This window comes from Crotalus tigris, unplaced genomic scaffold (genome assembly GCF_016545835.1).
Source record: "Crotalus tigris isolate CLP2741 ecotype Arizona unplaced genomic scaffold, ASM1654583v1 scf7180000018105.1476442, whole genome shotgun sequence".
NCBI classification, from domain to species: Eukaryota; Metazoa; Chordata; class Lepidosauria; order Squamata; family Viperidae; genus Crotalus; species Crotalus tigris.
This window is the reverse complement of record NW_024096826.1, coordinates 562167-706345: the sequence shown is the minus strand read 5'-3', so window position 1 is coordinate 706345 and position 144179 is coordinate 562167. Positions and strand designations below refer to the sequence as shown.

At 37.6% G+C, this 144179-nt stretch overlaps 5 protein-coding genes across 10 annotated transcripts; 3 read left to right on the top strand and 2 right to left on the bottom strand.

The window, feature by feature from the left end:
- The first annotated feature begins 13554 nt into the window (after nt 1-13554).
- On the top strand, nt 13555-55951 carry BOLL (boule homolog, RNA binding protein). Its single transcript, XM_039347992.1, has 11 exons — nt 13555-13866; nt 27857-28000; nt 30327-30418; nt 36572-36626; nt 37643-37718; nt 39070-39194; nt 41704-41775; nt 42406-42453; nt 44741-44869; nt 47271-47369; nt 52344-55951. The coding sequence occupies exons 1-11, from the start codon at nt 13849-13851 to the stop codon at nt 52500-52502; spliced, it is 1017 nt and encodes a 338-aa protein (XP_039203926.1). The 5' UTR covers nt 13555-13848; the 3' UTR covers nt 52503-55951.
- Nucleotides 55952-64892: 8941 nt separating this feature from the next.
- On the top strand, nt 64893-93230 carry RFTN2 (raftlin family member 2). 3 transcript variants are annotated; one of them, XM_039347991.1, is made up of 11 exons: nt 64893-65078; nt 65539-65685; nt 67887-68070; nt 71391-71502; nt 72711-73029; nt 74634-74837; nt 76622-76740; nt 80046-80149; nt 88407-88485; nt 92403-92697; nt 92882-93230. In XM_039347991.1, the coding sequence occupies exons 2-10, from the start codon at nt 65547-65549 to the stop codon at nt 92667-92669; spliced, it is 1527 nt and encodes a 508-aa protein (XP_039203925.1). In that variant the 5' UTR covers nt 64893-65078; nt 65539-65546; the 3' UTR covers nt 92670-92697; nt 92882-93230. The 3 variants fall into 3 exon arrangements, with proteins under 3 accessions (XP_039203925.1, XP_039203923.1, XP_039203924.1); XM_039347989.1 differs by having other exon boundaries at nt 92403-93230; XM_039347990.1 differs by having other exon boundaries at nt 64951-64992; nt 65138-65685; nt 92403-93230.
- A 3619-nt stretch (nt 93231-96849) lies between these two features.
- Nucleotides 96850-115265, bottom strand: LOC120310054 (MOB-like protein phocein). 4 transcript variants are annotated; one of them, XM_039347988.1, is made up of 9 exons: nt 114953-115265; nt 112424-112588; nt 103511-103573; nt 103014-103114; nt 102031-102073; nt 101751-101837; nt 100922-101001; nt 100700-100811; nt 96850-99006 (listed from the first exon to the last, which is right to left on the bottom strand). In XM_039347988.1, the coding sequence occupies exons 1-9, from the start codon at nt 114953-114955 to the stop codon at nt 98875-98877; spliced, it is 786 nt and encodes a 261-aa protein (XP_039203922.1). In that variant the 5' UTR covers nt 114956-115265; the 3' UTR covers nt 96850-98874. The 4 variants fall into 4 exon arrangements, with proteins under 4 accessions (XP_039203922.1, XP_039203919.1, XP_039203920.1 ...); XM_039347985.1 differs by lacking the exons at nt 112424-112588; nt 114953-115265 and adding an exon at nt 106409-106661; XM_039347986.1 differs by lacking the exons at nt 112424-112588; nt 114953-115265 and adding an exon at nt 106117-106321.
- A 262-nt stretch (nt 115266-115527) lies between these two features.
- Nucleotides 115528-127038, top strand: HSPD1 (heat shock protein family D (Hsp60) member 1). The gene is made up of 12 exons (XM_039347983.1): nt 115528-115684; nt 117760-117935; nt 118685-118937; nt 119578-119660; nt 119891-119986; nt 120307-120400; nt 121491-121659; nt 122434-122533; nt 124020-124265; nt 125688-125862; nt 126166-126344; nt 126432-127038. The coding sequence occupies exons 2-12, from the start codon at nt 117762-117764 to the stop codon at nt 126582-126584; spliced, it is 1722 nt and encodes a 573-aa protein (XP_039203917.1). The 5' UTR covers nt 115528-115684; nt 117760-117761; the 3' UTR covers nt 126585-127038.
- On the bottom strand, nt 126897-142746 carry COQ10B (coenzyme Q10B). The gene is made up of 5 exons (XM_039347984.1): nt 142553-142746; nt 137391-137540; nt 135401-135593; nt 130191-130292; nt 126897-128622 (listed from the first exon to the last, which is right to left on the bottom strand). Exons 1-5 carry the CDS (start codon nt 142627-142629, stop codon nt 128455-128457), a joined length of 690 nt encoding a protein of 229 aa, XP_039203918.1. The 5' UTR covers nt 142630-142746; the 3' UTR covers nt 126897-128454.
- Between the last annotated feature and the right edge of the window lie 1433 nt (nt 142747-144179).

Here is a 144179-nt window from a genome sequence, read left to right as displayed (position 1 = left end):
AGGTTCCAACTGGGTCAGCGGCTCTCTTTCCAGGGAGTTTTCTCCCTCTCTTGCTTCGTTGTCTGACATGGTAAATTTTTGCAAAATCCCCCGGCAAGGGTCTACCTTCCAGGTGGATTAATTTTGCAAGTCCTGTCTAATGTAAGGACCCACCCCACTTTGCATCTTAAGAAGACAGAACTCTTGGAATAGCTCTTCCAACAGGAATCCTTTATTAAGAGAAAATGGTTGCAGGCATGCTAGACAGGACTTGGGGTTCAAGCTCTCCCATTCAAGGTTTTAAGGGGTTCCCCAGTAGTCCCACCCAATCAACCCCCCTTCCAGTGATAGTTTCAAGTATCACAATTCCATCCCCTTTCTTCTTCCGTCTGGATGGAGACTTCAGATAACTACATGAAAGGCAATTACTCTTCTTTGATATGTTAAAGCTTAGAGGCCACAATAAACACACATTCAGTCCTTTGAAGTGTGCTGAAGGAAGTGAGGGCCATAAAGCCCCTTTGCTCTCCCCCTTTTCTCCCTCTTATGGCAGAATCCAGAGAAGGCAGAATTGGGAGTTTCTATGTTTGATAATTAAAGATGAAATATAATTGGATTCTGACATCGAGGCTTGGGAGTTTTGAGGAATCTGCACAGTATCTTAGCTTGCACTCTTCTGGACAGAGAGCTCTGATATTGTTCCTTGGATCTGTTGGAGCGGCTCCCGCAACTTAGGAGTCATAGCCCTGAGTGCTTCAACCACTTCTGGGATCACTTTGACCTTTACTTTCCACGTCCTCTCCAGTTCTTCCTTCAGGCTCTAGTGCAGTGTTTCTCAACCTTGACAATTTTAAGGCATGTGGACTTCAACTCCCAGAATTCCACAGCCAGCAATGCTGGCTGTGGAATTCTGGGAGTTGAAGTCCACATGCCTTAAAATGGTCAAGGTTGAGAAACACTGCTCTAGTGTTTCTCCAGATTCTCATACTCTTCCTGATGTTGCTGTCACTTGGCACAGCTACATCTACCACCACCACCACTATTTTCTGCTCTTGCCCACTACCACAATGTCTTATTGATTGGCCAGTACCTGTGTGTTGATCAGGATTTGGAAGTCCCACCTATGTGTTGATCTGGATTTGGATGCCCTATTATTCTCCATGACCTTCTGTGTAATCTTCTCTCTGGGTTTGATAGGGTCTAGCACTCTAGCCCATACACTGGGCAGATGTTTCAATACACGATGCCAGCTACTAGGTTGTACCATTTGGTGTATGCTGCTCCTGCCTGCTTCTCACATGTGCCACTGTGTGTTGGACTGTTTCTGAGGTTTCTCTGTTTCTGAGGCTTCTGAGGCTTCTTGGGTCCTGTTTAGTATAGTGACCCCTGTTTCTATGGATCTAGTATTTATTTATTTATTTATTTATGAGACTTATATACCGCTTTAAGTGCAAGCACTCTCTAAGCAGTGTACACCAGTAAGCAATGTATATATATATTTACATTGCCCCAACAATCTGGGTCCTCATTTTACCTACCTCGGAAGGATGGAAGGCTGAGTCAACCTTGAGCCGGTGAGATCTGAACTGCTGACCTGCTGAACACAGTCAGCTAAAGTGGCCTGCAGTACTGCACTCTAACTGCTGTGCCACCAGTATGTAGTGCTGTTGTTGTTCTGCTATGATCAGTGCCTCTGAGCTGAACCAAAACTTAAGTACTTTATATATCTAATTAATTCAAAACACAATATCTATGAGTCCAAAATGGAATTAACATCATGGATATATTAAACTAAATAAATTTACAGCAAATAAATATAAAGAAATAATAAAATTATGCCACATAACAAAAAAATAAATCCAGTGCAGATAAACACTTTACCTGGTAAAGAAAAAAAATACAAAAATTGATATCCAGGATGTCTCCATGGAAATATCCCATCAAAATAAAGCATCATAGCAGAAGTGTCTCTCAAACCTATCTATTTTCTGAGCATGTCTATTCTCCTAATTGACCCTCCTTCAAGTATACAGGATACAAGGCCTTTAAAGCTTTAGATAAGAATATGCACTTAACGTATCTGGTGGCTGTATAGATATTTCAGATTTATAATGTATATGCTATAAAAAATGTTTCTATTGTTTTAGCTTGACCAGATTCCCAAGATCAAGAATCTGACCTGAACAATGATTAGTGAAGCAGATTTTATAACTACCATATAATAGAAAGGAAATGTATGTATAGCAACTGGATTAATGGGAAGGCAGAACTTAGCATTAGGTGGCAACATCCTACTTGGAGAGTCAAGTAGCATATGGACAGAAGGAAGTGACTTGACAGTAGTAATGTCTTATACACAAAAAAGGCTGAATAGGAAATAAACAAGTGTAAATTCTTACCTCTCCATTCATTTTTCATTCCTTATAAGTCTAGATGACAACTTTGCCATCCAAAGATAGAGGGAATGAGAGGATCAGCTATACTGGACTTAATTCTTACTACCAAAGATGAAATGATAGAGGGGTTGAATCTGCAGGAACTTTGGGGGAGAGAGACCATGTCATATTGGAATTCAATATAACGCAGATACAAACAATACAACAAAATCAAATTAGTGTCTTAGACTTTAAAAGAGCTGATTCAGCAAAATTAGAGAGCTTGGGAAGGATTCCATGGATGAAAATCTTAAAGGGGAAAACAACTTAAGAAGCTTGGGAAACTGTGAAAAATGTGATTATAAAAGCCCAGTCCACCACAATACTGCTGAAAAAGAAAAAACATGAAATCCAAGAAACTAACGTGATTGCATAAATAACTCTCTGATAAACTGAAAGACAAAAAGAATGAGTATAAAAAGTGGAAAGAGAGAAACATAACTAAGGCAGAATAGCAGAATATAGCCTGAATCTGCAATGACAAAGTCAGGAAAGCTAAGGCTCACAATAGCAATAGTAATAGCACTTAGACCAGTGGTTCTCAACCTTTTTAATGCCGCGACCCCAACCGATCGTAAGTCGAGGACTACCCAACTGGTCGTAAGTCGAGGACTACCCAACCGGTCGTAAGTCAAGGACTTTCCCTGCCCGGGAGCCCCACGCATGCGTGGTGCTGCCCCCTGCGCCGGCCTAGCTGGCAAGGGGCAGCGACGGCGCAAGGCGATCACTGGCTGGGCCACCAGCTGGCCCAGCCCAAGGGAGGTAAGGCACCCGCTGGGCCCCACGCATGCCAGCAACCCTCCCTGCGCCCGCCGGCCTCCCACCTCCCAGCCCTGGCCCTCTTTTACTTACATTTTTAGTAGTTGCTCAGCAGGGAGGGGTGGAAGCTTCCAGATAGCTCACCTTCGCTGCAGACAACTTGCAGCACCGTTTGCAGAATGGGACTTTTGGTGGGCTCAGCAGGGCAGAGACAGCCTGGACAATTCCTATTGGCTTTTGAAAGCCAATAGAATTAGACTCTATTCAAGAGAGTCTATTCTATTGGCTTTCAAAAGCCAATAGAATAAAAGGGAGTAGCACAGCTAAGGAAAAGGGGGAAAAATGGTGGACTGCGTTGTTTGGCGACCCCCGTGAAATGGTCGTTTGACCCCAAATGGGGTCGCGACCCACAGGTTGAGAACCACTGACTTAGACTTATATATCACTTCATAATGCTTTACAGTCCTCTCTAAGCAGTTTACAGAGTCCCAAAGTTCTGTCTTAGGCACAGTACACTTCAATATCTTCATATCAAATTAGATGAGGGAAGGTGAACTCATTAAATTTGTAGACAACACCAAGCTGGCAGGAATAGGCAACACCCCAGAAGATAGGCTCAAGATCCAGAAGGATCTTGATAGGCTTGGACACAGGACCCTATCTAACAAAATGAAATTCAGTGGTGAGAAAAGTAAGGTTTTACACTTAGACAAGAAAAGCGAAATGTGCAGGTATACAATAGGTGAAACCTGGCTCAATAGCAGTAACTGCAAGAGGGATCTTGGGGTCCTAGTGGACATTCACTTAGAGTAAATATGAACCATCAGTGTGCTGCAACTGCCAAAAAGCCAATGCAATCCTAGGCTGCATTAACAGAGGGTTAGAATCAAGATCACATGAAGTGTTAATACTGCTTTATAATGCCTTGGTAAGATCACACTTGGAATACTGCATCCAGTTTTGGTCAAGATAAACAAGATCTGGAAAGAGTGCAGAGAAGAGCAATAAAGATGATTAGGGGGCTGGAGGCTAAAATGTATGAAGAATGGTTGCAGGAATTGTGTAGTGAAAAGAAAGACTAGGGATGACATGATAGCAGGGTTCCAATATTTGAGGGGCTACCACAAAGAAGAGGCCAACGTATTCTCCAACGCACCAGAAGGTGGGACAAGAAGCAAAGGATGGAAACTAATCAAGGAAAGAACCAACCTAGAATTAAGAAGAAATTTGTTGACAGTGAAAATAATTAACCAGTGAAACAGCTTGTCTTAAAAGTTGTGGATGTTCCATCACCTGAGGTTTTTAAGAAGAGATTTGTCAGCCATTTGTCCAGAATGGTATAGGATCTCCTGCTTGTGCAGGGGGGTGGATTACAAGACCTCCAAGATCCCTTCCAACTCAATTATTCTGTCATTCTGTAATTTAGTCAATCTTATAGGTCACCTCAGTTATGGTTGCAACTCTACAATCCATTGCCCCTTGTAGTCAGTAAGTCATCATCTTTCCATCCACAGCTCCAACCCTGCTTCAGGCCTCTTCATATATAGCAATATTGCACAAAGTGGTCCAAAAAGATCTTACAAAAAAAAAATAGCCAGTGGTCTCAAATCTTTTTAATGCTTCAGAATGTTTCATGAAAAATTCTCAGACTCACAGTGGTCTCTAATTTAATTTAACCACATCTGTATGTAGCAAGGAGGGTCCATCAGTTGCTTCTAAAAATTTCTGAAAATGTAAAGAAAATAGCAGGGTTGTGTCTAGACTGAAAAAATATTATTAAAAAATCCCTAGAAGGTATGGTTGCCAAGAAAAATATATGAACTTATTATCTAAAACAGGGGTGTCAAACTCGCAACATGACGTTGCAAGTTTGACACCCCTGTTTTAGATAATAAGTGTTGCGACGTATCATGACTTTTTTTTCATTGTCGGCAATGGGGTGGGTGCAGTTTCGCCATGACGTGGGCCGGCAATTTGACACCCCTGATTTAAAGCTAGATTTTAAATAGCAATAATTTTATTTCTATGGTACCTTACTAGTACATCAGTATCTATGCTATTTGGAATATAAGAAATTTTAACCAATATCCCTCTAGAAATTTAAAGTATAGAAATGCGCAACCTTATTTAATATGTGTACAAATACATTTAATATACTAATGCATTACCCATATTTGAAATTAGAAAGATATATTAACATATAACGTGAATTAATCATATACATAAACAGAAAAGGAGAGGAGAAAATTTCTTGAACCATCTTGAACCTAGATATTTTTTGCTTCAGGACATGTCAATAGAGAGCTAGATAAATATCTAAATTCAGTCCAATTCATTTCACTGTAAGTTGCTGGAGTCACCAAGGCTCCAGAGAGCTTAATACAAAAGACAAACCTTCCCTTTCAACAGGAAATGGAAGTCCATGGTTGTAACTTATACGTATTCAACTTCAACCCCTATAATTTTCAGAATCTAAGGGTGTAGAAGTCTAACAAAATGGTGGGGGGTGGGGCTAGTTTAGGGAAGGCTACCTTTGCGTTTTTAAAAAAATTGTACTAACTGAACAAACTTACTGCCTTTTTTTGACAATATTGATTTTAATTATTTAATTCTTGAAAAGTTATCAATGAATCCAGAGAGAACACAGGGTTTCCACTAAATTCCAGCAATTGCAGAAAATAAATATAATGGATCTCTGCTGAAACCCAATTTCAGCAATCAAATATTTATCACTTTTGACCCATTTATTTCAAAACTATTGACACTCAAGGAAGAACTCTAGAATTTAAAACGTATTACTGTCATTGAAAGCTATGGTCTATGGTGATTGATTGTGACTAGACTGAGATTCCCAGGAATATTCCTTTGTGGGGTACATCTGAAAGCAAAAAGGTCTGTTTTTCTTTGAAAATACATTGCAAGTATATTAGGAGCATTTTTTATCTATGTACACATTTATACTTTTTATTCTTCTTTAGAGACAATAAAATATATACCTAAGAGTACAAAGTATATTTGTGTTTTATGTTTTATACAATGTCTCTCATTTTGCATTAAATAATACAATTTTAAATATGGTGTAGTATAGATTAACTATAAATGTAAAAATCATATTTATGTTGAAATATGTTCTGAAATTTCTGCCCATATTTTTTTTTATTGAAAATTTTTAAGTTTTACAAAACAATTCCCTTCCCCGAACCCTCCCAACCCTCCCCTACCCTCCCCTGACCTTCCCAGAGCTGAATACAGGCTTAATTAAAAAATTTAAAAAAAAAATCTTAAGACACATATAAACCATAAGCAAATCTAAATACATTAATTAAACAAATTATAAAATAGTTAACAACAATATATATATTAAAAAAAATACCAGAAGGAAGGAAAAAAGAAACAGAAAAAGAAGAAATCAAGTAAGAAGAAAAATAAAAATAAAATTAAAAAGAAATATCTATAAAATATCTTAAATTTTAAATATAAGTTATTCAAAAATTAAGTAGTATTTTTTTATATCCAACTTATATTGTATGAAATCTATCCATTTTTTCCATACCAGAAAATACTTCTCTTGCGATTGATCTTTCAAAAAAGCCGAAATCTTTGCCATTTCCGCCAAATAAGAAACTTTAAGAAACCACTCTTGCAAAGTAGGCAAAGATTCCTTCTTCCAACATTGCCCTACTAACAACCTGGCCGCTGTAATTAAATTTAACATCAATATAGTCTCTTTACTATCACAATCAGAAACAATACCTAACAAAAACAATTGTGGGGTAAATTTTACCCTTCTTCTAAAAATTCTTTGAATATTCCACCATATCTTAATCCAAAAAGCTTTTATATTTTTACATGACCACCAGATATGATAATAAGTAGCATCCAAACATCCACATCTCCAACATTTAGGCTGCAAGTCAGGATACATACGAGACATTTTTTGTGGATCAAGGTGCCATCTATAAAACGTTTTATAAAAATTTTCCCTTAAATTTTGGGCTTGTGTAAATTTAACATTCCTCACCCAAATAATTTCCCAGGTATCTAATAGAACCGGTTCATCAAAATTTTGTGCCCATTTAACCATACATTCTTTAACTAATTCTGCTTCTGAATCCAGTTCTACTAACACCCCATAAATTTTCTTAATATGAGTTCGTCTTTGATCTTTTATTTGTTTTAGCAAATTCTCACCTTCTCTAAGCAAACTGCCCATATTATGATTTTCTGGAATATTTGTTCCACATATTATAATGGGCTTAGAATAAGTCCAAATGAGTCTACAGTACGTGTTATCAGTTACCAGACTGTAGAAAAAGTCCATAAAATGGATGATCCAAAGCACGGGTGTCAAACTCGCCATGTCACATGACGTGTCGTGATGTATCGCAACTTTATTCGCATTGCTGGAGCTGGGGTAGGTGTTGCCTCTGTATGATGCAACCAGCCCGTGGGATGGCAGTTTGACACCCCTGGTCCAAAGCTTATCAAAGATATTACCTCAAAGAAAAGTGCACAGAGAATCCCTAAGAAATAAGGATTTCCGGTAAAGTTCTTGGTTTAGTTTTCCTGAAATATCTTAACTGACAAAACTGCCATTGATAGTCTGTGATTGTGGTTTAATTCAATTTCATTTCCAATTTACTATGGTCAAAGACCACAGATAATAAATAAAATAAAATAAAATTTAAGACAGAGTTAGAATACATTTATAAAGCAACCTTTTTAAAGTGTAAATGTAAACAACATTTACAGTGTAAGTGAGATTCACAATACATCTTATATTAAATTATAATGTAAATGCTAAAATTATATAACAGACATGTCAAACTCGCGACGTCACGTGACGTTGTGCAACATATTGGGCCAGTTTTGCCATTGCCGGCAATGGGGTGGGCGCGTCTTCCAGATGACACGTCTGGCCCACGGGCCGGCAGTTTGACACCCCTGTTCTATAGGATAACATCTAAAATTACAGCAAAGTCAAAATATCTAAAGCTAGTATCAATATAGTAATAGTATCTTAAATTTTAATGAATTATAGTTACAAAAATACACTATAAAATATCAACCTATCAAGATTTGATGGCTTTTCTGTGCTGCTGAACAAAACCTAGCTACATGTGTTACAACACAGATTATTTCATCTAGGAGCAGCATCTGGCCATAAGCTGACTCTAGTTGACTAGGATATCTGCTAATCAGAGGTAGTATGAATCTGGTTTGGGTCTTTGCATAAAAAGAACAATGAAGAAGAACATGTTCTATGGTTTCTACCTCTCTAGAATCACAAGGGCAGAGCCTTTCAACCAATGGAACTTTTTTATATTTACCATCCAATAGCACAGAGGACAGAACATGACATCAAGCAAGAAAGAAAGCTGGCAGCAATGACAATATATCTGTTTTGTACTGGTGACAGGAAGGTTTGGACCTTTCCTAGATATGCTTGCCTCTTTGTATCCTTTGTTTCAGGGTTTGCTTCACCAGATCATATTCCATCTTAAGAACTGTAGAGGGAGAATAGCCTAAATTTGAAAGGTTAGATTCAACAGCCTTGATCCATTCTGGTCCAAGAGTAGAGGATAATTTCAATTTCAATTGATTGTTCATCATCAGTTACAGACTGACTGTGGGTCAGTGGCTCAAGAACAGATAGGATCCAATAGCCAAGAGGCAGAGAAAGGTAAGCCTGTAGAGAGTCAGAATGAATAAGGAAGGTATATCCTAGAATTAAATTGGAATAAGTAAAGAGTTTGTCTTGTTCTGTTAAAAAAATCCTATATTCTTAAGATCTTAAAAGCTGTGGTGCCATAGTGGTTAGAATGCAGTATTACAGGCTAACTCACTGCTCACTGCCAGCAGTTCGATTCTCACTGTCTCAAAGTTGACTCAGCCTTCCATCCTTCCGAGGTTGGTAAAATGCGAACCAAAATTTGTTGGGGACAATATGCTGACTCTGTAAACAGCCTAGAGAGGGTTGTAAAGCACTGTGAACCGGTATATAAGTCTAAGTGCTATTGTTATTGTTATCTATTCTTCTATAAGCTAACGGGGAGCAAAAAATTATTAAATGTCAGTCTTATGCTCAGTGCCTATATACTATATACATGAAAACAGAAGTCAATTGAAATTTTAACAATATAAATGTTATAATAAACAGTTTGTAATAAACAGTTCGAATGATCTGGATGCCAAGCTGGTAAGACACACTTAAAGTTGTTGAGCCATATTTGACTGATTGCTTTATTTATGTATTAACAGTAGATGTATATGGCCACCCAATTTTCAGGCACAACTCTAGATGATTTACAATCTGAAGAAACATGACAACAAGGAATTAAAAATAAAATGCAGTAAAAATAAAAATAAACCATCAGAACTTAAAACAACAGGATATTGGAATAACAAAAATAACAAGAACAATAGAAGAAACCAAGGTCAGTCAATGGGTTTCTCATTCAGGAATCTTTATAGGATTTTATAGATAATATGCAGCACTTTGAATTGTACTCAGAACTTATATCTAACTTTAGCTTATAGCTAAACTCTGCTCATCAAGTAGAGGTATTTTATTGACCCACCATATAGAGAATTTCCAAATTATGCACCATTTCTACCCCATCCAGGGCCAAAGGTGGAGTATCCCCAGACTTAGGGAATCCCAAAACCCAAAGCCCATCCAGACCTTCACAACCTCCAGACACTGGGGAAAGGACCCTGACACCATCATTTGGTCAGTCTGGAGCAGGGGTCCCCAACTTCTGGGCTGTGGCCTACTAGTGGGCTATGATGGGCTTGCAACCGGGCTACAGAAATGACTAGCAAGGTTTGTGCACATGGGCATCCTCACTTGCGCACATGCACACGCGTGCCATTTGTGTGAACGGTAGGCACATGTACACGCCACTTGTGGGAATAGAACTGTGTACGTGCTTGCTGGCCACTCATGCAGAACCATCCTCTCTCCCCCCACTAGTCTGCAAAGCTGGAAACATTGGGGAACTCTGATCTAGAGCATAAATATTTAACCAGGGATCATTAGGATATGAATGATATCCAGTGGTGGGATTCAGATATGTGAACAACCGGTTCTCTGTGTGGATGCCACTTCCAGAAGTCTATTCTGGGCCTGGACAACAAAAAATTAGCTACTGGTTCTGCTGAAGTGGTACGAACCAGCTGAATCCCACCACTGATGATATAATGACCTTGCCCAGTTGTTTCATGTAACATTAAGTAACAGAGGAAAGAGAATAGCTTTCTGGATAATTTGAAGCATATAATGATCTGCTAGATCAGTGGTTCTCAACCTTTCTAATGCCACGACCCCATAATACAGTTCCCCATGTTGTGGTGACCCCCAACCACTTATACATCACCGGGTGCCAGGGGCGTGGCCAAAGAAAAGGGGGGGAAAATGGCGGACAGCCTTGTTTGGCGACCCCCGTGAAATGGTCGTTTGACCCCAAATGGGGTCCCGACCCACAGGTTGAGAACCACTGTGCTAGATTCTTCTCTGTGGCAAGTATTGTAATTTATATGCACTAACCATTGAATTCAGTAGGATTTACTTCAGAGTTATCCATGTTTCTATTCATAGTAAATACCTATCTGAGCATCTTACTATTGATTAAACCATCATTTTTGTCATTTTTATGTAAACAATATTGCATTAGCTGTTTAGTCTCTCTTTCGATTTCTGCTGACTTCTTTTGTTTTCTGGTAATCTTTTATAAATTGTTGTCATTCCTAAACTGATTCTCGTTCTGATTTCGATTGATTTGTTGCCTCTTTTTACAGGCCATCTGTTTTTAGGTGCTCCTTTTAACTGCTGTTCTGTTGAAGCTGTCAACTTTCATTATCTTGTTAAGCATGACTTCCCCACTCACAGACACTTGGCCACTTTTGCATATTGAGATTCTAATAGTTTGTAGATGTTTGTGGTAATAATCATCACATCTCTTATCCTGGATCTGATATTCATTATGAAATTAGACCTTATATGCTTTTATTAATTTTTGATCTTGTTATTGCTATGTTTGTTGATCTTGTAGCCTTTATAGTTTTTCTTCTAGCTATTAATTTCTGAATAGTACCTTTTCTGCTTTCTTACTTTAGTTCCTAATCCTGAGAATATCTTGAATTTCATGAATGAAGGAGAATAGATGTGTCCCAGGATAATGTTGCAGGATCAAATCTGGGTCGGTCACCGGGACCATGAGATTTTAGTCTTCCGAGCTTTTGGACTTGTGCTGGAGGGACATCTCTCTAGCAGAGTGTGTACTGTTCTGTGTGTGGCATTTATAGTGCCTGTTGTATGTGGCTTTGTACATGCTGATTATTATTAGCTGTTGTTTGCTTGTGCTGCCCAACCCTCACTTTCTAAGTACTTCATAGGCTGATGATAAATTAGCACTCCTGTTGAATGACGAGTGGCCTGTTTCCCAGGTTTCAGTCACTTCTCTGTTGTTTTTGTGCCTGTTCATCCAACAATTTTAGTAGCTGCAAAGTTAAAAGTGTGTCTTTGTTCACTGCAGTGTCAGGCCACCAATCAGTTCAAGTCTCCTTGTCTGACTCCTCACTTATGTTCTTGCAATCTAGTGGTTAGCTTCTTCCCCATCGGTTCTACATAATCACAGGGGCAATCCATGCAGGGGACTTGGTAGATTACAGCATTGGAATTGGAAGTATCTCCAACCTTGGGAACCAAGGTCATCAGCTGCTCCCAAGACTGCAGGCTGGGCGCTTTTTGAAAAGCCCGCCAAGATGATGTATTGGGGAACATAGTTGCTTGCATAGCTTTAGAAGTGGGATTTCTTAACTTTGTATAAGGGAATTGTTATGTGTGTCTTCAGACTTGGTTTCACTTTTGATATGCCGATACTTTGTAACTAATAAACATGTTCTTTGAGGAATTTCCAAGTATTGGAGCTTTATTTGTCTCTGTCTGTCGGAACCATGACACTTCCCTTCTCACCCTTATGGGTATGTGTCTTCCTCAATTAGGAAGGTAACTAGGGAACATCATCAGTAAATAGTTTGGGTAAATGAAACGTCTGCAACAAAACAGCCAAGCTGTACAAGGTGGGACTACATTTTACATCTGCATGATTCCCATTCAGATCTGTCAACTAGGTTGAAATCAGTACTGTCACATGGGTATAGTATGTGTACATGCAGACAGTAGGGAACTGCTGGTAAAATGATACTCAAACAGGGGGAGGGGTAATGTCTGTGGCAGAAAGCCAAGAATCAGCACATAGTTGTTGTTGCTCTTACTCCTTCAAGCTTTTGAACAAGATCTTATCCTTGTTGCTAAAGTATAATATTTTGCCTTGCACAGAGGTAAGTAATTATTCCATCCCCCTATACTTTTGAATCCAAACAGTTGTAATTGGAGTCGGGGTAACTCTTGAAAGTTGGCTGTTTTCTATCACAGAAGTGTTGTTGGAGAGTGACAGCAGCAACAGGGACAAGGGCTGGCAGTTTTCTGTCTCAAGCATCAATCTCTTCTGTCTGGCACTATAATGGAGTTTAAAGCCCAATGATAAGCAATAATAAGCAAAAACAAGACTTGGCATCTCACTGGCCTCCTCCAAGCATGAAGCAAGTTAGAAGGTGTCATGGACAGGTAGTACGGTAAAAGTCATGTTTTTGTATGGTTCTAGACTAACAGATTTAAAACAGAAAAAAGATTGGCAAGATACCAGGAAGGAATTTGAACAGTGTGATTTATAAATACTGAGTTTTTACCCAAAAAGCTGCGTGCATTGAACTTCATCTCCTGTTTACCCATCTAGGGTAGACACTCTTTTTACAAATTTACCAATTTAAATAATTCATAATGAAAGAACATCTTCAAATGGATTCTGCCATTCCAAACTGTGAGGAGAAATACACACTGATATGGTAGCTGAACCAATCAGTTTACGATGTCAGTCTAAGGCAGGCAGTTCATTAGTTATTTCCTGGTGCATGAACCATGGATGTGTGAGGTGAGGAAGGGTGACAATGGTCACTGACATAAACTGCCAGTTAATCAAATTCACTAATACAGATAATTTATTTCCTGAGTTAATACGACAGGATGTGAAAGCAACATGAAATTTATTTATTTATTCAGTTATAACATTTGTGTGACACTCTATTTCCTAATGGCTGAGATGTGAATTTAAAGTATATTCAAAAATGTAAATTTGCTGTAATTAAGGATTGTGTAAAGAATGCATTATAAAATTGAAAAATAGAAAACTCATAGTCCAATAAATCACTCCATACCACTATACATACCACCACTTTACGTAACTATTGTTTAACACAGATTTTAAAAAAAAAAAAGTTACGGGTTTTATCCCAAAAGAATTTTTGAAATTATTCAAGAGGCCCCAAAGAAAGAATCGATAAGAGACAGACATTAAATCTCCCGCCCATCTCACTTTTAGAGTTCCGGATGCTAGCCCAAACGTAGCTACAAACCTTTTCCCTCGGCCCCACCTCTTGGCCCAGCAAGGGGCCACTGCACCTGTAGAGAGCTTGTCGCGCCCGCCCACCCCGTTTTCCGTGCCTTGCCCCTTAGTAACGGAGGCGCGGCAGCTGCGTGAGAAGGCGAGCTGCGTGCGGGAAACGTGCTGCCCAGAACTTGAGGCGTGCCGTGTATGTACGTGTGAAGCGAAAGATGGAGCCCGATTCCTCGGTTAGTACGAAACCTTGCAGCGTTCAAAGGACACTCCGACACCATCGAACAGAGTTCGCGCCGCCTAGGGCCGGGTTTGGCCGACGGGATTCCTGAGGGAAAGGCGTACCTAGGCTTGAAATGGGTCCTAGGAATGGACGGGGCGGGTAGCAGCACACTTCGTTGGGGTGGAAAGTTGACGGCGCGGGGAAAGGGCGAGAAATCACTTCAGATCCAGAGCCACGAATGATTTTAACGTCGCTTTCCCGCCAAAATACCCAAGCGCTCAAGGAACGCTGCTGCTGCTCCTCCTCCTCCTCCTCCCTAGCACTCTCAAGCAAGACGCCGCGCCCTTCCCGTTTTCTCTCTCCTCCCCGCCATTGAGGCGCTTTTCTCTCTCCCCTCTCCCTGCGAAGTGGGAGGGGCTGGGGCTAAAGAAACGGCCCTCCTAGGCACGCGCCCCCTAACGGCAGCGGAAGGCGGTTGGGGCTTCGGGCGGGGTGGGGGGGGGGCGATTCTGTCGGGCGTCGGAGAGACGAGGCTCCTGCCTTGTGCTGCCTTTCTCCGCGCTCTGTAGTTGGAGGAGCTAGCCTTTCGCTTTGCTTTTGCAACCGTCTTTTTATTTTGGCGAAAGTGATCCTAATTCCAATATTCTCGACATCATTAGGAGTGCCAGCTCTTTATTAGGGGACTGAGCAATTTTTCTTATTTGGGTAGGTGAAGATAAATTCTGCTTTGGTTTGAGCATGACCCTGGTGATTTATGTACATAACGTATTCATGTTACCTGTCCCCAAAGTTGTGTTGTTGAGGTATTCTATAATGGTTTGAATTTTCGCTCATGATTTTATATTTAAATCACGAGCGAAAATTCAAACCATTATAGAATACAAGAATAGCTTGATTTTTTTAAGTCTTCAGGAAGATACTAAAAATATTTCTCAGACTCGCTAAGGGAAACCAAAAACATTTTTCCGGCATAAAATTACAAACACCCAAACACCCATGGCATTTAATTTATTGTAGGATAATTTTGTATTGTTAAAGTGCAATTAAAGATAGAACTTTCTAAAGTAAAACAATTGTGCCTAACTATGGTAGATGCAGAAAATATATTTTTTATTATTATTTCTTAAGCTTTACAGGAAGAAATAGAAAAAATTACAAAATATACAAAAGGAAACAGATGGAAAAACTATCTTTCTCACCCCCAAAATATGCAAGAAATATGAACAATATTTTACACTTTATCTGTTTTCTTTTCCACTATTTATTTTTGCATCAAAGGTTTAAAAATTTTGATACTCAAGAATATTTTATTTTGTTAGGAAATTAGTTAAAAGATATAAGCATGCACTTTTATAAACGAAACAAGTTCAACTCAAGCATGCTCTGATAATGCAAACATTTGCTTAATGTGGGCATTTAAACTGAACAGTCATTCAAAAGGGCCCAGAGTTGCTTGCTGAGATGGGCAGTCATATAAATTGAATAAAGAATTAAATATCTCATGGAATTTTAAAAAAATGAACAAAACACTCCTATAGTATGGTGTAAGTATTTAAAATTCACAGGTATGAACTATAAAACATGGGAGCTAATTCCTGCAGATGATTGTTTTTGTGTGTCACTGCACAGTCCTCACTGGACATTCTAAAAAGATTGCATCTTGAAATGTTTTTTTCTGGTGATTCTTAACCAAGCTTCATTCAACAAGAACCCTAGAGAAAAGCCTCTGAAAATGATCTTAAAATTTGGAAGCAGCATAAGATTGGAAGCTTTTCCTGTTTAGTGCTTTTCAAATGTATTGAAATTTGGGGGTTGGCCATGGTGGCGAATTGTTGTAGGAATCTATAATTTATGAAGAGCATCATATTCAGGAAAATTGCTTTTTAAATACTGTGATTTAAATTCAGCTGTCTATCATACTATAGATTGTTGGAAGTTTCCAAGACATTTTCAAATCATCACAAGTTACAGTTACCTACTGGGAGATTACCAGAACATGACTAAATTATACCAGGCTCTCTCGGACACTTCTGATTTATTTGATGTTCAAGAGATGTAGCGACCTCCAAATCAAATATCTGAGCTAGAGAAATTGACCTAAATTTAACTAATAATGTTGAACATTGTTAAGTAAAACTACATATTCCCAACCATGTGCTCAAACTAGGGCCTGTTCCACAGTGGGTTAAATATGGTGGCTTTAACTGAACAGTTGAGACCCTGCCCCCTTTTTAATTTGCAATATTTCTCTATATGTATTTAAAAAGGTGAGGCTTTAATTACATGGGCAATCTTGATTCAAGATATTTTCAATTCCGACTTATTCAAATTGAATTGAAAGAGTTCTATTTCATCATACACTACTTGAAATTGGTCATTGGTGACTTGCTAAAGATCTTATTTTCCATTCATTCGTATTTACATTTTTCTAGGGGTGGCCCAGTTGCTGTACCTTTCAAAAGAACCTGGTACTGTTCCTGGTACTACTATGTTAGATAGCTAAAGGAAGAAAAGTAACTTTAAAGATACAAATAGTTATCCCCTATTTATTAGAAGCAACAAACTTTCAACATGCAAGTATTTAGATTCCCTTTTATACTTAATTTTATTAAAAGTTAAATTTTCTTTTATTAAAACTAATACAAACTTAAAAAATAGAAAGTACAGAAAAGAAAAAACAGGAAAAACAAAACAAAGAAAAAACAATATAGTAAAAAAAGAAAAATATTTAAAGAAAGTACTTCCCCTTTCATCACAAGTATAAACTATTTTAGTAACTTTTCAATTTCTCTTAAAATACAACAAATAATCTCTTTTTCCCATATTCTTATTTATAAAAAAAGTATCATTAAAGCTTGTTTCAGACCTTATTAGCCAAACCCCATTACAGGTTACTAGGGATAACAACCTATCTATTTAAACCTTGATCAAATAAACTATTTCCTTTTACTTTTAATAATCTACAGTCCCTTCAAATAATGTTGTAGAACTTGAATTCTTTTCGTTTTTTCTTTGTCTCTTTTCCCAAAATTCTTCTAAGTTTTAACTACCCTCTTTATTAAATCCAATATAGGAAAATTATCCATGTTACTGTGTTGGTTTGTTAGTTGTACATCCTTCTTAATTGTTAAGCTGGTTTCTTTTGTATGTCCATGTGGCATCATTTTCCGTATAATTTTTGTAGCCTATCATTTTTAAATCCATTTTCAGATCAATCTCACTCTTGTCAGGTAAAATTTGTTCCTGTTTCATAACATCTTTGAAGCAGTTTATCAATGGATGCAGGTACTCTTAAAATTAACTTCATTTTTCCAAAAATCCTTCAATATTTTCAATGTTAAAATACTTTGCTTCATTCTGAATTGGTAAGTAAAATGTAAGTATTCTCCTTTAATTGTAATCTTTAGTTCCTTCTGGTTCTCTCCAGAAAGTTTTCCAACCTTCGTAGTCTCATCCAATTATGTTTTTAAAGAGAATTCAAAACAAAAACATTTTCCCATAGAAAGGAGTCTTATAATTAATACCAAAATCTTATTTCAAATCTATCTGCACCCATAGCCCATTTGTAATTTTCCAGAATCGAAGGTCTAATCAGTCCTTTGCTGTTCATTCCAAAATTTGTTTTATGTCTTTAAACTTGAACAGGTAGTCTTTGCCTTAAAACCATTCATTTAGTAATTGTTAGAAGTGATAATAGCACTGAAAAAGTGATACAACTGTTTTTCACACTTACGATTGTTGCAGCATCCCCACAGTCACTTGATCAAAATCTGGATACTTAGCAACTGGCATGTAAGACAGTTGCATGTCCCAGTGTCATGTGATCACTTTTTGTGATCTGACAAAGTCAATGGGGAAGCCAGTTTCACTTAACAACTGTGTTACTAACTTAACTGCAGTGATTCATTTAACAACTGTGACAAGAAAGGTCATAAAATGGATCAAAACTCTCTTAACAACTAACTTACTTAGCAATAGAAATTTTGGGCTCAATTGTGGTCGTAAGTCAAGGACTGTCCGTATTTAAAACATCTTTCATTAAAGATTGAAGGAAATTCATCTGGTACTGTAAAACATATTGATCGAAAAGGTTCCCAATAGCTGAAATGCAGTTAAAAAGCAATTTCCATAAATGATTAGAAAAGCATGTGAACCCAGTATCCTCTTGATGGCACTAACCATAGTTTCAGCAAGATGGCTATTCCCTTCCCTCTCAGGACTTTGGGTGCTGATGTCTTGCATTCTCCTCATGAGGAGTAGCACTATGGAGCACTTGTGGGTGGTCTCAAGCCCCTTCCTTGATAGGAGAAGAATTATGAAAACCCAATCTATATGATGGCTCTTCATCCTGCTGCAGTTATTAATTCTCCTTTAGTTTGCCATTTGTTCCCCAGAAGTCCTCAAGTAATCAGATTCCTGACTGCATTTTTAGGTTTTAATACCCAAAACTTTGAAATAATTAGACTGAATAGTTCATTGGCTCCAATAATAGAACTACAGTGTGTCATGGTTCCGAAAGAAGCAGCTTTTCAAAGAACTTTTATTACTACATAGCTTTGGCACATACGTAATGAAGGCAAAAAATGAATCCTCCCTCCCCCAATCACCTATAACAAAGCATAACTCACTCCTTCATTTAACAGTCATCAATCATGTTCTCCAATTAGTTTGAAGTGCAAACTTTCCCTCCCGTAACTCCTCTAGTTACATCTGACCTTGGAAATACTGTACTGAAATATGTTGTGGCTAACTATTCCCTGATTACATACTTTCCCAATCGCTATTCTAACATTGTTTGACTTTAACTCTAGAAGTGATATACAGGTTAAATAAAACAGGTTTGCTTCTTCATTTATGTCAAGCAAGAACATCCGATGTTAGCAGTCTTGACATCCGGCCCCCCTTACAAAAAGGACAGATCCTGCAATGTAAACAAAAGCATAGGTTAAGGATTAGTTTTCAGTTTATTGGGGTATTTCGCATGAAACCTTTTGACGAGCCTGTCAGCTTTCATTTCACTGGATTTCACCCAGGTGGCTTCAGACAACGGGTATCCCTTCCATTGTACTTGGTACTGCAATTTCCCTTTAAAAATTCTAGAGTCAAGAATACGTTTCACTTCATAGTGGGTCTGTCCCGCAACTACGAGTTGCCCAGGTGCCTTCTTTGGGGGAGGTCTTAAAGTGGAGCCCCGATAAGGTTTCAACAAGCTGCAATGGAAGACTGGGTGAATTCTCCCTAAAAGTCTAGGGCATTTTAGTTCTATGGTGACTGGATTGATGATCCTTACTATGGGGAAAGGCCCCAAGAATTTTGGTCCCAATTTCTTGCTGGGCAATTTGAGGCGTAAATATTTAGTTGACAAATAAACCTTTTCCCCAACTTGGAATGTTCTTTGGGGAGCTCTCTTTCTATCAACCTGCTTTTTATAGGTTTCAAAAGTCTTTTTTAAAGCAGTTTTCATGTTTCTCCAAACTTCTTCCCACCTCCTCACCCATTGGTCAAGTGTCTGGAAGCGGAGGGCACCTGAGGGTATTCAGGTATTGGGCTGAACTCTTTTCCTGTGGCCACTTTGAAAGGCGTGTAGCCGGCACTTTGAAAGGCGTGTAGCCGGTGCTGCTATGCACAGAATTGTTGTATGCCACCTCCGCAAAAGGGAGGAGGTCAGTCCAGTTCGTCTGCTGGTAAGAAACGTAGCATCTAAGATATGCTCCACCATTTTGTTAGTGGATTCTGCAGCCCCATTGGTGGCCGGATGAAAAGCAGATGATAGACCTTGTGATGATCCAATTAATTTGAGAAAACTCCTCCAAAACTTCGCTGTGAACTGCACCCCCTGTCCGCGATTATTCGCTTAGGGGTGCCATGCAGCCGGTAGATATGTTTCAGGAACAATTTGGTCAGTCGTTGGGCAGATGGGAGTCCTTTGCAGGCGATGAAATGAGCCTGCTTCGAGAACAGGTCTATCACAGTCCAGATGACAGTATTTCCTCTACTTTCAGGAAGGTCTACTATAAAGTCCATAGCTATTTCTTCCCAGGGTTGAGAAGGGTCTGCCACCGGCTGCAGTAACCCGGGGTTTTTCCCTGAGGTTCTTTTCATTGTGGCACATACAGTACAACTTTTTACATAGTTTTCCACATCCCGTTTCAGCCCCAGCCACCAAAATTGCCGGCAGGTGAGGTGTAGGGTTTTCAAATATCCAAAATGTCCAGCTTGTTTCATATCATGGCTGTGTTTGAGAGCATTAAGACAGAGGGCTTCAGGCAGATATAGCTTCCCCCCCTTGTAAGCCAAGCCATCCCTGTGTCAACGCTGCTAATATTGAATATTCTTGCTTTGACAAAATATGCAGAACTGTCTGGTATTTTTAGAGTTAATTCAGATGACAGAGAAAAGGGAGGGGAAATAACAAAAGCCAGAGAAAAGGAACAGAAGTGAATCTCTGCCCTCTGGGCTAATTGGAAGATGTGACTGCAAGATAAGGGAGGGGTTTAGCAAGAAAAGTTAGATGCCAGCAAGAGGAATTCAGATTCTGGCATAAACCTCCATGATGTGCCATCAATTTGTAACACTGGTAATAAAGACTTTAGGATAAACATGCCTGGAAGTTCTTTGAAGTGTTTCATTAGTCGGAACCATGACATCCTGCATGTCAGGGAGGTTTGATTATCTTTGAACCATTGATCGGTGAGGAGCTCTCGTTTTATTTTCTTTACTCCAGGGTCATCAGAATTGGGGACCCTGCGAGTTGTAAATTGAGTGGCAGTTTGTGGATTGGGGTTAATAGCCTTGTTAATCTCCTCCCGTTCGCTTTTGTATTGGGGTAGCCGGGATAGCGTATCAGCTAGGAAGTTTTTTCCTCCTGGTATGTACTTTAGAGTGAAGTTGAAGCGGTTAAAGTACTGTGGCCACCGCACTTTTTGGGGGGACAATTTACGGGGAGTTTTCAGTGCTTCTAGATTTTTGTGATCTGTTCAGACCTCAAATGGCACCTTGCTCCCTTCTAGATAATGTCGCCAGTTTAATAGCGCCCACCTAATTGCAAAGGCCTCTTTCTCCCCGATTGCCCATCTCCGCTCTTAGTAAATTTCTTAGAGGTATAGGCGCAGGGTTGCAGGACCCCACTCTTGTTCTTTTGCAGTAACACAGCTCCAACTGCCACATCGCTGGCTTCGGCTTGAATTACATTTAAAGTAAAGTACATTTAAGTTCATTTATAGCCTCAGTTTAGGGATTATAAGTTTGCCAGCTAGTGAAAAAGGTGGGATTTGTCGACTCACCATTGGGTTGTTCTCTCCTTCGTCATCGCTGTCGAGAGAGGGTAGAGTGGGGAAGGATCCAGCCTTAGTCTCAGCATCCTCCTGTGGGGGATGTGGCTTGGGCAACCAGTTCTTGTTTGATCCAATTGGATTTTCCTCTCGCTGGCTGCTGATCAGGCTTCTTCTTCGCTGCGGGTCTCGGTCTGCTCTGTGTTGGGGGTAGGGAACTGGGCAGTTCGCTGCTCGATGTCCTTGTTGTCCGCATCGGAAGCACGTGAATGGCAGCCCTGCAGGTGGCCTGGGTCTTTCAACAGACGTAGTTGTTGGGGCTTTCCAGGGGGTGGTTGTCGTCTGGGTCGTTCTGATTTTGGTTCAATTTCAGGTGAGGGAGGCTTCTTATAGCGAGTGAGCTTAATGTCTAGCTTCACCGCTGTCTGGTACCACTCTTGTAGCTGATAAGGTACTGCCCGAATGATGCAGGCCTGAGAGAGGTGATCGTCTAATCCCTCAATGAAGTGATGGATTAGGGATTGCTCAGGCCACCCCTCTATTCGACCTGCTATCTTGCTGAACTCTCTCACGTACTCCAGGGCAGGCCTGCTGGCTTGTTTTATTTTGTGGATCTGTTCTGCTGCTTTGAGGCCTATGGATGGGTCCTCAAATCTTTCTCTCAGTCCTAGGAGGAAAAGGTGGGGATCTCCCAGTTCGGGGGCTTGCTCACTATATAGATTGTTCAGCCATTCAGATGCTTCTCCTTCTAGGTTGGACACAATGACATCGACCATGGCTCCTGGTTCCGGGTAGAGATAGGCCCAGCGATTCAAGTGAGAACGCACTTGGTTGAGAAAAAAAATCAGCTTCTCTGGGTCCCCATCAAAGGTTGCTTTGAAGGGTGGTGCAATTACAGGCTGTTGCGGCCCCCACTGGGGCTGTTGCTGGGGGCCCCACCCTGGTTGCTGGTGTTATGGCTGCTGGACACCCCTTTGCGCTTGTGGCCCTCCCAGTTGCTGTTGGCCCCATCCTGCCTGCTGATCCAACGGCTGCTGAGTCCTCCGCTGTCAATGTGGTGCCTCCAGTTGCAGTTGGCTCCACCCTGGCTGTTGTTGCAATACTGCTAGTACTGGCCTCTCGAATCGTGGGAGGTCTTCCAAATGTTGCCGTCTGGGGTGGTTGCTGCTGTCTTCTCTGCTGCTGGCCAACGGGGGCTGGTGGTGTCCTCTGCTGCTGCAGGCCCCTCAATGGCTGCTGGACGAGTGGGGGTTGTTGCTGGGCCTCCCTCATTTGTGGGCCCACCGGCTGTTGCTCTCCTGGCTTTTGCACCAGCCCAAGCTGCTGCAGGGCCTCTATTAGTTCCTGTAAGCTCAGGGATGGCTGATCACTTGTCTGGGGGGGTTGCCAAATTCCCCATTGTTGTAGGGGGCCCACGCTGGGGTTTCCTCTCTCTGTGGGGCTGGAGGCCCTGGCAGGGGACCCCAGGGTCTGAAAGGCTGTTTGATCTGTGAGGGAGGGGCTGGGGACCTCTCTCAACGGGAGCTGCTCTTTGCTTCTCACTTCTAATTCTTCAAATCTTTCTGCCAAGTATTCTACTGACCCACTGCGAGCTGCAGGTGGATATTTCCACTCACCCGAATCTTTGGTGACACGGCTGGGCAGCTCTCCACTGGTGTGGGGGATGCAATATATAAGAATCCCTTTGTCGTGACTCACATTTGTCTGCTGGCAGGGCTGTATGGAAGCCTCCAGAGCCTCTGCTTGGCTTATCCCAGTCTAATCCCAAATCAGCTCTCCTGATAGTTTTGACTTTGCTCCCAGCTGGGGGATCTGCAAGAATCTCTTCTCCACCAGCTGGCTAGGTGTCGTTTCCCCCCCTGGAGAAGCTGCTGCTGCTGTCGCTTCCCCCCTGGAGAAGCTGCTGCTGTTGCTCCCCCCCCAGGGAAGCTGCGGCTGGGGGGGGTGCTGGCCTCAGGCATTTCTTCCTGTTCCATGATGAGATCTTCCCCAAATCTTTGTCAAACTATCCCCTGAGTTTAGGGATAGTGACTGGGTTAAGGGACCCCTAAATGGTTTTAAAAATTTGTGGGTTTTGGCTTGATGTCATGGTTCCAAAAGAAGCAGCTTTTGAAAGAACTTTGAGGCTTTGTTTACCTTAAAGCAGTGGTTCTCAACCTTTTTAATGCCGCAACCCCAACCGGTTGTAAGTCGAGGACTACCCAACCGATCATAAGTCGAGGACTACCCAACCGGTCATAAGTCGAAGACTTTCCCTGCCCAGGAGCGCTGCACATGCGTGGTGCCGCCCAAGGCGTAGCTGGCAAGCGGCAGAGACGGAGCAGGCCGACCACCAGCTGGGCCACCAGCTGGTCCAGCCCAAGGAGGTAAGGCACCCGCTGGGCCCCACGCGCGCCAGCAACCCTTCCTGCGCCCGCCAGCCTCCCAGCCCTGGCCCTCTTTTACTTACATTTTTAGTAGTTGCTCAGGAGGGAGGGGTGGAAACTTCCAGACAGCTCGCCTTCGCTGCAGACAACTTGCAGCACCGTTTGCAGAATGGGACTTTTGGCGGGCTCAGCTGGGCAGAGACAGCCTGGACAATTCCTATTGGCTTTTGAAAGCCAATAGAATTAGACTCTATTCAAGAGAGTCTATTCTTTTGGCTTTCAAAAGCCAATAGAATAAAAGGGAGTAGCACAGCCAAGGAAAAGGGGGAAAAATGGCAGGCTGCGTTGTTTGGCGACCCCCATGAAATGGTCGTTCGACCCCAAATGGGGTCCTGACCCACAGGTTGAGAACCACTGCCTTAAAGAATCCTTTTATTGCTACATAGCTTTGGCACGTACATAATGAAGCCAAAAACTGAATACTCCCTCCCCAATCACCCATAACAAAGCATAACTCACTCCTTCATTTAACAGTCATCAATCACATTCTCCAATTAGCTTGAAGTGCGAACTTTCCCTCCTGTAACTCCTCTAGTTACATCTGACCTTGGAAATACTGTACTGAAATATGTTGTGGCTAACTATTCCCCGATTGCATACTTTCCCACCTGCTATTCTAACATTGTTTGACTTTAACTCTAGAAGTGATATACAGGTTAAATAAAACAGGTTTGCTTCTTCATTTATGTCAAGCAAGAACATCCGATGTTAGCAGTCTTGACACAGTGTGTATGAAGTCATGATGAATACTAGTGATTTTATCTTCAAATATCTGCTGACTTTCTTTTAACAATCCACTTAAGATAGGACCAGTTCCAATTCAGTTCTGATTATAATAAACCATTTACTGTCTGAGACAACGTTGCTTTGCAGATTACATTGCAAATACCATGCATAGGAAAGAGAACTACTTTGGCATAATCACAGCATAAAATAGACTGGATAATGAAATCTAATATATAATTCTGCCAGTTAAGTCTTTTCTACTTGTGGTCTAGAATTAGTCCCACTTGCTTTACTGCTCCTATCTTAATGTCCTATATCAGTGGTGGCGAACCTATGGCACGGGTGTCAGAGGCGGCACTCAAAGCCCTCTCTGTGGGCACGCATGCCATCGCACCAGTCCTAGGCCTTCAGCTGGGTTTTATAAAACCTTCCCACTTTAGGCCTCTACCACCGTGTGCAAAAAAAAAAAAAGGTTCAATCAGTCAATTTCAACTTCTCGTGGGAAAAAAGATCTTGCAAAGTTGGAATTGATTGATTGAACTTTTTAGTCCCACCCAGTCTGCAATTACCACTGCAGCTACGCCAACCCAATGGGCCACACCCAGCCCATGGGCTACACCCACCTGGCAATCGACGATGCATAAGTGGGTGTTGGGTTGCAGTTTGGGCACTCAGTCTCTAAAAGCCATCACTGTCCTATATCCTACTAAGATATATCTGGAAACTGGTTTGGTCTTGTCAGGAGAAAAAAAATGCATGGTGCAGTCACCAAGCATATCTATTGGAAAACTACTAGCAGAATCGGGGAAACAATAGTGTAGAATCTAAATAGTTTCTTAACTAGAACCATTCTAGTACAATCATTTGCAAGTGTAAAAAGATAAGAAAGTAAAAAACACAGTTTTTATCTTTTCATCATTTCTGTGTCACTATCATCTTACCATCAACTACAGCACATGATATGTCTGAATTCAACATTTTGTTAAGCTGTTTGACATGCAATTAAAATACATTGTGAGATAACTCCTATCACCTTATGCTTTAGAAACATTTGAATTTGTCGTGTTCATAGCAAGAAAAGCAGACCTATTCTTCTGTATGCGATAGGAATTATCATACTTACAAATAGAACTTTATGATCAACATGTAACTGCATTTGTAGGGAGAACTTCTATTTTATTATGTCAGACTTGCTCCCAAACAATATATTACAAAGGTGTTCCTTCAGAAAAAGATATACGGCTTTCTGATTAAAGCAACCATCGATAACCTATAGTTAATTAGCAGAACACACTCGATTGCCAAAAATATAGCCAATCAGGTGTAAACCAATATTATATGTGTGTTCAGTGTTACTGGAATTGTATGCAAACTTTGAATCCGTGTGTTTTATAGAGTGTCAATTTTAGAGTGCTGTATGTAATGTCAAATAATTCAAAACACATATTAGTGTTTTAAAATTATGAAATGATAACAGTTTATAATAAGACTGCATCATAATTACATAACAATCTCTAAAATGATAAACTTTCAAAAATATCTTCAAAAGAAACTTGATAATTCTATTGTAATTTCATAGTGTATCTACAAGTGTTGATCTACAAGTGGTCTGTTGGAAGGTTTCAAAAATATTTTTTGTTTAAATATAGTATTTTGAAATAAGTTTGGAAGCAAGCATTATAAATTAGAAAACATTCAAATTGATTTATTAAAAATTATTACAAGTCTGTGATCCATTCTAATAATAAGCTCATTGTCAGAGAACATAGAATTTTCTCCACTGTTATTCTTTTATCTCTGAACATCTACATATTTGATTTCCCCTTTTATTAAAATATGACAAATCTCATTTCTTTACAACAATTCAATAAATATCTGAAAGAAGAAAATAATAGAAATTAAATTATTGAGCTTCAGTATTGATGATAGTATTAATAGGATGAGGATTTTAAAAAAATTCTATTATTTTAAGAAATTACTCTGTAAGAAAGTACTGTCAGTTAGAATTTCTAGCCCCAAAATAGAAGTATTTTTTTTACTGTTTCATGTTTATACTCTATAGTACAATAAAGATTTCTTTGTTAAACAACAGTAGAAGAAATGTGAATTCTCCTATTATATGGTTCTGATACTATCAGTATGTTAATGTATTTCAAATATTGGCTTTTAACTCCTTTTGCTGGTAGGAAAACATAATAAAAAGGACATAATAATCAATTTGTGCAGACTAGAGCTCTACCTTCAACTCTTTACTAGTTTAAATCTATAGTTTTTAAAACATTCCAGAAAAACACTATCGTCAGAATTGTTCAATGGAAACATTTCAAGTAATAATAGTATCAAATAGCCACAAATGATTTAAATATGTAGTATATATATTGACAATGAATACATTATCAATGTGAGGAAAACCATACTGAAAAAAATAATTTTATTGTCAATGTTTATAACTGTACATTAATTTTTGAATTACCTACAGTATATGAGTGAACTTTTATGGTATTTTTTCGCAGCTTTGTTTTCAACAGACTCAGGAAGGACCTTGTCGTGGTTCTGTTGCTCATAGCACATCATGCTATGCTAACGCTTCCTGTGCATGCTTTACATACACTACACTGGACAGTTCAGTTATTCAGGACTGTGGTATTTTTCTGGAAAGTAAATTGAAACTTAACAATTAGGAACCCTGAGATAAATAATTTTATTATTAATGGATTTTTTATATTTTTGTGATTTATACTCACTATGGATGTGCTTTCAAAGTAGAGTAGTTTTACAGACAGAAAGAGATGAGAGGGAAGGACCAAGTTTGAGACTATTTATAAGCAAATAAAGAACATCGTTTATTAGTTCTTTATTGAATAATAGCTGAAAATCTTTCATCATGTTTCTTAGTAAAGTATTAATACCAAATATAACAATATTTGAATCTAATAAAGCTAAAAATGGCCTGGTGTTTGCCTTGAATTAAAGCATGAAAACAATCTTTAGAAGGAAAGAATGAACAAACCTAACTGGATTTAACTGCTATATTTTTATGAGTGGGAATATACATTAAAAAAGCATAGTTAATTAGGTTTTCTTTAGAGTATATATATATATTGGAACATATCTATAAATGATATTAACTATTAATCTGTTATCTGATTTCATATAACTTCATTTTTATGAGTGGGAATACTTTGAAACACGTAACTTGAAATATATAGCCTAAGTAATGATCTTTTTTTAAAGCTAAATGGAAAATGTTTTTAATGTATAGATTAATTATATGAATTCAATTTTTTATTTTAAATTAGTATTTTACTTTTTAGGTTAAATGTAAATTTCATTGCACAGATGAGCTGTTCTAAGAAAAGAGGATACAAATATCCGACATGTAATGAAGCAGGGATAATGTTCGTATATATTTTTTTAAAGGACTATTCTTTTAAGTTAAGACAGTATTTAATACACTTAGAAAATAATAACTTTTAGAACTTTATAGAATTGATTAAGAAGAGTTGAGTGTATGAGAACTTAATATAAGATAGAAAAACTTTTGAAAATATATTTAACAAGAATATGTTCTTTTAAACAGCAAACTGCAAATCAGAGGCAAACTGATTCTTTGTCTCCATCGCCTAAGACTGTGTCACCAGTGCCTTTAAATAACGCCACCAGTGCCCCAAGGTTTGGAACAGTTATTCCTAACCGCATCTTTGTTGGAGGAATTGATTTTAAGGTAATTAGGGTGATTCCAACTTTTATTATAATAGAATTGTTTTTATATTGTTACATATATCTAAGAATTATTCTTATGATTTTATCATCTGGTAGATAGATGTGGAAAATAAAGAGTTACTTCTCCCCCATCTCAACCCTTTGTTGTTGTTATCTAATGAAATGGCATTGTCATTACAGTGGATTCCTGTTTGCCCAGTTTGATCTATTTCAAAGGGTTGGGGATTTTCCAGAAACAAATTTACTAGTGTCTTTGTGAAGATAGAGGATAGAGAATCATCCTATTTTATTAGCTGTGTGCTCTGATCACTCTACCTTTTATTGTACTCCTGCTTTTTAAATCTTTCATTCACCCACAAATTCGTTCACAGGTATTTCACTTTTTAGTTTTTCAAATTATTATTCTTGAGTTTATTATTTATTTATTTATTATTTATTTATTTTATTTTCAAATATTTATATTCCGCCCAATCCCAAAGGACTCAGGGCGGCGTACAAAGTTAAAACAATGATAAAACAATAAAATAAAACAGTCATACCGCGAGTCCGATCATATCCCGGCCCCCCGGGGACATCAGCCCCAGGCCTGCCGGAACAGGAGAGTTTTAACGGCCTTCTTAAAGGCCGGCAGGGTGGGAGTAGTTCGAACCTCGGGGGGAAGTTGATTCTACCAGGTCGGAGCCACCACAGAAAAGGCCCTTCCCCAAGGGCCCGCCAGCCGACATTGTCTGGCCGACGGGACCTGAAGGAGGCCCAATCTATGGGACCTCACCGGTCTCTGGGAGCTGTGCGGCAGAATGCGGTCCTGTAAGTAACCTGGCCCTATGCCATGAAGGGCTTTAAAGGTGATAACCAACACCTTGAATTGCGTCCGGAGACCCACAGGAAGCCAGTGCAGCTCGCGGAGGATAGGTGACGTGGGCGTACCTTGGCGCGCCCACAATCGCTCTCGCGGCTGCGTTCTGAACCAACTGCAGCCTCCAAACGCTCTTCAAGGGTAGCCCCATGTAGAACGCGTTACAGTAATCCAGTCTTGAGGTGACAAGGGCATGAGTGACTGAGTAAAGCCTCCCGGTCCAAATAAGGCCGCAACTGGTGCACTAGGCAAACCTGTGCAAAGGTCCCCCTAGCCACAGCCGATAGATGTTGTTCCAGATTTAGTTGTGAGAGTTTGAAAATATCCAAGTGGCATCGCTGAAAATATCCAGATAACGTCCTCTCACTGCCTTTCATCCATAGGGCTTTCTATTGAATATGGAAAAGTGTGCGGGTTTTTTTCCCTATAATCAATTATGAATGAAGAAATGTATGTTGAGAGAAGTATAAACTAGATACTCCCAATCCATTCAAAGGCCAGTGTTGCAGTTAACCTAGAGCAAAAGCAAAAATGTCTATATCCTTAGAAACTACAGGAAACATACATACGTACTTGAAAATATATTCCCTTCTATCATAGCTTAGTAAAATATCTATCTATGCATCCAGCGTTAAAAACTTAAAAGTGCTACTCTAATGAAATATTAACTCTTAAATATATTATTCAATGTATATACACAGCTGTGGTGGCACAGTGGTTAGAATGCAGTATTGCAGGCTAATTCTAGCCGACTGCCAGCTGTTCAATTCTCACAGTCTCAAGGTTGTTTCAACCTTCCAGGGTCGGTAAAATGAGGAGGACCCAGATTGTTGGGGGCAATATGCTGACTGAAAACCGTTTAGAGAGGGCTGCAAAGCACTATGAAGCAGTCTGTAAGTCTAAATGATATTGCTATCATTTGTACCCTGTTCAAGATTTTATTTTAACAAGCATGCTTCCAAGGTAATTCATTTAAAAAAAAAAAAGTCCAATCCTTCCCATTTTATTTCCTGCAATAACGCTTCATTTGTGTCTCTGCAGAGTAGCTTTTCTGGAAAATAGTCCTGAAAGGCATTCATTATCAAGCATGTCAACATATCCAAAGAAACTGCTGATTTTTCTCTCCCTGGTATTATTTCCCCTTTAAAAAAAAAAAAAACAGAAATTTCAGAATACCGTAGGAGATGGAGGTGGAATTATATACAATATGAGTCAATCTAGATTAGAAGAATTGGCCCACTTTAGAAAATATTGCAGGTATCCTTATTATACAAACTGCTGAAGAATATAATTGGAAAGTAATGTAACTTTCAAAATAGTGTATAAATGGATGGATTGAAATTAGTTTTGATTGAGCAAACATGCCAATTATTAAACGTATGTCAATATTAAGTGATAGTTGTATTTTAACTATATTTACTAATATTATATAGTCTTTCTCTCCCCCCCCCCCCTTTATTTATTTTAATAGACTAATGAGAATGACCTGAGGAAATTTTTTTCCCAATACGGCTGTGTAAAAGAAGTAAAAATAGTAAATGACAGAGCTGGAGTATCAAAAGGGTTAGTAAACCAAAACATTTATTAAATTAATATCATACTGCTTAGAGTCTATATATAATCTTCCAAAAATGAAAAGCATGGTATAAAGGTCCTTCAGGTCTGTAACTCTATAAGCAAATTATCTGGGAATAAGTTTAAATAAGTTTAAGTTAGGCTTCTTAATAAAAACGAATAGGCTGTGTTTGGTTGAAAACAATTTCTAGCGGCCAACTTGTATGTTATTCATTTGTAATAAAACAACATCATGATACTCTGCTCAAATCCATTTAATTAAATTCATAAGAGTATAGTCATCAGAAAAGAGTATATGCAGTTATTTATATGAGGGAAGAAATGCTAAAAAATCATCCTATTATCATTTATTTCTTCATTCACATCCCTTTTATCAATATTGTTATTTTTTAAGATGCCATAACGTTTTTGAAAATAAGTATAATTTATATGGAATTGTTAAATTCACTTAGTCTACACACTATAGAGGTACTCCAAACAGATAGATGGGCAGTATGTAAATTTAATAAATAAATAAATGCACAGTATTATGCAACATGGATACTTATTAATAGTCCTGTCTTAGTCTGTGGTATAGTTCTTATTCGGTAAAAGCTGTTCCAAAACATCCCTTTGATTATTTGATTCTTCACTGTGATATTTCTGTATCATGAGCTTCATTTAGAATGTTCCAGGAAAGCAATTTTTGGCATACTATACTTTTGCATCTCTGTCCATAGCAGCATCTAATGTGTTACCGCAGCTCCTTCTCAATCCCCAGAACAGTATTTTCAGCAGCATTTTCTGATTTTTTTTCTCTTCATCTTAATATTTTCCCAAATCATTTCTATTTTCTTGTTCCTTGTGGTTAGTGTTATTGTTTTTCCTTATTAATCTATATTTGAAAAGGAATAATTTGGGAAAAAATAGATTTCATTGAAGCTTTTGTTCAGTCTGTTATATCTCTTAATAAAGTTTTAGCATTTAGACTATTAAAGAAGCCTTTCTGTAAGTGTATGCAATGCTTGGGTAAAGTTACTACATCTGACAGACATGATTGTGTCGCATGTGTTATAGGCAAAGGCCAAGAAGTTGAAGCATGCCATCTTTGCTAAGTATTAGTAAAACAAACCAGATAGAACATTGCCCTTTGGGGTAAAACTTAGGAAGAAAGCACTGCCTAGCTCAGATAACATGCATGTATGTAAGGATTTTTCACAAAGCAAGTCTTCTGCTAGCTGAAATAAAAAAAATTCAAAATCATTCCAAGAAGCATGTATAGGACAGTAATGTATTTTCCCAAAGTGTATTTTTCCACCACTTTTTTCAATGGCTAAAGTAGTCAACACTTCTGCAGAAGATCCTGCCTATTCTTCATCAAATCCAGTGGTGACCAGCTCCAATATAGTTCTGTGTTTTCCAGATCAACCATAGTCTTTAAAAGCACATAAAACTTACTGTCTTCATCTCTTTGAAGCAATCAATTAAATTGAATTGAAAAAGACAGATTAAATTATTTGACTCAGAAGTACCCCTACTGTAATATATTAAAGTATTCAGTTAATTCCAGTCATGCTAATACCAGAACTTTGAAACCTTTTGAAGTATTAAATAGATATTATAGATTTTCTGTTTTACATTCTCCATTTATAGAGGCTATCTTATTTGAAATTTCATTGTTAGATCCTAAGCTTATAGTGCATCCACATTAGAAGTTGTAGGTGATCATTTCATAACAAACTCTTAATTTTGATCCACAGTTATTCAAATACAGACTTATAAAGAAGTAGCATGTCCATGGATACTCTTCCGTATAGTACTAAAGCCCTTCATATTGCTCAGCCTCCAAATTTAAGGGCTTTTAAAGGCCAGGCGTGATGGGAAATAAAGCTGTCACTTGGTTTTATTTTAAGTCGCTAAACTATTGAATGTATTATCTCTAGATCAAGATACAGTTTTTTTTTCAATTTGACTTTGATTCACAGTATCAGATATACATACAACTATATAGTAATATTAATGATGGCTTTTACATCAGGTATACTTCCTATGGTACTTTACAACTACAGTGGCATACACATTACAGAAATATGATTACCATTATAGATCCATGGAATTTGCAAGCTATAATGGAGTGTCTGAAGATCCTGGGAATATAGGGAAGGAAACAGAAGCATTATAGAAAAGATTCCTTGCTCTGGGGGAGGGGGAAAATGTGAGTGACTTGGAGTAATTCTGTCTTCATTATGCTAAAAATAAGTTGATCTGGAAAATTAGTTTAGTAGGTTTTCAATATTATGTTACTAGCAATATAGATGTCAACCCCCTGCTGAAAAGCCCAACCAAGCAAAACATCAGAGCTAGTGCAAACTTCTAATGATTACTTTTATTGAGCAGAATCAAACCAGTAGGGTCAAAGGGAAGTTAGCTCTAAGGGAAAAAGGCGGAAAGCAGTTAATTAAAAGAACAAAACTTCTTCTACCCTTCTCTGACTTACAGGTCACATTGTCCATACATCTTCTAGTAGTTATGAGAACAAACTTTAGTTTGCGAAAACAATTCTTCAGCAGCTTCGGGTCTCACACTGATAATGACACCTGTAGGTTCAAAGCTCTCTCCCTTCCTTCCCCCTCTGTTGACAAATTAGAAGCACACTGCAGTACTAAAGGCAGTAGGGTTCATAGCTTGACAATAGATCTCATTTAGTGATTGCAGTTGGAACTAGCAACTTGATCATTAAGCAAAGCAGTCATTAAGTGAAACTTCAACTGTGTTTATGATTTTACCTCAGCTTTTATTTGCTTTATGCTCCTGCAAAGGCTTTAGATTCAAAGATAGATTATAAAGTTACTTTTTTCATCTTAATCATAACTACAAATGGTTGTTAAACATTCCAATCCAAGTGACCATTATTTCCTAAGTTTGCCAGCTTTAAACAGTATGGTACATACTGCACCAAAACCTACCATATTGGTAGTTTTAACTATGGCTTCTGTTTCCATCCTAATCTATTCCTAAAGCACGGGTGTCAAATTCGTCATGTGATGTGTTGCGACGTATCACGACTCTTTTTTCATTGCTGGCAATGGGGTGGGCGTGGCTTCAGTATGATGAAACTGGCCCACGGGCCGGCAGTTTGACACTCCTGTCCTAAAGTGTTGACTATCATCTTATAGGTTTAGTAGAAATATTCACAGATCTACTCTTCAATCTTCATTATTCAATTTGAAGACAGTGAAATGGATTATATTACAAAATAGATATACTGCCTGTCATATGGGTTACCACAGGTCTATTTTCTTGAATAATCAGTAGTACTAAAGATCACATTTCCATATGACTGAATATTTCTAGAAAAAATACTGTTTTGCAGAATTCTAGAAGCTCTTCATTTCAGGATTCCCACACTCAGTCAATGGAGAAAAAATTGATCAGAGAAAGAGATATTTGATTCACCAAGCTAGCTTACATTGACATTTTTAGAGATTATCTCATATCCTTTTACAGTATTCAGGCAGATAAAATAATAGCTCAGTGTTGCTGCAAATAACTATGTAATGGCTAAACCTTGTAATTGCACCTTCTTTGATACAGTCTTTTCATAGAAAGATGCAACAACACCAATATGTACAGCTGTGTAAAGCATGCTAATTTCTATTTCCATTGCTGTACTAAAGAGACAAGGATGATTTCATCTTTTACAGCTTTGCAAATATATCAATCCAATGCATTTGTCTTCCTCCCTTCCTCATAATTCCATAAGTAACTGACAAAATTCAGTGAGCTGTTTAGCAGTGATTTGAGGTATCCCCATGATTCCTATGACATATTTAGTTTCCATTGCTGCTATGCATCACAGGATCACTATTGTGTTATGCTTTTACAGATGATCCTCATTTAACAACTTCCTTGTTTAGCAATGGCAATTACAACAGTGATGAAAAAGTAATTTATAACTTTTGCAGGTCTATAAAGAAAAGGAAAACTGAAGTAAGATCATAAGCACAGTTAACTGCTTATCACTTTGTCTGCATGCTTGCCCCCTTGATATCTTATGATACAAAATGGCAAATGGCTTTTGTTTTCTCCAGCCCCACAAAGGAAAACCTATTAACCATATTTGTACCTTGAGTATTTAAATGCAGTTATTCTTGCATTCTAACGCATTGGCTTTTATTTTATTGAACATTTGCTTGAGAATTTTTTTCTCAGTTATTCAACACTTAAAGTATTGAACAACAGAGCTGCCTCGTGCTTATTGTCCTGGATACTCCTAAGGGTGTGTCTACAGTACTGTTCTATGTAATGAAGAAACCTTTTGAACTTCTTGCAGCTGTTCTGTAATATATTCCATCAATGAACATGGCATTCCTTTTAGCCTTTGCCTTATAGGAGGGCAAGTGAGATAGCTTTGCCCTGAGAGTTCCTAGTGTTTCATAAGGTAAAATTTTTATCTTGGCCAGATATCAGCTTCTTAATTATGTTTATCTGGCCAAGATAAAATTTTACCTTCTGAAACACTAGAAATGATAACTTTAAAGGCAAAGCCATTCACTCACTTGCCCTCCTTTCATGTAAAGGCTAAAAAGAGAGCTATCTTCACTGATGGAATATATTACAGAAGAGCTACAAGAAGTTCAAAAGATTTTTTCATTTGATTATGATTATCTACTGTTTGTATTCTTTAACTACTAGAAACATCCTATATTCTTGGCACTTACTTTGCACCTGAATAGCACGTTGATCTTTTCTTTTACTTAGTAGGCTTGAATTCTAAATAATCAGTTTCATTTCAGTGATAGATACTTTTTAACTTACTGATCACAAGTATGTCTTTATCAGAAGGCGCTTCATTTCACTGGTTAATTCCTGTTGCTACTCTCATACCTGCCTATAGTATTTTTCTATCATACTTTTGTTGAGTACATAGGCATATTCATTTATTACTGTAGCTTGCCACCCTGGTAGGAGCACATGAAGATTTTGGACAAATAATCTTATTTTCTATTGTTGAGTGATTACAGTCCTACTTTTCTTTTATTTAGAATATGATATAAAGTATAATTGGTTCAAAGAATTGAGGAAAAGAACTTCAGCTGCGTGGTTTTGATTTGTACATTGTGTAGATCACTATAGCCATTTAACTATATCAAGAATTATATCATAGTTAAAAATAAGCATCATATTCATCTATACAAATCCCACTGAAAAGTTATATGTTCATTTTATGCAAATAAACTTCACCTGAAACCTTATTTTAAAAATCATTATAGTTGTCAGATGTGTTTCAGTGTAGAGATTTATAAAAATAGCAAATTGAAATGAAAGAATTCTCAGTTTGAAAAATATATTCATTTTATTGAAATTAATTCCAGAAGGATATCTTTTATGCTAATTACAGCTTTCAGCCGTTGAATTTTATACTGCATGTATTTTTCTTCAGTATTAGTTAACTTGGAAATTTGACGTCGAATCTTCTAGTAATATGAACAAAAACAAAAGCCCATTACTTTTTGAGAAAAAAGTCAAATATTTCTACACTCTCCTGATGTAAATCAGAAAATGTTTAGAAATCACACATTTTTTTAAAAAAGGGCTAAACAAAAACTGAATGCAAAACCTGATCAAAGTATTAAGGATGTAAATTTATATTAGCATTTATGCTAGTTTTATTTTATTTGCGTACTATTCTGAGTTTTATCTATTTTTGCTTTTGTCTCACATAAGCCTTACTCGGGTATATGTCTATTCTCAAGCTAGAGTTGCAGCAGAATCCTCACCTTCCAATTCCATATGTAAAGTGTTGTGGCTCTTAACATCCAGATTTCTGTTTTGATTAACATAGGAAGCATCTTTGTTGTGAGATTATTTTTTCTTTTTAATAAGAATTTATTTTTTGGGCACTGTTTTAGGCCTGTGGCTTAAACTTTTTCTTCTATAAATAAAAGTTACATGGAAGTAAAATCTGTCTTTTCTTTGGGGAAAATACTGTTTTTTAAAAGCCTTATTCTCAGTAGATAGGCTGAAACAAATATTTTGTTGCTTCACATTCCTTTTTTAAAGACTACAAAATGCCCCAAAATTGTCAGACAACACATTAACATTTGGAAGACTGCACATATAATAGACTTTAAGGAAAATAATTTCTGTTATTTTACTTAGGTATGGGTTTGTCACATTTGAAACTCAGGAAGATGCACAAAAAATTTTACAAGAGGTAAATGATTATTTTATTTTATATACATAGATAGTAGTAATCCTCTCATGTTTACATACTTGTGGTGAAGATCATTATTTGAAGTCTATAAGAACATTATTTTTTTTAAGATTTGGTGAGTACCATCATAAAATGGTTGCCATAGAGTATAATCAATATTAAAGGCATGTGTACAAGAGAGAATCATGCAAGTTACTTACTAATTAGGAGATGCAGAGGGTCTTTTCAGATACCATAGATATTTGGGCTACTGTTATGCTGATGGCCATTGTGTTATAGGAATGGGATGTTCAAAAGCAGAGAAATGGATTGAAATGTGCAAAAAAAAAAAAAAAAAAAGGTAAGCTGTCTTCATTTCCAGTCAATGTATCCATGGCAATCAAGGGAGGGAGAAAGATTTCTGATGCTTCCTTCTAGCTTACCACAATGAAACTCAATGGGAAAGCTGGCAGGAAGTTGGAAGTCACTCTCACTGCTTTTTTCCCCACCCATAGTCATTAGGTAAGAAAATATCTCTGAAGTAATGACCCAGTGGAGCACTGATTATTTAGTAGGAGGTTAAAAATCACAGCAGGAAGCCTAGAAGATTGAAAATGCTTTTAAGTGTCACAGAAAAAAATAGATGACAGGCAATATCATGTTATTGGGGAGGGCTAGCAGAATGGGCCAACTCGCCATGGCCAACTTATTGCAGGATAACTTGCTGTGGGACAATTCAAGAAATACAAAAGTTAAGTTAATTTTGATGGAACCGTGGCGAATAAGAATAAAACAAAGAAAGTCACATTTATATCTTTTGAATTTTAAATTCTCAAAATCCTTATACATTATAGTAAGGTTAATTATTAGAACAAAAGAATTGTAATAGTAACCGAGCACACACACCCCAAAATTGCATTTTTTGTAAGATATTTAATGAAATATCTGAAAAAAGCCTGTTGGATTGTTCGTAAACATTTTGTAAAACAAGATTTATACGTAAGTAACAAGTAACATATTTCCTTTGTTTTGTTTAGGCTGAAAAATTAAATTATAAAGATAAGAAACTGAACATTGGCCCAGCAATAAGAAAGCAACAAGTAGGGATTCCTCGTATGTATTTGTTTTATCTCCCTCTTTGCCCATCCTTCAGTGAAATCCCTTTCAAGCAGAGCACTAGACATAACCATTAAGGTGCTAGGATCAAGAGACTCTCTGCACATGAATCTTCTGGTTCACCCTATCTATTCATCGTTACATCAACAATCAAGAAGCCCTCCAAGTGGCATTCAGTCTGGCCACATGAAGGTTATGGGAAGGGCAAGAGATGCATATCTCTTTCATTTCTCTGTAGCTTCTCCAGCTATTACTCCTTTTCCTTCACTTCCAGCCATTCAAGGGAAAACCATAATATTTCTGTTCCATTTGATAAACAGATATTATAAAACTTTGAAATTTGCCTGAAATGAAATCTTTTGACCATGGAAATTTTTCAGACCCACACTGGGGCTTTGCACCACATTGCTGGAGGTTCCTGGGGTGCTGTGGCTTTGCCATGCTGCTAAGGCTATAGTTTTATGTTGCGTTGCTTACGTTTCCTGCGCCACTACAACTTTACATTGCATTGCTGTGGCACTAGGACTTCCAGGGGTGGCTGCACTTTGTGCTATGTTGTGGCTCGGGGGCTTTTTACAGCACCAGATCACAGCATGCCAAGAAGATCCTGAGACACAGCATAGCAAGCAGCTACAGAGTTATGTGGGCCTAGGGCCGCTTGTTACCCAGCAAGGGAGGATACAAGGCAACTAAAAAGGCAGATGTGGGGGAGAGGGGGAGATAGGAGTGAGCCAGGTGGAGGAGTTGAAGAGCATGCAGTCCTTTACTGGAGGCTCAGGGCTGAAAGGAACCAAGCCTGGATTAGCTTGGGTTGGGGTGGGTCCTTAGCTAATGACCCATAGAATTCAATGTGGTAATTCAGAGTGCAAGAATTCTCATTACTAAGTGATGCAATCATGTGATGTTGTGCTTTATGACTGCATTGCTTAGCAACAGAAATTCCAGTCCTGATTGTAGTTGTAAGTCGGGGTCTACTTGTTTTTCACTATTGCCTTAATCTAGAATTATATGCCAAGTTCCACATAGTGTTTTCCTGCTACTCATGATTCAGATTTAGACTTAGGCTTAGACTTAGATTTGTTATAGCCACCAAACTGATTGACTCTGGGCAAATTACCACTGTAGTTCTTTGTTCCATCAATAAAATCCTACCTGTAAAAAGATTTGTGTGTGTACTTAAAATTTCTGCCTAAGAAATTTGAGGAAATTTAAGAGATTATTTTTTTGTCCACAAGTAATTCAGATTTACATATGTTACATATCTGATTTTTATTAACTAAAAACACTGTTGTTTTTGTTTTTCGAAAAGCACAACATGATGCAAATTTTTATTCTGTCATTATTTCAGGTTCCAGTATAATGCCAGCAGCTGGAACAATGTACTTAACGACTTCAACTGGATATCCATACACTTATCATAATGGAGTAGCTTATTTTCACACTCCTGAAGTGGCATCTGTTTCTCAGCCATGGGTAATTGTTTTTTATATAGGAATATCAGATTTGCTGATAAATAATATGCTTTACTTTTGTTTCTCTTCATGTTAGCATGTTTTGTAAACTGCGGTTAATACAGCAGAATTATCAAAGTGTTGCTTTGCAGTTTTATTGCAGGCAGCTGTTGCAAGTAATAATAACAACGCAGGTAGTCCATGGGTTATGACAGCAATCCTGAGCAGTTCCGATTGCTGTTGTAAAGATGTGCAGGTCATTAAGTGGGAATAGATGGGAATCCTAAGTAAGGAAGGCAGGGAGGGAGAAAGGTCTGAGAATGCTGGTGCAGGCCACACAGAATGCCTAAGAGGGCTAGCACAGGTCACACACAAGTTGTGAAGACTGGGAGAACCAATACAGACCATGCATGCCTCATGGGAAGGGGCAGTCAAATTGCCCATATCTTACAGAAGATGGGGATGGCCAGCAGAGGCTGTTAAGGCTGGAGGAGATGCTGCAGGCAGATGAAAAATCAGGAGCAACTTAATGGAGCAATTTGCAACCTTCCTTGCCAGCTTCCTCATTGTGTTGGCTTGATGAACGCTGCATTCACACATAGCACTAAGCCAAGACTAAATCGTGATTAACTAATATAGTGGACTGCTTTCAACTACTTTTCACATCAAACCAAAAATGAACAAACCAGATTATGGATAAGTGTTATGTGTAAAACAGGATAAAAGCCCTCCAGAAGAGTTTGGTCTAAAAGCTTCCAGAAGGCTGTTACAAAGAAGGCGGTACTAGAACTCATGAACTTCCAGTTTCTACCTTGATACCTTAACCCAGACATGTCAAACTTGAGACGTCACGTGACGTTGCGCAATATATTGGAGCTTTTTCGCCGTTGCCGGCAATGGGATGGGCGTGGTCTCCTGATGATGTGTCCGGCCCGGCAGTTTGACACCCCTGCCTTAACCACTACAGCAAACAGGCTCTCATATGCATCAATACTAATTTAATTTATTACTAGGATTCTCGATCTTTGACTTTTCTTAGATCCCATCCCTGTAATAGCAGCTACTTGTAGAACCTTGAGAAAAAAATGAATTTCAACAGTTGTAGAATTAGGCTGCATCATAACAAAATTGACAAAAGTGAAGGGGAATACTTTCTGAATGCACTATATTTCTAAGTAACATTTAAAATCTGAGTATATCTCAGCAAAATACTTTTTTCAAATAAATAAAAAGAATAAAAATCAATACCAAATACAAAATGAAAAGTACAAGGGAAAAAAGTGAGGCGTGTGAAAAAGAAAAAAAAAGAAGAGAAAAAAAGTTAACTTTCCTGTTCATCCCAGTAGATAAAAACAATTTTAATAGTTTATCACTGTCTCTAAATAAACATAATCTAAATACTAAATCAATCTTTTGTCACCAAAAGTTTAGTAAAAAGGAAACAGATATAGCTGTTTTTTAATGCTGATCCAACAAGCCAATCTTGCAAACCTTCTCTAAGTTTTTGAAATTACTCTTTAACTCCTTCAAAAAAAAAAAAAAAAAATCCCAGTTAGTTTGCCCTGTCATCTTCAAAGTGGAAATTCTTCAGAAATTAATAGATTTTTTCGTATCAATAAGTAAATATCCCTTTGTCACTTCTAAAAAAGTCTTTCCTAATCTTAGCAGAGTTCTTTTATATATCCAGAAGAAAAAAATTGTCCAAATCAGTTTCCTGTTTAACATCTGTTTATCTCCTTTAGGGAATTAAGTCATCAGATCTATTTCCATTACATTTAAATTCCCTTCAAATTAATTTCATAGACAGCCAACTTTATTATGTTTTGTCAGTTTTTTCAAACATTTCATCCATTCTGTCGGAAAATCTTATCTAGAGATATTCCAAAGCCCACAATTTTTGCTCCATTTTTTTATTATCTGCCTTTAATGTCCAACCTTCAAAGTCTCCTTGACATTAAAAAACAATCAAAGCAATCTCCATTTTCCCATCAGAAGATATCTTCTAAATAATTCAAAACTATAATTCCAAGTCCTCTGGCCCCTAATCAATTATTAACTTTCCAAAATCTATCTACTAAGTACCCTTAAAATTTTTAGTCAAATTTATACCATCATCTTTTAAGGAGGTGAAAACTCACCTGATGAATACAGTAAGAACTTGCTGGTCTGAAGGGTTTTACTCTCTCTAATATGCAAACCATTTTAAAAAAAAACCAAGTGATTAAGATATAAATAAGACTTGGTCGAATGCAATGTCCATAAAGTCTGGTTTATTAGTATGAGCTTGATGTAATAAAAACTGCAATTTCATGATCTACAAATGAGTGGCAATACAGAGTCATATCAATGATCACCACAATTATCTTCCTTGTTCCAGAGAGATTTTGCCAGTTCAGATCCAGCATTGATTTCCATTGCAAAAGCTGTCTTGCTAGCCAACCAGAGCTAGCAAGACATTGACTCACCATGTCCTTACAGGAAGTCTCCATCTCAGCAAAATACTAATTGATTTTCTTTTCTTCTTTTTAAAGTCACGTTCAATTTCTAGTTCTCCTGTGATGCTAGCTCAGCCAATTTATCAACAGCCAACATATCACTATCAGGTAATAATTAAAGATTGCATTTGTTCAGTATGATTATAAATAAGAAGTCATTAATTACACTTCTTTTTGTTTACGTAGCAAAACACTGAAAAATTTACAAATATATTCCACTTGGATTTTATTGATTAATAGTATTTTAGAGTTTTTATTGATTGTAATGGTTGCAATGTTTATTTTATTTTACAAAGTTTGTATAGATAGTTCTTGACTTATGACCATAATTGGGACTGGAATTTCCATTGCTAAGCAAGACAGTCTTTAAGTGAGTTGCATCCGATTTTATGACCATTTTTGCCATGGTCATTAAGTGAATCACATCATTAAGTGAATTCCACTTCCCCCATTAACTTTGCTTGTCAGAAGCCAGCTAGGAAATTGTGATCATGTGGTCCTGGGATGCTGCAACTATTGTAAATATACGCCGGTTGCCTAGTGTCCGAATCATGATCACATTACTGTGGGGATGCTGCAGTGGTTGTGTGATGACCAGTTGTAAGTCAGTTTCCATAACATTGAATTGTCATTAAAAATATGGTCATAAGTCAAGACTACATGTATGTATAGTATACATTGCTTTAGACTTTTGATTAGACAAGATTGTTAGCAAAAAATCATTTCCATCTATCCTAGGCTCCTGCACAATGCCTTCCTGGACAATGGCAGTGGAGTATTCCCCAGGTAAGTTGAAATATTTTTCAATCTCCTTCCCACATTTTACTATTCTGTTTGACTGTCCATATGAAATTTTTAAAGAACAAAAATAGTTTTCCCTGTTCTTTTGATAAAAATCATTGTATATGAAAAGCAGGATTGAAAGTAAAGACATAGGGCAGTGATGGCGAACCTTTTAGAGACCGAGTGCCCAAAAACTGGCCCCGCCTCTGCTCCACCCTCTTGCCCCTCTGCTCTGCCCACATCCCCCGTCCCGTCTGCCCACAGAACCACTCACTGCCTCCAGGGCCCGCCGCAGATCGCCCAGGCAGCCCAGCAGCGCTATGGTGGCCACACCCTCTGCCCGTGCCCTGCGGTATCAACTGCATGATGGGGTGTGAGGGCAGAGTCTTGTCTACGCTACCTGGCTGCCATTTCCTTGGCTGTGCTGCTCAACGGTGAGTGTCCTTCAGGAGGGCTGCTGGAGAGGAGGGGGTCGCAGGGGCAGGCAAGGCTGGGGCAACAGCACATGTGCCCACAAAGAGAGCTCCGAGTGCCACGTCTGGCACCCGTGCCATAGGTTCGCCACCACTGATATAGGGTTATTAGTACCTTTTATGATTGAGTAATCATTAACTATAGTTTGTTGAAATCATGGTTACAAACAAGATTTTGATGTCACATGTTGAAAACGCCACATGGTTCTGATTATTCCTGGCAACTGACTGTAAGAATTAAAGTTGACAACATGCTAAGTTCCCGAGTCACCTTCTCAGTGAACCTCAAACAGATAAATTCACATTTATATTGAGAAAGACTATATCATTTCAAGACTTTTTAAAAATAATGCTATTAACAAATGTACCATAGAATGTAAGGATGTGAATCATGTTTTGAATCAAACCATTTGAATTTGTGAATGTTTCAAGGTCAAACAGTGTTCTGTGATTAGAACACAGCTATTTTTACCTCAAAGCTTTTCCCAAATAATTGAAAGACATTTGATTTATGTGGGAAATAGTGCATTCTCTATTATTGTTTGGTGCATTTTAGCTATCACTAACCATATGTCACAGTTTGGATTGCTTTTTAATTGCTTATAGTATTTTGGAAGATAGAAAATGGACTACTGCATAGAGAAGAAAGTAAAAAAATGGGAGAAAATGTTTAAGCTGTTCAAGCTAGGAGCTAGTTGCATACATGCATGGACATATTTTTTCAGAATATACTCTTTTTAAAGAAAGTCTTTATTAAATAATAGTTCAAATCTTTTTAAAGATTTTATGGCAATTACTACAAATTACTAAAGCAATGTCCTGATGGGATTTCAAGTATTCTGAAATAACTTTTAAAGCACATAGTTGTTATAAATAGATTTAATCCAGAGCTCAAACAATGGCATTTCTCATTTCACTGTACATGCATGCTCTGGTAGAATCACGTTTCTGTTGCATTCCATGTCATTGCCTTCACCTTGTTTTCAGCTGATAAGCCTGATAGATTTAAAGTCTATAAATTATACTGATGTTTTAAGAAGAAGTGTCCAGAACACTGCATTACCTTGGAGAGGAATTTGTTGACTGCAGTGACTCTCGAAGTAGAGGCATCAACAATGGGAGCAGTAATGGAAAGAGCAAATATCATATCAGTGTAGCTTTTTTGCCAGCTGATGTATAAACAGATAGCACATTCAGTAGTAGGCAAAGGACCTATACTTTTTTAAAATTAAGGCATATGCAAATGTGCATACTGGAGGACTTTGAAAGAAAATCAGCTTTAGTGTCTTGCTTGGTTTGTCACTTGCTATAGCTAGAAAGCAACACTCTATAACATGGATATGATGATGTGAAATTGCTGAATGAATAATGGTGTTCATCATCTAACATTTTAGTTGATTTGCTGCAGAGGTCAGAGTAATCCATGCTATAAATTGAACTTTTGTATGGGATAGTCATGTTTTGCATGTCAGAACAAGATATATTTGTTTTTCAGCTGGTTAAAAAAATAGAGAAAAAGTATTGAGCTAGCTGGAAAAACAAACAAGGAGAAAAAATGTTTTACATATTTTTAACCACGTTGAGATATATTGTAAATCTTTTGGATTAAATCTGCTTTTATTAGCTGATGACTTACATTGGCATATCTGGATAATAGGGCTTTTTCAATTTTGTGGAGACTATTTTATTTATTTATTTTATATTTATATATAAAATATAGTCAAAGTAATAATGAACTTTACATTCATTTCCTGATGTAGTAGAATTATATGGTTTACATATTAAGCATCCACAGTTTTTTGTCTTATTGTTTTTAGTCACCTGCTTCTCCTACTTCATTCTTTTACCTTCATCCTTCTGAAATTACTTATCAACCATTGGAAATTGCACAGGATGGTGGATGTGTCCCTCCTCCTCTTTCCCTAATGGAAGCTGCAGTTCCAGAGGTATTTATATTCAGTAAAGCATTTCTATCTGCTCTGTTTAATCTATGATTTCTAGATTATTTTTACACAGATAATTCAACTTTAAAATTGTCTTTGATTAATTGAGAATACATCAAAGGGGGGTTGGGAGGCAGGAGAAAAGTGCATTTAAATTCAAGATTGTCTACTGGTAAATATAAACATTTATTTCAAGTTACATAATGGCTTTTCCACCAGAGGGCAGGATTAGCTTTATTATGGATTTGTGACCCTCTGTAGCCTTTTCTTAAATTGAACAACTAGTATTCATTCATACCAAGTAAAGTTAAAAAGCAGTATCAGTTAAAAGTATTGTTAATTCCTTGTTTTGGGAGTTAATTCCTTGATTTGGCCAAATCACTCAGATTTTAATTTATTGATTGCAGTGTCTTTGTCATGGAGAATTTGGAGGGAGTTTAGAATTAAGCTACTCATTTATCTCTTTTGTCAGTATAGGACAGTGTGTTTTTTGTAGCACCACTTCTCAATTTAATTTTTATTATTCCAGATCACAAATAGTCTATAAATTAACTTTTATTTTATAGAATTCAACACATTTTGAAAGCTATTGTAAGGCCCATTTTCATTACATGGGGATGTGGAATCTGCATAAATAAATTTTCAACCAGTGTCTACATCAATGAGATACTATTCCATTAGGGTTTGTTTGTGTTTTGATTTTTATATTTATGAGGAGCTTTGGGGTAGACTACATGACAAAGTACATGGGTAGTGAATCCAGGCTAACAGTGTTCTCTGGTTGCAAGATTATATACCTGAGCTCTAGAAGAGAGCTGTTCACATGCAAATCTGCAGGATCTAGAGAGGACCTATGGGTGACTTGCTAGTAGAGAACCTGGAGCTGAGGGAGTGAACACATTCAGTGCCTTAAATGAAACCTGCCTAAAGGACACTCAGTTTTCTTACTTTGCTATCACTAACTTTGTAAAGGAGAATAGATCTCCCCAGTAAAAGTAGATGAATATCTTAAGAAATAAAATTTATGAAAAATAACAAATAGACAAAAGCAGATGATGAATGGACCTGTAACAATAAGGGAAGTCTGTGAGCCTATAAAATAGACTAAAATAAGGAAAACTCTTGGCTTAAATGGATTGCCAGCCTCCTGTTATAAATATTTTGAAGATTAACTGTTCCAATCACTTCCCTTTTTGGAAAGGATACCTGAAATCTGGACATGAAATACAGTATTAATGTACAAAGAATGTCAGAATTCAACCTTAGCAAAAAATTATCAGCTAATGTTATTAAATAATGATTATAGAATATTTACAATGATTTTAGCTGAAAGGTTGAAAAGTGTCCTGTGAGACTTTATAAATGAAGATAGTGTTGTTTTTTGCCTAAAAGACAATGAAGAGATAATATTAGAAATATTTTTAATATTTCAGAATATTTGCAATATCATAATGAAAAACAATCCATATTGATCTTTTTGGATGCAGAGAGACCTTTGATGATGTTTTTGTTGATTAGGATTGCTGATTTCAAACCATAATTTGCAGGCTGTGATTTGATTTGGCTGAAAGTGGGTATTGCTGAGAAGTAAGAAAATGTTACAAAAAGAAGGACATTACCTGAGATTCAGGTGGCATGGCTTTTTATGGTACAACAAAGTTAAAGTTAATGTAGATTTTAAAAATCATTATGCGAGAAGTCCCATATTAAGCATTTGGAATAAATAAAAGCCCATCTTGTATGTTTTGGTCTCGGCACAAGAAATATTTTAAGAAATAGTGGTCAAAGAGAAATGGTTAAAATATCAAGATTTATTAGTACAAGAACATGGAGAACTTAAAGATGAAGTCAAGGGAACAATTGATTACAGAAGGATTTGCAGTCAATTGTTCACGTCTCAACCTTAACGTTTTTTTACACAAATGTTTCTAGGCTTTTGTAGAAAATAAAGGTGCTGGGTGATTACACCAGAGCTTTGCAAATATTTTCTTCCCTTTTTAAAAAAATGGTAGAGATAAACCAGGGTTGCTGGAGGGAATGCAGATAATTTTTGCTTTCAAATAAAAGTGATGTGTTGTCACAAGGCAGCTGTCACTGAATAGGCAAGTTTCCTGTCCCACGTATAATCAATTTATTGAAACCCAAAGGATATTTTCATAGAATTCCAAATGTGCTTGCCAGTCCAAAAGACTAACCCACAATTGCATGATGATGATGATAAAATTAAAAAGTATGTAAGTTTGGAGGGCAAAATGTTAAGACTAGAATTAGTGAAGTTCACTAGCTGACCTTTAGCTTAGTAGAATGTGAAAAAGGGCTTAAACTGAAAATCCAATTTTGGTTGTTCATATACTGAAGATATGTTTAATTCTAAAAAAAGTTGAAATATTTGTTTTCCTCTCAGCCATATACTGATCATGGAGTTCAAGCAGCATATCACCAAGTTTATGCTCCAAGTGCCATAGCCATGCCAGCCCCTGTGATGCAACCTGAGACTATTAAAGTAAGGCTTCTAATTTTTTTATACCAGTTGATGTGTTTTAGAAAACAGGAAAAACTCAAGTTGGAAAGATTATTGCAAACAAAAAAAGAGAGAGCATAATACCTTCTTCTACAAACAAAAAAGAGGTGTTAAGTTTGGATCCAGGTTTAATAAATGGAAAGATCTTGCTATTCAGGAATAATTTGATTCCTTAGAGGTATCCTGCTAGTAAAAGAGAAGCATTTTTCCAGAAATATATTATCTCCTACTTTGTACTATCTAGGCCAGGGCTTTTCAACCTTTTCACCCATTGTACCACTTTTAGGATATGGCAACATCCAAGTACCACCAGTCGCCTAGCAAGGTGTCAAAAACTTGATGACCCCTCCCCCCAAAAGGAAAAAAGTAATAAAGTACAGGTAGTCCTCGACTTATAACAGTTTGCTTAGTGACTGTCCAAAGTTACAACGGCACTGAAAAAAGTGCCCCCTAAAGCTACAGCCGAGCAAGACACCTGCCTGCTCGCCTTGCAACATTCTTCCTCCTGTCTGAGGTTTTCATTGTCGTGAACATTTCTGTTGAGAATTGACAGTGGGGGTGGGGTGGGGGGGTGTTTGATTTTTATTCCCCCTGTCTGCTGGTTGGTTGCAGCAGGTTTTGGTCACTTCATATGACCCTGGGACACTGTGGCCGTCATAAATATGAATCAGTTGCCAAGCATCTGAATGTAAATCACAAGACCCTGGAGATGCTGCAACATTCCAGCTGATTGGCACTTCTGGGCTCAGCAGAAGCATCAGGATCAGCGCCAAGCTCCAGCTGGAGGCTGGCGCTGATCCTGGTGCTTCCACTATGCCCTGACAGCCCCAAAAAAATGCTGATCGTGGCGCTTCTGCTGAGCCCTGACAGTCCTGCAGCTCCAGCCATCTCTCGCTCAAGCTTGTGTGGTGCTGCCACCAGTTCAGCTCATTCCCCTCCCCCACTGCCACTTTTCTAGGATGGTCATGTACCACCTGCCAGGTGCCGATGTACCACAGGTGGTACCCGTACCACTGATTGAAAAGGACTGATCTAGGCCAGCAGTTCTCAACCTTTTCGATACCCCACACCCCTAGAATACTTCTGATATATTTTTGTACTCCTTACAAAAGTTCAAAATAATGGCAACAAATTATGCATATACACTATAATTTTGAAACTTCTAAACCCAAGTTTTTGCACCCCCTGAAATATCGTTGAGCACCTCCAGGGGATGTGAGCACCCCCAGTTGGGAACCCCTGATCTAGGCATATCTATCCAAAATTTTTCTATATAATTGAGAAATTTCAAGTTTTGGAAATATAGTGTAACAATATAATGACATTTTTGAATCCTAACCTCTTTCCAAGAACCCAGCAATATATTTTAACTTCTTTTTTCTTTTGTATCTGCTATTCAAAGCAAATTTTCAGAGAATGCAAATTGCTATAGGGAATCCACAAAATATTTCTACTTCCTTTATTGTCACATATATTTCCTTTTTCTCTGACCCTTTGAAAGACTGGCTATGTGATGCAGAAAAATTATACTTTATCTTCTCCATAGGCAATGTATAAAACTCTCACAATGATATCAACCAGATGTTTTAAACAAGATTTTTGTGCTCTGATTCTTGAGTTTGTGTGCAAGTATACTTTTTCTTTATATCCGTGACAGCATTTTATTGATTCTGATCCTTTTAAATAAGTTGTACCCTTCCATTACAGCACATTAGTTACAAGTATTATTGGATCAAATTTCACATATATATTGTCATATATATATATACATACATACATACATACATACATACGTGTGTGTGTGTGTGTGTGTGTATGTTTTCTGAGGTTTTTGCGGGTGTTTGTATGTAGGTCTTTGGTTGTTCGGGTTTTCTCCCGCGTAAAATTGGAAGTGTCTTGGCGACGTTTCGACGAAGTCCCATTCGTCATCTTCAGGCTGGTGCTTTCAGCTTCGTGCTTCGAGGAGCAATGTGTAGTCTTAGCTGTTTCTTCCTTTTAACTGCCAGTGGGGGTATGAACTGATTGGGTGGGAGCTTGGCTGTGTTCTGATTGGGTGGAGGTGTGTTCTGATTGGTTAGGGGCGTGGCTGTGCTCTGATTGGCTGGGGGGTTGGCTGTGCTCTGATTGGCTGTGGGGTTGGCTGTGCTCTGATTGGCTGGGGGAGTGTTCTGTTTGGTTGTGCTCAGGTTAGTCTGAGTTGCAGGGGGGTTTAAGATTTTGGGCTGCCTTGCTATTTTTTGGCTTCGTGGTCGTGCCTCATCTTCATGGAGGGTGTCAGTTTGCTTCATGTATGGACTGAAGGGGTTTAAAGTGGCTAATGATGCAGCTGTGGTCTGGCTTCTGGTTTGTGGTCGTGCCTCATCATCGGTGTGGCTTTGGGTTTGCTTTTTGTGTGGATGTGTGGTTTTTGTGAGTGTTTGTCTGGTATCATTTTTTGTGTTAGGGAGTCGTTTGTCAATAAGGGCGGGTTTCCAAATGGCTGGTAGGCGGGAGGTATCATCTCGCTTGCTCATGCTGTGTGGGCGTTTTTCTATCTCGATGGCTTCTCTGATTATTCTGTTATTCAAATGTTCACTTTTGGCAATGGTTCTGGTATTTTTAAAGTCAATTTCATGTCCTGTGGATTTAAGGTGTTGGACCAGGGAAGATGTTGGTTCCTCTTTTTTGACTGAGTTCTTACGTTCTTCAATGCGTGAAGAATAAGTGCTTGTACAACTGATTTTTGACACTCAGCATGCAACTTAATACATTTTTATAGCTCTCTTTTATGTTCTCTGAGATTATACCTCATGTAAAAAAATGTGGTTTTAGAATTTTATTTTCAGAATTTTCTGAATATTTGGAATATTTCTTTCCAATATTTTGGAGTGTTTTTTTAATATAACCACCGCATATGATAAAATACTCTTTTGTTATGGCATTTTCAACTTACATTGTTGTATAATATATCCATCTTGGTAATTGCTGATGGAGCTATACACTACGTACCATTTTTCCTTCAGATTATAATGGTGTAAATACTGATTTTTTTCCCCATAAATATTATTGCTTCTTTGAAATTTTGTATCCATTTTATCATATAGTTTTTTTATTTGTTCTGTCTCTGTATTACAGTTAAGTAGCAATTGGTAGATACTTGCTAATAAATTATGTTGATTCTGTATAATTATTTTAACTTCTGTTCTCTTTCTCTTGTCCCTCTTTTTTCTTTTAGGATCTCTTTTTATTTTTCCTATTATTTGCAAATATATTTAATAGATTTCTTCCTTCAATAAGCAATTCTTGTCATGTCTTAAGTCAGGCACGTCAAACTCGCGACGTCGTGTGACTTTTTCCCCATTGCCGGCAATGGGATAGGTGCAGTTTTGGTATGATGCATCTGGCCCGTGGGCCGGTAGTTTGACATGCCTGTCTTAAAGTCCTTTTTGAGTCCAGATGTCTCATGTTGGCATATGTAATTAGATCTTTCTTACTGTAATTATCTTTGAAATAAAAAGCATTTGGTGGTGAAATCATTGGATTTATCATTGCTTTTAAGTAAGTCCAAATTTTTAGTAGATAACTGAGATTGGTAATAAGTTAATTGCCCTCTCTTTTGTGTCTTGCAAAATGTTGAACTTTACTCTTGTTTTTTCTCCCATTCCATATAAAAGAATTAATTGATCTTTGCTAATCCTGATGTTAACGTGTTATTTGAAATAAGAAATTTACCTTGGCTAGTACATTCATTTTTATTAACACCTTAAGTCCTAGCCAAAAAGTTTTTAAAGATTTTTCACCATTTAACATTTTATGTTTTTCCATAGTTTATTGAAATTGTTTTGAAACGAGACTTCGTTGTAATCCTGTCAAGTATAGTTCTAAATGTGTCACTGGAGCTTTTGTTATCTCATAGTCAGATTTTTTATTAATGAAGTTTTCTTTCTCAGAAGTTAGTGCTTTGCTGTTATCTGTGGGGTTTCTTTCATTGGTTTAGTATCCAGAAAAGCAACCCAAATCTTTGATTACTTTCATTACCTGCTTTATGGAGTTATGTGGTTTTGTATTTAATAATAATAATAATAATAGTAAAGTTGGAAGGGACCTTGGAGGTCATCTAGTCCAACCCCCTGCTCGGGCAGGAAACCCTACACCATTTCGGACAAATGGCTGTCCAGTCTCTTCTTAAAAACTTCCAGTGTTGGAGCATTTACTGCTTCTGGAGGCAAGCTGTTCCACTGATTAATTGTTCTCACTGTCAGGAAGTTTCTCCTTAGTTCTAGGTTGCTTCTCTCCTTTATTAGTTTCCACCCGTTGCTTCATCTGCATGACCTTTCATCTTGTATTCTTGATTTGTGGTATATAAAAATTATGTGCTTATTTTGGAGGGATCTTGTTGGCTAAGATTTCCAGAGCAATTACAAATAGTAAAAGCAGGTAGACATCCTTTTCTTGTGCCTTTGCTAATGGAAAAAATTGCAGAATGTTCCATTGACTGTAAACTTAGCTTTTTGCCATGCAAGTTTTAAATTTTTCTCCAGGATTCATTTTAAAAGCTGTTTCAAAAGGTAAATAAATATTACTGTGTTGTTCATTAGTTTGCTTACTTTGGAAATTATGTATTTCTGAAACACTGAAGAAAGCTACTAAAAGTAAAATAACCAGTTTCTGTAGTAAAAAGCTGAAATGGTTTAATTCAGTTTGACAGATTATAACTAAAGATGCCAACATTAATTTTATTTTTTATTAGTAGTTTATCAAGGTAAAGAAATAAATTTAGTTAATGGGATTGTTTACATCATGTTGTAAAATATTGTCTTTCTTTTTGGGCTGTGTTTGTACTTTGCTCATTTTCCTTTTGAAAACTTTCTTTTTAATTGGACTTATTTAGCAGAATTTCATGCTTTTGTTTAAACTGTATTACGGTATAAAGCTGTGTGGTTTTGTGAATATGGATTTTTTATTATTATTTTGTAGGAAGCGAGGATACATTCAGTGAGAAGAAATTTTTCTCATCCTTCATCTATGAGTTTGAAGCCTAGATATGCACGAACTCCTCACTTTCACCCAAGAAAAGATTATAGATCAGATGACAGTATGCTCAATACTTCTTCTTCTACAGACTCTGTAAAATAAAATGTTAGGTATCTACCAAATATGTTAACTCTTAAAAGTATGTAATTTTGTAGCATCTTATATTTGCTGAATACAAAATTCCTCTCTTTTGTAAGGATATTAAAAAGCTTTGCTCTTATGAACATAAAGTTAGTAAACAAACTGCAGGATAAAAATCATGGTTACTGTTATCAATTGGTATACTACTATGGTGACACAGACCAATAATTTGTAATATGCAGACTATGCATATATTGCTTCTTTTAAACAATACATTTTAAAACCAGCATCTTTATATTATAAGACAAGCCTAGCATTTATCGTCATCTGATAAAATACAAGGGTGATGTATTAAAACAAAAAACATTTTTGTTAGATGGAAATCTAGTAAATATCAAATGCACATTATTTTATTGAACCTTTCCATTTCAGTTCAATTAATTTTATATAATTTTTAAAAAATCTTTTTTACATCTTGGAGTTAATTTCAGTAAGTTGGAAGATGATTTAAGATTTTTAAAGTCCTTTTTAAAAACTATAGGACTGCCAGCTTATTTATAGATATATATATATATATATATATAACATTCTGATTTTTATGGCTGATATTTTTCTTAAAACTCTAAACATTATACATATATATCTTTTGTTTAATGTTGAAAATATAACAGGCATAAATAATACTGCATACACTTAGATAATAGCTTTTTCCCTGTGCAGAATCAAATAGGATCTCTGCCTATATCATGTCCAGAGGAAAAATTCTATATTCCTCTACACTATATTACACAACACTACACAAATCAGAAAAGTTTGCTTATACCTTTTTGTAGTAAGTTTTTATTACAATCTCTCAATCTTAATATATCAGAATAAATAAACATGAAAAAGTTAATTACTACGGAAGCCCATTCTTGTAATTAACAGTCAATTATTTTTCCATTATTTTCCAATTTTAACTGAAATATGTTTTCATATTTTAATTTGTCTAGTCAGCTTTTAAAATATTTTCGTGGTTGGAAGGTTTTATTTATTAATATTTTTTTAGGGATTGTTTTAAAGATTTTATGCCAGCAGTATTTAAATAAATTATTTTGAAATTCATTTTCTGTTTTAACATTATATTGGATGCCTATATACACCATATAGCTGGAGTTATTTAGTATACATTCAGACTCCTAACATTTGCTTTTCTAGTAACATTAATAAATAGGTGTGCACCTTTATGACAACAGATCAACCGGGAAAGTATTTTATACCTTTTGTATAAATGTTTATGATAATAGACCTTAATAGTCTTATGTCAAATATAAATAATTTGAATTGTTGAAAATATCAAACTAATGTTTGTGTTTTGATACTTGCAGAGGTTTGAAAATATATATAAAGATGTTGACATCTCTTTATATATGTGAAAGGATTTGCTCAGTTGTAAATATTCTTGTAAACAATATAGAAATAGGCATGAAAAGGCCATGTGTTCTGTTATTATGGTCTTATTACTATCATGAAACATCCAAGTAGTCAGGGTTAATTTTAAATCCTTTGCTTGGGTTCCCATTTTTTTCTTTGTATAATATAAAAATAAAATGTTGATTTCCTGAAAATATTTCAGAATATCCAAGGAAGCACTTGGTAAACAATATACTTGAAATCCTTTATTCCAAATATTGTGTTATAGTTATTGATATGCCTATCAGGTAAGATAATACATACTTCCCATGTTAATTAATTCTACATAAAAGAACAGTAAAAACATCAAGTTTGTTTCATATTTGGCCAAAAGTCTATTTCATACCATTAAATACAATAACATAAATAATTAATTAGTAAGCAAGTCCCAAATACTTTAAGCGTATTATGTCCAAAAGTGTTAAAACTGCCTTCTTTAATTTGGTTCTATAATGGACTATCACAATTCTTGTCAAAATGCATGAATGTTTTTCATAGACTTCACACATCACAGAGCTTGGAATACTATCTGGGCAAAACTATTACTGTTCTAATTTTTATTATGTTTCTCCATAAAAAGCAGTAGTTCTTGAGTGTGCTTAATATTCAGACATCTGTGTGCTATATGAAAGGCTAGATTTATAATATTTTAATACACGGGACTTACATTTTTCTGTTCAAATGTTTCTTAAGAATACAAAGCAGAATCATACTAGCCATGGATTTAGAGTTAATTCATTTAAATAATATATCAATATGATCATATATCCATATTTTGAGAAAAAGTGCTATAATGTTGAATAAACAGGATCTTCCTGTTACTGGAAAAATGGCCTGTTTTGAAATTTTTTTAAAAAAATATGAACACCAACTGTTACCTTACAAACCAGAAAAATGTTTAGTTTAATAATAAATCATTTGACCTACCACTTTTTATGCTTTCAGTATCCTAAAAAATCCTTTTGATAAATTACTCAACAAAATACAGTCTATCTAAGCCTTAGTCTTAAATAACAGAACACATGGCTTTGCAATATATATTTTATCTATATCTTAGCATAGTTTTACAATGCAGGTTTATAGTAATACATGGTTCTAATTGTTAAATAAAATAAAATAGTAATTTCAGGGGTTTAGAACAATTTTCATAGCGTGGCAGCTTTAAAAAAACAAGTGACAAGCTGTTTCAGTAAAATATATGTATATGTTTATTGTGGAAATTTATTTTCATATATGTCAATTCTTTATTATTGTGAAAGTCTATTTTTAAACTATTATATGTAAGAAACATGACAAAAGTATCTTGTTTTGAGCTTCAAAACAAGAAGGTGCTTTTCAAAATGGTTGATACAACTTTATTCTAAAAATACCTTTAACATGGCATTTGCAAGTGGGCTTTAAGATGGTATTTTATAATATAGGGATATTTTTCCAGGCATGTATATATCATCATAAGAAGCCTTTCATAAAGATGTAAATCATAACCAATTTTATTTTTAAAAAATGCTTGCCGAGCCATAGAAATAATATTATGCCTAAACTGATAAAGTGTCTTCATTGCACTACAGTGTATGCATTTGCTATAATTACTACAGCCTTAAAGGAAATAATATGGATGCACTGAAACATGTTTTATCAGTATTGAAAGTTTTGTAAACCTAGTAGCTGAACATTTTCTGTAGCCATTAGTCTATTTCAGGCACAAAGGTAGTGCACAGAAGATTATAGTATTGTTTTTTGTCTTTCCAAATAGACATAGTTCTCAGCATTACATATTAAAGCAACAAGGAGAGCTAAGCAGGTCCATTTACTGAAGACCTAGTAAAGCTTTTTTTTGTACACACAGAGGAGTAAGCAGTTCTGTTAGTAAATACTGTAAAAGGTCTTTGTACAGACATGGTAAATCTATGCTGGACTGGATTGTTTCATGAATGTACTGTATAATAAATACAGACTAACAAGTTCCTGTAGATTGCATCTTTTAATTAAAGTGGTTTTGTAATAAAGGTTTATCTCAATAAAGCATTGTTTACTGTTCGTGGTTCTTTTTTTTTTAAGCAAAAACATTTGTATAAAATTAAACAAAAACCAGCTACAGGATTTTCCATTTTTGTATGAAAAAGCAGAATCCAGCACAGGAGCATAGCTGGCAGCGAGAAATCCTGGAATAGTTTGATTTTTAACTTCTACTTCCAGAAGCATTGAGCAAGGAAAGTAAATACATGTAGCCCTTGACCTACAACAGTTAATTTAGCAACGTTTGAAACAAAGTTACAACAACACTGAAAAAACTGATTTATGACCATTTTTCACACTTATGACTGTTGTAGCATCCCCGTGATGCTTGACAAGTGACTCACATTTATGATAATTGCAGTGTCCCGGAGTGATGTGATCCCGTTTTATGACCTGACAAGCAAATTCAATGGAGAAACCAGATTCACTTAACAACTGTGCAGTGATTCACTTAACAAATGTGGTGAGAAAAGTTGTAAAATGGGGCAAAACTCACTGAACAAATTTTTCACATAACATAAATGTTGGGCTCAATTGTGGTCATAGGTTGAGGACTGCCTGTATAGTCATATCTTTCCTAGGTATTCTAGTGACAAGATTTTATCTTTCTGGGCTCCAAGATCACCACAGTTGGGGACTGCAGCCAAGAAATTAAAAGATGCTCCTGGGGAGGAAAGCTACAGCAAATCTAAACAGCATATTAAAAAGCAGAGACATCACCCTGCCAACAAAAGTACGTATAACTAAGGCCATGATTTTCCCAGTTGCAATGTATGGCTGTGAAAGGTGGACCATAAGAAAGGCTGAGCACAAAAGAATTGAGGCCTTTGAACTATGGTGCTGGAGAAGACTCCCGCAAGTCACTTGGTCATTCCTAGAGGAGATCAACCCTGACTGCTCTTTAGAAGGCCAGATCCTGAAGTTGAAACTCAAGTACTTTAGCCACCTAATGAGAAGGAATGACTCACTGGAGAAGGGCCTAATGCTGGGAAAGATTGAGGGCAATAGAAGAAGGGGACAACAGAATGAGATGGCTGGATGGAGTCACTGAAGCAGTAGGCGTGAGCTTAAATGGACTCCAGAAGATGGTAGAGGACAGGAAGGCCTGGAGGAACTTTGTCCATGGGGTCACGATGGGTCAGACACAACTTTGCAACTAACAACAACAACAAGGTATTCTTCATTGCGGTCTCTGTGATTCACACTTATAAATTTCATGCTTGTGTCATGTTCCATTCAGAACATTCTAGAGCTTTGAAATATTTGGCTACATCGTGCTATCTATGATATACATGGTAAGTATAGCGTATGTCTTAAATCTTAATTGAAATTTAATTGGCCCAGGGGATATTGTCCTATAAGGCAGGGGTTCCCAACGGGGGGTGCTTGCACCCCCTGGGGGTGCGAGACGATATTCCAGGGGGTGTGAAAACTTCAGTTTTCAAAAATATAGTGTATATGCATAACGTTGCTGTTATTTTGAACTTTTGTAAGGGGTGCGAGAATATAGCAGAAGTGTTCTACAGGTGCAGATATAGAAAAGGTTGGGAACCACTGCTATAAGGGCTCAAAACCTAGCTAGATGGCCTTGCCTGATTCCAACAAGGAAAAAAGGGTAAAGGCAGCTGCAGCAGCCTTGAGTTCCTTACCATATCAGCCTTCTCAGTTCTGCTGAAGTTAGTTCTATAGATTCCAATCTTTGTGTCTAACTTGAGATTCAGGCGATGCTGAACAGCTTTTGGATCTCAGTTTTTTTTTTTTTTTTTTTTTTATTGAAATTTTTCAAAAGTTTTACAAATAAAAATCCACCCCCCCCTCCCCAACCACCCCACCCCCCCCCCGACTTCCCAGAACTGAATATAGGATTATTTAACAAATATTTTAAAAATAACATTTGCAATTTATAAAATAATTAATAATAATAATAAAAATCACAGTAATAATATATATAATAATAATATACATAACATAAACCTTAAAATGAATAATATATACTAAAAAAGAAAAAAAAAAAAAAAATAAAAAGAGAAGAGAGAGAGAGAAAGAAGAAAGAAGAAAGTAGACGAAGAATAAAGCATATATATATATAAAAAAAAAATATATGAATAATAATACATAAAAAATGTATATATATAAAAAAAGAAAAAGAAGAAAGAAAGAAAGAAAAAACAATCATTACAAATTATAAAAAGGCTAAATAATATTTTTCCATATCCAAATTATGTTGTATAAAATTTATCCATTTTTCCCATACCGCAAAAAATTTTTCTTGAGATTGCTCCTTTAAGAAAGCCGAAATCTTTGCCATTTCTGCCAAATACGAAACTTTATGAAACCATTCTTGTAAAGTAGGCAAAGATTCCTTCTTCCAATATTGTCCTATTAACAACCTAGCGGCTGTAATCAAATTTAACATCAATATAACCTCCTTAGCATCACAGTCAATAACAATACCTAGTAAAAATAATTGCGGAGTAAATTTTACCCTCCTTTTAAAAATTCTTTGAATATTCCACCATATCTTAATCCAAAAAGCTTTTATATGCTTACACGTCCACCAAATATGGTAATAGGTAGCATCCAAATATCCACATCTCCAGCATTTCGGCTGTAGATTAGGGTACATAATGGACATTTTCTTTGGGTCAAGGTGCCATCTATAAAACATCTTATAAAAATTCTCTCTTAAGTTTTGCGCTTGTGTGAATTTAACATTTCTTATCCAAATAAGTTCCCAAGTATCCATTGAAATCGTTTCACCAATATTCTGTGCCCATTTAATCATACAATCTTTAACTAGTTCAAGTTCTGAATCTAATTCCACTAAAACCCCATAAACTCTCTTAATATGGGTTGGCCTTTGATCTCTTACTTGTTTTAAAAAAATTTCATCTTCTCTAAGCCAGCCCATTTTACAATCCATCTTCCATCTATCCACTATTTGTCTATATTGGAACCATGAATAAGTTAAGTTTTCATGTGTTAACTCTTCCAAAGATTTTAACTGCCAGTCTTGGCCATCCCATCTTAATAACTGTACGTAAGAGACCTTGTCCATATTTACCCCTTTCCTTATACCTTCTATGGCATGCCGAGGTATAGCCCATAATGGTATTTTGAAGTCACTTTTATAATACTTTCTCCACACTCTTAGCAAAGAGTTTCTTATAATATGAGACTTAAAAACCCAATCCACTTTTTTATTAAATATTAAATAGGCATGCCATCCAAAAAATAGGTCCCAGCCTTCCAAATGAAGTATTTCTGTATTTGTTAAATTCACCCAATCGCTAATCAATGTCAATACTACAGCATCATAATACAATTTCATATTTGGTACCTTGAGTCCACCTCTCTCACGAAAATCTTGCATTATTTTAAGTTTCACCCTTGGTTTTTTCCCTGCCCAAACAAATTTATTAATACCTTTTTGCCATTCATCTAAATTACGTTCGTTCTTTAAGATAGGTAACATTTGAAACAAAAAAATAAACTTTGGCAGGACATTCATTTTAATAACTGCAATTCTGCCCATAAGGGATAACTGTAAATTATTCCAGTTTTTTAAATCCTTCTGTACCTGGATCTCAGTTTTTATTAATCAACTAATAAGGTGTTTCTAAAGAACTTGATACATTTCTGTGTGCTGACATCTCTTCTGATTTCATCTTGGAGCCTCTCACTTTTTCTGATGTTGAAATTCCTTGAGACCATGGCCACCATTTCTATTCACTTTCATGGAAAGTAGAATTTTTAATTAAAAACTCACTTGCAAAACAGTCCTTTTTTCACAGAGATAAAATAGTCCTTTACCCAGTTATCTCCTTCCTTTCTAAATCAGTCTACATTTTTCAGTTGAATCAAAATATTATGCTGCCTATATTTTTCCTCAACATTAAAGGAAACGTCACTTGATATTCATCACACTCTTGTTTTCTGCTTGAGTTATATGGTGTCATTCTGCCAGGGGCCGCATTTATTTCTGGACTTTCAAGGCCCAAGGAAAGGGCGTTTTCTTGCCTCCCAACACTTCTCTAAATACCGTATAAAGGCAGTCATCAAGCTTTGTTGTGAACTTGCTAAGCAGCAATGCCCCCCCCTTCTAATCTGCATCCACTTTATAATAGAGATAGCAACAGTGATAACTTTTCTCAGAAAAATTATCTTGTCAAAACTGTCCTGTGGGTCCAGTCTTCCCCATTATAGACTGAATTTGCCCTCTAATGAAACACTGTATATGGAAGAAATGCCTTCTCTTCTATCTTATTGTAATAGCCGCACTAAGACAGTTGCTGTACTTCATGAATCACAGAGGCCACCATGAAAAATAATTGGTTAACTGGTTACCTCTACTGCAGGGATATCAAACTGCTGGCCTGTGGGCCGGATGCATCATAGCAAAACTGTGCCCACCCCACTGCCAGCAATGGCAAAAAAGTCATGATATGTTGCAATACGTCACATGACGTTGTGAGTTTGACACCCCTGCTCTACTGCATTTCTTTAAATGGTCACTTGTGACCAAACACAACCCATCTCATAGCCCACTTGGTAAAAGGTGATTTTACCATTCAGGTCTCTTATATCAGTTTTGACAAGGTGTCTCTCTCCCTTTTCCTTTTTTCTTCCAAAACACTGCTTTCCTCAAAAAGAACCTCAGATGTCCTACTATGTAGATGGAAAGTGTGTTAGTTTTTATACTTCTGATGAGTGTGCAGCCATATTTACATCAAGGAAATCATCTTTCCCAATGATTTCATTTGATACTTTGGCAAGTTTGTCTCCTTTATCTTTCTTACATAGAATGGCACTACTAGACACCTATTTTACATTGTCAAAATTAAAAATAACCATTTTTATTATTGTTTCCATTCATTTATTTTGGGTATATATAAAAACAAGCAATGGGATTTATCTAGAACATGTTAAAGAATCTTATGTAATCACGCACTACTAGTGATTGCTATGGAATAGAAAGAAAAAAGGATTGGTAAATATTTCTGAAGATATACTGAAATCAGTATAACATCACAGAAGTCTTTCCATTGTAATATTTTGCAGGCACTTACTCTATGTTCCTATGTCACATTATACTCTATTTTCCTATAGAATGGAGCCAAAGTATTCTCTTAACTCCATATCAGTTTCTCTAATATGGAATCACCCATATGTGTTGTTACTATCAGAATCTCCACTTAGTATAACTAATATAAATTATTCACACCATCTAATTATGTGGGAGGAATTTTCAAAATTAGGTACGCATATTATGCAAAGATCTGCTAGTAGCTTAAATTAGTCAAATTCACTAAGCTTATATAAAATAACTTATTAGATCTATCAGAATTTGAACTAGACTATTGATGAGAACTGTTCTCCAGCAGAAATATATCGCTTATTTTTTGTGGCGTGCAAGAATCTGAACTATATTACAAATTTGCTGTTGAAGTTTAGAAGTTCCTTGCCAACTTATTTTAAAGTGGAATTTTATATAAACCCTAATGTTTACCTAATTAAAAAAAAAAACAGCTTTGGATATCTGATTGACATGCTTCATAATGATCTATTTTTGAAAAAAAATAAAATGTTATTTATGTTTGTTTATTAAATTGATTTATACAGCCAACTCTCTCAGTACATAACTCAGGATAGCTCATAACAATAAATAAATAAATTTATAACGCTGCTCAATTCAACACTGACCGAGCCACACATGATAAAAATCAGAAACTAAAATACAAATAAAACTCCCAAATAATACACACAAGAACCACCTCTCATTCTAATGCAAGGTCTGAAGGAAGAGCTTAGTTTTTTGGGGGGTTCTTTTAAACATAGGGTGAGAGATGAACTTCAAGGGGGTTGGTTTCCTGAAGGCAAACTTCCTAGGTCCCATCAGGCAACTCTGCTTAAAAGAAAGGACTCGGAAGCATCCTAACTCAATCCAATTGTTCCTCCCTGGCAAAAACTATAGGAAACAGTTCTTTTGATAACCAGTCCTATTATAAAAAGTGCTTTATAGACACTAACCAGCATCCTCAATTGCATTCGACACCTAGTGAAAACCATCACAGCTCATGGAGCAAATGTGTTATGCGGCCATGATAAGGCTTGCTGCTGCATTTGAATCAGCTGCAGCTTTCAAATGTTTTGGGGGGGCAACCTTATACACAACACATTACAGCAGTCAATGTGCAAGCTGACCAAAGTACGAATGACTATCCAAATAATGGCACAAATAGCACCCAAGTTGGATTTCTTTGAAGGCCTTCTTAGTCACAGCTGCCACCTATTTCTTGAGGAAGAATTATGAATCCAAGAAAACTCCAACTGTGGACTAGTCTTGCAGAGAAGAGCCTCAGAAAGTCATCAAGATCCCCTGAACAATAACTGCCCCCCCTATACTCCCAAGTTGAATTAAGATCCTTTCAAAAAAAAAAAAGAATAGATAAAATAATTGTAAGCAAACGATCATTTTTGTGCAATGTCCTACAGCTTATTTGTTCTTCCTATATTGTTTCTGAAGTGTAGCTCTCTCTCAAGTGTATGTTTGTTGCCAGAAAGGGAGGGAGGGAGGGAGGGAGGGAGAGAGAGAAAGAGAGAGAGAGAGAGAGAGACATAGCTAATTGTAAAAAGTAATTGCTGATTAAAGTTAATTGATCACTCATTTGCTTAGATTAACAATTGTATCTTACATATAGAAACGCTTGTGCACAGAAACCATGCCAATATGTATACCTTCCCTTCTTTCAGCAGAAACAATAGTAAAGAACAGGATGGGATGACGATGGGATAACAGTGTGATGCATAAGGCATGGAAGATGAAGGGAGAAAAGGAACTGGGTGAAAAAGGAGAGAAAGGGGTTTCTGGACTGAGGGAGAGAAATCCTGTTAGGGTGTCACAAACAGAATTTGCCACCTGGATAAATGAGCCCCATTCCCTTGCTTAATGTTCAGCAAAGTTAAGAATTCCCCACCCTAATCTCAGATGGGGGAAACTTGGCTTCTTAACTAAATAGAGCATGTGCAAAAAGAGCATACCGTGAAAACATAACTCCTTTCCATGTTAAAATCAGCCATTGTATCTTATGTATTTCGTGTATGCCGTTAAGCTACTAACTTTCAAGTCAGTTTTACTTAACAAAGGAAAAATGGAAACTCATACAAACTTTTACATGCAGTCCAAATTTCTAAATAGTCCTCTGCATAAAATTCCCAGAAGTAAAATGCTTGTTTGGATAACAGATCCAGAATGAGAATGGAGAATAAGCATCCCTCCATTCCTGAATTGATTTTTATTTTTATAGTTCGTTGCAGTCAGCCAGATGTTTAGACTGGATTTGGCGTTTATCTACCTATTGAGCTCTTTCCTGGGATAGACAGATGTTGTTTGATAGGGGTGTTAGAGGTGTCATTGCAGGATGACAGCTGTTTCAAATAAAGCTGCTTTTTTGCAATTGATTGACAATCATTGATAATGATTTTGTCAATACCGATGATGTTCAACTGCTGCTCCAGATGTTTTGAGAATACATCTTTCTCTATTGAACTATTGGTACTATCTTTGCATTCTTTTGCCTCAGTCATTCTATTGGCAGGTCTTTATATTTTGTGATTTTCTTCAACTCTCTCTCTTCTCTTCTGCTGTCTCCAGTTACTGCCATGTCCACAACCTTTTGGGCACCAGGGACTGGTTCCAAGGAGAGATCTTTTTCTGTGGACTGGAGGGTACGTGATTTCATGTGCTGCCTGCATCCTGCAGATGGGGCTTGACTTGTTTGCGTGGACCAGTTTCTGGCATGCTGCAGATTGGTGCCAGTCCACGGACTGGGGGTTGGGGACCCCTGAACTAGATGGTCCACTCTTTCTTCAGCTTACTATAGTTCAGCGCACAGTCAGCCATATGTTTAGACTGGATTTGGTATTTTTATCCACCTATCAAGTTTTTTCCAAAGATCTGGGGTAGACAAATGTTTTTTGATACTATTATTTGAGGTGAGAGATTATAGAAATGTGCAGTATTACTTTCCTTTTTTCTTCTGTTAGATTCTAAATTGTGGATTATAATAAAGTATGTAAGCATTTTATAATATACAAATCTGTTCTAAGTTAAGCAATTTTGGAAATAAATGGTTATTTATTTAAATTAAGTGCAGGATTGCTCTGAGATAAAATATTCCTGTAGAAACTTAATTTCTGTCAGATTCACGAAGTCAAAAATGTTTTATAATCATTATAAAAATGAATTCAGTTATCACATTATCTAATATGAAACATCAATAATGCAATTGAGAATTTGCTGAATTCCAACACATGGACTTGGTGCAAAGTCTCATCATCGTAATAAAGATTATTACTCTCTTTTCTTGGGGAAAAATGTTTTTGAAATTGAAAGTGCAGTGTTCCAAAACATCTCACGAGGGGATGCCCAAAGGGGGGAAAAATGAATAGTGTGAATCATACTATTCAATACTTTAAAAAAAAAAAAAAGACCCGTAAGATGTGTAACAGATTTTCTGGTTTCCAAGGTTGTGATCTTTTATAGGAAAGTTCCAGCTGCCATCTTCTGAGGTCACACAAATCGTTCATCACACTCTGGCTTAGCTTGATTATTGCATCTATTTTAAAACGAACATAAATAATAGTTAGAAATGCTTCAGCTACTATTTTAGGAAAGTCAGATAAATTTTAAAAGATTTACAAAATGTTCCAGAAGATAGTCATTAGGAGGGAACTTTCCCAAGACCCATTTTTATCAATCAGATTGGATTACCCTGATGATTGCTCCACTGATTGTTTTCAAGTAGGCAATTTAATCATTCCAAACTTAGTATGATTTCACTGCTCTAGTCAAATCTTTCTGCATTACTAGCATGATGGGTAGTTTTCCAGCTGCCTAAGAAAAGGAAGTAAGCAACTAACTCTCACATTTAAAATAGAGTTGAACTGCTTTTCATTTATTTTCCTCCCTTTTGAGATGCCAGAAGCAATTTCCTCTTAAAGTTGACTTCCTTTCTGGAAATGATTTTCTTCTCAGACCACGGTGAAGCTCTCTATCCTATTTCTTTGACTTCATTTGCCCGTTTTATTTCTTTTACTGGCCATTACACTGAAGCAGATCTTCTGACTGTAAGTAATCCCGCTAAAGTTTTGCTCTAACTTTATTTTGTTTCTTTTCTTTTCTACAGCATTATCAGCCAGCCAAGAGAGACAGACAAAGCACTCACTGGTGCCCTCTGCAACAGAACACTATTAGGGGGCTGGCTGCAAATTGACGTGGCATGGAAAATCTCTGCTCACTTTGTAGCAGTTTGTATTTTTTGAAAGAGGACTAGTACTCCTGCTGAATTTGTTGCCTGGTATCCTTAAGAGCGTTTGTGCCTTGCTGTGAATATGGAGAGAAAATTCCTCTTTTTTCTAACTTGGGAGCAGAAAATTGGTTCCTGTTTGGATGTATGGCTAACAGCAATAAAGAGGATCTAAAACAAATTGCTTGCTTTTAACCAGTCTGATCAGAGAAGCCGATTTTGTGCCTGCGGAGTTTCTACCTTCATTTCTCCTTACTTTTCCCCTTATACCCATCCACCAGGTCTTAAGATGGGGTGTGGGCTGAGAAAGCTAGAAGATCCAGATGACAGCAGTCCTGGAAAAATATTTTCAACGCTGAAGAGACCACAAGTGGAAACAAAAACAGACTTTGCTTATGAGTACATATTGCTAGATTTTACATTAGAAGGTATGTATGAAGTATTTTAACTTTTCAGAAGAACATACTGTATAAGCAAAATGCGGTTTCTTATGGTTAGATACAGAAAAAAAAACTTTGATTCATTTTCCCCTGTTGCTTATTAGATTGAGAATTTAGAAATTACTATTAAAACATTTCTCTGCTTCTGCTTGTCATCCCTGGGTATCTCTGAAGAAATATATCACTTTTCAAGACCTTCAGGGTTAAGCTGGAGTTAAGCAGTAAGTGAAACATTGAAGATATCACATACAAATATAGTTGAATGTATTCTTCTTTGTTTTATACTGTTTATGGACATTTGTGCGGTTAGAAACAGACTACTCTGTAGGGCTACTTCCTTCTTTTGTAGGGTGTCTTGTTTCTAACCAACTCCATGTCCCAGAAAGTTGAAAAAATAAACAAGCAGTCCCAGGTGTCTTCCCACTAAGAACAGGCAGCTCTTTTCTGCAAAAGTGGCTTCTGAGAATTTTTTGAGGAAGTTTTCATAAAGCTATTTGGGTCTTGATATCAGCTTTTTTGTGTAGAACTTAGTAGAAATTAATCCCAAACAAAACATGCATATTACAGTCAGAATATACATGTTCATTGTTATAATTTAAATAGAATGATTTTATAATGTATACGATGCATTATACAGTACCACTAAACTATATGCTAGCTTTTAAAAATATTTATTTGGTTTTGGATGAACAGCTTTTATGAGGAGAAATAATAGTAACAAATATTCTGAGTTTCATGTTTGATTGCCTAAAACTAAATGCAACTATATTAATTATAATTGTGCATTTGGCTTTTGATTTAAAGCATACTATTTTTTATTTTGATGGGTAGTAGATTTAAGTATGTATATTTTCAGGATTGTAAAAGTATTTTGATGGCGATTATTTCTTGTAAAATAATCATATTGCTAATAATTCTAACAACTCTTTTGTGCAGTTACTTTGGTAGCTGAAGTGATCGATGAGAGAGAGAGAGAGAGAGAGAGAGAGAGAGAGAGAGAGAGAGATGACATTGCCATTTTTCTATCACATATCATAATAAAATAGGCAGTTGGATCCAATCTTGTCCTTCTGCTACTGGAAGGCCCTTTCCATTTGTGACAACCAGTAAAAACTCAATGGAAGCTCCTATTGGAGCAAATATAGAGACAATGAAATCCAGTAGCAGGGCCTGAGAAGGTAAGGTTAAGTATGAAGACTCCAGAAACAACATGAGACTAAAACCAATTGTTGGGGCTGCTTTTTTTCTCTTTTGTTCATATTTTATTGATGGTGATGGGAACACTGAACAAGACAGCAATTATTTGCCAGTTTCTTTATTTTTGAATACCTCCGAGTCTTACTATACATTATTGGTTACACTGAGAGGTGAAAACATTTTGTCATTTATAGATGCAAGCTTCCTATTGAGCACAGAATCCGAGTATGCTTTCTTTCTAGTTTTTTTTTTTAAAAAAAAACAAAAACAAGTTCCTATACTACATTATTATAAAGCTTGAAAGTAGTTGGACAGTGGCTGATGTCAAAAGCAGAATTTCATATGTGGTAAGGCTTCGGTGTCTACTCAAACTTCTTGAGTGTGTGTAATAGAAACAAATACCTAATGCAAATGTACAATATATATACTGCTCACAAAAATAAAGGGAACACAAATGTATAGGATCCTATACGTTTGTGTTCCCTTTATTTTTTTGAGCAGTATATATAGGTCAAGATTTATTGTGATATATACTTCTGTTTTTAAACTCATTTAATAATTTAATAGGCCTGTGTCAGTACTGCAACCATAACAAACAAATATAATTTGTTTAACTTTATCCCTGCATCTGCTAATATAATTTGTTTAACTTTATCCCTGTATCTGCTAATATAACTATTAACGGTTCAACACCTCCTATATTCTGTTACTATTATAGTAACCCAAGCAACATGCAAGTACTTTTTCTTAGTAAATTGATTGATTGATTAATTGGTTGACCCCTCCAAGGAAAACCACTCCCACCACTATGATGAGGCGATGCAGCAGGACTTTGGAAGGCTGGTAGTCTTAGTAAATATCTGAAGTGAATAGCTAGTGAATAGTGAACCCATCTAGTGATAATATATCATTGTACAACTTAATCTTTACCAAAAGTTATTTTAAATGTTTGAATCTTATATCAAGTGTTTCTCTTGTTTTAATCCTTTTAGTTACCTCAAATCCAGAAATTATCAAAATATGCTCTGTTTTGGATATTGCAAAGAATGTGGAGGAGTATTATAATAAAGGATATGTGGTAGGAGCTATTCATCCTGTTTTACTGTCATCTGGACAAAGAAGGCATTTTCCAACAAGTCACATCTATCGAGTTGTGCTTGTACGTCTCAAATTTAGGTAGGCACTTCAATAAATGTTTAAATTCCAGTAAGCTTGTGTATTGAGCAAAGTTCCTTCACTGAAAAATTTATTCCCTGCTATTAGAGTGTTATGACAACCAAATCATAACTTTGTTACATCTTAGAACCAAATTAGATCTTACGTTAAACTGCGTGACTTCATTTATTCCCCTTGCAAATAGCGGTCCAAATCAGGAGATTTGCAAAAATATTATCCTTTCCATCCTCCATGATATTTTGGTGCCATCCTGATGGCTTTTTCTTATAGAAAACCCTTGCGTTCAAAGACAAAACATGCAATTAAGTCACAGGTTCTTTTAAGCCCATTTATTATGACAGACGCTTTGGAGGATGAAATCGTTTCCATTGGAGAACTTCTCCCTTTAGAAATGGGAAATGGGGAGAGAGATGGAAGCAAGCAAGCAGTAACCTCAGAAAGAAATGGAACTAAAATAGTATGATTGCGCTTTTATTTCCTGCTGACATTTTTTGTTCTCTTTCAATCCTTGCCTGTACATACCTGTTAGTGGAGATAACTTTTTATGCATCTGAGAGAAAGTTACATCCAGCCCATGAAAGTTTATGCAAAAACATGTTTGATAATCTTTTAGCTATTTGATACTTCGTACTGTAATTGTGACCAACAATGTGACTTTCCAGCTATACTTCTGAAAAGAATTTGAGATCCTTAAATTAAATCTCCAATGAAGAATTGCTTAAAACTGAAGCTGAACTTAACCATAGTGCACCTAGAACATTAGTACTGATGGGAAAGCAAGCTAGACAAATAGGCTTTGTGGAATCATTTTTAGTAGCTTTTTATATATTCTTATATAATGGGTGGATATCAGTTCATATATTTGTATGTTTTTACCTAACTAAAACTTCTGTTGTAAGAAAGTGGGCATTATTTTTCTGGTTCAAGGCTGCATTCTCCGATGTCAGTCTATTTGGGTACCAATTGTTAGCTTGTTCTAAATCTGTGTGAAAAACCTGAGCCAAAAGTGACTATACCCATCTTGAGAAACATCTCAGTGTTTCTTGTCTTCTTGCTGACAAACCTCTTTTCTATCTCTGATTCATTTTTTAACAACCTCTTTGTTCTTTTTTACTCTCTCATCCTCATCCTGCTCTACAAGCAGACTATTGGGGGAGAGGCTGATTACTTGAAAGCATGATCAGAACTGCAAGTTGCCCTTTATAGGGTTATTATATTTATTTATTATATTTTTATCCCATCTTTATTACTTTTATAAGTAACTCTAGGCAGCAAACATACACAATATTCTTTTATCCTTATATATTTTCTCAGCATGAGAACTGTAGCATTCTTAAATAGGAGGAAACTATTCCAAAGACAGAACAAACATTGCAAGAAAAACACTCTACATTACCTTAATATATATGTGTAACAATAAAACAATAAGATAATAAACTTATCTTTATTATTGGCATACTAAAATTAATATCATCATGTATAACAAAAAGGCCACAGGTATTAGTTCTAAATATATTCTTCTTGAGAGCTGCTTACAGTTAATTTTAATTTATTGAACTCCTTCAGGTTCAGCTCTTGAAACTCTTCTGAAATATTTCAACATAGCTAAAAATTGTATTTGTTTATGTTACATTACCTAAATGTGACTGTGAGATGTTAAGTGCTATTAAAGCTCAAGATAATGAATGTACTAAGCTCCACTTAAACCTTAAAATGTTAATTTAAAGCATTTCACAGGACAAAAGTTTCCACTCCTGTCCCCTCCATAGCTACCTGTGCATCATAAACAATGTGGAACAAGATAGTAACATTTCCTTACTGTTAGCTGCTTAAGCTGAAATATCCTAAGATTCAAATCTTTAAATTTAACTAGTTGTTAGAAAACAGTTATCTTCTGACTTAGCAGGCAGTCATTTATTGCTTGTGTCATTTTGGTGAACCTCAAATAATAACAGTTATTTGTCATGATGAAAACCCTTTTTGCAACTATTTTGTCTGGAGCTGCAAGCCGAGTACTTTTTTTTTTTAAAGGGAAAGTTGAGGGATAGATAGAAATTATCCAATTAATTAACCCAACTGGACTCACTTTTCACATTCCTCCAGCAGAACTCTAGAAATCTTTTATGCTGCTGCATCATCTGGGGTTCCTCTGAAAACTAATGAGGACTCTCCAAGTTTCACAAGCATAACTGCACAGGCCCTACTGAGTCCAAGACTATTGTCATCCTCTTGTTACAAGTGGCCTCAGTAAAAGCAAACCCCTAAGAATAACCCCAAGTTTCTTTTTGGATGGAACCCAAAAGAATCCATCAGATGCCTAGAGTGGACCAATCAAATAGTTTTACCTCCCTGCTCAACAGAGAGTGATCTGTCCAAGACAAAGGAGTGATTGTAATATCCCCATGTTGTCACTGCTCTGAAATAAAAACCAGGTATAACATGTAACACCTTCCCCCCCACACAGAGGTGAGTCAGGCCAGAGATAACTTAATCAAGTCCATGGTTGTTATGATGGCCATGAATTCCTAAGCTGCTTCCAAGTTCACACTCAGGGGTGATGGATTCAAGTCTCCCAGAACCATAAGCTTAGAAACTCTACCACAAACCCAGCCCCAGATTCAAGCTACTCAGCTAGGGAGGCTACTCCAGAATTCTCTACTGCAGCTCTGGGTGTCTTGGCAGTCAAAAACCTCCAATATTTTCCAAGCCACCAGACAGCCTACCTCCACCATACTCTGCTTAATTTGGGCTAACTTGGGGAGGTTCTGCTTCACGGTGTCTAAGAACTGGCTGCCACTGCCCTGTCCTATTCCCAACTTGACCAAACAGTTTGCACCAAAACCTCCAAACTCCAACTCTCAACAACATTCTTAATATGCCCAAATTCCTGCATACCTTGCACATAGACGCACCCCTAGCCCCAAAGCCATTACAAAAAAGTAATGTGTTTGTAGCTCAAATTAAGCCTCTCAAATCTTACTCTCACTCCATCTGCATTATGGTCAAAATACCATCGATGAAACCTCTTAGATATCTGAAGGAAGTTTGCTTTTTAACTTACATATTTATACTTGCATATTTCAGCAGAAAAATATTTAGTATTTAAATGAAGTGTAAATAAGGCTGCTCAATGGGCAATTCAGTTCTGTTCCAAGCAACATGTACGGGCAAAAGAATCACAAATAACGGAAGAGCTACCCAAACAAGACAGTTGCCAACATTCAATTTATAATTTTTGGGAATGAAAAAGTTTTGCTTGCTAGTATTTTGCACAAAATAGGTCAAATTTCAACAAAGGCTGTTTTCTTTCTGTGTTCTAGCCAGAAGAATCCATCAATGAGAGAATCAAAACAACCCAGGCTTGTGATTGAGGAGTGTCCTTTAACGTATGAAAAACTAACGAACGAGGCAGTTAAGGAAGTGCTACAGAAGGTATGGACATTTTCACTTAATATTTCACTTTTTCTTTTACCATGAGAACTCAAATACTGTTCACAAACAAAACCATACACATCTAATACCAACCTTTGTCTTGATGATAATGTAACTACTTTCTGAATCATCTGTTTCAACCAGTTCTCATAATTCCACAATTTCAAGAGGTTCATACTGAAGTTGGGCAACTTTTATAGTATCACCGATACTATAAAACAACTTCGTGAAGGGCATCAGATTCGCCCCCTCCTTGTCAGTTTTCTAGAAGCCTAAAAACTGGGTTGTTTTGGAGGGGCTTTCTTTGAGTTCCTTCCCTGATGCCACCTTACTTTTTGGTTTTAGGGGTTTTTTTGTGTGTATGTGTGTGTGTTTCCTTTTGTTTTTATGCAGAGCTAATCTGTGGACTGGCTTTATTGTTATGACTATTTTGATTGATTTTAAATTCACCCAAATGTTTTAAATTTTATGTAACCTGCAAACACTGAGAATCATTTAATTGTAGCAGAGGAGAAGCACTACAAATAATGCTAGCACCCCACTTATAGATTCCTGCCATTGAGTTCTCCCATAATTCTTCCCTTTCCCCTGCTGCTCCTGTTGAGTCTAAGATGGGTAGAAGTTGAACATCCATTTCTTTGTGTTGGCCTGCTTTACACAGAAACCTGATTTCTAAATTCAGAAGAGAAAAATATGCTAGGATTTCTTCAGAAGAATGCCAGGGCCTTATTGATGAAATATTCCACTGAATAATAGATTTAGTTCTATATGATAACCGAGTCTCTCAGCTGTTCAGTAAAGCTTGCAGAATGCAGCCTTGGAATATTCCATGTTGACATTCCATGATGAAATGTTGAATATCATGTTGAATGACAGCCAGTTTGGTCTCGTGGATACAATACCAGGCTAGAAACCAGGAGATAGTGAATGCTACTGGGCCAGTCATTCTTCTGCACCCCAACTCACCTTACAGAGTTATGATTGTGGGGAAAATGGAAGGGATAAGGAATATTAGGTATGTTTGGCGCCTTGAATTATTAGGATATACATAAACAAATAATTCCATCGGCATTTATTAAAGCTTTGCATTGATTTTTAAGACATTTCAAGTATGTTTTAAGAGCTAATTTGGTATAAGGGTTAAGGCATCAGGCCAGGAGACTGTAAATTCTAGTCCTGCATTAGTACTGTCTTTCTGAAAAATATAGGTCAATGATGCTGCTAAAAGAGGAATGAAGTTTGTCGGGTTTATAACCCAGTCTTGCTCTCAGTCTAAAATCTGCAATGGCACAAATATGGGTGAAGATATGGAGTCTGACTCAACTCTATGCAGAAGGAACAGAGAGCAGAGGAGCTATGAATCAGACGAAAATGTTAGAATCTGGAATGAAGGGACGCCGAGTGGTCAATCCTCTGAGAGTGGAGTACAGGAAGAAATTCAGCCAGATGGCAAGCCAACACAAAAGACTGATTTTCAAGATGGAAGAGAAGGCTGTCCCAGCCCAAATAAATTAAAGGAAAAAGAAGGTATTTAAACACATCATCTATATATTCTATATGCACTATGTAGCTATCTCAAACTAGAGAAGAATCCATTTTTAAGAACAATAGCTTAAGAGAAGGATTATCAAATGGTACAACTGTATTTGGAGGTGTTCTTAAACTTTTCTCATGTATAGCTGTGTTTATCTGTCCTTTTTTCAGCAAGGACAAATGTAGATCCAAATTGAAAAATGCATTGCCTCTACTTTTTTTAACAACTATTTTCAATCTGGAAAACTGCAACAGAACAAACATAACATCATATGTGTTATCCTCCGCATTCTTAGTGTCTTTAGGATAAAAACTGGCTGAACAAATACTCTCTCAAAGGTTAAATGATATGGAGCATCAAATGGAAGTCAACAATTCTCACAGAGCCTAGAACGTAGGTTGCCAAGGATACTTAGGAATCCCCCAAATATTTAAAGATTCTTACTTTTGCCAAGTTGTGAAAAAGTTTTTCAAGGCAGATACAGCATCTTTCCCTCTAAAATCCCACTAGGTCAGCACACTGCCCATGCAAATCTGAGCAGATAGAAATTGTACTAATATATTATAACTTCCATGGGATATCTAATATCTGGTGCAACAATTCTCAAGAAGTACTGATTTTTATGTAAACCTCCTTCTTTCAGATTGTTTAGTACATAATAACAAATAAATGAAACCATCAATCTCCCATATTGTAACTAAAATTGTGTGATCGCAATGAAAATGAGGCAATAGGAGATGCAAAACTGAATACTATTGTTTTTCATTATGTTTTTGTGTCATCTGCTGACTATTGATATAAAATAAAGTAAATTTAACTGAATAACTTAGAGAAAATTGCCACTGAGTTTATTAGAAAAAAATAGCATGGTAGCACCCAGCCTTAAACCCCTCATAAATTGTAAAGCACAGATATAAAAAGATGAATTCTGAGAGAAAGATGAATAATGGGAATCATAAAAAAAGTAGCAAACAGTTGAATGGTAGTAAGTAGAAGAGGAGGATGAATTTAGAAAGAAGAATGAACTTTAGAGAGAAATGTCAGTGTCATGTGGATGATTTGGCTGGAAAGATTAGGGGGTAAAGCTGCCAAGTTTAGTTTCCAAACTGGCAATCCAATGAGATGTCCATAGCATAATTAAAGCTGCAAGATGATTGGTGAGACGGCAAAAGAATGACTGTAGCTGCAATAGATGAGGCAATTAAAATGTAAGAATGGAAATGTAGGCATTAGATGTTAGAAAAAGTGAGAAAGAAAAATCCTGGCAATGCAATACAAAAGAGAGAAGAAAAACATTTTGCAAATCACAAGGTAAATTGTAAGAGGAAACTATGTTCTGTACAGAGAAAATGAAGAGTTTGGATTTAAGTACCTGAATTAACATTTTAACTTACATATTGAAAGACTGATATAGCAATTTGAATTAAAGTAGTATTCAAATGTCATGCTGGGCTTTTATCTATATGGGTTTTAATTTGTATTCTTAATGCAAAATGTAATTTTGTAGATTTTTAAAAAATCTGTAAATATAATCTCCTTCCCATTGACATTTTTACATTATTATCCTAATAATATCTTTGTTTCATTTTTTTCTTAGATACCAAACTATATACAGTTTTCAATGTGTTTGAAGATGATTCCATCAGTTGGACCTATCATGATGGTATTTTGTCTCTGAAAGTGTCGCGGAAAGGACCTGTGATTAGTACATTGGATGCTGATTGGTTAGATTTAACCACGTTTTATTATAAACAAGGGTTGTCATTAATTGACTCCTTTGTGTGTTGGGAAGCCTCCAAAGGTAAGGATAATGATACTATTTTCACACCTAAAAATAAGGATATTAGCAGAATTCATTTCAGAAAATTCAAGAAACTACAAAAAAAAGTGTGCAAGTTTTAAAATAGGCTGCAGAGTAAATAAAGACAATGGTCTGTTTGATTCAGGATAGACAAGGCTTTCAGATAAGGCTTGCATCTGTCACCCACCCACCATCTTAGATACTACATTTATCACTCACTGGCTTTCTCTTCCAGGGAACTATTAAAAGATCACCAGAGGGAAGGGAGAAGTAATGAAGATCCCCCACCAGCTGTTCTCTATGCCTATCACTTGTTTCTCACTGTAGAGAACCAACTGTTTTGAGCAGAATGACTGGGGGAGGGGAAGTCTCACTTCCTTTCCTCCCACCAAGAGAGAGTCAAAGAGAGAAAGAGGGATTATTCATCCTTAATTTAGGAGTGAAAAATAAGAACTACCAATGGCTAGGCAGAAGAAAGCTATAAAGAGGCTTGGAGAAGATTAAGCAGTTTTTCAGACTTCCAATTTGTTCTTTGTAGGAGAGGTCAACTTTAAGTTTCCAGATTGATCTGGCCTTCCACTTTGAATTGAATTGCTTAAAAAGATAACCAAAAATGAAAAACCTAAATCTGAAATGTTGGCTGTCATGGAAATGTTTTGTTTCAAAGAAATGAGATATGTGATGAACTCCCTACATTACATACTTCACAAGGGCAGCTGGCTTACCCATTTTTAACTGGTTCCTGCAGGAAGAATTGAACATGTGAATCGCACTCACATGTTTTTTTTTAAATGTTAGCCATCAGATAAAAGAAACATGTCTATTCAGATTATACTCTTATTTATATCTAAGCTATTTACTTTCTAAAATTGAATTGAATTTCTTCTTAAAGGCTAAACTAGACACAAAGTGATTCAAGTAATGAACTAATACATTAATCTCATAGATGCAGATGAGGACTGTGGATTCTTAACATATGCAGTCTCCTCCTTTTAAATTGAATTGTTTAAATGTAATCTTTCTAAAAGTAAAATAAACAGCAGATAACTTGCTTGAAGCAAGTAAGAAAGTTGACCCAGAATTTGCTTTGCTGTTATTTGCCATTTTACTTCGAAAGAAATGGGGATACCAGGTTCATTTTGTGTTTAAGGAATGTACTGCATGTTCTCTTTATATTACACCTATCAAATCAAAATTTAAATTGAAAATACGTGAAAATAGGACAACCAGATCTGGGCCAAAAAAAAAAAAAAAATCAAAACAGCTGCTAGATGGCAACAAAGAGTCTTTCACAACCAAGATTTAGTAGCCCTAATCATTATTTAGAAATGTGTAATTCAAGGATAGGTAACATCAGTCTAGTCTGAAAAGCTTTTGCAAGAGTTTAGATACTTGTATAGTATTTCAGCATGGTGTTAGTAATGAATGCTAATGTGTCAGAAAGACAACTTGGTTGCATTATTGGCTCTGATGTCATTTCTGCCCATCCCAACCCCACTCATCATAAGAACCAAGATAGGTGGTATTTGACAGGGAAAAAAACTTACCACCCACAGTCACTTAGATAGTGAAGTGTGCAGTGTCTAAATTCATAAATACATACATACATACATACATACATACATACATACATACATACATACAATCCTGTTCATTGACTATCACATCAAAATGATCATGTGGGAGATAGAAAAAGGAAGCATACGTAAGCGTGGTTCTGTAAAGTTTAAACATTTTCTAAATGGCTATTATTTGCTACTTTTTCTTTTTTTTCCTTTCTCTAGCTGACTTTGGGCCCAAATCATTAGAAGGGTTATTTATATATGAAGAAGAACCGGGATTTCCAGGTTCGGAGAGGAAAGGAAATGATGCTATTGTTGTAGAACAATGGACTGTCATTGAGGTAATTCCCTATTTTTATTTTTGACAATTTAGGTTACTCTTCCTGATTAATTTCAAAGGTTTATATAAGATCAGTATGCAATCAGAAAAATAATCAATATGTGAGCGAGTAATTTTAAATGGACTTGAGGTTTCAGCAGAAAATAACTCGCAGTTCAATTACCATTTTAGGTAATCATTCCCTGTATATATCTTTTTTTTTCTAGTGTCCATAAAGGCCAAATCTTTACATGGTAGGAATGGTTGTCACAACTAAAAATCTGTTGCCGATAGGCAGAGATTAAAGATAATGTTCTGTTTAAATTTAAAAAATGCTCAGAGAAATGAATATCAGGAGTTTGCAATAATAAAGAAACAAATAAATGAAATCTTCACTTTAAAAATGAAACAGGTGGTTCTGTTAAAATTAAGTTGAATTAAATCCAAATGGGATTTTTTCAAACTCAAAAGCAGACTTATATATGAGAAATTATACTTTCCTGAAGGTGATGACAATTACAGTCTAAAATACTGTACAATTTATCTAACATGGAGTTTGCCTTTTATATAAATGGTGGGGTGGATTGGGGATGGGGGGGGGAACAAAAGGAATCACAAGGCTAAATTTTGAAGTGTGAAACAATGTCATTTTCCTTCCCTTGTACTAGAAAGAAAGTCACAGCACTAGAATCAGTGCATTGGCTTCTCTGGACATAAAAGCATATTCCTGAACTTAAGGTGGGCAACTTCAACTTTGGTTCTGGTTCAAGGGAGGTGGCCACAATGGCTGCCCTTTCTACATGCAAGGCTTCATAAAAGAAATTTGTAATTTGTTCATGCAGAAAGAGGAAGTTTCACCAATTAAATTTAGCCACTGGCCTCCTCATGGTTATCCTTACCAGATTTACAAAGCTGACAAGTCTCAGATGGTCATCTGTCCTTTGGCTCCCCATATCTATCTTTTCAAACATCTACTCTTTATTAAGATGTTTGGTCTTTACCCTAGTTTCTCATGTTCTCTTCTCCTGCCATATTCCTTCTTGTTAGCAGTAAAGCAGGGGTGTCAAACTCAATTTCACTGAGCGCCGCATCAGCATTGCAGTTGCCCTGGGGGGGCTGGGGGTGTGTGGCCAGAGTGAGTGAACCCTACTGGGTGGGCATGGCCAGTTCTACATCATTCGCGTCAAGGGTGCCTATGGGGGCCTGAGCAGGAGTGGGACAGATCTGAGGGTCTCTGGCAGAAGGGGGTGGGACTGAGGCAAGCGCCAAGGCATGGTCCAAGTGCCAAGATGGCCACCACAAAATTGTACATTGGCTCCTGGCTGGCCTGGGCCAGGGCCAAGGCAGTGGGTGCCGTTCCCTCACTGTTTCCAGGATGGCTTCACGGGCCACATGAACCACTTTGCAGGCCACATCAGGCCCCCGGGCCTTGTGTTTGACATATCTGCAGTAAAGGATAGGAAAGTCTGTTCTAGTAAATTTTGTTGGAACAACTTAGATCTAGCATATTTTGTCTGTTAAATCCAAAGATGTTACACTGAGGACTATTAAATAGAGGGTTTACTATATTGCCATTTCTGTGTCACATTATTGAATAGTTCATGCTAAGAAACATTCTCCATTTGGATTTGCATATTTTATATTCTGTAATGCAGAACCCTTTGGCATAAGGTTTGCCTAAAGGATTGGCCATTCACCGAGAATGCATAAGTGCAATATCATCTCTTGGAAGAATAAAATAATAAATCATTTCACAGAAGTTATCCCACAAAAAAGCTGAGCAGTTCAGTTCCCCAAGTGATTCCATAAATAAGTGTTGACAACTGAAATGAACGTCTTTGATTAGTTTTTAATTATATCATGTAATCTCAGCAATCATTGTACCACATATGTCAGGGACAAGTAATGGATTCTTCAGAACTTTTAAACTTCAATTTACCTCAGTTGATATACTTAAAGAGAAGAAAGGAGCTGTGAAATTTAGTCCAAAACATCTAGAAGTTGCAAATCAACCCTTATTATAGCTCCAAGTAACTCAGACAACTGTTATAGTGTGGCTTTTGGAATTCAGAAACAGACAGGAATAAAGTGAAATACAAATTACTCCATTCTAGAGAATTTGCACGTGCAGTTGAAGGAGAATTACACATTACTTAGTTTTTTCCTCTTTCCTCCCTTTTTTACTATACAAAGTAGCTCCAATGGTAGTGATATGGCTGCAACAGAAGCTTCTCAGAAGTTTCTTTAAAAAATACTGTTTAATGTACAATAATTACGCAGAAATGGCTTTGCATGAATTAGAGCTCTTAAGAGTGAAAAGTCCTCTGTATCTATAAACAGATAATTTCTTCTTTGTTCTTAGCTCATCAATTTATTTACATCATTGAAGTCACAATATATATGTACTTTTAGGTTCAATCACATTTAGAACCTAAAGAGAAGATTAAGGAGAAAGGGCTGTGAGGAATGAAAACATTTCAAGACCACACACACGGGCGCGCGTGCGCACACACACACACACACACATACACACACACACACACACACACACACACATACAGAAACAATCTTTTGGCCCAATGTGATTTGAAATATTTTTGAGGCCATACCAGTAATAATAGTATTTGTGTAATATAACACTTTAAAAACTATTGTGCTATTATAGAAACAAAATGATTATTACCGGTAGCTGATTTTTTGTTGCCCAGGCCAGGAACGGACTTCCGGAGGCGGCATCCACTTAGAGAACCGATTGTTCACATATTTGAATCCTACCACTGATGTGTACCATAACTTTTAAAATGTTTGATAAGTCATAGATATTAAACGTATATATTAATGCAATTTCCAGTGTGTTATAAAACTGAATAAGATTGCAACTCCAGGAATCATTTCTGATTACACCAGCACTGGGTTACTTTATCTATAGTAAATATTATAAAATCAGCTTTTGGCATGCATTTCACAAATGGGCAAAGGTTTTGGTTTGTGTTTTCAGGTCCAGATTAAAAATAAAATAGAACTGAGTTTAATGGAACTGAATTTCTTTAGGAAAAGAAATATGAAATTGTCAAATTTGTCTCTATAGACACACCAGAACAGCAATAGGAAGAAAAAAACATAACTATACCAGAAAACTGTCTGCATGTCTGTGCGTGCATGTGCGCACACTGTTCTTATTTTTTGTATGCTAATGGGTAATAATCCTTTTTTAATATGCCTGGACCTTTGGGTTTCCCCTCCTTCCTCTCCACATCTCGTGGTTGGTCTGTGGAAATGCTTACTCTGTTCTTACATATATATTTCTGTATCTATTTTTGTTAACAGGGCAGTGAAATCAAAACAGATTATGGTCCCTTACTGCACACTTTGGCTGAATTTGGCTGGCTTTTAACATGTGTGTTGCCTACTCCTATCATCCGACTGGACAGGTAGATGGAATAACAATTTCCCTTCCTATTCCTGGGAATGTAATTGAAGGCAAAAGAGGCTAAAAAGTAGTCCAGGAAGCAGCGTTTCTGTTTTGCCCATGTCGATTTTCTTTATAGCAGCAGTGAACAACACAGAACCTGCCAGGGCCACAAATAGCTCCTCAATTAATTTTGAAAAATACTTTTTCATATTATTGCCTAAAGGATTTCATTCATATACATACATACATATATTTAAAAGAATATAATTTTTTAAAAAATATCCATGAAATTTCAGCAATCTTATGTGCAAATGCTGAGATATGGAAAATCTGATGAGGTTTTGATATCCTTGTGCATCATTTTGAAAGACCGAGGAGAGGAATTCAGATCATTATTTGAGATTTGCAGAATGGTGGCTGAATCAGAGACTAGCCCTGCATTTTTCCTCTTGAATGGATCATTGAGAAACATGAATTTTAAAAAAATAACTGAACGTTTATTGGTTTACAAAACAAAAAGTGATGGTTTAAATTAGGAAATGCTTGTTGAAATATGAACAAGCAACTGAGGGCTAGTTGCTAAATACAACAAGCATATACAGGTAGCCCTGGACTTTGTTTCATGACTATTCAAAGTTACAAGGCACTCAAAAAAGTGACTTATGCCCGTTTTTCACACTTATAACTGTTGCAGCATCCCTGTGATCACGTGATCAAAATTCAGATGCTTGGCAACTAACTCATATTTATGACGGTTGCAGTATCCTGGGGTCATGTGATCACCTTTTGTGACTTTCTGACAAGCAAAGTAAATGGGGAAGCCAGATTTACTTTACAGCTGTGTTGCTTACTTAACCACTGCAGTGATTCACTTAACAATTATGGCAAGAAAGATTGTAAAATGAGGCAAAACTCACTTAACAAATGTCTCAGTTAGCAACAGAAATTTGGGGCTCAACTGGGGTCGTAAGCTGAGGACTACCTATAAAGCAAACACGAGAATAAATGGAATGCCTCATGAATGATTCAGAACTACACCGGGAGTAAGACAGGAACCTGTGACATCTCCTTAGTCTATGTATTTATGGGTGATATCCATGCCCATCTCACTCAAACATACATCTGAGAGCACAACAAACAGTTCAATTGTCTGCAGGAAGAAAGCCTTCATATTAGCAAATATCTGTGTTTTCTTCCACATTGGTGATTTTTCCCCCTCTTTTTTTAATGTCTGCGTAGGACGTAATGGTCAGCTGTAACCAATAGCAGATTTTTAAAAATCTATTTGGTATTTAACCATCAGTTAGCACAATTAAACAATCTCTCTCTATGATAGAGTTAAATGTCTATCTCCTAGGCAGCTGGACCACTACTTCAGCAACAATTGCTTGAGAGGAGGCAGGCAGGGGGAAAACCTTTTCATATAGTCTGTTAGAGGGCAGAGTAATTTAGGAACTGATTCAAGCAATTAGATATTTATTCCATGAGAACTGGCCTAGGTCCTGCACCAGTTCTCTTGAACTGGAGAGGCAGCATCAGTATTCCCTACAGCAGTGTTTCTCAACCTTGACAATTTTAAGGCATGTGGACTTCAACTCCCAGAATTCCACAGCCAGCATTGCCTACAGTGTTATTTTTGTTTTATTTCTCACAAGGATATCAGCAATTTTGGAATTCCCTGTTTAAAAATAATACCTTAGAAATATTTGTCTACAAATTAAAAAAAAAACATTTAAAGAAGATGAGCATTTAAGTTTGAAATGTCTGAATGAAATAAATGTCCTAGGAGTTTCATCTCCTCGAATTACATTTTCTGCCTATTGCTGAAGTGATCGGCTGCAAAAAGTTAACAGGAGAGATCCCATTATTTCCATCAGTACCGGTATCTTTGCTGACCAAATACCATGTCTTTCAAGAAAAACAAGCTCAGCCCATAGAATGAAGGCAAGCAGACTCAGCTCATAGACTCCATCCTTATCTTGACTAATTGTAGAAAGGGCATTAAGGGAAAAAAAAGGAAGTTTGAAATCTTTTATAACCAACCGATTGTTGCAGGAAATAGCATCTGATTCATTAAATAGCTATCATGTGCTAGTAATGATTAAGCAAAACTGTATAGTATTTTTTGGAGTCATAATAAATAGTCCTTTGTGAAAACAAGATATGCAAAGAGGGATGTTGATCATAAACTATAACTTTCCTACACATAGAGGGGAAGAGGCTCTTGTCACAGCTGCACAATGTGACCAAAGTCACATGCAAACTAGCTATACAGTATGCACACTTACGTCTACATATACACACATTCTTAGCCCTTTTCTTTATGCCAGGTTTGGAACTATTCTTAATTCCACATATACTAATATTGTATTATATCAAACTGGATTAAACAGCTCACCTACTCTGAAATCCCTTGAACAATTATACAAAAAAGCAATAAAAATACAAAACTCATTTTTATCATATGCAAATAAAGAAAGACTAGTCCACAAAATCCAGAAGATGGTAGAGGACAGGAAGGCCTGGAGGAACGTTGCCCATGGGGTCACGATGGATCGAACATAATTTCGCAACTAACAACAATAAGTCCACAAAAAAGCATTCATTTTTTATGAACTGAAAATTTCATATATATATATATATATATATATATATATATATATATATATATAATATATATATATATTATATATGTTTTCTGAGGTTTTCGCAGGTATTTGTATGTAGGTCTTTGGTTGTTCGGGTTTTCTCCCACGTAAAATTGGAAGTGTCTTGGCAACGTTTCGACGAAGTCACATTCGTCATCTTCAGGCTGGTGTTTTTAGCTTCTTGCTTTGAGCAGCAATGTGTGGTTTTAGCTGTTTCTTCCTTTTAACTGCCAGTGAGGGTATGAACTGATTGGGTGGGAGCTTGGCTGTGTTCTGATTGGGTGGAGGTGTGTTCTGAATGGTTAGGGGCTTGGCTGTGCTCTGATTGGCTGGGGGAGTGTTCTGTTTGGTTGTGCTCAGGTTAGTCTGAGTTGCAGAGGGGTTTAAGATTTTGGGGTTAGGGAGTCGTTTGTCAATAAGGGCAGGTTTCCAAATGGCTGGTAGGCGGGAGGTATCATCTCGCTTGTTCATGCTGTGTGGGCGTTTTTCTATCTCGATGGCTTCTCTGATTATTCTGTTATTAAAATGTTCACTTTTGGCAATGGTTCTGGTATTTTTAAAGTCAATTTCATGTCCTGTGGCTTTAAGGTGTTGGACCAGGGAAGATGTTGGTTCCTCTTTTTTGACTGAGTTCTTATGTTCTTCAATGCGTGCACTTATTCTTCTGTTGGTTTGTCCGATGTATGTGGTGGGACAAGTGGTGCATGGGATTTCGTATACTCCTTGATTTTCTAATTCAATTTTATCTTTGGGGTTTCTAAGGATGGTGGATATTTTTCTGTTTGTGCAGAATGCTGTTTTGATGTTGTTCAAGGAGTATACGAAATCCCATGCACCACTTGTCCCACCACATACATCGGACAAACCAACAGAAGAATAAGTGCACGCATTGAAGAACATAAGAACTCAGTCAAAAAAGAGGAACCAACATCTTCCCTGGTCCAACACCTTAAAGCCACAGGACATGAAATTGACTTTAAAAATACCAGAACCATTGCCAAAAGTGAACATTTTAATAACAGAATAATCAGAGAAGCCATCGAGATAGAAAAACGCCCACACAGCATGAACAAGCGAGATGATACCTCCCGCCTACCAGCCATTTGGAAACCTGCCCTTATTGACAAACGACTCCCTAACCCCAAAATCTTAAACCCCTCTGCAACTCAGACCAACCTGAGCACAACCAAACAGAACACTCCCCCAGCCAATCAGAGCACAGCCAAGCCCCTAACCATTCAGAACACACCTCCACCCAATCAGAACACAGCCAAGCTCCCACCCAATCAGTTCATACCCTCACTGGCAGTTAAAAGGAAGAAACAGCTAAACCACACATTGCTGCTCAAAGCAAGAAGCTAAAAACACCAGCCTGAAGATGACGAATGTGACTTCGTCGAAACGTTGCCAAGACACTTCCAATTTTACGCGGGAGAAAACCCGAACAACCAAAGACCTACATATATATATATATATATATATATATAGGTATTTGGTTGTTCGGGTTTTCTCCCATGTAAAATTGGAACAACCAAAGACCTACATACAAACACCCGCGAAAACCTCAGAAAACATATATATATATGTGTGTGGTCTTAGCTGTTCGAAGCACGAAGCTGAAAACACCAGCCTGAAGATGACGAATGGGACTTCATCGAAACGTCGCCAAGACACTTCCAATTTTACACGGGAGAAAACCCGAACAACCAAAGACTTACATACAAACACCCGCGAAAACCTCAGAAAACATATATATATATATAATAACATAATTATTTAATAGGAGAAAGAGGAAATTGTACATATTTAAAAGGAAATTAAATCTGGTTTTCTAAGTAGTCCTCTGAAAAGAACTCCCAATGATAAAATGCTTTTCAAATATATTTTACTGATTTGATTTTAGTTATAAAATTTATAGGCTGCCCATCTTACCTCAAGGTAACTGTGGGCGGCTTACAATATAAAAGATAAAAACCATTTAAGGGAAAAACATAAATTAACTCCAAACATTATGGGCCAATTAAAAAAACGGGAAGAGCGGAAGCAGGATGGGGGGGGGGAGATGGGATCTCTTATTAATCGATCAACCACCTCCACTGTGATGCTCCCCCATTGGAGCCCACTGTACAACTGATGGGGAATTGATAACTTATACACAGAAAAAAATATTAATATAAATAAGACACATATTACTATTGTCTTCCTGATAGTTTCTAAATAACTGGGGTATCATTCCAAATTACACAACAAACTACAAAAACTGGATGAGTAAAAGTGTATTTTGAGCAATCATTTCCCAGCAATTGGTTCAACCTATTTCTTCCTTTAAAAGCACATACGATAGATGATCAGAAGGGAAATAATCCAACATAATCCCAATCCAACATAATGTGTTAAGTCAGCAACCTTTCTTAATCAGCTATCAGAAAAAAAGGTTGTTTTTTTTAAAAAAAGTTAAAAGCTTTATCAGCTTCTTAAAGTGAGCGATTCCAGCCCCCCCCCCCTTTACTGACTATGGACTATGTGAACCTGTCAGGCAACTGGATCAGCCACATGAATGATACACAAAGCATTTGTGCACAAAGGAATCTGTAACCTAGAAGCCTGCTTTGGCACATTCATGGCTAAATGGGAGTCCTGACCCATCTGGGAAAGTTGTTATGATTGGGGAAGATGTGATTTGGTTCAGTTTTAAAAGTGCAGTCCAAGTCACTGAATTAAATCATCATTAGTTATTTTTTTAAAAAGTATTCTCCGCACCTGTCAGAATAGGCTGCTAGTGATTCTGAATTATAAACAGTTACTATTTCAATTTAAAAAATTTGAGGAAGTGCTGCATTAATTTGTGTGAAACTCTTTATGCTCACATTGTCATGCAGCATTGCTCACACGGTTAAAAAAAGAATAACATGTTTTTCAGTCTACAGTTCTCTGTTTTTCCCACAGACTTTGAACTCTGACCTCAGTACGCAAGCGGAATATTAATAGCTTTTGCTTTCTGCTAAAGGCAGAGATGTTTTCTTTTGCATCAGTTCACACATAGTTTGTTCAGAGGATTACAGGAATATTAGCATTTTCCCCAAAATAATTCTTTAAACCCTATAACCAGAAGAGTTTCTGTTTTCACAGTACGATTTCCTGTTATCGTCTCCCTAAAGCAGACCCACCAAAAATCAACTATTGTAGAAAAGGATAATGGAAACAGTAACAAGAGTTTCTGGAACTTCTGCCTTCTTACATACATGAAAACGCTTTTTAGCTTGTTCAAGGTTTAGGGTGTCATCCTATGTACCCAGGGACCATGGGATTCCTTGGATACCACTTTCCAGAATACACTTTCAAGGATTGTAAAATCCCAAGTGAATAAAGCTTTAGAAAAGGGATATTGAGCTATTTCAGGGGCAAGTAAAATAAAAGCACTCGGGATCTCCCAACTCTTGTCCACAAGCCTAAGCTTGGAGGAAGTTGTAAGATTTCCTTTGCAGTGAAAGATGGAAGATGTCAACATGGATGGAGGAATACAAATGCTTCTCTGTCTTCAGATTTGCCTTAATGATCAGCAGCCAGCAGGGATTTGGACATCTTAGCACGATTGTCATTAACATGGTTCACATTATCATTAGTAACTGACCATAACTGAAATCAAGGTGATGTATCCTGTCAAAACAGCATATGATGTATTTGATGCATTATGTCATTTAGACTTCCACTGCCTTTATTTTTTTCCCTGTAGTTATTCCAGTATGAAAAAAGCAGAACAATCTGTATAAATTCAATTCTTATTGGTGAACAAGTTTAGTCATACCATTAAATATAATCTACAAGTAGCAAATTAAAAAGGCAAAAGCTATGGTAAATATCTAGTTGCAGCAATGGGTTTTCTTCCCTCATTTTTCAATCCAAGTCCAGCTTTATCTTTTATTAAGACAAAATATGAGAAGAAAGTTCAACATATAATACAGATTCTTTTAATGTACTTTCCTTCCTTCATTGAAATTCAGGGGCAATTCCAACTTCATTCAATTCAATTGTGAATTTATCCCCTGTCATTTATCGTGCTCAGCATTTCAATAAGGCCAGGTCTAGTTTAAACTTGTTCTTTAAAACAGCAGCTTCAGTGCTTCAGCACAGAAAAATGACTGGATTCTTATTTCATTGGTCCCCTTTTTCTCTTGTCTCTCTAATGTCTCATTCTCAATATAATCCTATCATATTTACAATGCTAATAATTGATTGATTGACTGATTGATTGATTACTAGGCCATGCTGTTGCTAGTATCATGCACTGTACTAAGCCAATCTTGTAAACCACAGTTTGCAGAACAGGTGATGCATTGGCCTTGATCAATCTTGAAAAAACTAATCCTGATGAGAATTTGGTTAGCTGCATTGATGAGAAGATATTAGGAAAAATATCTAGATTCAGAAGATGAAAAATCTTTCTGGAAGATGATTTAACAAGCCAATTCACTATAGTTGCCAAAAGCAAAACACCCCTCCCTCCAAAACAAAAACAAATCAACAAAAAAAGACATATATGTGTTCACAAGGAAATGGGAATGCTTGGATGGCAAATTTAACTTTTTCTGATGAACTTAATAATGATGAAGTTCACATAGTTTGCCAAACAAAAACTAAACAAACCACATTGGTTCTTTGCACAATATGTGGACCCAGACGATTTGACAATACTTAGAATGAAGGAAACTCTTTCAAGGTAGACAGATGTTGTAATAATAAGGTATGTATATGTATCATGTTTATGAAATAAAAACATGTTAATGAAAACAAATAGACTGCCTTAAAACAGAAGTCCCAAACCTCTGGGCCACGGTTCACTAGTGGGCCGTGAGTTGTTTGCAACCAGATCACGGAAACGCAGGCAAGTGCGCACATATGCATCCCCATTTGCGTGAGCAATGGAAAAACACATGCAGCGCACTCCATTTTTGTGAGCGATGGGTGAACTTGCATGCCACTCACATAAATGGAGCTGTGCACACAATTGCTAGCCGCTCAAGTGGAGCCTCCCCCCCTCCCCACCAGTCTGCAAACCAGAAAGGTTGGGGAACTCTACCTTAAAAGCACTTATCAAGATCATTAATTCCAAGGTTAAATATGACTTGGCCACATTACTGTTACAGAAAGCCAAATGTGTATTTACATTAACAGATGTAGCAAGTCTGGATGGACATGACTAGCTGTTCATGCACTGACACTAAGGTAATTTTGGAGGCTGAATAAATTTTGCTACTACATTTCTTTTAAATATTAAGAGAAGAATTTGCTTGGAAAAGCATAGTCATTAATATGTTGCTTTGTAGGTAGAAATAATGTGGCCTCTGAGGACAGGCCTTGATGGCACACGAGATTCCTCCTTGCTGAAATACCATAGGATTGAGTCTGTCATGACTGAAAGGGGTACTGTCTTTTGCTGGATGCTAAAAGGAAGACGATATATAAATAAATGTGTTAAATACATAACAAGTGTGTTTGATGCATGTGACATCTCACTAATAAAGTATCATCCAGTTTCAGCCTTATTAATTTCAGTGAATTCTATCGAATTGTATATGAACAAAATCAGAGAAAAACAGACTTTTAAAAACAGCTTCTTTTATGTTTCAGTGAAGGCAATCTAGCCACTAAGCAAGTTGTTTTCCTTCAGAGGCCAGCTATGGGGAATCCAGTTGTCCAGATACCTGAGGTAAGAATTACAATCTGAGATAATTCCTGCTTTCTCACTTAAAAATCACTTGTCTGTCTTGCCCATCATGTAAACTGGGAAAGTGGCAAAGGGGATTGAGAGAATTCAGAGGGTTTATTGGCACAAGCAGAGAGGCTGTGTAATTTGTACAGGTCAACTGTCTCCCTTGAATGTGTTTTCTTTCTTACAGCTTGCTGCTGTACAAAATGTATGCTGTACAATATATATATATATATATATATATATATATATATATATATATATATACACATACATACATACCGTATATGCCGGCGTATTAGGCGACCCAGCGTATAAGACGACCCCCGTCTTTGTCGCCAAGCCGCATTCCTAGAACGTCGTCTTATAGGCCGGAAACTACCAGTATTTCCGGCGTATAAGACGACTCGGCGTATAAGACGACCCCCGTCTTTGGTGCCGAGTTTAGCGCTTCCGGAAGTCGTCTTATACGCCAGCATATACGGTACATACATACATACATACATACACATATACAGAAAGTTTTTCAGACAGACCGGTCTGATTGATTGCACCTTGGCATTTTTGATATATATAATCTAACTTCCTCTTGTTTATCCTGCAAAAACCATTTGACTGGGAGTCTGCAACACCTATATGACAATATGTGAAAGAACTCCATTATTACTGAAAGCACTTCTTTTTTCCACACCATTATAAAGAGCGCACTGTGTAGCGTTACGCAATTCCTAGGATGAGCTATGTGACAAATTGTTATCCATTTCCATGTGAGATAAAAAGCACATTGAAAACGATTCAGAATACTTCGCCAAAGTGATGTCCTTGGATGATCCCTTGCCTGTTTCCTTATGCACACTGTCCATTACACAGCTTGTTTAGCAGGATGTGGTGAAACTACATTTCTACATTATTTCTGGCTTGCAATCACTGTCTCTGTGTAGAGTCCTAAGGGTCAAGAACTGATAAACATTTTTTTCTTACAAGGAATCTCTCTGCATGTCCCTCTGTCCTTTGTACTGCCACATCCAATCCCACCCCCCTTAATCTTTTTGGAAGCCAAGTGGCCAATAGAATGAATATTGTTGTATTTTTGAGATTTGGCATTGTTTGTGTATCTCACGAAAAAGAAAAGGATCAAAAGAAATAGCCACAAAGAACTGTTAATGACCAATTGTTTTCTTTGCTCATTTTCTCTCTTTTGTTCCCTAAAGCAGTCTTAGCAACAAGTTACTAAAAATGCCTAAAGCCTGAAAATGTCTAAAGGGGGGGGAAAAAAAGCAAAATACAAGTTGAGGAACATGTTTTCATACTTAGTCTGGACATCAAAGAAACAGAAAACTGAATATGAGAAAGTTTAGCACTATCCATTTTTAAGAGGTTGCATTTTGCAAATGCAGGGCAAGCATGACTTAAATTCTTAGAGCCATTCATTCATTTCAGCAGTCACTTCCCCAGGGCAGCCTCCCCCCCCCTCTTCTTCTCAAACTTCTTTTGAAGGGCTCTCCTGAAGAGTGTGGGCCATTATGCTAAGCAAGGGCAGAAAAACAGTCTATTTCGTGTTTAATGAAAGAAGCCTGCATCTCTTTAAAAATTTTCTTTCCCCTTAGCCTAGGAGGAACTCCTGATTTTAAAAATATATTTCTTCGGGTGGGAGCGAAGGAAATTAAAACAGATGGAAGGGACAGGAAAGCAGTTCACATGCCACATTTTTGTAGACCAAGCTCATTGTTTCAGAAAAGGAATACATAAAGAATTTCAGAAACTTTTATTCCTAGAATGTCTCAATGAAGTATTTCTTCCTAATTAGTTTTAATTTATAGCAATTGCAATAGCACTTAGACCTGTATACTGCTTCACTGTGCTTTACAGCCCTCTCTAAGTGGTTTACAGAGTCAGCATATTGCCCCCAACAATCTGAGTCCTCATTTTACGACCTCAGAAGGATGGAAGGCTGAGTCAATCTTGAGCTGGTCAGGATTGAGCTCCTGGCAGTCAGCAGAATTAGCCTGCAATACTGCATTCTAACTATTGCACCACCACGGCTCTAAACAGACTAAGGTTTTGATTTGCTGAGTAATATCACAGTTGTTTCAATTAGTTAGTGCGGAGACTAAACTTTGAAATATTTAGACTTAAATAAAAATATGATACACTAAGCATACAGTAACCACTGTAGAAAAAACCCTACTTGATTAAAACAAGTTTATAAATCTATATTGTACTAATCATTTAATGTACTAATTGATAAACTTTTTCTTACAGAAATATTTGCCTCTAAATCACTGAATTAACTGTATTATGATGAGAGAAACAGGAGATTAAAGGACTATTAAAAACATTTGGTCAAGAAATTTCGGAATTAGTATTTCAGTTTCAGTTATTAATATTAAATATACAAAATAGTGGCTTTTGGGAACTATATCTTAAAAGCTAAAAGGTTAAAAAAATCATCTCCATAAGACTAGGAATCAAATATTTAAACAGAAGGACATAGGTTCATCCCTGTTTGGATGCATCAAACTTTTAATGTATCGTTTTGGATTTAAATTGTTTGAGGGTGCAATCATAATCAAAGCTATTTTGCTCTTAAAATATGCTTATGCTGTTTAATTGTAAATCACAGGTGTTGTAATGTGCAATTCAAAGATATTTTCCAGTTCAGACTTTATTATATGCAAAACATTTCTAGAAAAAAAGGGGGAGGTGATTTGCTGGAATAACTTGGAGAGAGTGAACAAGAATATTGCTTGAAAACCTTGTACAGCAGTAGCTCAGGAGGAGGCATGACTTAGCCAACTTTGTCTTGGATCAGACCCTAAATAGTATTAATCCTGATTTATACTTGGATGAGAGGCTATTAGGGAATCCCAAGGCTGTATCCTAACAGAGAAGTTGAAGAACATCCTGCAAAAGCCTGTAAGGTTGGTAATAAAGTAGTATGGACATGAAGTTACTAGGAATCAAGTTCACCATGAAAGAATTTTTACACTGTATAAGAGTGGTGGCGAACCTATGGCATGGGTGCCCAGAGGCGGCACTCAGAGCCCTCTCTGTGGGCACGCGCGCTGTCGCCCCAGTCGTAGGCCTTCAGCTGGGTTTTATAAAACCTTTTTGCTTTAGGCCTCCGCTGCCGTGTGCAAAAAAAAAAAAAGGTTCTATCTATCAGTCAATTTCAACTTCTTGCGGGGAAAAAAAAGATCTTGCAAAGTTGGAATTGATTGAACTTTTTAGTCCCACCCAGTCTGTCGTTACCACTGCAGCCACACCCAGCCAATGACCACACCCACCCAATGGGTCGCACCCAGCCAATGGGCCACACCCACCCAGCACTCGACGATGCATAAGTGGGTTTTGGGTTGCAGTTTGGGCACTCAGTCTCTAAAAGGTTCGCCATCACTGCTACATAACAATAATGGAAGTTTAATTTAGAGTTTAATTTAAAAATTATTCTAATAAGTTACCTCTTAGCAAATACTATTTTTAGGTCAAAATGAGAACAAGCATTGTTTAATGATACAAAACAGGAGTAGTTAAGAATCCGGTAGCACTTGTGTTTCTATGCTGGAGTGCCAGATTTATAGTCTGTTGAATTAATGGTTGATTCCAACTACAGGATAAGAATACTGTGCAGACATTGGCAGAATCCTCCCTATTCAGCATCTAAAATCTTTTCAATCTTCTGGGAACTTGGCAGGGCTCTTGTGCTGGCTGCACATAATTATGAAGACAAAGATAAGGAACTACATTCCATAACTGGATTTGGTCTTAGATGTCAAAGCTTGCTTTGTAAAAGCAGCCAGTGTGTGAAAAAAACAACAACTAAATTCGACTACAATCCAGCCATTCTAAAATCCTAGTTCATATTCAAAAAGATCCCTGCCTGGATCAACTATAAATCAAGTTCCTTTTTATTTCAGAAAAAAAATAATAAGCAATTTGGAGAAGAAAAGTGGAACATAAGAAGTGAAAAAGTTGGATCAGACACAGCTACTTCTCAGCCTGTACAGCACATGCAACCCACAGAGGAATTCCATATAGCACCTTCTCCACAGTGCTGGCCCAAGGATGAATCTGCCCACTATGGAAGCTTCCCTGCATTCATGAGCAGCGATGGCATGCTTAAAGAATTGGAGGAAGGACAGTTTGACCAAGAAGATGGAGTCACTCAAGTCACTTGTATGTGACCAGGAAATTACTAAAAGGAACCAACAGGTATTTTTAATGTAAAAATGTAATATTTTATTAATAGGCATAGGCATAATCCTCAGTCAAAGAGGTATACGTTGAAGTTGTTTTTACCAAGTGTGTTGAGGAACCTATAGAACAATTTCTATTGCATTTATAGAAATATTAACTTGTACATTAGGTCAATTGTATTGGTATGTTACATTCCTAGAACAGCGCTATAAATTGCTGGTGGCTTTCTCTGCAATCTTCCTGGCAACTGGAAAGGAAACAGGTAAAGACAAACTGCTGACTTTTCCCTTTTTGGAAAGCATAACCTTTTCTACAGTATGACAATATGATGCAATAATGACACTATACTGTTATAAGCATAACAAGGATGAAGAACAAATTAAAATGGTTTCCAAACAAGTGTGTCATTACTGAGCTTCACTTTTATTCTCATTGTTTTCAAAATGCCAAAATTCAAACAGTGGTCATGAAACCTTTTGCTGAAATATCTATGATTGCTCCATAACGTGAGATTGTTGAGAAGTTGAAGAAATAAAGCTTTACCCAAATGTCTGTAGATTCTGTCCGGGGAAGGCTTGAGACAGCTGTTGTGGAAAGCTGATTATTAATTTAAAAAATGTATATTTTTCATATCTGGCTGCATTTTTTTAAAAAAAGGAAGAGCACATATTGCTTCAGTCTGGGTAGGGAAAAATGGCCAAGCAGGCAGAAGGGGAATTTAATTGCTGCTGTAAATAGGATATTTTGTCCGTGTGAATCCTCGCCTGAGGAATTTTCCTTAGAAATCCACCAGGGAGGGAAATTACATGAGTTCTCTGTGCTCTGGGCACTGCCTATCAGCCCCTTTACCACTTAATGTGATTTTCAATTTACTTTTGCTGTTTTTATTATATCTGAATAAATGATAGCCTAACCAAGGAACTTTCTACATTGAAAGCAGACCATGTACCCCTGTCCTGATATTAGATCTGAAAAAATTTTACAAAGGTCTCTGCCTCCCATCTGCAAAGAGGCCACTTTGAAAACAGGTGGACAAATTCCAGCCTTGCCTATACTCCTGGCCATCTGCTGCTGTAATCATGAGCAGGAATTTGTCTGATCATAGCCAGAGAGCTCTCAGCTGCTCACTCCAGCTTTAGGCCCTGTTCTTTTTCAGCAAATGCTCGCAGCTGACTCCCCAATTGTGTTAAATTGGGAGATAAAATGTTCCTGAGTGGACATGTGCTTTAGGCAGAATGCCACTCTGCCAAACATTCATTTAAACTTCCATATAAACCTCAGCTGGCGTGGTCAAAACATTAAGGACCAAATATTGCTTTAAAAATACACTGATCCCTTTCTTTTATCAAACTGTACGGGCGAACTTTACAGTAGCACAAGTCCAACGTTAGGATTAGGATTGAAATTTTGTATGGCAATTACAAACTTAATGAAAACTATATTGTTTTCATTATTCCGGAAGTATTCTCAATTCCTGGAAATTTTCTGTTCTAACCTGCAGATATTTTAAATAAGCACTCTAATTATAACAATATAATCTTATTTATAATTACTCAAAACTAAATCCCGCTATGCTTAGGAGTGTTATTTCTAATATCTAGAAATATAGGCTCAGTTCAATTACTTTAAGGAGGAAAACACTGAGTTCTGCCAGAAATGTAGGAAGAAAACAAAAGCCACAAAAGAACTTAGCAGCAAATATTGCATTCATTGCAGGTGCATATTTCTCATTTCCTTACAAGTCTGAAGAGGGATGGTTTTGGCCTTGAGGCAAGAATTCTTAACCCTACTTTCAAGCAAGAGGAAGTGACCAAGATACCATCTGTTGGCACCCAACAACACACCTGTTTGTTTTGTGATAGTTTCACCATGCTCAGCTTTAGAAGCCATTTTGTGAAAGCACGTGCCCCTGCATGTTTTTTATGGTTCATCTGAAATATATACCGTTTTCTAAATTCCAAAAGTTCTTCTCAAAATTAGTCAACCACTGCCTTAAATTTGCTCCAATTGGAAACAGCTCAGGTGTCTCTTAAAAGAAGATGGACTATCCTGGATCAGGAATGGGGTTCACTATGAGGTTAAAATTATTTTGAAACAATTACTGCCTAACGATCACACTATCATTTAAGTCTATAATGGCATAATTGCAGTATTAGGTTTCAATCATTCTGGGTATTTATTTAGTTGTATTTGATTTCTATAGCCCCCCCCATCAAAACAAGTGATTTTGGGAGGCTACATCATAAAATGTAAAAACAAGTTTAAAAGATACAAAATATACTGAGCAGAACAATGATCATAGGTGATAATATAGCCAAGAAATGGGGCCCTTGAGATTCCAGACCCAGGTACACAACCAAGTCTTCACGGCCTTACAAAAGCCAACAGGTAATCTCTGATTGATCTCTGAAGGGAGAATATTCTAGAAAGTAGGCACTACAGCAGAGAAAGCATGTCTTCTGGTCCCCATCACCTGATCTTCCTTGGCTGACGAGGCTGTAACACACCCAACCTACCAGAAAAATTGGACTGGTAAAAACAATTGGGAGAATACGGTGCCTTAAGTAACCCATCTTTAAGCCATAAAAGTTTTCAAAAATGATGTGGCGGAATGTAGGAGGGATACATCCCAAAGGCCAAAGAGGCAGTGAAGCATGGACTCTTTGGTATGAAAAGGATAAAAAAGGCTCCTCCTTTGATTCCCAGAGAATTATCTATAGCAGGGGTGTCAAACTGCCAGACGCGTCATCCAGAAGCCGTGCCCACCCCATTGCCGGCAATGGCAAAACTGTCCTGATACGTTGTGCAACATCACATTTGACATGTCTGATCTACAGTAATGCAATGGTTGCTTTAGTCTGGCAAGATTTCTGTCTATATGTGAGTAACAATAAAGGAAACTACTCAGAAGTAACATGTCGTTCTTGGGGGGGAAGCTTATAGATTACCAGCACCTTGAATTACATCCAGAAGCCAATACTGCTCACCTAGTAATGATTTAAAAACTGGTCAAAATCAATATCCAGTTTTCTTCAATACCATATCCATATAAAAAAGATGCTTTATAGCAGTGATGGCAAACCTTTTAGAGACCGAATGCCCAAACTGCAACCCAAAACCCACTTATGCATTGTCGGGTGCTGGGTGGGTGTGGCCCATTGGGTGGGATGTGGCTGCAGTGGTAACAGCAGACTGGGTGGGACTAAAAAGTTCAATCAATTCCAACTTTGTAAGATCTTTTTTTTTCCTGCGAGAAATTGACTGATTGAACCTTTTTTTTTTTGTACATGGTGGCAGAGGCCTAAAGGGAAAAGGTTTTATAAAACCCAGCTGAAGGCCTAGGACTGGGGCGACAGCGCACCTGCCCATCGAGAGGGCTCTGAGTGCCACTTCTGGCACCTGTGCCATAGGTTCACCACCACTGCTTTATAGCTTTATTTTTAAAATGCTGTCTGATAGCCAGATGAATCATGTTCCCTCTTACAAGTATTCTCTTTCATTCCAGAAAGTATTGCTACAAACTGAATGTAATAAAAATTAGCAATGTTCTTCCTTTGGGACCCACTGATCTTGAAGCCTTTTAAGTAGCTTCAATAAAACTTGTTCATAAACGTGTTCTGCACATACAAAAACATTTTATCTCTTTGACTGTAGTAGCAAGCACCAGAACTGAAATATTGGAAATATTAACTACCTATTAATATTTATATTAGGGGGAACCAACAGGGTTATTCATTGATTTAATAAATTATACTAGCAAGTTATTACTTGTTCTGCTCTTTAGATTGTCTTAGGTTATTAAATCACATGTGCCCTTGGGCTAAATTAGTTCCATGGAAAATTATAGTGGGTCTTATGCATTGCTTCAGTGACATAGAAAGCATATTTTACATTCTTGAATCATCTTCAATATTCACAATTCAGAATTGGTGTTACTCAAACTGGCCTTAATACTCCATTGTAAATTCTTTTGTTTCAAAAATGTACTTTCTTTGCCTTCAAAAGACTTAACATGCTTTTAGCTTAAAGTCTGCTAAAGATTTCACCTAGCTATTAAGACATCACTCTCATACGTTGCAAACAGAGCTTAGGACTTAAGTGTGGAGCACTATATTTTTTTGACATCTGAATGCTCTTAACAAAGGTAACCATCATTCTGCAGCCCAATTTTTTTTGTAAAAAGAAAAATTTTAATTGCAACCTCTACTTTTTACAAAGTATTTCAAAAGACAAACAGCTCAGTTTCCCTATAATGCAGAATGTAAGTTAAACCCTCAATATATTTAGCATACAAAGTCAATAGTTCACTTAAGCTTAATGAAGTTCTATAGTATCAGGCAGGCACATGTGCACACACATTAGAGGTACTCAAGTCAACAGCATTAAGAAACGTAATGTAGTTTTAGGCCATTTATAGAATTTTGAATATAGTGCAGACAAATCAGATTTATTAAGAGCAAAAGTTTTTTCTCCCAAAGGCGTGTATTGGAAGAGGGAAACATATTAAAATTTTATTGCAACCTCAAAATTAATGCTTAATGACATTAGTTAACTAGGGGAGGCTACATTCAAATAGAGAATGCCAACTGCATCTTGTAACCCCTGAAATGTAACTCCTCAACCACATGCTCTAATCAAATTACACATGGGTGCAATAATTGCTGTTGCTAAGAACCATCTGATGTGATGACCCTGTTGACCATTAAAACCATTCTAAAATAGATAATAAAAGCAGCTGAAGAAGCCAAATCTGTCAGTCCAGTGAAGAACTTTCAACTTCTAAGAATATGCCTCTAGCAGAGTCTCAAAGCATTTGTAGCATCTGCTATGAAGTATCCAAGCATCTTTTTAAAAGATTCCCTTTTGTATTAGAGCAGCAATCTTGATACTCTATAGGACCAATTCATAATATCTTATATGCAATTAAGGCAAGAACATTATGTGCTCTGAAACCAAGTTATGAATAGTAGGAAATAAACTAGTTTGACCGCATAAGGGCCAAACAAACCTATTTCAACAAATAAAGGGACATCTTTGATAAGAAAGGATCAGCCTTCAATTCCCAAAAGTTAAAACATCCTACCAAACTTGACTAAACAGTGCTAGTGCTTTTAGCCTATTATAATTGTCTTTTAAAAATATTTAGCTCTACAGCACTCAAAATAGTTTAAACTCCATTAAGTTCTTACTGAACTTTAGTGCTAATGCAAATCTTAAGATGCTACGTAAAGAACATACAGTTGGACTGGGGGACATAATTGTGGAATTCATTGACTAGCATACAAAACAGATATTTGGGTAATATTTGGATCAATAGAAACCACCTGCAAATGATGGGTTAAACTTGGGTACATGGGACTTATCCTACAAATGAGTAAGATTATTTTGGCACAATCTGCTGTAGTGTTAACATAAATGTTTAATGCGAGGTATAGCCTGTAAGCTGTTACTATAAATATGCACAAGTATAAGCCACAGAAAACTCTACCGTAGGCCAGGAGAAGCACACATTGTTTCATTCACTGGCGAGAGGTTCAGCTAGGGAATCTTTGCCTTAAAGGGATTGGACATATAACTATTTGTGAATATGCAGAAGCCTCCATTGATACAGCAAGGCAAGTCCAGAAAGAAACCAAAAGCTCTAGAATATACTTTTGGCAGCATAATAAAAGCTACCATTTGGCATTAATATTGCAGTAACAAAAATTTCAATACACATGTACTATAACAGGTTAGTTCTATATATGCATACACCCAAAAGCAAAACTAAATAAGGATAGTTTCCATAAAATACAAAAGTTAGAAAGAAACGAAATGGACTTGCAAGCTTCTGAAGTGTCAAACTAAGGCTAAAGTTCCAACTTCATTAGAATGAAAAGCTCAGATTTAAACTGGACATTGTTTGAAGACTAAGATCCAATGATTGTTTAGCAGCAATTTTACAGAACTGTAAATTCATTTATTAACAGGCAGTATAAACAGATAATTCTAATTTTATTTAAAAACCATGAGTGCCACATTGAATATACAGCTCATGAATAACTTAAAACCATATCCCATATTAAGAGGCAACGCACACAGCATACAAAAAGTATACTAAACAAAGCTCTAAGGATACATGATTGAAATTTCTAAAATTATATATACAGTACACAATGTTAATTATGTGTTCATTTCAGTCCCCGATACTCCTCATGCCTCACTTTCACCAGAAACTGAATTCTGCACTTCCTCTTCTAAAATTGGTACAATCAGATTATCCTTGGACATCAAGTTATATTTCATCACAAATTTGGTAAACCGATGACATAAGAAAGTTTCATTCTGAGGACAGAAAAAATGTACATGTTAATACAGATTACAAAAGGATCATTTAAAATTACTCAGGGACAAAAATTCCTTCATGGAGAGCAGTATGTTATAGAAAAAAAATGTAGATTATAATTTATGCTGCATTCTGAAGCTTTCCAGGATGCACAATAAAGCTACTTTTGAGATTTTTTTTTCAACTAAAAAAGAAGGAATTACCTAAGTGACAGAACAGGGAAACAGCTTCTTACAATGCTTCTTACACTATCTTTCACAAAACATCAGCACCCCTTAAAACATGAAGGTATTTCTATAAGACAGTCCCAAGCCCCAATTTTTTTTATGAATCCATTCAATTTCATTAACCAAATACAATCTCTTGTCCATGAATGAGAGATTTTAGGAGTTCACACATATAGTTATCACATTGTATCTTTTCAGGATAAACAATGTTATACAAACCACAAAAAGAAACAAAAACCAAAGATATTAAAGGCACAAAAGAAGAAAATTTACACCAATTCAATTCATTCCTTTCTACTCTTGATTCTGTGATATCCATACACAGTGTGATTTTGTTATTTAAAATCTTCAGTGGTTCAACTAAATGATCTCCAAATGCTTTTGTGCATAATTGATTGCTCATATTGGTATTCAATCTACTTTCATTTTCTAAACCAAGGGTGTCAAACTCGCAACGTCACGTGATGTGTTGCAACGTATCTCGACTTTTTTTGCCATTGCCGGCAATGGGGTGGGTGTGGTTTTGCTATGATGCATCCGGCCCATAGGCCGGCAGTTTGACCCCCCTGTTCTAAACTCTTTTCAACCATGTATTCTTCTCATGTACTCTTTTCCTACTAAATTAAACTTAATTTTATGTTTTTCCTGACACATCCAACTCTCTCTTCCATTGAACAAAAAGGACAAAAATACATTTTAGTCACTTTGGTTTGTTTCATTCTTTCATTCCTCTGGGCAAACTATATATTGCTATCTTCTTACCATTATTTGCAACCCATTATTATCACAAACATTCTTTGTACATTTACCATACATAAGTAGCCAAGACAATATACCCATATCCTTATCTTACATTCTGCTATTGACCCATTTGTTTGATATCAAATTAAAAAGACTCAAAAGAATCACTCAAAAATATATAGAAAATTATTAATTTTTAAGATGAAAGCACATTCAGGTTTTATCTTTTCTTCCATATATTTTTGTGAAAATGCATTTACAGAACATCAGATGATCAAAATAGACTAAATATATAAGATTTTGATAAAGAAACTGCAAGAAACAATCACTTACCTTCTCTAGAGTTTATGTTCAAATCACATATCCAGAGAACATTTTGAAACCATAATAATTATACCATGCTGTCATAAAAACAGCAACAACACTCAGCAGGCACATTCTAAACAGCAATTCCAAAGATACCAATATAAAAAATAGCAGACCAATAAAGTTATTCTGCCATTACAATATCTAGTACTAAAGTAAGAGCACAACCTAAAGGTTTACCCAAAAGTAAAATCCATGTATTTAGTTGTCCCAGTTAAATGCATTTAAAACTGCCACCCCAAACATTTACAACCCAATCCTATATGCATCTATTCAGAGGTTAAGCCTCATATAGTTCAATAGAGCATATTCCAAAACACATAGCTAGAGGTAATACTCTTTGTAATAAAGCACTTACTTCATATTCATCAAATATTTGACGATGATGAAAATATGCATGTGAAAATATTCTGTAAATCCTACGGCAAACTGATCCTAGTTTGGCTACAGATGATTCCTTTATACTAACCCTGCAAACACAAGAAATTTTTGCTGCATTAAAGATTCCCATAATCCTCAATTGACCGTATATGAAATTAATACTGAAATAAGGTTTCTATAATTCTGAGAAAATATTTACCTGCTGGGGAAATATTTATTGCTATTCAGAAGACATGCAGCACCATCCAGTGTATGTCTAGTGTAGTCAATGGCGGGACACTAGAAAAAAAAATAAAATAAAAGTACTGCATTTGAATATAGATAACATTTTAATACTTTCAAATCATCTAAAAGCAAGTTATGAAAAAAATTATCCTTTCCAAATTCAATTCTTCACACAGCCATGAAATTGATTGGGCGATATTACTACTATAGGAAAAAAATGAGGAATTGCCTTGTGCTCAATTGAGATACGAATGGGAATAAAATAAATAACAATGAATGCCAAATTATTATTTGAATTGTGTATTTTCTATTAAATTTAATATGGTGTTACAGCATAAGAAAAAGTCAATACCCTCTGCAATTACTCACTTGCAAGCATATAGCAATAGGACTTTAGACTTATATACCGCTTCACAGTGCTTTTCAGCCCTAAGTGGTTTACAGAGTCAGCATATTTTCCCCAACAATCTGGGTCCGCATTTTACCAATTAGTGATACAAGTTGGAGGGGGGGGGTTATGCAGGGAAATTACGAGAATCTCACTAACAACTAGAAAACAGCAACTGGTAGATCACGGGTGTCAAACTCGCGATGTCACGTGACTTTTTTCTCATTGCCGGCAATGGAGTGGGTGTGGTTTTGGCGTGACGCATCCGGCCTGCAGGCCGGTAGTTTGACACCCCTGTGGTAGATGAACAGAAGTGTAGAGTTTTGTTTCTGAACATACAGTATAGGAAAGTAACATCTGCAGCACAGTAACACAATTAGTAAAACATCTTTAATATTTCCGTTTTCTGTCTTACCTCTTTGGGAGTTTTATGGGCTGCACAAAGAAAAATCCACTGTTCAGTTGCTGTCATCTGTGTGCATGTGTCTGGGTGGCATTCACTCTATTAAAATAGTTGCACAATAAATATTTGTTGAGCCTATGTGAAAAATACATTTTGTGCAAATAACATCCTTTCTATCTGACCATTATAAATAACTAAAAAAACAAAATACTAAAAAAGAGTGTTCTGTTTTTACTAATTTTTAAAAAGATTTTTAAGTGCCTAAAGAAAAATGAAAAAAAAAAAAAGTTACCTGAAGTTTAACTGCAAGACCATTTAGCTCCAGACAGAATTGCCTAAAATTTTAGGAAAAAAGATCATCATCCTTTTTTTCTCCCATCTGATGTAATTACAAGCCTAAAAAACACCACAAAGACTGCAAAATGCTGTTAATTGTTACCTTTGGAAAGAAGCATGAAAAATACACCTTAAATGTTATTTATATCCCTGTCAAAAGACAACAGTTAAATATTTAAGCTTTTCTAAGATTCTAATAAAAACAGTGTTATTTAGTAAATTTGACAAAAATTTCGATAGCAAAAATAGGTTACACAGGGTTGACCAAAGCCACTAGCCTCTATAAAGAGGATGTACTATTCAGATGACCTGCCTAAGTGCCTGATAGCTAATAGAGGGCAATACTGTGGAATACTTACATGGCCTCTAGAAAATATAGATTATCCATCAGTTTGGGGCAAGGTACAATTAGCATATTTCTACCTCAGGCTGAATGGGGAACATGGTAGAATATGAAGTTGAAAATGGCCGAAGTATATTTCTTTAATACCGTACAAACAGCAACCTTGTATACCCACACTATTATATTATAGTCACAAGACCCAGAGTAAAAAAGAATACATTTTTAAAATAAACTATAAACCCACAGAGCTGTTTGTGTGTGTGGGGGGGGGGGAGAAAGGCCAGGAGGGGAAAAATCTTTTGTAAATATCCATCTCACTCAAATCTCACTCCCACATGATTAAAAGGGTAAGATTAAGTAAAAAAATAAGGCATTTTAAAGGATGTATCTTCACCACTTCTACTTAACATATATCCCTTTCCTGAGAGGTCTCATCCCTAGAGTCTCTGAAGCAATTAGCAGGTAACCTCACAATTTTTTTAATGAGAAAGTACTGCTTTTTTTAGTGCTCTTAGTCTACTTGCCTTGCAAATGATGCAAATGAACACCATTTCTCAAGAACAGACACTTTTTTTTACAGAATTAGGTGCAGTTACCTTAAATGTTCATATTTCCAAACACCTTCATCCTGTCCTTCTGGAGGTTCAAGAATTTTGTCAATGTTTGAACAGTCCGCCCTTATATTTTGTTGGATATACTAGAGAGGAAAATGTTTAAAAATAATCATAAAGATACCATACACGTGTAAGGGGGTAGCAAAAATTACACTGAACACCTCCCAACCAACTGCTATGCTAATCCCTGTTCTCAGGTTTTGCATCAGAGTTCCAATAGATGAGTTACTATATGTACAATTTACTTCAGTTAAAAACTGTCAGTCCCCTAACTGAACTTATTAACTGGGTGAAAAAAAGAACCAGGCAGCTCAGTAAGCATGCAACATTTATGTCTTTATAGTGTAAAAATGATCTAATAAGCATTCAACAACAAAGCAGGTAAAACTATATGATGATGCAATCTAATCCATTATGAATCCATAACTGTCAAAAAGTAAATGAATAGAATAACAGCATATAGTTAAATGTTTGGGTACCTGTTGAACTGCCAATGTGCTATCCATCTCTTCAAATGATTCATCAGGCCAATTATAAAAATCCTAAAACAAAAAACCAGAAAGACTGAAGAACAATCAAGTCTTAAAAATATTCAAGTTTATAGCAGCACGGTATCTTTTAAAAATCTAAATAAAAGAACGGACAAAACTGCCTTCAGATCTGTATAATTTCATGTTTTTTGCTGCCTAAAGAATAGCTTAAAACTCATTTTGTTGAATCTATAAAATAACCTCCTATTATTTCTGTCTACCGCATAAGGCATTTTACTATATAGAACACTTCCAAGAACAGAAGTACAATAGTATCTTCTCAGTATCTTTCATAGCAGAAAAACTCACTTGAAAGCAATACAGGAACTCAAGTGGCATACATATTCATTACAACAGGGGTCCCCAACCTCTGGTCCGTGGACCGGTACCGGGCCGCGGCACGCCAGCAACCAGGCCGCACGAACAAGCAAAGCCCCATCCGTGAGATGCAGACAGCACACAAAACCACACTCTCTCCAGTCCGTGGAAAAACCTTTCTCCATGGAACCGGTTCCTGGTGTCCAAAAGGTTGGGGATCTCTGCATTACAAACTAGTCTCAAGAAAACAAGGTGGCAGTATAGAAATCAAGCACAAGCAATTACACATGACAATTGAGTCCAAAATTTCTGTTGCAAAGCAACACAATCGTTATGTGAATTCCACCCCATTTTAGGATCTTTCTTATCTCAGTTAAGTGAATCATTGCAGTTGTTAAGTTAGTAAAACAGCTGTTAAATGAATCTGGTTTTCCTGCTGACTTTGCTTGTCAGCAAAGTTGTGATTGCAAAAGATGATTACATGACAATGGGACACTGCAACCGTCATAAATATGAGTCAGTTGTCAAGCATCTAAATTTTGATCAAATGACCATGGAGATTCTGCAATGGTCATAAGTGTGAAAACTGGTCACAAGCCACTTTTTTCAGTGCCACTGTAAATTCAAACAGTCACTAAACGAACTATTTTAAGTCTAGAACTACCTGTACACAATTAGTATACAAATGTTCTATCAGAGGTAGACACCTTAGGCCAGGGGTGTCAAACTCAATTTCATTGAGGGCCGCATCAGCCTTGCAGTTGCCCTTGGGGGGCTGGGTGGGTGTGACCAGGGTGGGTGTGGCCTACTGGATGGGCATGGCCAGTTCTACATCATTCGCGTCAAGGGTGCCTGTGGGGGCCTGGGCAGGAATGGGACAGATCTGAGGGTCTCTGGCAGAAGGGGGTGGGACCAGGGCAAGTGCCAAGGCATGGTGCATTTCTTCATTCCTCACAAAGGGTGACACCTCCCCAGCATGCACCCAGGGAGCGGGGCCAACGCAGCAGGGGCTGGTTCCTTGCTGTTTCTGGACAGCCTTGTGGTGCTAAGACTGAATGCATTTCAGCATAGATGGCCACCACAAAATTGTACATTGGCTCCCGGCTGGCCTGGGCCAAGGCAGCGGGGGCCGTTCCCTCACTGTATCCAGGATGGCTTCGCAGGCCACATGAAACCACTTCGCGGGCCGCATCCGGCCCCCGGGCCTTGTGTTTGACATGTCTGCCTTAGGCCCTTCAGAGAGTTTGGAATTTACATTCCCAACATTTCTAGACAGCAAAGTCAGCCTATGAGAGGCACAGTTCCAAATATTAATCAAGTTACTTACATCTGCAATAAACAAACAGTAAAGGTAGGAGAGGAGCAAAAGAAATCAAGTAAACCTACAGACTGCACCTACCCTCCAAGTTTTCAATAAAAATGCTAAACCTTCTAAAAGAGCAATTTGAAGAGCACTTTCAGAAAGGGGAGACTCAAACAACTTTATAACAATAATAATAGGAAATGACAGCATTTAATTATTGGAGAAAAAGTTGTTGGTATCAGCTCCTGGCAAAATTAAGCCCTTCCCAGCCTCAAGCAGAGTCAGCAATCCCAAAAAGTACTACGGCACTTCTGAACAGGAAAGGATAAACGATTTCTAACACCACCCATTTCTTCTGTGGGAAGACATGAAGCCATCGTTTCAGAAGCACTTTGGCACCCTATACTGTACTCTGCAACATTCATCCACACCCATATGCCAAGCCCACTTAATGTAGTCAACTTCCGTCTTTCCCTGCTTTTACAGTCACGGCTCCGACCTTTTCCTTACTACACCTTCCTCCTCCTCTCCAAATATCCCCCGCCCATTTTTTCCTGCAGACCCACCCGTGTTCTACTTCTCTCCCACTTCTTCGGGGGGGGGGGAGGGAGAGGGGCACCCTGACTTTTCCAAACCTTTTTCTTCTCCCATTTTTCAACGTTCTGGAAGAGCTATCTCGCAGTTCCTAATTTCAGGGTGCTGTCGATTCCTTTCAACGGGCGGGACGTTGCTTTGGTGGTTGATGCAGGAAGAGGGAGAAGTAACTAAACACCCAAATCATTCCCCCCCTGGTTCATTACAGCGCCATGTCTCCAAAGACTTCGGGCCCAGGGCGTAAGTTTCTAACCCCGGACAGAGAGAGAGAGAGAGAGCAGCTTCTCAGCGCCCCCCCCCCAAATACACACACACCTGAGGGGACGCCGCATTGACTAACCTTTTCTCGCCCCGCCCTCCGTTCTCACACCAAGCCCTGCCGGCCATGGCGGGGAGGTATCCTTGCCCTTTTTCTCCCAGCGGCGGCCCTGCACTCGCCGAATCTGGTCCAAAGCGAAGAGAGCGGCCGTCTTCCTGGGAAGGCGGGGGGGGGCTACAAGTAGGCCTCCGCCACCCGCAGCTGCTTCCTCCTCACACACGTCAATACCCGGCCCGTCTCCTCGCCGCAGCCGCGGTCATCCACGCCCCTGCCCCAAGCGTTCCGAGGCCTTGCGTGCGAGCGACGGACTTACCTGGGCCTTGGTGCCCGGCCTGTTCCGCCTTAGCACAGCCGTCCCCTCCGCCATGACCATAGTGACAGCGAGCGGCGCCAGGACCCGGATGCGGCGGCGGCAGCAGCAGCTACCCAACAGGCGGGGAGGGGAAAAGAGGCGGAAGACGCGCGGAAAGACGCGAGACGACAACGAGGCTGACTTCCCCCGAGGGGCGGGGAAGGAGTAGAGGGGCAGAAGAGCCCGCGGGGATTCGGAGAACTACGTAGCGTCCTACATCAGAGGGGCGGGTCTACCTGGCGTGGGCCTGATAGAGCGGCGCTGCAGAGAAAACAGCGCCCTCCAGCTTGGGAGGAGACAAAGTTCAGCGGAATAAGTAAGGGAACAAGGCGGAGCCGAACATGTGACGCAAACAACACCGGAAGGAGCGGGAAACGCTGCATGGAAGGGCAAAGAGGAAGTAGGAAAGCAGCACGTGCCTTGAAAGCTTGCCGGGCGGGAGGGGTTTGGGGGCTTCCCGGAAAGAGGGCGGGGCGTCTCTTGTGGAAGAACTTTCGGACGGGCATGTGGCGCCTTCGGACGCGTCGGTCGTTCTGCGCGCGTGCTTTCTCGCGAGCGCCCCCCTTCGGACGATCGGACTGCTGCTCTCCTCGCTACTCTCCAGACGGCCACCGCTTATTGGCCGGAGATGAGGAGCGCTGAGTCCTTCTCCCTCTCGGGGGGGGGGGGGGCGATCGCTCCCCTTCGTTCCGCGTTTTGAACGGAGAGCGACGAAATGAGCGTGTAGTAAACCCTTAAGAGCTGGTCAGATACTTTGTACAGATAGCCGTTTACTGTTAACTTCGGTATAGTAATGGCGAGTTCAAGGAAAGCTCTCAGCGGCGTCCATCAGCAATAGCCGAAACCAGAAACGTCCCCTGACTGACGTGCCATTCCGATAAGCCAAGTTAACCGACGTTGTCCCGAAAGGCGAGATTTTACAGCCCTTCGGAAGCCCCACAGGGAGAGCCGGGTGAAGTGATTGAGAAACCGGACCGGGAGGAGAAAGGAGCCTGTCTGTGCAGAGCAAGCTCTGGAAGGGCTTTAGCACCCACCTTCTCCCTCATACAAGCGGCGCTTCTGAGGAGCTGCAGACAGCTTCTCCTAATGCTGCTAATCTTGCCTTCTGAGTGTCGCCTCCCACCAATTTTATTACATTTATATGTCTGTCTATCTCACTGTTCTGGAGATGAGGCAGCCATTTATGAACGGCAGGGGTATTTACGCTCAAGGGACGTTTGCAATCTCCGGTATATGGCTATTATAAAACCGGTTTGCTTGCTTTTTTAAAAAAAAAAAATGCCTTCGGGTAATCTGGAATGTAAATACTTTTACTACTGTTACCTCTTCTTTTGACTGCAGATTTTCTGTGAAATTGAATTAGAACTAGAGTAATCAAAGAATTAAACTTACATTTTTCACAAGGACGGTCTTGGCAGTGAATTTTCTATTTTCAGCTATTACTAAGAAAATTTGAACACTGGTTTGCATTAAGAAAACCCTCGTAGGCACCTAAGAATTACAACCAAAATTTTTGAAATGTAATTTTAATCAGGACTGCTATTTTAAAAGTGACTTGTATTTTTTTGTTGTTGTTATTGTTCTTCAGGAAGAAAAGGTAGTTTTAGGAGGAAGCGAGAATAGGAAATTTGTTTCAACTTCTTTTGTGGAGGAAGAGAATGCAGAAACTGCCTTCCATCACAAGCCTTAGAAAAACTATCTTCATGATTTAAGCCATTATATTCCTTGTGAATGAAATGTATGTTCATTACTTATTTTAATCACTTAATGGCAGAGGGCTGAGTTAACTTGTGGGACTCCCTAACTCCAGTCATTTCTACCCATCTGGTGTATTCAGGTAAAATAGGTGTGCTTCAAATTCCCTCAAAGTCATCTTGTCCTTGTTGCTATCCAGTGGTATGAATAGTGCCCACTCTTCTGGTGTTCCAGAAGATGCTTAAGACCTGGTGCCTCCCACGCCTAGATGGAGCTATAGTTATTTGTGAAGCTCCTATCATATTTTTATTGTGACAGTTTTTAGTCTGGACCATGGGTCCTGCAGCTCCCAGCCTCTTCTGCCATTTGCAGAGAGACAAGACACTTGCGCTTCCCTCCCTCCCTCCCTCCCTCCCGTGTGTGTGTGTGTGTGTGTGTGTGTGTGTGTGTGTGTGTGTGTAAAAAAGAATGGCATCACAGCTGTTCTCCTGCCTACAAGCTTATTGGGCTTGTCCTTGGCTACATCTCTGCAGGAAGCAGGAAGGGCAGGAGAGCGCCAGCCCAGTAAGAACATGTGTCAGCTTGTTGGAGAACAGCATGAAGCCAGCTTGCCAGGTGAATAGAAGATCGGAGAGGGGGGAGGGAGAGAAAAAGAGAGGGAGAGATAGAGAACTCATGCACAGCACCCTCTATTTCTTTTAAATTAAACTCTTCAATCAAGGCTCCCCCCTCTGGTGTTTGCGCACGAGAGTTTTGCAGCTCCCAGTGTTTTCTGTGGGAAACAGGTCCAAGTGGCTCTTTGAGTGTTTATGGTTGCCAACTCCTGGTCTGGACCAACATTTTGTTTCATGCTTTTAACTATTCTAATTATATCGGTATAAGATGCCCAGAGTCTTTTGGGAATAGGTCATAATAAATTTAATAAGTAAATGTAAAGTGCTACAGTAGCACCAAAATGAATACATTAGTAAGGAATAGTTTCACTGTACAGATAAGTTTTATTTCAAGGTCCTAATATCATTTGAGAAATGTTGCATTTATTAAGAAAATAATTATTTACATGATGGAACAAAAGCATCTGAGCACTTTTTGTGGAATGACAACTTCATGATAATGCCAGAGTACGAACTGCTCAATCAAGATATTTTCCAAGAATATCACCATCTCTAAATATGAAATAGTCCTGCAAATAGAGAATACAAATTAGCATTCACCAAAGACAAAAAGTTACTAGTTCAGAAGTCAAGGCAATTACGTTGTTCCAGCAGATAGGATTTATGAGCACATAGATTAGTGCTCTACAAATAGTGAGGCAAGGACATGTCCTTTATATTTATTTCTTTGAAAACTGGGGGGAGGAAAGATAATTGAAACTAATTTCCTTGAAGATAGCCTTCATTTGGACTGAAATATTCCAATTTAAAGCATGGGCTAAATTACAAGTCCTAGCTGTACTCTTACTACATATAAGATTTCTCACTAATAGCCAAGTTAGTTCCAGCCTGAATTGGACCCATTTTTATCACTAAGCTACGTGTACAACCAGTTTTATCTCCAGCAATCTCATGTTATTCTATGTAAAGTTATGTTTTCTAGAGATTATCTTGCAACCCCAGCATACTATTACTTGCATGCACCAGTTTGAAGATACTTGCAGTATGGTAAGACCCCAAGAACAAAACTAATGTAGTGAAAGCAAAGATAATTTACAAGGATAGAAAAATATGGAAACCTAAATGATACTAGATTAATCATAAATTTAGATTCATGTCCTTTAATTTGTTTAATGCTTTTTTTTCCAGTTTTGCTTTCTTCTACTTTTTGCATAAAAAGTTCCTTCTGTGAGGAATCGGGAGTGGTGTGGTGCAGAGACTGGGTGGAGGGAGCAGGCCCAAAGGTTGTGGGGATACTAAGGGGTGGGAAGGGAAGCAAGGAATGTCTTGGGCTGCACTAGGCCTCCCCCACTTGGGAACCCTGTGTTCCATTTAATTATTTGCACTATTTAATGACCAATCGGGGAGACCAGGGTGTGGAGCAAGGTCACCTCACTTAGTAGCCGTCATATGCAACTGTAATGGGCAAGCTCCATTATGATCATACAGTAGATGGAGACTACATGTTTTCTAAATCCCAAAAATACTGGATTACAAGATTACCAAATCTACAAACAGTAAATTTTGCTTACATACAGGATTGAGAAATGCATTCAAAATGTACGTTTACTCCAGACTTCATGTCTGGACAAAGCAGGAACTAAAAATGCAATATTTTAATAAGGAAAAAAAAGCATTTTAAAAATAAATATGAATGTTTGCAGCTAAGGATTAGTCAGATAGAAATCGGCATGCAGTTGAACACAAAAGCTTGGAATGTCAGATATCTGAAGTCTTGCCATGGCAGCTTTAACGAAGTGATGTCCATGCATAAACTTAAATACAATTCCTTTTTTAAAACTAAATTGAATTAAAAGAATGAACATTTAGTGTAAAACTAACCTTATCATCCAGTATAACTTTTGTACCCCCGTATTCAGGTAGTAGAACCTTCTCACCAACTTTTACACTAACTGGGTGAGTGTTTCCATCCTAAAGGGAAGAATATGAGTTGTGAACATTACAATACACTAAGAAATACTTTGTGGTGAGAGTACATTTTAAATTCAAAGTTGCAGAATCAAATGAAAAACAGTTCCCGGACATGCTGCTATTTCTTATCTTGAGAGAGAAGTCTACTATAAACCATACCCAACCCAATGAATTTAATTTTGTATTTTCAAACACTGGCAGTTTTTAGATGTTGGAACTGCATATAAGTAAACTTTTTTGCATTTAAATATGTCTCCACCACAAAGCTTACTGATAAGTATTGAAGGGCAATTAAATAATAATGTTTCTATTAGGGATATATGGAATGGAGCTTATGTGTTCTATTTGACGTGTTCCAGGCTAAGAAGGAACAGAGGAAAAAAGGGTTTGATGGTTGAGGTGGTGAGAAAGGCATGACTGGGCCCGAATGGATATGTCAGTGGTGGCGAACCTATGGCACGCGTGCCAGAGGCGGCACTCAGAGCCCTTTCTGTGGGCACACGCAGCGCCACCACTAGCAGTTCATGCAGATCCATTAGGCCACCACCGCCGCCTGGAGCAGCAGCCCCGGCCAGCACAAAGCATGCAAAACAGCCGGCTAACAAGCTCAAGTAGAGGTGTTAGACCATCGCGGCGGCCACGCCTACCTGGCCACACCCACCCAGTCTGCTGTGACCACCCTGGCCACGCCCACCCAGTGGGCCACACACCCCGCCCTCCCTGAGGGAACCACAATGCTGATGTGGCCCTGGCACTTTCCAATAAATAAATGGGGTTTGGGTTGCGGTTTGGGCACTCGGTCTCTAAAAGGTTCACCATCACTAGGATATGTCATATCTGAATTCAAGTACACTGATGACTAAGGAAAGGGTAAGGAAAGCAACAAGGAAAATGGGGGAACAGGCTGAGCACAGGACAGTGCAGGAGAAAAAGGGGCGATGTACACTTGTTTTGTGTCACTTGCTCCTTAAAAATCAAATACTCCACTCAAACCTCTGAAATGTGGTGTGTATGATCCAAGTACATTCGCCTTGCCAACACCCTTAGTTTCTATTCAATGAGGGTAAGAAACCAAGAATATAATTGAAAAAAATCCAGAGAGGAAGCTATTTAAATGACCTGTATATCTTTTTAATCACTGTTTTTTTTTTTTTTTTGAAAAAGGAAGATGTCTGCCTGAACAAAGTAAGAAGACTAACACCACAAAAATTGCAAGGGGCTCCATGAACCTAACCCCAGGCCTAGGAACAGAAGTACTTCTTTAAAAATACTTCTAGAACTTTTAAAGCATAGGAGTATATGTATCTCCAAGGAGACACTGTTCCAGAGGGCAGGTGCTTCAACAGAAAAGGTGCACTTCTTCAGTTCTGCAAGAAGAGATTTAACTGAAGGCACCCAGAGCACACTGAATCTGGCCAAACATACTGAATGGACAGAAACAATTAAGAGACTGGTGATTTTTCAGATCACCAGGCTCTGTGCCATGAAGGGTCTTACAGATAACTAGACAATTCATATACCATTGGGTCATTGTTTCAGAGATATTTCCTTACCTAAACAAAGATATAAAATGACCATGGGTGGTTAAAAAGCAGGGGGAGTGAGAGGGATTTCCAATTAACTGCAGACTTCCCCATTGAACTCCTCTGAAAAGTTATGGAAAAAATGTAATTACAATGACTACATTCCTATTTACCTTGTTTTTTGAACCTGATCCAATTGCCACAACAGTGGCTTGTAGCACTTTTCCTTGAGATTTTTCTGGAATCATGATTCCTCCTTTAGTTACTGTCTCAGACGCACATCTTTCGACCAGTACTCGGTCAAAAAGAGGAAGGAATTTTTTAAATGCCTGTCCTGCCTGTTAAAATAAAACAGAAATCATCATGAAACCTTAACAAAAATAATGTGTCACCTAAAAGATAACTAAGGGCTTATATAACTTGTACAGAATATGAAATACATGGGGAAGATGAGCTCTGGGGAAAAAAAACTGATGCTGGAAACAGTTAAGTGAATCTGGCTTCCCCAGTGACTTTGTTTGTCAGAAGGTTGCAAAAGGTGACCACATGACTCCAGGACACTGCAACCATCATGAATATGAGCCAGTTGCCAATCATCCAGATTTTGATCACATGAACATGAGGATGGTGAAGTAGTCATTAAATAGTCACTTTTTCAGTATTGTTGTAACTTTGTGTCACTAAGCAAATGATTGTAATTAAGGGACTACTTGTATTGTCACAGTATGATTTTTATCTATCAGTTGGAGATATTTTTCATAGAAAACAAACCAACAAGGTTTAAAAAAAGAAGATAAATTTAGTAAAAAGAAATCTTATTGGTGTACATTTACCCTCATATGCAAATTTCTAATGGTAGAATATTCAAGGGGAAGTATCTTATTCTCTCCCCCAACTTTTCCTTGTCTGATCTAGACAATTCTCCAATCTTCTCCAAGGGGAGGGAAGAGCAGAGAAATGGAGAAATTGATCTTTGGCCACTCCATTGACAAATGAAAAAAACTGTGAGTTAATTGTAAAACACCCGAAGAAAATAATTAACTGCAAGAAAATTTAAGTTAACATTCAACAGTTAAATTTAAGTTAATATTCAACAGTTTAAGCATAATGAACCTTGGATGGGTATTTGGAAGGCTTGACAACTACTTTAGTGATTTTTCAAATTCTATAAATGCTTTTATGTGGGATGCATCAGATCAGTTAAATGCAGATTCATACTATCAGCTGTAAAATATGCTGCAATAAATATATATAGTTAAGTATAAAACTATGTTATGCAGTTTTCATGCATAAATAGGTCCCAAATAGTAAATAATTTCAAACAGTAACCACTAGTTTTAGCTAAGTGAAAACTAAATAAAAAGGAAGCTAGCAAATCTATGTAGGATGTTTCAATACACTCTAGCTGATTCTATTGCTATCCAGATTATGGCATGGATAATGGCAGAAATTACTAGAAGATTCTTCTAGTATTCTCTAGAATCCTCTAGAGGCCACTGTTGCTAGCAAAAGAAAACTAAGCACCTCTCACTTAGAAAAATATCCATGGCATGCAAGTAACTAGAAACCGATACAATGCTTGTTTTCTCTATGAGCTTTTCAGCAAAGTTAGCAAAACACCTATCCATAAATACCAAATACCTTCGAATACACCTTGTGGTGTCTACAAGGAGATCCCTTCTTAGTGTCTTATACAACTTAACTTTTGAAAAATAAATCCTGACAGAGGGCTCAAAACTGCAACTTATCTTGTTTTGAAGTAAGATTTCTTTTGTACCAAAAGAGATGAGAAAGTAAACATGAAGCCTCTTCCCTCTCTCCCCCCATATGTGACCTATATGTCTTTAAGTGGGCGTAACTGCTATGGCTTCGTTTCACAAATCATGGGAACTGGCTTTGCATGCCAGAGAAATCTCACACTGCAACCTGCTTACACAATTTTGTAGTACCGACAAAATTTTCAAATAACCACCATACATACACTCATTTGTATGTATGGTGGGATTCTCTTCAACAGGAGCTGGCTGCAGATGAGCTTATGCAAACACGTGTGCAGTATCTTAAAATCCAGTGTGAACAGAATAAAGCTGTTAGGATGCTGGCTTAGTTTTAGCAAAAATATTAAACAAAGGGAAAAAACTAGACTTATTTCTGAATGAATAATCACATCGCACAGTGCACAGTAATGTTCTTAGTCTCCAAATAAATTTAGCCAACTGGAATATAACTTCTTTTTGAGAACTTAATCAGCATCGCACTTCTAACCCTCAGTTATGATTTATAACGAATATTATTAGAGATCTTAGTCATAAGAAATACCCTGTTCCACTTTCAAACAATAGAGGAAGACGAAGACACGTGCAAAATCTTTCCTCCATATAATCTCCCAAATATTTCGAATTTAATCTTCCCATTTCTGCATTATCGCTGTCTTAAGTCAAACCAAAGGCTTCCGGATCAAGCACCTCTTAGGATCCGACTAAAGGATTCTGAAGAATCACAAGGCAGGAATAACCTTCCGGCGTCCTCTACCCTTAGGTGGAGGTCTACCCAAATCACAGTGGATAGAAGACAGGGTGGAGCTTAGGGAGACCCACAGCACGCAAGACAAAAGGGTTTCAGGCTCGTTCCTTCCATTTTCCCCGCTTCCTGCTCTACGGGTGACAAAAAAGCAGAATGGCAGAAACCCGTCAATCACTCACCATGCTGGATCCTTCCAACTCTTTCCTTTCTGGGCTCCTGCCGCTGCTCCGTCGCGCGCTGTCCCCTGCTCTCGCGGGTAACCCACACGTGAAAGGGTCACGAGTTGCGCATGCGCCAGCCACACCCACTCCCGAGGAAAACTGCTTCCCGTGCCATTAGGCGGGAGACACGTTCAGATGTCTTTTTCAAACGTTGTTTTGACCTTTCTCCTCATTTCCTACGCATTGTACACTCCTTAACTGTCTGGTTCACGTCTCTTTCTCTCCCTGAATTTGGTGGTTTACCGTCCGAACAAGGCAAGAGAGGCCCGGAAGTGATGTAACCCTTAGCCCGACTTTTGGTGAGCATGGGCATTCCAGAAAATTCTGGAAGTACGGAGCCCGGGAACCTGTATAGCCATAAGTAATGAAGCCTTCGGAGGAACGGGCCAATCAACTCAGGCGCTCGTTCGCAGGGAAGCTTCTAAGGAGCTCCGCCCCTTCTCGGTCTCTGCCTCGCGTGGCCTGCCTAAATTAAAGCCGAAAGGGCGTGGCGCAGAGAGTAGGCGGGCCCAGCAGAGTAGCCTCTACGCTCGTTCCCGGGCTCCCGTCCGCGCCAAGCTTTCACGTGGGTGAGGAGGTGGGGCAGTGCGAGAGAGGTGAGAGTGCTGCGCTGCTTCCAGCCCCCGCGAGTGGTCAGAGGAGCCACCTTGTTCGTGCTGCGGTATCTCCCGTTGCCTTCGCCCACCACAGGTAAAGTGGGGCTCCGGATCCGGGACGATTGGTGGCCTGCAGGGAAACCCAGGACAGGGCAGTGAAAAATCAATGCTTCTTTCACGTGTTCGTCTCTGTTTGGAGGGAATGGCCCAGCGCCTGCCTGTGACTATCCTGCCCCTTTCGCCTCCGCCACCTCTGTGTGCACTTTGAAAAGATGGGCTTTGTAGTCCAAGACATTCCAAATCGTTGGAAAGGCTGGGATCACGAGAAGGCGATTCCACCAGTTCAAAGACTGCGAAACAGCGGGCGGGGGTGGGGGTGGGCGCTAGATTGCGAGTTAGACTGATCAGGGGGCGATCGTGAGTCTTCATGCGTAGTAGTCTTTCTCCCGCTGGATTATTGGTTGGCTTGCGAGCAATCGAGTGGAGACGGCCCTGGCCCTTCCCGACCGGCTTGGTATCTGCAGGCGGTGTTTAGACTGAGGGATTCTTGGTGCTTTCTGAGCTTGCTTGTTTTCTTACAGACGTTTCGTTAGCCTAACTAGGTAACATCATCAGTGCTAGTGGTGTTTAGACGCTCCTGCGATGGGGTTGAGTAACAGCTCCCAGCGGATCCACGTGGGGTGGCAGTCTTTTGCCCCTGGAGGGCGTCAGGCTAGTGGATCTAGGGGACTTAATGCATCCCGGCCAAATCTTAGACGGTGGATCTCAAGTTAGCGGCCGGGAATTGCTATCCTTGATCCTTCACACACATACACACACACACTCGTGAAGATAAGGGGCAGTCTTCTGATGCCCCACGAGTTTCGGGAAGAGGATCGGTGAGTTGTAAGTTTTACTGGTTGTAGTACTGCTGTCCGAGGGCTAGGGGGAGCTGCTGCTCTTTTGACCTTGTGCTCCGACCTGGTAAAATGAATGAAGCACGTGTGAGGTCCAAAAGATATGCTTGACTTACTAGTAGACTTTACTCTTTTCCTTCCCTCGCCCTCTTTCTTTTGTTTCTCCCCTTGCATTCTTTCTAATGGTAGTGGCTGAGAAGCTGCCTTTCATGCTTTGATGTTCATTTAAGTTAATACCAACCCACAGATACCATTTTAAGCCTGTTTTCCAGTGCACTTTGCTCCAAGATGAAATGGGGGGGTAGGTGCAGGTATCATTTATGCATATATTTCTTTAAAAATGAATTCTGATAGGATGTGACTATATTATTACAATTTAAAGCAGATTATCAACGTTTTGGCATTTTGAAAAACGTTTATGAGCATTCTCACAAAATGGTTGCTGGTATTTCAGACAAAGAATAATCATATAATAGAAAGCAAAAAAAAACCCCATCCTTGAACTGCAGCAGCCCATGTTGAGCAGGGAACTTGGCTTTATGTAGATGAGCACAGCATTGTTAGTACTGACTATGCTGGTAAAAATGGCTTTTCTTAGGTAGTAATAAGTAGATTTGTTGGAATTAATACCTGAATCCATAGTCCTGCCTCTCTGATTGACAATACATTTGCAAAGATCCTTTAAGAGCCGGTTTGTTCTAGTGGTTAAGGCATCAGGCTAGAAACCAGGAGAATGAGTTCAGCCTTAGACATGAAGTCTGGCTGGGTGACTGGATCAGTCACTTCTGTCAACCCAGCCCATCTCACAAGGTTGTTGTGGGGAAAATAGGACAAAGAAGTATGTTCACTGCCTTGAGCTATTTATATAAAAAAAATAAAGTTGGGATATAAATAAATAATCCTTTAAAAAGTGAGCCAACACTTTTCATGGAAGTGACCTTGTGAGTTGAATTCAAGGGCATTGAATTTGGCATAGGTAGTTCTACTGTAGTGATTGATCACACTAGTTATAAATGTTATAAGTTATTTGCCATTAACAAAAAGGCAATCCTATTTTGATGAGTTGTAGCAAGTCGCAGTGTTCATAGACTTACCATATTGCGCAGCTCTTTTCTAAACCATGTTGGGAATGAGTTTAGGATTTCTGGCCCACCATATCTGTATGCATCAGTTTAGGAAATATTATTTTGACATATAGTAGGAATGATTATGATCTGTTTCCATTCTTGATCATGTTGACACTGACTTGCATTCTTCAACTTTTCCTTTATAGAAATGCTGCGTTTACCATCAGTGCTACGTCAACTAAGGCCGGTATCCAGAGCCCTGGCCCCACACCTTACAAGAGCCTATGCAAAAGATGTGAAATTTGGAGCAGATGCCAGAGCTCTTATGTTGCAGGGAGTAGATCTACTAGCTGATGCTGTAGCTGTCACTATGGGACCAAAGGTATTGGAATAAATAGGTCCAGCACAACATGGATATTTACTTGTGAATTGTTTTGAAATTTACTTCCCCATGGCATTCCTTATAAATCAATTTAATCAGATGAGCTTAGAAAACTAATGAAATTCTTCTGAATTTAGAGCCAGGTATGAGATCAGTAAAAGTTGCCCTAGTCTAATGCAAATAGATTATATCAAATATACAGTTGCACGGGTGATAATATGTAGTCCTCAACTTAATGACCACAATAGAGCCTGGTCTATGTGACCGGACTCAATTTTATAACGATTTTTACATGAGATTGTCAAGTGAATAATTTTGAATAAAAATACTCTTAAACAAATGTAACCTTACTCAATAGCATGATTGTATTGTTGCATATTTCTTTGGACATGCCTCTTTTTGTATGCCAGGTGGTTTTTGTGCATTGTTTTTGCAGATGCATGTTTGTACATAACTTTTTCCCGGTGTGTATACTTTAGTGGGTATGTGGACAAGCATGCTTTGTTCCTGAAGATTCACATTTGGCACTGGTAGCATGTTTCCAGGTTCTGTTTACTTGGGAGCTTCAAATTCATTTCTTTCCTATTCTAGAGTAATAACTAATTAATTACGGTGCCTTTCTGGTATATCTTACAGCCTTTAAACTAATAATTGTAAAAATATTTTCTAATCATTATTATAAGATGTGGATGGAACCTAAATTTTATATAAACTCAGCAGGCCAATGTTTTAACTTTATGTTATTTTAGGGAAGAACGGTAATTATTGAACAGAGTTGGGGAAGCCCTAAGGTGACAAAAGATGGCGTTACAGTAGCCAAGGCAATTGACTTAAAGGATAAGTACAAAAACATTGGAGCAAGGCTAGTTCAAGATGTTGCCAACAACACCAATGAAGAGGCAGGAGATGGTACAACTACTGCAACGGTACTGGCACGTTCAATTGCCAAGGAAGGATTTGAAAAGATCAGTAAAGGAGCAAATCCAGTGGAAATTAGAAGAGGTAATACTTCATTCTGATGTGAGTTTGATAAAAGGGGGTGTATTCAGACTTACTCAGAACTGGTTTTTCTATGTGCTTTCACGTAGGCCATTTTTGTTAGTACTTCCATAATTAACAAGAAAAAGTGAGACATATATTCATATGTGTACATGATGTTACCTTGATAAAGTGTTCTGTATATTTTCATATTGCGTGGATTGTAATCTAACTGTGGCAAGGTATTCTATATACAAACACCAGATATTTACGTGCCAGTTATAAAGAGTATGAGGCTCTGATATAAATTTCTCAACGTTTAATACAGCACTGTTTCTAAATCTCTTCCATACAACTGTTTTAAATTACTATGTCCATTTTCCCTTCATTATTACAGTGCTGGATAATGTTGAATGGGAAGGTGCCAAATAAAGTAGTTTACCTCAGCTTCCTCATATTATTCCTTCTGAGGTATAACAGACTTGAACATGGTCATCATAGTAATAGACTAGTATCTATTTAATTAAGACAAAATTGTGTGTATCTGACGGAGAGGGATTTTACCATATTTTTTATATGGGAAGAATGAGGATAATATCTCTTAAATGCCTATTTACTGTTAGGTCCGTGGATTATTTAAATGAACACTTTTTGTTTTTTTCAGGTGTGATGCTTGCTGTGGAGGCTATAATTAATGAATTGAAGAAATTGTCCAAACCAGTCACAACTCCAGAAGAAATTGCTCAGGTAATGTCATCTCAGCCTTAAGCAACTGATTTTGTTTCCCAACATGCTTTGCCCAGTGGATATATTATTTAGGCTGCACTGTTTAATAGGCCTAACAAAACCACCTAATTTTGAAACATTTTCTTTAAATGTGAGGTGTGATGTCATGTTACCAACTTTTTAAAGTGAGGTGAGATTTTTGTATGTAGTTTAATTTCCTAGAAAATGTGACACATAATTTGTCTATGCAGGTTGCCACAATATCAGCAAACGGGGATAAAGAAATTGGTAACATAATCTCCGATGCCATGAAGAAGGTTGGACGGAAAGGGGTTATTACAGTGAAGGTAAGGGTTGCACAAGTACATCACTGTGTTTCTTGAATTATTTTGGTCTGTTTTATGATAGCATTTTAAGACTTAACCGAGAACATATATTGAAATGTGAAGCATGTTTAGGATCCTTCAAAATATTTGTTAATAGTAGATTTAGATGGGGGAATGACATGCATGTTATGTGCCAAAATTAAAGGGCTAAGTTTAGCAATTTCAATTATTACAATTTGAGTATTTTCCTCTTACTCAGTGAAAACTTACTGTTAGCTGAAAGAGCAGACTTTTGATTTCCAACCATAGTAGTTAATCTTCCAAATCTTTCAAAAAAATAGGATGGAAAAACCTTAAACGATGAGTTGGAAATTATTGAAGGTATGAAGTTTGACAGAGGCTACATCTCTCCCTACTTCATTAATACAGCCAAAGGTAAGTTGCTATTAATGAACTACATGTCTTTTCCTGATCCATCAGTCTTTTTGTTTTAATCATAGGAATAAATTAATTCATGAGTAATGGAGTTCCCCTTGTCCTATTTGTTTATTTCTGTGTTCAAGCATGCTTTGCTACAAAATAGAGCAATCTAGTGCCCTATCTTGCCCCTAAATGGGCAAGATATGTTAATATTTGAGCCAGGGCATCCTCAGGAAATACGGAGTCCATTCAACGGTCACATTGTATATAGTTAAAGTATACTATTTTCTGTCTTGTGGTTTGAAAGTAGCTTTTCATTTTTTAGTTTCTTTTAATGATAGATTATTATTTTACTTGTATTTTAACTATGCATGTCACTTTATTATTATTACATTTCTGCCAGTCATAAACTGTTAATCTAATTGTAGATTACCCACAAATAATAATAAACAAAATAGTACAAAATGAAGGAGCTGAAATGTTCTGGGATTTAGAATTCAGATAGACAAACACATGCCACACAACATCTCAGACTTAATAACTGTCAGTAAGAAAGACAAAAAAGAAGACTGGATACTGGACATGGCAGTACCTGGAGGTAGCAGAAGAGAAAACTAGTGAAAATACAAAGTCCTACAAATAAAAGTAGAATGACTGTGGCAAAAGAAAGCAAAGTTAGTATCAGTAGTGATAGGTGCTTTGATACAAGCTCAATATATCTGGAGTACCACATGAACACTATTAGCATTGACAGATCATTATCAGTCAGGTACAGAGGGCAGCTTTTTGAAACAGTTTACATCTACATATGATGCTTTTAATATTAAACGTCTGCCTATGCCAGGTCCTTGGAAAGGAGTCAATGGATGGACAAAAGTCTGAATGCAGTCTAATCATCTGGCTGACTACATGCAACAATAACAGCTATTGTAGTATTTGTGATCTCAGCATTTTTACAGAGTACCATAAATGAAATTTGCTTTCAGCTAAAATCAAGATAGTCTTGTGGATCCATCTTTGCATGGGATTTGAATGTGTTATGTTTTGCAATTGCCACTGGAGGACCTCTGGCAGACTCCATTGCTCTTATTATGTTCCTCTGCAGGACAGAAATGTGAATTCCAAGATGCTTATCTCTTAATCAGTGAAAAGAAGATTTCCAGTGTTCAATCCATAGTACCAGCTCTTGAAATTGCAAATAATCATCGTAAGCCTTTAATTATTATTGCTGAAGATGTTGATGGAGAAGCCCTCAGCACACTTGTACTAAACAGGTAGGTTTTATATCAAGATCTTTTTCTTAAAAATGCACTTTTTCCAAAACATTTTCAATACAAGAAGCTGCATTCGTAGAATCATTTTTAAGAAAGAAGTGCCCACCCCACCCGGCTTACTGTAGTTGAATTTCCATGTTGGCACACTTGGAATTTTCAATCTGGTCTACTAAAAAGAATAATTTGTGATATGTTTGTATTAATGGAGATTGTTTCTGTTGCTGGAAATGAAAGGGTATTTTTAAGCAATTGGGAGCAGTTTTTGAAAAAAAAAAAATAGGGAACGGAGCTAAGTGCACAAACAGCAAAGTGTTTATACAGCGGTAATTTACTTTCTCCTGCAGTATTAGAACAGCATCCAAGGATAATCTTTTATTGTCTGAACAAGATTACTTTGTTATATTCTAGTTATTTTAAATATTTTGATAAAAGTATTTCAGAATAATTGGTAATACTAACTATATGTATTTTATTTTAAATACATTTTGAGAAAGGGTCTATAGGTTTCCCCAGACTTGTGTCCATGGGACAAAAAGGTTAAGTGCTGACCTAAAGAGATTACTGGGGGGGGGGGCTGAATCTTTACTGGAAACCAGGAGTGTAGTTTATATCAGAGGTTATTGTGGTCTGTAAATAACGGTCAATCACTTTAGTTAAATTGTCATATTAAAATAATATCTATTTAGAATTGTACAATGAAGTATTTTGGACAAAGAAGTGTTAAAAAAGATTTTAACTTAAAGTGCAGATTGCTTACTGAATTTTTTTTCTCAGATTGAAAGTTGGCCTGCAGGTGGTTGCAGTAAAAGCACCTGGTTTTGGTGACAATAGAAAAAATCAACTTAAAGATATGGCAATTGCTACTGGTGGTGCTGTAAGTAAACCCTAAAAAGAAATGAAAAGTTCTTAATCCACAGAAAATTGACATCATGAATGCACAGTTGATAAATCTGTATTACTATTATATCTAGAGCTGTAGGATCCTAACCTAATTATATATTTGATTTATTCTGATATTTGATCCTTTTTTATATCAAAGGAGAATGGGGGAAGGTGTTTTATGCCAAAGCAAACCAGAGATGTGAATATAGTACAAGTGGTCTTCAACTTAACCATTCATTCAGTGATTGTTTAAAGTTACAACAGTACTGGAAAAAGTGACTTATGGCCGCTTTTCACACTTACAACGATTGCAGCATGCCCGTGGCCACGTGATCAAAATTTGGACACTTGGCATTCGCATATATTTATGACAGTGATTGTGTCCTGGGGTCATGTGATCACCTTTTGCAACCCTCTGACAATCAAAGTTACTGGGAAAGCCAGATTCACTTACCACGTTATTAACTTAACAGCTGCAGTGATTCACTTAACTGTGGCAAGAAAGGTCACAAAATGGAGCAAAACTCACTTAACTGCCTTGTTTAGCAGTGAAAATTTTGAGCTCGGTTGTAGTCATAAGTCAAAGACTACTGTACTTGCAGAGAGCTTTGTGATTTAAACCATGGGTGCCCAGTTTTGCATTCTTACAGTGATATAACATGCCCTGCCATTTTACGTTCAGCTATCTCATAGGGCAGGGGTCCCCAACCCCCGATCCGTAACGGGCCCCGGCATGCCAGAAACGGGTCCACACAAACAAGCAAAGCCCCATCTGTGGAATACAGGCAGTATGTGAAACCACTCCCCCTCCGGTCCGCAGAAAAACCTCTCTCCACAAAATCGGTTCCCGGTGCTCAAAAGGTTGGGGACGTCTGTCATAGAGAACCAGTTTGGTGTGGAGGTTAAAAGCACCAAGGTAGAAATCAGAAGACTAGGAGTTCCAGTTTTGCCTTAGGCAAGCGAACTGGATGACTTTGGGCCAGTCACTAACTCTCAGTCCCAGGAAGAGAGTGAGGGCAAATTATTTCTAGAAATCTTGCCAGAAAACTGCAGGGACTTCTTCAAGCAGTCGCCAGGAGTCAACACTGACTTGAAAGCACCAAAAAGCAAACAAACCCCAAACAAACAAAATCCAACTATCTACTTTGGAAGCAAATGGCTTTCCATTTTGTGAAGTGTGTGCTCTGCTGCAACGCACTGAACTGATAACAATGACGCCTGCACGGGTTCTTAAATGGGCAGGCATGAAACTGGCTGTACAGATTGAAAAATTTGCACTGTTAAAGTGCCTGGGCTGTAAATGATTATTTCATATGACATTTAGTCAGTCTTTTTAATTCAGGACAAATTTTTGATAGTACATAGGAAATCTTAATGAAGCAAAAAAAAGTTGTTTTTTTTTTTTAAGTAGTGACTATTAAAAATTTGTAAAATTGCAACTGGTAACAAAGAACTTTGTTCAACATAACCTATTTCAGGTATTAGGAGAGGAAGGTTTAACTATAAATCTGGAAGATGTTCAGCCTCATGACTTTGGCAAAGTTGGAGAAGTCATTGTAACCAAAGATGACTGCTTATTGCTTAAAGGAAAAGGTGATAAGGCTCAGATTGAAAAACGGATTCAAGAAATAATTGAACAACTGGAAACCACAACAAGTGAATACGAAAAAGAGAAGCTAAACGAGCGCTTGGCTAAGCTTTCTGATGGAGTAGCTGTACTAAAGGTAGGTAACTGGGTTTTCTGTCTGGGTAAAATGAAGTTAATGTAATTTCATCTTTTTATGTTGATTTGCCCTACTGAATGGTTTCTTAGCTGGGCAGCATACAAATTTACTAACTCAATAAAAGGTAGTATAAATGGCTTCAACATCTTGGGATTTGATTAACTATATTAGAGTCTAGTGTCCATGAGATATTAACCATAACCTGAAAGATAACTTATCCGGTTAAGATAGGAATAGTAATCTATCATATCCAGAAGACACTGGATTGGGCAAGTCGGTTTAAGAATTTGTTAAAAGTTGCTGTGTATGTAGTGTTAAACAAACTACGTTTTGTGAAAATATAACAAAATACAGGAAGACTAATAGTTTCCTCATGTCAGCAATGGTTTGTTGAACTCAAAATGATATTCCAGTGATGGCGAACCTTTTAGAGACTGAGTGCCCAAACTGCAACCCCAAACCCACTTATGCATCGTTGAGTGCCGGGTGGATGTGGCCCATTGGGTGAGCATGGCCAATTGGGTGGGCATGGCTGCCGTGGTAACGGCAGACTGGGTGGGACTAAAAAGTTCAATCAATCAATTCCAACTTTGCAAGAACTTTTTTTTCCCATAAGAAGTTGAAAATGACTGATTGAACCTTTTTTGGGGTGGGGCACATGGTGGCGGAGGCCTAAAGCGAAAAGGTTTTATAAAACCCAGCTGAAGGCCTAGGCCTGGGGTGACGACGTGAGTGCCCACAGAGAGGGCTCTGAGTGCCGCCTCTGGCACCCGTGCCATAGGTTCGCCACCACTGTGATATTCATTTATGGCCTGAGGCATCTCTTAAACTGGAGAAAATGGAATTTCTTCAGTGGTAAAGATAATAAGATACTTAACCCTACCACAGAACTGAAAACTAATAAGATTAGTTTTTTATGACAAAGGGAGCTGTAACATTTCTTGAACAGCAGCATTCCAATCATACAAGAGAAATTGCCTTTTCCAGAGTCCTTCAGATTACAAAATTTTGCAGATAATTTCTAAGTACAGGTAGTTCTCAACTTTAAAGCAGTCATTTAGCAACCTGTTACAACCAACCTTATGACTCAGGTTTGAAGTCAGGTCTCCTTCATGGTCATGTGTTTGGACCTTGCGTACTTGGTAACAGGGCTACATTTATGGCCACTCGCAGCATCCTGCAGTTGCATAACTGTCGTACAGCTGTTTTGCTGAAAACAGGCACTTCTCATTTTCAGCAAAACCACGCCATAATAAAGCCTTGGTTGGCTTAACGGTCACCACAAAAAATGTAAAATTGTATTAGTCAGATGACTGACCACTTCGACCAATTTAACAAACAGCCATAATGGACAGACTCCATTACAGTTGTATGTCAGGAACTACCTGTAAGAACATGACAACAACTAGGGATTTCTCTTAGGTTGGAGGAACAAGTGATGTTGAAGTTAATGAGAAGAAAGACAGAGTCAATGATGCCCTGAATGCCACTCGTGCTGCTGTAGAAGAAGGCATAGTCCTAGGTGGTGGCTGTGCATTGCTCCGTTGTATTCCAGCACTAGATGTTTTGATTCCAGCCAATGAAGATCAGAAAACTGGTAAGTCAATAACACTTAACTTGGATACTTAGATTTTAAGTGACTTCCAGGTTTCCTGTAGAGCACTCTCTTCTCCCCAGCGTAGCTATCTTATCTTCAGAAATTGACTCCCCACTATCCAGAGCTTATTGAGAGCTGGGAAATAGATGAAAAGATTTCACAAAATTAACTTCCAGATTCAGACTGGAAATTTTACAGATAGGCACTATATATGAAAAATGCTCAGTGTTGGTTCCATCTTCATCATCAGTGAAATTAGTGTAGTTCTGTTTTTGTAATAACCAGAGGTCATTCCTTTTATAGGCATAGAGATTGTAAGAAGAACACTGAAAATTCCAGCTATGACTATTGCCAAGAATGCAGGGGTTGAAGGATCACTGATAGTTGAGAAAATCATGCAAAGCCCACCTGATGTTGGTTATGATGCAATGCTTGGTGACTTCGTGAATATGATAGAAAAAGGCATTATTGACCCAACAAAGGTAAATACCAAATTTGCTAATGATTCTGTGATAGCGCTCTTAGCTAGTATTTCAATCTTTTACCAAATACTCTTAATCCATTCATAGGTTGTGAGAACAGCGCTGATGGATGCTGCAGGAGTAGCTTCCCTTTTATCTACAGCTGAAGCAGTTGTAACTGAAATCCCCAAGGAAGAGAAGGATGCTGCTGCTGCTGCTATGGGAGGAATGGGTGGAGGAATGGGAGGTGGTATGTTCTAAAGCTAGGCTACATGGATGCGTATCATGAACTACAGTGCATGACCTGATAGTTTAAGCGAGCCTTGGGTCAGAGTCGGAAAGGATGGATAGTGACTGCAGAGAAAGGGTCTGTGTTTAAAAAAAGAAAAAAAAATCATTGTAACATTCAGTTACTGGATTTCAGTTGTATGATTGTTTAAACAGTCATTGCCCATGCTTACAGATAATTTATTTTGTACTTTGAATAAAGACATTTGTACATTCCTGATACTGGGTGCAGATCCATGTACCAATCTTGTGCTCTAAACTTAAAACCAGTTGAAGCACTTGCAATTCTGCTAAATAAGACTTTATTGGTGCCTGCTGTCACTAAAAAATGCAGAAGCCATTGTGTGCAAGACTGAATAAAATTGTGTACAAAGTAGACAAATATACAATTATGTGACAACTTTATGTAATAAAACAATTGCTCTAAGGTATGGTATGTATTAACTTATTCACAACATAATCTGTTCATTGCAACTATTAAGTTTTTCAAGACAATTTTTTTTGTTTTTTCAGAGCCAACTAGCAATAACTAATTATTAAAGTCTTATTTCTCAAGGGAAGAAATTCCTCAAAAGTTAACTTTCATATAAATTTGTTCTCAAGTTTCTTTTAATACATGAAAATAGAAAGCAGGATTGAGCTGCCTTCCTAGTATAAAAATTTTTTTAATAACATTTTCATGGCTGAAATTAGAACTGCACTGAAGCAATATAGAATCCAGCTGTACTTCAATTTAATCTACAAACTTCTTGCCTGAGTAACCATTTTTCATGATTAAGGCTCCAGAGCTAACTTGATGCTGAGACTTATGACCATTGTGAAGCAGTCTATAGTAAGGAATACAGTTGACCACAGATCACAGTACCCTCACATTTATGAAAATAAAAAATGAGGAGTGCATAGTATAAAAAAAAAGTCATAGGAGATAGTATGTTTATGAATCAAGCAAGAATCATCAAACTATTACAAATGGTGAGTGCAGCAATATATAAAATTATAAAGGTGTGAAATTCAAATGCACTTTTAACTTAAAACTATATTTACATATAGTTATTACCAAAGTTACTGAAGCCAACTTTGGCAAACAGTATCCTTTTTCCCGTTTATTCCTAATTTGTTTTCCAACTTTCTAAGGCAGATGGAGAGAACTATGAAGGAAAGTGGGGAATGTGCTTTGTTAGTACTGTCAGTTCTGCTGGTGGAAGAAAGCCATAAACCCCTAGGCGCTATGGTTTGTCATTAACTGGAACATTTTTAAAGCTAAGAGTTCATGATTATTCATACAGAACCCCAGTATAGGTAGTTTGCCTGTTGGAATCTTGCAACAGTTTACTACAGTACCATATTAAATAATGTACTGATGAATCTTGAGCCCTTTTTGTAGGATTCATACAACTTATTAAAATACTGTATATTAAGTTTGCTACCAAAGTTTATGCACTACAAAAACCTTTGTTTTCAGAACTGCACATTGCTAGTTAAAGCTAGTTTTGAATACTAAAAATAACTTAAATATGCATTTAAAATAATAACTTAAACTTGATTTTCAATAGTAAATATTAAACATTGTCAAAATAAGGCTATAGAACTGGTAACAGTGCTGAGTTTTATACATGCTGAAAAGATGAGGGAAGCCATTGTAAATGTAGCTGCCACTCAATGAACTTACCAGCACCTTAGAATTGCACTTGACTGAAGCTTCTATATACACCTGCATCTTACATGAATGTTTTATACAGTAGTAATATACATAATTGGCAAAAAATGCCCCATATAATTGGAAGCCCACATGAGAAAAACATCTCATATGTAAAGATGGTGTCCAAGAAATTTCAAAACTACTTTATGTATGATGCACTTCATGAAGCATTAATTCTCGAGGTATTCTAGTTTCTGGACCATACAGCTTGCCTGCTCTTCTTTCGAATGCAGCTACCATCTGCTTAACAACTTCATCAAAGAACAATGTGGCAAGCTGAGAATGCAGAAGGGAGCGAAACTCAAAAGAAATCTGTAAAGGAAAATAAATTATCAGTCATCCCTAATGATTAAGAAGGGTAGGCACTCTTTATATTAATCCATCGATATTGGGGAATAGTGGCTAGTTACAAGATCATAAGAAAATCTGGATATTCATTTTCTGCTGCAGTTTCAATCTAATATTTATAGATTCCAGTTTTTTAGCCATGAATCACTTTTTCATTAACCTTAATTGCCATTCATGTTGTGTGGTAGTACTCAACAATATATGGACAAAATCAGTACCACAGGATTTACAACAGAGTATGTGACATTAATTGGTTTACTTCCCAGTTACATAGTGCTCCACACACAATACAATACTTTCTTAGTTAACTTTTTAATCCCTTCTCCCACATAACCATCATTCTAGGTTTGCTATGTTCTATGTATTTTTTCCAGTTCAAAGTGCTTTGTGTTCCTTTGGGCACATTGGGGGCAATCAAAGCTGTCTGTAACTGAAAGCAGCTGTGTCTTCTAGGATTGCACACCTGTCTTGCAGTCCAATCCTAGATACCATTTAATTTAAGGAAGTGCCAACAGGTATGTGCAGGCCTGTATGTGGTCATTTCTAAGGACACTTTTCTCTTTGGAATACAAGGTGCCACACAGTTAAAAACATCTAAGCAAAAAATATATCTCCAAATAAGGCTAAATAATTATATCTAAATAAATAAGTACACTGGTCCTGATGCATTTTACTATCTTTTATATTCTAAAGAATATAAAATATTGTCAATAATAGGCAATAATTTGGCCATTTCTGACCATTTACTGTTCAACGTCATTAAAGATTTTTAAAAAAGCTACAATTAGTCCTTGCTTAATGACCACTCATTCAGTGACCATTTGAATTTATGATGGCACTGAATGTGTCCTGCAATATTGATTGCCATTTGCAACTTTCACTGCTAACTTCCAACAAGCAAAATCAATGGGGAAGCCAGCAGGTCGCAAATGACAACCATGTGACATTACACTTAATGATAGTGCAGGATTTGCTAAATGATGGCAATCAAAAGTGCTATCACTAAGTGGTGTAGCCACATTTCACACCAGTTATCATTGTTAACTGAGAACTACTTGTGTTCAGAAAAAAACCTTGGAAATACTTAAATAAAATTGTATTTGAATGAAATGCTATAAGAGAATTGAAATAATGAAATTACTACTGCTAGTGGAATAATTTATTCCATGCACATTACGAATTGCTTGGAAATGAGCATTCTTCACTGCTTAAAAACAAATTAATTAAAGTTGGATTGCTGCAACAAAAAATTATGGTTCGCAAAAGTAATTTTGCAATCATAATTAAAAGCAAACTATACAAAGCCAGTCTGGCAGAGTGATTAAGGTACTAAGCCAGAAACTGGGAGATCGTGGTTTCTAGTCTTGCCTTAGGCACAAATCGAACTGAATGATTTTGGACTTTCTGACCTATTATACTACGCACAATAAAATACATATTTAAAATACTTATATAGGACAATACTGCAGTCAGGTATGGTTTCAAAAATACATTTTTCTTTGGTCTCAATAGCTTGGGAGGGTTATACTTACTGAAAAATCCAAGGTACATGTCCTTTGATAGCCAGGAACTCCTGGACTGAAGCGCCACACAGTTTCCAGATGATTAAATAATTTTCCATCTGTACATGATGCCTATGAAAATTTTTAATATGTCTTAATTTCAATACTTTGTACATTACATGAACATCACCACAGTAACTTCAGGAAAAAATCAAATGTTTTTTCAGCATGGAGCAAAATTGAAAGGAACATTATGCTAATATTTAGAAAACTCCAAAATGAGTTTTCTCTTAGACTAGTCCAGCTTTCTTTGAACATTGTAACTGTTTCTTAGCAATATTTTTTCACTTCTGCAAACACAAAACTGTTTTCTCTGGTAAAAATATTTACCCCAAAACTGGAAAAAAAAATCAACAACTTGAAGATGGGTAGTTTCTTAAAAAGTATAATCTAGGTCCTTGCAACTGTTTTGTTTATTTTCATTTCTTCTCTCTGGGACATTTTATTTTTCATCCAAAGGATACATTTTGAAGAATCTATTTCATGTTGGCCTAACTATAGCAATTACTTTATGGGAAAAACCTAATCTTAACAGTGACTCAAGAGAAGTTGAAATATACATTACAGAAATAGCCTGGAGGTTAATAGAAAATATTCGAAAAGTACAGAAGGGTACTAAAAAGCTGGTGGAAAAAATTTCTAGCTTCAATGTCCAGCATATGTACTTAAGATAGGAGTGATATGACCCAAGACAGGCAGTGCCAATTTCAGTACACTATAGAAATTTAAACAGAACTAGTTGAATCTGGTATAATGCAGCAATGCATCATTATACCAGTCTCTACAGGCAGAAAATGACCCATGGGGTCTTTTAGAATATGGACAAGTTAGGAAACAAAAAAGATAAAAAGTTTACTTTCTTGAACAGTGTAATAAGCCACTTTTAGTAGCTTCAGAGTTGTAGAATAATTGAAGAATCGGCTTTCAGATCTTTATAGCTTTTTTAAAAAAACATAATTATTTATAATTAAAGTCTATAAATTATACTTTATGGGCAATTTATTGGCTTGGTAGAATTAAAACAAGAGTTGCTCCTGTGAGTATTTAATGCCCTACAGTTTTAAGAGCAACTGTTGTATAATCTCAACTATAGTAGAGTGCAAAATTAAGTATAAACTATTTGCATAACTTTGGTAGGTAGCAATTCTGAGCAGTATAGTTTTGAGTGTTTCATTCAATCTGGGCAACCTAATTGTATCTTGCCATTGGACCAGCTCTTTAATTTGTATTCAGTAGAGTTTATCCCTGCTACCAATGGCTTTTATGCTGTGGCATGATCTCAGCAACACATGGCACAACAAAAGTTAGGATACAGCATTGCAGGCGGGTCTAGGACAACTTGCCACAGCCAACTTGTCACGACCAATTTTCCGTGGCCAACTTATCGCAGGACAAGAGTTACACTACAAAGAAATGGTGGAACAGAATCATAAAAGAAGGTGCAAAAGGATGAACAAAATGAAATGTGAATGACTAAAATTAAAACAATGTTTTAATTATTTTAAATAATTAAACTGAATGATTGATTGTCCCGCGGCAAATTGGCTGCAGTGAATTGTCCTATGGTGAGTTGGTTGTGGCAAGTTGGCCGTGGCAAGTTGTCACATTCCGTTGCAGGTTAACTGCCCGCAATCTGCAGTTCGATCCTCCTGGGCTAGAGGTTGACTCAGACTTCTATCCTTCCAAGGTTAGTAAAATGATGACCCAGACTGTTGGGGGCAATATGTTGACACTAAACCACCCAGAGAGTGCTATAAAGCACGATGGGGGCAGTATATATTGCTATTGCTATTCTGGATCTAGTTGCCAAAGTTGAGAGGCCAAGGAACAAGAACTATGACTATTGCAAGAAGCTTGCAGTAGTGCTACTGTTGGAATTCATTCAAGCATTGGAGTTTTGTGCTTTAGTTTCAAGCAGTATGTTGTTGTTAATTGCGAAGTCGTGTCCGACCCATCACGACCCCATGGACAACGTACCTCCAGGTCTTCCTGTCCTCTACCATCTTTTGGAGTCCATTTAAATTCACACCTACTGCTTCAGTGACTCCATCCAGCCATCTCATTCTCTGTCGTCCCTTCTTCTATTGCCCTCAATCTTTCCCAGCATTAGGCTCTTCTCCAGTGAATCCCTCCTTCTCATTAGGTGGCCAAAGTACTTGAGTTTCAACTTCAGGATCTTGCCTTCTAAAGAGCAGTCGGGGTTGATCTCTTCTAGGACTGACCGGTTTGAACGCCTTGCAGTCCAAGGGACTCGCAGGAGTCTTCTCCAGCACCATAGTTCAAAGGCCTCAATTCTTTTGCGCTCAGCCTTTCTTATGGTCCAACTTTCACAGCCATACATTGCAACTGGGAAAACTTTCCTTTCACCACCAGATATATCCACAGCTGAGCGTCCTTTCGGCTTTGGCCCAGTCGCTTCATTCTTTCTGCCGCTACTAGTACCAACCCTCTGCTCTTCCCCAGTAGCATATTGGACACCTTCCGACCTGAGGGGCTCATCTTCCAGCATCATATCTTTTTGCCTTTTAGTACTGTCCATGGGATTTTCATGGCAAAGATCCTGGAGTGGTTTGCCATTTCCTTCTCCCGTGGATCACATTTTGTCAGAACTCTCTGCTATAACCTGTCCGTCTTGGGTGGCCCTGCACGGCATAGCTTATAGCTTCATTGAGTTACGCAAGCCCCTTCACCATGACAAGGCAGTAATCCATAAAGGGCTCAAGCAGTATAGGGGAGTTTAAAACAGCAGTTCTCAACCTGTGGGTCGCGACCCCATTTGGGGTCGAACGACCATTTCACGGGGGTCACCAAACAACACAGTCCGCCCTTTTTTCCCCCTCTTTTCCTTAGCTGTGCTACTCCCTTTTATTCTATTGGCTTTTGAAAGCCAATAGAATAGACTCTCTTGAATAGAGTCTAATTCTATTGGCTTTCAAAAGCCAATAGGAATTGTCCAGGCTGTCTCTGCCCTGCTGAGCCCGCCAAAAGTCCCATTCTGCAAATGGTGCTGCAAGTTGTCTGCAGCGAAGACGAGCTGTCTGGAAGTTTCCACCCCTCCCTGCTGAGCAACTACTAAAAATGTAAGTAAAAGAGGGCCAGGGGTGGGAGGTGGAAGGCCGGTGGGTGCAGGGAGAGTTGCTGGCGTGCGTGGGGCCCGGCGGGTGCCTTACCTCCCTTGGGCTGGGACAGCTGGTGGCCCAGCCGGTGGTCGCCCTGCTCCGTCTCTGCCGCTTGCCAGCTACGCCTCGGCTGGTGCAGGGGGCGGCACCACGCATGTGCGGTGCTCCCGGGCAGGGAAAGTCCTCGACTTACGACTGGTTGGATAGTCCTCAACTTACGACTGGTTGGATAGTCCTTGATTTACGACCGGTTGGGTAGTCCTCGACTTACAACCGGTTGGGGGTCGCGGCATTAAAAAGGTTGAGAACCACTGGTTTAAAAGAACATTTCCACCCAGCCTCATATGAGAAAATTAAAGTCTACTTGCAAATTCAGGGGATTTGAAACTTAAGGCTTTCTTGGATGGATCTGATTTTTGGATAGATTTTGATCTCATTTCAGGCATGGCTATAAAACTGGCTTTCAATGCCATTGACTATAGTATCCTAGACAGGTTACATCAGCTGGGATGTAGTAGCACTATAATATGTTGGCCCACTCCTACTTGAATGTCCAACTAGTGCTGGGGGATTTCCATTCTGCATCATGACAATTGGGATATATAGTCCCTCAGGGCTCCATTTTATCTGCTAAGCTTTTTAACAAGCCATTAGAATAGGTCATCCATTGAGATTAAAATGCCAGGAGATTGAGATAATGTGGGGATGCCTAACTCTACCTCTCCTGTTCATCTAGGAAAGGTGATTTCTTGGACAGGGTAAAGGAGTGGATGAGAGTAAATAAACTGAGACTCAAACCAGGCAAGACCCTGCCTGGTCTGGAGAGATCCACATTTACCCTAAAGGAGCATATTTGCAGTTTGGAGGTGATTCTTGATCTATCATTGTCAGAAGCCCAAGTGGCATCACTTGAACAGAATGCCTTTCAATAGCTTTGGCTGATTTGTCAACTGACCTTTTCCAAACAGAGCCTCACTGGTAACTTTTTGGTTGGATTATTGCAATGCACTGTATATGGGGCTACTTTCAAAAATAGTCTGGAAACTTCAGTTGGTTCAAAATTAGAGTGGCTAGACTACTCACTGGGACTGACCGATATGCATATATTATGCCAATATTTCACCATCTACATCAGTGTTTCTCAACCTCGACAATTTTAAGGCATGTGGACTTCAACTCCCAGAATTCCACAGCCAGCAATGCTGGCTGTGGAATTCTGGGAGTTGAAGTCCACATGCCTTAAAATTGTCGAGGTTGAGAAACACTGATCTACATTGACTATCAGTATATTTCTGGATCCAATACAAAATATGGGCTTTAACCTTTAAAGACTTCAAGGCTTAGGATATGATTCTCTGAAGGAGCACCTTTCTCTAGTATGTACCTAAACTGGACCTTAAGATTTTCTGAGGCCCTCCAGATCCCCCACCAAGGGAGGAAAGATGGGATTCTACAACGGAGGGCAATTTCTTAGGCTGTTTCCTCAGATAGGCCCATCTGACATTCACATTATTTCAGTGACGACCATTTTATTGTCACAGGCTTTTAAAACATATTTTAATTGTATTTTAACTTATATATTAATTCATGTTGTTTTAGACTGTTACGACCCCCTTACTGCTACCTGGATTATATGGTGTATTTAGGATTTTATTTGATTTTATTGGATATAATAGTAATTCAAATTGTATTCTTTCTCTTTTTTTTTGGTGTAAAACGCTCAGACAGCTTAGCTATTGGGCATTTTGAACATTTAAATAAATAAATAAACAAACTACATATACACTCAATAAATATACTGCTTACTCTTTACAGCAGTCCTGCTTCTAGAGCTTACCCTCTTCCAGTTTAGTGCTATATCCAAACATCTTCCCAAGCAATAAGTTATATCCAGGAGATTTACAGGGAGAAGAGTAATCAGAGGGAGAGCCAGCCCAAGATTTTGTGGTCAAAACATAGCTAGATAAGATCCCCTACTGATTAGTGGCAACTCTTGGACTTCTTATATTCTATATTGAAAAGTGTGGCAGTTTACATATAACAACAACAAATATGCATTACCTTAACCAAGTGAGGTCTGACTAGTGTAATAACAGAAGTATATCTTTCCAACACAGGAGGAAATCCTACTTCTAATTTAGCTTTGCAGTATCCTGAACGTTTGGATAATACATCTGATTTTTTGCACCAAGGAACAAAGTTCTTGTATTCGCTTACAACAGCTACCACCTCATACATTTCTTGCATAGAATACCTAGTAAACATGAAAAATGAAAAATAAAATTATTAGAGATATGTAACTAAATTCTATTTTATTTCTCTACTTCCCTTTGCTTTACAGACTGTTCCAATCATTCTATAAACAAATATGGAATTTCAGCTAGCTTTCTCACTCAAGGTTGTACAGTACTTCAAGGACACAATCCTGTCTGTCATTCCAGCATTTAATTGCTCTGAAAACAACAAACTGTTCATACTTTTTCCTTTGCACAAGTCTTAGTCCCAACAGATTTAGAAGAAAAGAGCCAAAGTACTCTTTGGGTAATCTTTACCAACCTCCTCTCAGTCTTGACTATTTCCTTATAACACAAGGATATTAAGGATTATTTAACTGTATTTTAATTCCAAAAATTAAACATATCGGGTAGAAAGTAGAAAATATAAGCTTTTAGTCAAAACTTTTGCAAACTGCATTTGACTTCCTTGAGATAAAAACTCTTGATAGAAAGATACAATGGTTAAATAGTAGATATTCTGCTGTTGATTAAACAGTATTAACAAACACTTGGGGTCATGATTTTAACTCATTATTATACATGTTTTTTGTTTTTGTTCCCCAAAGCTATTAAAGAACCTTAAACCAATATTCAGAACCTATTAAAAATGAATTTGAGAGTTAAAATAGGTAATAAGTAAGCAATAACTTTAAAACTTTATACAGCTTATTTCTTTTGTAAGCCAATATGAAACTCTCGGGCAATATATTGAAGAGTAGTGGACTGCAGCCCTGCCTTTAATTCTCAAATTCATTTTTAATAGGCTCTGAAGATTGGTTTAAGGTTCTTTAATAGCTTTGGGGAATAAAAACAAATATCATGTACAATAATGAGTCAGAAGAATGCATAAATAGTGAAGGCAGTCTTTGAGCTAACACCATAATAGAGCCTGCCCATCATGTTCGTATGACAATCATAAAGCAGGTTGGTCAGGGGACAGAACTGATCTTACGACCTTTTTTGTGGTGGTTGTTAAGCAAACAAATGGTTTGCTATGGGGCCAGTTTTGTCAAAAAACGGAAGTCAATTTGGTTTTCTGCAAAACATAGTTACATGACAATGGGATACTTAAAACAGCTGTAAATCTAGCTCAGTTGCCTAATGCCCGAAGTGTTGTCATGTGGCTGGGAGGCAGAACTGTCAGTACTTTTGGAACTATTACATTCCTATCCTGCTATCCCTAATACAATAAAAACATACATTCACATATATCTGTGGAGGAAGCACAGTATATTCCCCAACATCATGAAGCAGGGCTGCTTCAACAATGTTGACAAACCTACCCAAAGCATATTGATACCTAACTGTATGCAATAATAAATTACACTACACTACATACATTGCTATACTACATCATCTCAAGAAAAGAATAATATATCCCATTCACAAATAACAATGATCTGAAATTAGAATTATGGAGTAAGCAAAGAACTATAAATCCTGTATTTGCTTCCTCAAATGTAGCACTGCGCTATAGATCGTATCCTGTGAACTTTAATCCTGTTTCTATATAGTAGGACTGTAAACTGTTTACAGTGGATTATTAGCAACATATAATTTATTAAAACAAATTAAGTAAAATTTAAGGGATGCTTAAATAATTTCAAATTAAAGTGTGAAATTTAGAACATTCAGAATGAAATAGATAAGCATCAGTTTTAACTATATAAACAATGTGAACAAAAAATAGAAAATGAGAAATTGACTGTTTTCATTATGCAATCCATTAGTGTCTATTTCTGTGTAACTCTACAATGTACTTTTCTTATACAAACCCTATAATCCTTCTTTCTGAATATTCTTTCCTTTTGTTCCCGAATGGTGCAGTAAAGTTGAAGTAAGTCCTTCTTGGAAAGGCACAATTTTTTGCTGGTATTTGTGGCAGTGGGGTTTTGCTCACCAATATTTCCCAAGAAGTCAAATGCCTGCAATGATTTAAATATTTTCATCAGAACAGGCATCTGCTTAACACAGTATAGAAGAGCCAACAAAATGAGGAAACAAATAAAGAGTAACACAAGGACAATCAAACTCAGGATTAGGTTAACTTATGTCTTGGACAGGCTAAATATATCTCAGTCATGAGAGAACCTGGCAACAGTACAATATAAAAGCTGTCCCTCTTAAAATTTGGCTCTGAATCAATCTGAGGCCACACACTACGCGGTTCATATATTTGAAAAGCAAGTTTCTTGTCAGGATGGCAAGCATCAAATATATTGAGCCTTTCTTCTACATTTATAAAACATGACTCAGAGAGCTGAAAATATCTTTATTAAGAGTATTAATTTTTCTCTTTTGAAGGCTCTTAGGTTTTTAGTGAGGATATAAACTATATAGATACAGACTGTTAGAACTACCTGTAATATTTTAAAGTCCTTCTTCCTTTCAAATATTCTTTGGCACTTATCAATGTATTCAGCTAAGGTATAAGTCTTCTATTATAAAACACTTGATTTGGTTAACGTTTTCTTCTATAGCCATGTACTTCATTGAAAGAAATGCTGCTTGCTTAGATTTAGCTATCTGTATATTCAAAGGTAGCTATGAAGGTATAAATAATTTCTTGCCAATGGTAATCTTATAATAAAATACTATATCCACGCAAAGTTCTGCTCCTGCAATAGCACTTCTAACAGGGTTACTGTATGTCTTTGAAACAGGAGCAGGAAACATTTTTCAGCTTGGATCCTTCCCTTTGTGCCCTGCCTGGAAGGTACAGAAAGTTATGGTATTACAAAAAACAATACCAAAAAGTTAAGATTTTTTTTTTTACATTTAAAGAGGATTTTAAAGGTCAAATGGATGCTTTAACTATTACTGAAATACTGTACAAAAAAATAAAAGGACTTTTTAATATTTTCTCCTATTCATTCAGGGAATGCCCTGGGGCTGTAACCAGTTCACAAGCCATAGGTTGCCAAGTTTTATTTTAAAAATACTCCTCTAGAACTCTTTTGTTCAAAAAGAAACTGCAGGAACCCTGTTCTTCAAAGCAAATCTGGATGGGCATGGGAGGAGCTGCAGAGAAAGAAAAATCATCCTTTTTCACTTCTGCTGACAGACTGGAATTTGATTGACAAGTTCACTCAGTTATCATATCCGATTCCCTACTGCCTCCACAAATTTCTTTAGAAGCATGTAAATAATCTCATTGATTATATTAATTCTAAAATACTTGCATTCCCCTGATCTCAAAGATTCCAAATGTTATGCCCTAATAGTCAATATTAAATATATTAGTATTCAAATATGCACTAAAATTATTCAAACAGCTTTTAAAATAAGAGTTTAACGTCCAGTATTTAATCAGAGATATATCATTTAACACTAATGATTGGAAAATTAAACAGAAAGTAACACTGACCAGAATATCAGATAAACAAATCTGTCAGGCCACTTTTCAAAGGAGGCAAAGCAATTAATTTAAAAGTGGTTTAATTTTTGCAATTATTGAAGTTATGAAACTCTTATTAACTAAATCAAAGGCTGCACTTTTATTTCAATCACAAAAGTCTTTATCAATATGAACTGTAACATTAGAATCAAGAAGTCATAAGAGAAGTTAAAAATGGACTTGACCTTCCTCAATTAGCAAACAGGTTTATGTAGGAGATTAAATGACGTATTTCCTTGATTAAATGTAAGCATAACTATCTTTAAATCATACCACAAATAAGCATTCCAAAGAATAAATTTTATTTTTCTGTTTCAGAGATTATGAATTATAATAATTCATAAATAAAAAGGAGGAAAATTTTGCAATAGAAAGAGGAATACATTTTGTAGGAAACGTTTACCCTAGCCTTCATTGTATCTCAAATGTCAGTTTTGGAAAAATAATGTCATCATATGATGATTATATGACTATGATGATTATATGAGGTTATGTTGTTCGTATCATTTTAGTCTCTGAGAAACAGCTGTAAATAATCTACAGATAACAGTGGCAAGAACTATTTACTCCATTTAACTGAAGAAGCTTTTAACAAGTAATTCTAATGATTGAAAATGCAAGTTACTGTCTAGTTTAGCAGGTATATGGGATGTTCAGGGAGAGATAATATCTGATGGAGGGGCCTACTGTGTCCTTTTTAGGTCTGCTTGTTCAGCTTTGATATCCATCTGGGATGGAGACAGGCAATAAACAAGAGTTTGCATGCAGCTCACAGTGCTGTTACCAAAACAAAGAAAATACTAATTATACCCATAAATCTCATTTGTACGCATGACTCTAGGATAGAAATTTTTAAATACTGCAATTTAAAAGAATATGAAAACATGAGTTTCATACTTTATCCACGTTTAATTCAAGCATGTATTATCCCAATTATAAATGTAGTGTTTTTAAACTTTGACTTTCATTATATATATATATATATATATATGGTTATGAGTTATGGGAAACATAGGAAAAGTGAAGTTCATTAAAGTCTTCATGTATGCCAATGCACACAGCAGTAGTAGATAGAAGAAAAACAATACAGAATTACTGAGACTTAAGTTCCTCAATAAAAATCGGAAAATATGGTATATTCTAGGATCAGATATAAAACAACACTCTCAAAATATCAATGACTATATTTTACCATTCTAAATCATAAACAGTGAATATCTGAAATATCAGTATTTTAATTTTGGTACAATCCCAAAAATTAAATTTTTGTTCTTCAAGCCAACCCTGCATTTTCCAAACTTCGTGTTGAGATGAAAAATACCTAATGGAGAGATTAATACAACATTTTATGAACAGATAAGATCTTGAGAGAATCAAAAGGTCCATGCCTTCATCAGTCAAAACACAGGCAATATGAGTAAGAAAATACCTTTACTGTGATAAAGATTTACAAATTAGCAAACTTTCCCCTAACTATATTACCAGAGTAATCTGATATGGGAAGAATTGCTGCTTTATTTTGTTAAGGTATTCTTATGTGTGATTTTTTTCAAGGTGCTAGATAGGTTTTATGTCTAATTCCTCAAAGTATTATGATTAACAAGTATAAGGAAAGCAAGTGGGAAAATGTGATTAAAACTAATATTTTTTCTTCAGTTGTAAAAATTATTAATCATTACCAGACTCAAAAGAATATTCCAGATTAAATTTGCATACTGAATTACAGATTGTCAGATATTTCAACGCAGGACATGTATACATTCTCTGCCAAATGACCCATCTAATACTTACAACTAACAGAGAGCAAAATGAGACTTAGCACATAGGGAATAATTTATAGGGGGAAGAGTATGACCTCTGGGGGAGCCATCAGTTCAGCCATATATTGAATGTGTCTAATAGCCTATTGCAGTTATACCATACATAGCCAGCAAAGAAAGGCATAAATACTTGTTTCCCCAATAAAAAAACAAGAGTGCCCCATTCCACATGCTATTCATTTAGGGGTACATGAAAAGTCTAAAGATTATGCCAATACACTCTCAATGCTGGTCTGGCTTGCAATTCCTAACTACATATTAAATGGAAACAAAACAAAACAAAAAGGAAATTTAAGCAAGTCAAAGTTACATATAAGAGAGAAACTTAGAGATGTAATTTGGGATACTGTTTCCATAGTAATATCACAAAAATTCAATTTGATGTCATCCTCTTGATGGCTAATTAGCTTGATAACACAGTTAAGTACCTGCTCTTACCCAAGGCAGTTATAATACATATAACCTTTACTTCTTTTAAATATAGCACTTTTCAATATGAATCATTACCTTCGACAGAAAAGTATGCATGCATTTTCTAATATATTCCCTATCATTTTCAAGTCTGGGATTTGAAGGGTGGATAGAATTTTTAAAATATCATCTATAAAACATGTCTAAATTCTTAGAAAAATATGAAGGTGTTAAACAGCTCCAAAGAGTAAGAGCTGAAGGACAATACTGTTTATTTATTCTGCTTTAGAATACGGTTGGTAGCACACAATATACCAGTGTAAGTCACCAGACAGCCAGGTACTTCTTGGATAATTGGATTGAAAGAAGTATTTGTGGGCCATAAAAAGAAAAGAAGTCTACAAAGAAGATTGTCACATCATTTAGACCAGCTCAAAGTTAGAAGAGTTAGGGAAGAGGGAATTTGCCCCTTTATCAATGAAAGACTAAAATGATGAACTAAACTTAGCATGCAAATATACTAAATGATATGTAATTCCTTTTATCCATTTGTGAGACACAGGCATACTAAATAACACAATGAACTAAAAATTTGATGACTACCTTACAAGACCATTGATACTTCCTACAATTAACCAAGAAATTAAATATCACAGGGATAGAGAATATGTCCAAAGTGTTCTATTGCAAAAGTGTTTATCAGTACATTTTAGCTGGAAATCAACAATAATCTATCATGGCAAGCAACAGGAGTCTTTTGTCACTCTATTCTACCACCATCCATTACAATTAAGTTGGCTATTATGTTAATAAAATTAGTTATAGGATCCTACAAGGAGTTAAACTGACATCCAGCATAAGAGGAATGCTCTATATAAAAGGCCCGAGTGTTGCCCATCTCTCGACAAAAAAACTAATCTCCGGGCCTTCCTTCTATTCTGGACCAAGGGCAGAACTGAAGGGGAGAACGAAAGCCAGCGGGGGCAAGAATTCCCCAATCGCGGATCCTGTGGCTTTTCCGAGCCGGTGGACAAGGTCCCAGGAAAGCAACCGCGCCTCGGTAGAGCTATCGAAGCGGGCAGGAACTCTTGACAGTGACGGGTGGGGAAGGAAAAGCGAAGGCGACGGGAACCACCCTCGGCGCTCGTGACCAGGCAAAGGAGTCCCTGAAGCAGGCGACGGAGGCGGCTTAGCCGCCCAACCAAACTTCCGTGCCTTACAGCTCTCCCGAGCCCGAGGAGAGAAAAGTGGCGGGTGGAGTGGGGGGGGGGGGAAGCTCCAGACAAACTGAGCTTCCCTCTCGCCGTACCTGAGTGCTACTCTACGCGAAGGCATTGCCAACCTCTCCACGAGAGCCTTGCCAAGAGCCCGACTGCTCCGCGCCATATCCGACTTTCCGCGGCGCCTCCAGCCGCCCTCACTGCCCCATCCTACTCTGACTCCCTCTCTCTCTCTCTCTCTCTCTCTCTCTCTCTCTCGCTCTCCCTCCTCCTCCTCCTCCTCAACGGCCTCCGAATACCTGTCCACACCTCCCTCCCAGATGTAGAGCCAATCGCGTGCAGGAGGCGCCTAACGCTACCCTATCAGCGCAGAGTTCCAGCCAAGCGTCAGCCCTCGAGTTCACCGCCTCCTTAGACACTCCTACGGACTACTCCTTACCCTCTTCCTTTCGCCCCCAGCACGTGATTTACCGGACTCGCGCAGGAGATTTAGAGTTCTGGCGTCGGGGCCGCGCCCGATCACAAGAGTGGGGTTATACGAGGCCCTCGGGTTCGTGACTGTTAGAATTGGCACGCGATTGGCAATACGGAATGCCACTCGCTCGCCTTTTTAAGCGACGTAGCTTGAAATGCCAGTAATATTAGAAAGGTATGCAGAGAATGTCCTTATTATTCTTCCTCCCATTTAGATCATTTTTTGGCTGCAAAAGTGCTCTTAAGGAAAAAGCTACTGGGTTTGACCGTGGCTTCTGCTTTCTTTTTCCACTGAGGCGAACTAAAGACCAGGGGTTTTTTTTTCTCCCTACTTTTGACAACCCAGACTGGTGGGCTGTGTTAACCAGTAGCTCAAGGTTGAATTATGGAGTCCTATACCTCTGAGCTTGTTTTCTTGTAGACGTTTCATTATCCAACTAAGTAACATCTTCAGTTGGTCATGAAAGGTATGCAAGAAAACCCAACGAAACTCAGAGAGCACCAAGGACTCCACAGTTTTGTCTGTTGGCATTAGTGAGAATAAGTTCACTTCTGGCTCCCTACGAAACATAACTTATTGTACACGCATCTTCCCTTTTCAGTAGTAAGTGAGAAACTGCTCAAGCGTAAAGAAGCCTTTGCTGCAAACGACAGTTGCAAAATGTGTTATGTACACTTCATAAAATTGTACATCCGTTAGAAGAATATGAAATTCAGTTTGAAGTCGAGTTTCACCGAAACAATAAAGTGTATTGTCATAGAAGATTTCAAGTACTGGAAACTATTAGAATTGATAAGCATGACTAGCCAAGCCTTGTGCCCATGAAGTAAGTTGTACCAATAGCGTCATTCCCCTGGAAGAGGGGCTTCAGCCTGTTAACAGAAAAGCCTTCACGTTTTCTATAGGTCTTTGCTTATTTGTGGTCTGGAGTTTTGCAGCCAGGGTGTGGTGGTGTATTCACCACCACCCACATTTGCTCACATCCTTTCCACATAATTGTGGGCAACCTAGAACAGAATCAGGAGAGAGAACTAAGAAAAGTAAGAGTGCACTTGCATACAGTTGATAAAGTCTGTTACTTTCCAAACCAGGCATCAGTCCATTCTACACTACGCCATTCAAATCTCTGCACTCTTTTCAAAATAAAGTCTGAGAGAAAATGGTTGCAACTATCCCTAATACATAAGTCAAATAAGAAGACTTTTTATAAATATTTTATTAAATTTTATAAGGGTAAAGGG

Excerpts from the sequence above, each read along its gene's own strand:
- COQ10B (XM_039347984.1), bottom strand. The coding sequence starts at position 142,629 with ATGGCGCGGAGCAGTCGGGCTCTTGGCAAGGCTCTCGTGGAGAGGTTG. Across the intron at positions 130,293-135,400 it reads TCAGACCTCACTTGGTTAAG|GCATCATGTACAGATGGAAA; the intron begins GTAATGCATATT and ends AAATTTTCATAG. Across the intron at positions 128,623-130,190 it reads CATGTACCTTGGATTTTTCA|ATTTCTTTTGAGTTTCGCTC; the intron begins GTAAGTATAACC and ends TTTCCTTTACAG.
- RFTN2 (XM_039347991.1), top strand. The coding sequence starts at position 65,547 with ATGGGGTGTGGGCTGAGAAAGCTAGAAGATCCAGATGACAGCAGTCCT. Across the intron at positions 76,741-80,045 it reads AACAATGGACTGTCATTGAG|GGCAGTGAAATCAAAACAGA; the intron begins GTAATTCCCTAT and ends TTTTGTTAACAG. Across the intron at positions 88,486-92,402 it reads CAGTTGTCCAGATACCTGAG|AAAAAAAATAATAAGCAATT; the intron begins GTAAGAATTACA and ends TTTTTATTTCAG.
- HSPD1 (XM_039347983.1), top strand. The coding sequence starts at position 117,762 with ATGCTGCGTTTACCATCAGTGCTACGTCAACTAAGGCCGGTATCCAGA. Across the intron at positions 122,534-124,019 it reads CAATTGCTACTGGTGGTGCT|GTATTAGGAGAGGAAGGTTT; the intron begins GTAAGTAAACCC and ends AACCTATTTCAG. Across the intron at positions 124,266-125,687 it reads ATGGAGTAGCTGTACTAAAG|GTTGGAGGAACAAGTGATGT; the intron begins GTAGGTAACTGG and ends GATTTCTCTTAG.
- BOLL (XM_039347992.1), top strand. Across the intron at positions 30,419-36,571 it reads AGAGCTGGAGTATCAAAAGG|GTATGGGTTTGTCACATTTG; the intron begins GTTAGTAAACCA and ends TATTTTACTTAG. Across the intron at positions 44,870-47,270 it reads TGGAAGCTGCAGTTCCAGAG|CCATATACTGATCATGGAGT; the intron begins GTATTTATATTC and ends TTTTCCTCTCAG.
- LOC120310054 (XM_039347988.1), bottom strand. Across the intron at positions 103,115-103,510 it reads GCACATTGGCAGTTCAACAG|TATATCCAACAAAATATAAG; the intron begins GTACCCAAACAT and ends TTTCCTCTCTAG. Across the intron at positions 100,812-100,921 it reads AATAAATATTTCCCCAGCAG|GGTTAGTATAAAGGAATCAT; the intron begins GTAAATATTTTC and ends TTGTGTTTGCAG.